The 129,311-nt window shown below is 43.1% G+C and overlaps 3 protein-coding genes across 4 annotated transcripts; all 3 read left to right on the forward strand.

Moving 5' to 3' along the window:
• Positions 1 to 462: 462 nt before the first annotated feature.
• LIMS1 (LIM zinc finger domain containing 1) lies at positions 463 to 36,080 on the forward strand (the record flags this gene model as incomplete). Of its 2 annotated transcripts, none has more annotated exons than XM_084276458.1 (10): positions 463 to 1,251; positions 17,806 to 17,965; positions 25,040 to 25,106; positions 27,050 to 27,170; positions 27,999 to 28,148; positions 29,360 to 29,510; positions 30,281 to 30,373; positions 31,775 to 31,823; positions 33,713 to 33,788; positions 34,602 to 36,080. In XM_084276458.1, the coding sequence occupies exons 1-10, from the start codon at positions 1,145 to 1,147 to the stop codon at positions 34,714 to 34,716; spliced, it is 1,089 nt and encodes a 362-aa protein (XP_084132584.1). In that variant the 5' UTR covers positions 463 to 1,144. The 2 variants fall into 2 exon arrangements, with proteins under 2 accessions (XP_084132584.1, XP_084132583.1); XM_084276457.1 differs by lacking the exon at positions 34,602 to 36,080 and adding an exon at positions 34,038 to 34,185.
• Positions 36,081 to 41,885: 5,805 nt separating this feature from the next.
• On the forward strand, positions 41,886 to 76,425 carry RGPD4 (RANBP2 like and GRIP domain containing 4; the record flags this gene model as incomplete). Its single annotated transcript, XM_084279079.1, has 30 exons — positions 41,886 to 41,960; positions 44,798 to 44,865; positions 45,354 to 45,465; positions 46,379 to 46,531; positions 47,342 to 47,572; positions 47,996 to 48,141; positions 48,721 to 48,913; positions 49,614 to 49,704; positions 50,549 to 50,758; positions 51,723 to 51,901; positions 51,992 to 52,167; positions 52,490 to 52,613; positions 52,983 to 53,144; positions 53,451 to 53,588; positions 53,679 to 53,825; positions 54,304 to 54,483; positions 54,576 to 54,659; positions 55,203 to 55,341; positions 55,448 to 55,545; positions 56,759 to 61,277; positions 65,446 to 65,523; positions 67,965 to 68,129; positions 68,964 to 69,053; positions 69,965 to 70,161; positions 70,690 to 70,918; positions 71,455 to 71,553; positions 71,727 to 71,869; positions 73,363 to 73,636; positions 73,800 to 74,134; positions 75,887 to 76,425. 30 exons carry the CDS (start codon positions 41,886 to 41,888, stop codon positions 76,190 to 76,192), a joined length of 9,141 nt encoding a protein of 3,046 aa, XP_084135205.1. The 3' UTR covers positions 76,193 to 76,425.
• Positions 76,426 to 76,481: 56 nt separating this feature from the next.
• Positions 76,482 to 115,511, forward strand: CCDC138 (coiled-coil domain containing 138; the record flags this gene model as incomplete). Its single annotated transcript, XM_084280027.1, has 15 exons — positions 76,482 to 76,533; positions 76,581 to 77,363; positions 80,249 to 80,387; positions 81,752 to 81,864; positions 84,796 to 84,980; positions 86,290 to 86,463; positions 89,119 to 89,238; positions 90,638 to 90,715; positions 90,795 to 90,905; positions 92,992 to 93,156; positions 93,949 to 94,065; positions 95,140 to 95,332; positions 99,978 to 100,154; positions 114,168 to 114,306; positions 115,340 to 115,511. 15 exons carry the CDS (start codon positions 76,482 to 76,484, stop codon positions 115,509 to 115,511), a joined length of 2,718 nt encoding a protein of 905 aa, XP_084136153.1.
• Positions 115,512 to 129,311: the final 13,800 nt, after the last annotated feature.

Raw genomic sequence — 129,311 nt, forward strand, 5'->3', positions numbered from 1 at the left:
GTTCATTTAAAAACGCAGCTCTCGACACAGAAGTAAAAACTGAATTGAAAGTTTTTCTTTTTGTGTGCCAAAGATAACGTCGAGGAGGTTGTAAAAATGCTTCAAAAGTTGCTAAGCCTTTCTGAAGCCGCCTTTTAAGTTGAAACGAAGGGTTTTCTTACTGAATGTTTAATGAGATGAGCTGCAGAGCTTGCAAATCCCTGCTAGTCACCTTCCTGTCTTACAGGAAACCTGAAGCGCTCTCATTCCCGTTTGACAATTACACAGGACGCTCCATCGCTGCAGAGTGTGACAAATAGTTACGGTGGTTGTGTTTTGATAGCCGGGAGCGGGAAGAAAAATAGGTGGCGGTTTTCTTCTGGCTTTCAAGACGGGTGGAAAAGAGCGGTTTCGGACAAGCAGGAGAGAGCCTTTGTGCTCCCAAACCCAGGGCTGCTTTGCTTGCACCCTTTGCTGCCCTCATCTCCCAGGTGGGAGTTTGCTTACGTGCTTCAGTAACTCTGAATTTTCATAGCGCTAACGACGTTTCTTTCTGTCATAAATTACAAGAGGTAACAGCTCCTTGCAGCACACAAACACACACACACACAGACACACATACACCCACACCCCACCCCCCCGAAAGGTTTTCCGTAGCTCCTGGGGGAGAGCGGGCGCTGAGGGGCGAGCACCCGGGGCAGGGTGGCTGCTGTCCGGGCAGCTGGACTTTGAAGCGAGCTGTCTGTAAAACGGCGAGCGGCAGTGTCGCAGACATCCCTGAGGTGTGCTCGAGTGATAGAAGGAAATGTGGTGCCCTTCGGGAGGGGTGTGTACCTATGAGAAACAGGAAGCCCAGCCGCGGCCGCCCGCCTGCCCTGCCTGCCTGCCGAGGTCGGTAGCCCGGGCGGGCGCAGGTGTGCCGACACGCCGCCCAGCCTCTGCTTCTCTCCAGGCATCTTGGCAGCCACGCTCTTCGGGAGCAACATCTGGAAGAGGCGGGGTGTGGCTGCTGGTGGTGGTGGTGGTGGTGGAGGGGGAGAAGCCCAACCCAAAGCCAAAACAACACCCCCTCTCGAGAAAAAAGAAAAGAAAAAAAAAAGACCCAACAACAACAACAAAAAAAAACCCCAACAAACCCAACCATCAGCCCTGCAGGTAGAGAAGTATGACGGCCTTGCAGCTGAAAGAGTTGTCACAGTCAGGTCTGTACAGGAGGAGACGGGATCGCCCTGATAGCGTGGGACTGTCCGGGCCGCAGGACGAGAAGCTGAGGTGAGTGGGGATCGGCGGGTACCGCCGGGGCGCTTCGCTCGGCAGCCTGGCTCGCTTCGGTGGTTTCAGCAGCCAGAAGGCGAAGGTGGCTTTGGAAAGTCGCTGCGGAACACGTGCATCGAGAAGCAGTCCTGAAGCGCTACGGAAAAAAAAAAAGAACAGCAAACAAGGAGAGATAACAGGAGCCATATGGTGACTTTGAGGGTTTTGGTGATGGTGTGACTGCCCTCCCCTGCTCTGGGAAGGGCAAATATTACCCGGTGGTTGCTGCTGGATCCCTTCTGGCAGTCAGGACTTGCAAGTAAATAACTTTCTGCAGCCTGGCAGCTTTGCTCGATCTGGTTTGGAGTCGGTTTTGGGTCACCCGGGCGCTGTGGGTTGTGCTGCTGCTTCTCGGGGGGTCTCGGTGCAGCCCCTCCGACGGGCCGGTTTCTTTGCGTAGGGGCTGGGGTGGCTCCTGGGCTCTGGCTTTCTTCAAGGAGGGGGGGCGGTGGGGGGTGTTTTCTTTGTTGTGGAAAGGGCTTTAGACAAAAGAATGCAGCAAGACCACTTAGCCTGACCTTACCCAGGAAGGGTAACCAAAAATCGGAAAGAGATTTAATGTCTGGGGTTATCTTCCCGGTGCTCCCTGCCTTTGCAAAAAGTAACAGTGCATTGTCAGAAAGCAGGGACATGAAAGAATTGTCTGTAACCTGGGTGAGAGCAGAGACCAAAAAAAAAAACCCAAAACCAAGGTAAAAATGCAAAGTTGGGTTTTTTTCCTAAGCGTGCTCGGCGTGACAGCGATGTCTGTTCCCTGCTTCGAGTCCCTCGGAAAAGGATCCTTGTGTAAAGGCTAACAAAAGCCTCCGTGGAGAGGAAGCACTTCCTATCTCCTCATCCCTGCTCTCTGGTTGTATTTTTAGATTATTTTTCAGTGGTGGTGGTGGTTGCACACCGGAGTGCTGTGTGATTTAAAGGGGGGGTAGTTGCTGAGCTTTTGTGACCCGAGTTTTAGCCATTTCGGAAGGAGGGGTGGTCAGTTTGGGGGGATTTACCCTTTTGTTCGAGCTAAGCACCTTAATTAAAAATGATTGTGGAAACAAGTGTGATCGTGACCTACTGAGAACATTTGCCATTCAGTAACAGAAATAGTAGTTCTAGGAATGTGCGGGTCTGATATGTGTGCTTGGAATCTACTTGGAGTATTAATTCTGAATTGATTTCCTAGATGGATTACTAACAGCGTTAGCAATATGTAGTACATGATATGACTACAGGTGGAAGAATAATCAGACTTGGTAGAGATGTGCAGAGATTCTTGACTTTTCTGTGTTTAGTTTCTTTAATATAAAGCCAGCAGTGAGGAAGGATGGGTCTTGTTAGGGAAGAGAAATCTGCTTTTTAAAGCTTACAGATAAAAATGGGTGCTAGCTCTCTAGGGTTGTGGTGGTGTTTCTCTGATTTATATGCACATCCAAGATGGGAATGATCCCCTCGGTGGGCTGGGGGATGTGGGGGAATAAGAGTTTTCCTGTATCAGTGTAATTCCAGGTGTTTTGATCCTTTCCTGAGAGAAGTATGTGAGACAGAGATCAGTCTCGGGAAACAGAATCCAAGTGGAGGAAATACCAATTCAGGGGATTAAATGAATCAGCCCAGGACAGGGTACTGGAGATACAGGAAGGTGAACAGAGCACAGTCAGATGATGCTCCTGGAGCAGGGGGACAACCCCTACCTAAAGACAGAGCTTCTCTTGTATTTGCTAATAGCTTAAGCTGGTTCTTATTCAAACTAAACCTTGGTCGTTCCTAACCCGTTTTGTGATACTTCAGTGGGTTGCCAGGCAGCCTTATTTGTCATTTTTACCACATTCTCCATGTGTAACCGCTGGGGCATTGTACACACAAACTAATGACATAACAACGGGGCAAAGAGCAATCCGGGACAAAAATAAAAAGTAATTCGTTTTCTAAAACGGGCTGCCTCCAGCTTTTATCGTGTGCTCTCCCCAGCCACACTTAGGTGCAAATACTTGCAGAGTACCTAGACCCCCCAAGAAAGACAGGAGGTTTCTTTCATGTCTGCTAAATATAGCTTTGCCACCCTCCATGGCTCTGCGATGCCCTCCTGTAGTTTCTGTCTCCGTTTCTTTGTTCTAGCGCCTTTTTGATTTTGTTTTACATACATATTAATCCACCACGTGTGTTAAATAGTACCAGCCCCTGAGGAACAGTTCACTGAAAGCTGCTCTCTCTGTTCAGGTACCGTATTTTTCTAATCCTGTGCCAAAACGTACTCGAGATGCCAGTGTCCTCAGGGTATTCTGTGAGAATTTCTGTATTTAGGGAAAAAAATTAAAATCACCCTTTGTCAAAGTCATACATGGTATCTGCCAGTTTTCATTTTACAGCCTTTTACAGTTTACCCCAGTATGAGATTTCTCTCTCCTGCCCTTTTTGAGGTCTGTGTCTCCTTTGGTAGTGGTTTCTGGGGATCCAGGCTGGAGTGTTCCTCTGCTAAGGCAGAAGGCAGCAGTTATTAACCCAGTGGGCTCCACTTAAACCCCACAGCCTCTCCGGGAACCTTTTAATCTGCTGCTAAAGATGTCACTGGTGCTTTACTGACCTTACAGGGAGCTGGAGTCTGCCTGCCTCACATAAAAGGTGATCTGGATAGCTCACCCTTTTCTTGAACTTGCAGAGTACAAACCTGTGCTTGGTTTAGACCTCTGCTGGGGCGGGGATGCTGAATGCAGTCCTCCCTTCCCCTGCTTCAGCTAGGCTCACTAGTGCCAGGACCTCAGCTATGCAGGATGTTCCCCAGGTGCAGAGCCCAGCGTGCAGGGGGGCTGCCCCGCACCTTTATCCCCACCCCCGTCCCCCACAGATGCAGTGGTCGCTGAGCTAAACACAACCCGAGAGATTTGCTTTGCCAGATGGAGGGGAAGACTTGTTCTTTTCCAGCTGTATTGATTTGCTGGGGGAAAAAAAATGGCACCTCTGATAAATCTTGTCGTGCCTTGTCTTTAGAAATGGCATGTTAAAAATCCCAACTGTGCTCTCAGCTATTCTTTCTTGCTTTTCTCAGCAAACAGGATGCAAAGGAAATTGCACACATGCAACTATGATTAATCATTAGGAGTCACTTAACAGTAGCAGTATGCTTGCTATTTTTGCTCTTTCCCCTTCTCATCCCCTGGCCTCCCTAAAAACAGAATGATTCCTCTAAAACATCTGATACTGTTAATTTCCAAAGCTCAGTGCAAGGTACTGGGAAAAGCAGGGGCAACTCTCTTTTTTTGACAACTACATTTAAAGTGAATTTGATCACTGTTGTCCATAGCTCTCTTCTCTTAAGTTCATGTTGGTTCAAACATGATTAAAAATGTGAACACTTTCTTCAGAGGTTCGTCTCAAGTTTTTACCAAACAGTAAATTTCAGCGTTTGCAATGAATAGTCAGTCATTGCCCAGCCTCACTCGGTGGCTCTCAGCTACTCAGGTAGTTCACTGCTCTGTTCTCCTGTCCAGCAAGCACTGCAGAAATTTCCCACATTGGTAGCTTCCAAGTGTCTGCCTCCCCTTTGCTCGCTGCTGCTGAAGGGGATGGGTACATCTGGGTGAGTAGGTGCAGGCAATCTTCTGCCGGGTCCGTTCAGGCTCCCGCCTGCCCCTGCACATTGAATCCAGGCTGGAAGGCATGTGGATGTGCCCCAAAATTTCGTGCACAAAGACTCTCTCACAGATGAAATAGGAGACGTAAGCACATTCTTATGCCCCATGGAGCCTTGCGGGGATGGGCTCTGCACAGCAGAGCTCATAGGTGAGTGTAAAGACAAGCGAACGAATAAAAATCCCCCAAACATCAGCAGTGGGGTAGAGCTGAGTGCCTCCCTTTCTTTATGAGGCACAGAATTCGGGAGTAGCCTGAGGTCACACATCTCCTCAGCCTGCCATCAGAAACCCGTGTGTAGTAGCCAGCCTAGGTGTGCGCAGTTTCCAGGCACAGGTCCTCCCTGACAGCCTCCTGCTCTTCCTAAGAGAAGAGAGAAGAGGATGCTGGTCAGGGACTGTCTGGGGAACCAGGGACCCTGTTGAGTCTTCAGATGCGTTAGGGTACTGAGAGCAAGGGAAGGCAGAAAAAAAGTATTCTTAAATTTGATGTCCACAGGTAATATTTCTTAATAGCATGGCCAGTGTTGAAGTTTACACAACCCCTTTCTCTAAGTAGATGTTTCACTTGCTCATGGTGCCAGTGGCAGCAGGTAAAGCCCTGATGATTCAAAACACTGGTAAAAAAGAAGACACTGATTAAACCAGGAAGAGCTTGAAAAGAATTCTCAAGCCACTAAAAAAGTGTACTTCTTCAGTTGTTGTGGTTTGAAACTCTCTTGGAATGGTAGAGAGTGGAGACTTAGGAATACTCCTTTGAATCGGATGCTTGGGAACTCTCTCAATTATAAAACACTTTGGCTCATCTGCCAGCTGCTCTAATTGAAGAGGGGATTTGTCCGTGTAAACGTAACACTGAATTATTATTATTAATTACAGTAACTCCCAGCCAGCAGAAATACACTTCATGGCTGCATTTTAATATTGTAATACTTAGAATTTCTGTTGAGCCTTAGTTCGAGGTATCCAAATGACTAGAGGCTTTACTTTTCATTTGTGCTGTACTTCTCATTGCTCCAGGGGTTAAAATAACTCCTCTGGAGATACACACCCTTTTTTCCCTTGCCTCCTCTCTCACCCCTCGTCTGGCACGTTGCGTAACGACTCATAAGCAATTTCATTGGACTTGCTCACCCTGACAATCACCTCCCGTGACTCTGAATGACCGAGATAGCTGCTTGCATAACAGAAACCCCAGCAATTACTCCTGCTCCTCTTAGTCTCACATCCTTGTGATAATCATAGAATCATAGAATGGTCTGGGTTGGAAGGAACCCCAAGGATCATAGAGCTCCAACCCCCCTGCCACAGGCATGGCCACCAACCTCCAGGCCTGGATCTACACAGGGTTGCCCAGGGCTCCATCCAACCTGGCCTTGAACACCTCCAGGGATGGGGCATCCACCACCTCTCTGGGCAGCCTGTTCCAGCACCTCACCACTCTCTCTGTGAAGAACTTCCCTCTAATATCTAATCTAAACTTTCCATCCTTTAGCTTCAATCCATCCCTCTTGTCCTGCCATGATCTACCCTTCTAAAAAGTTGGTTCCCCTCCTGTTTGTGTGCTCCCTTCAGGGACTGGAAGGCTGCAATGAGGTCCCCCCGCAGCCTTCTCTTCTCCAGGCTGAACAAGCCCAGCTCCCTCAGCCTCTCTTCATAGGTGATGTGCTCCAGCCCTCTAATCATCTTCGTGGCCTCCTCTGAACCCTCTCCAGCAGTTCTACATCTTTCTTGTATTGGGACCCCAGACCTATGATTTCAGTAAATTGTTCCATTTCGATGATTGTAGCAACTAGGGGTTTCATTGCCTTCTTACAGGATTAGCTGGCTAAAGATAAGATGTAGGATTGTTTTGGGATTGGGTTTTTTTTTTGCTTTTGTGTGTTTTGATAGCACTTTAGCCGAGGTGCTTGCTACAGAAAACATACTGTCATTGCTCATTATTCTTTATGATAATTAAGCTCTCCTTGGAATGCAGGTGGATTTACAGACAGAGGTCATTCTGCAGAGGGGAGAAAAGCTAACTTATGTCAACGCCACCACTTACAAAAATTACCAACTTGCAGGCACGGGGGAGAGTGAGCTCAAAGGCTGTTAAGTTCGGGTTCCCTTTCGGTTCATTCTGTTTTCCTGTGGTCTCTGAGCTGTTCTAGGAAAGGCAGAGCTAACAGACACCGTGTCCTGAGAGGACCATGGGCCTTTTACATGATGCTCTCCAGGCACAGGAACAGCTCCAGCTTGCCAAGTTATGTTGCCTCTGAGGGTGACCAAAAGCTGATGCCTGTGGAGGGAGGCGTAAGGAAAGAGCGGGCCTTTTATGGGATTTCTCTTGGTAGCAATCCCAGCTTGCTGCCTGCTGTGGCTCAGGGACTTCCTACAGGGCTTGTGGCAGTCAGTGGTTTTCCCTTTGGTTAACTCTCACCTCACACCCAGAAATCTTGGGGCATTTCCCAAACGTGAGTGGTGCTCTGAGTTCTCCCGCGTGTTACCTGACGCCGCAGCGCACACGGTTGCGTGTGCGGGTTTTTCTTTGCTTGATTGATATCGTAGCAGCTGCTTTAGCTGTTGTTCTGTTTTTGTCTTCCTTATCTGCCAGCTCTGTAGACGTTTCTGATTTGGGGTGGTTCTGGGTAGCGTTCTGAAATGCTGGTTTCCGATACAAAGCTCTGTGAGCAGTGGTTTTGGATGAGACTGCTCAGCTCTGACGGGAAATTTTAAGTCGTGCTGTGATGCACCTTTGTATATCAAGGAGATGAAGCTTCATGGTGTTTTGAAGCCTTTTTACCCAGCAAGAGAAATTTGGTTTATGACTGTGACTGCAGCTTTTTCTGCTTTTCCTGTCTCCTCCGATGGCCGTGATGGAGCTAGAAGAAAATGAATTAAAAACTATTAGCTACTAGCCTGAAAGGAAGTAAGCTGTTGGCAGACCTGGCTGGCGATACCTGGCAGCATTTCTCAGCTGCACCTTTTTTAAATGAAAAATCCAGAAGGTTCAAGCTGTTCCAACGAGGAGTGAATGCACCAAGGTGAAGCGGGTGTGAAACGGTGCTTGTCTCTTCCAGCATGTTAAACCCGTGCATGCTGTGGCGTTTCATACACCAGAGGGTTACTGATCCTGTATTGAACATACCTTTTAGGCTGTTTCTGTGCAGCAACTGGAAAAATGTTACCGACTTGGAGTCATGAGTCAAAACTGCCCTGGCTGGTCGCCTCTGTGTTCCGGTACGGAAAGTTTGCGTTGAAGGCTGTTTCTCTCACGTGATGTTAGGCTGCTCAGTTACTGTTTTGTATGCTTCTCCTTGCCACCTTCGGAAACTTGAGGCATACCTGTTATATCTGATAGATTTAAAAAGCTGCTCATGAAATATTTGGGGGTTTTTAACTTTGTAAAAGGAGGTGGTAGCTTACTATCAGGGCAGGATAGCTCCATCAGATACTGGTTGCAGGTCATGAATTTGCTCCAAGAGTGCAAATGATTGCTTAGTTTTAAACTACATTCCTTTCTGAAGCTAATCCTCAAATCAGACCCACTTGTCCGTGGTATGTAGTGAAGGGAACAGCATTTTGGCAGGGCTTGAGCCTCTCTGATCCAAAGCACGAAACCCAGTGTCGTGCCTTCAGATAATCCCAGCAATGTGCTGTTGGGAGGGTTAACTTCTTCATCTTCCATTGCAAATCTTAGAATATGTATTACAATCATTTGCTCCTACTTAGTTTACTCATTCAGGATTAGTCAGTTGGCTGAGTTGAAACTGTTACTAGAGTCTTGCAATGGTTACCAAAGCCTTGTGTTTGGAAAATGCAGGGAAGTCTTGCTTTGCCCTAACTGCTGCTGAAATTCATTCACGCTGACTTGAACGTTCAGCTACTAGTATCACAGAGCCCGTAAATATAAAATCCCAGATTAAGGACTTCAGTTTCTCTTACCCAGAATGTTAATGGACCATCATAATGAAGTATGAAAGCAATGCTGTTATGTATCAGCTTTATTTGCCCATACTTTACTCGGGCTCGACTCTTAGGTACATAAATCGCTTCCGGTTATTCTCCGCTGGCTGTTGAATGGTGAGGCCATTATTTAATTCTGCAGTGTTAACTGCAGGTGGCTGAGCTGTCTGCCTGTCATCTGCTGGTTTTAAAGCTTAGTGATGCTGCAGGGAATGTGGGAAGAAAAAAAAATGTGAAACCAAAACTCAGAGTGACTAATAATTATGATTTTAATATGTGTGTGAGAGAGGAACAACAGCTGAGGTGATATTTTCTTTCCTGTATACTGCCTTCTGCCCTAGACAAATTAATTGAGGCGATGAAAAACTTTGCACTTCCTCATATCGAGTAGAATAGAAAAACAAACGTAATGAAGGTAAAAAATACCTAGAGAGGCTATGTTGCTGGAGGTGCAGATTAATAATGTTCAGGAGGAGGTGTGGGTGGAAGTGACGTGCTGGTTGGTAAAGTCAGTCCTCAGCGTGGTGTCTCCTCCAGTAGAAATGTTACTATAATAAGGATGTCTCTGCAAACCTGGCATAGGCAGCTATCTCTGCCCTACAAGGAACAGTGTGGACGTACTGGAAGTCTCTCCTGGTAGCCAGGCTGTTATGTTGAGTCATGGTGTTAATTATAGCTCCTGAGTGTGCTCAGGTCATGGTGTCCAGCTTGTGAAAGCATCAGTTCTAACTGTGGCAGGCAGATATGGCTGAGGCAGGAGCAAACACTGGTGTTTGCCTTTACACTGAGGATTTTGTGGATAATTTTTGGTGGATTTCAGTCACAGATGACATGAACTGAATATTGGTGCTAGGAAAATGTTACTGTGAAGAAAAATACGGTAGTGCAGCATTTTAGAATCATGGTGTCATTTAGGTTGGAAAAGATCTTTAAGATCATCAAGTCCAGCCACTGAACCATGTCTCTAAGCACCACATCTACACATCTTTTAAATACTCCCAGGGATGGTGGCACAACCACTTCCCTGGGCAGCCCAGTCCAGTGCTTGACAGCCCTTTCTGTGAAAACATGTTTCCCAATATCCAGTCTAAACCTTTCCTGGAACAACTTGAGGCCATTTCACCTTGTCCTGTAGCTGGTTACTTGAGAAAGAGATGCAGGCCCACCTGGCTACAGCCCCCTTTCAGGTAGTTCTAGAGCGCCATACTCAGATTCTCCTCCAGGCTAAACAGTCCCAGCTCCCTCAGTTGCTCCTCACAAGAGTTGTGCTCCAGACCCTTCCCCAGCTTTGTTACCCTTCTCTGGACCTGCTCCAGCACCTCAACATCCTTCTTGTCGTGAGGAGCCCAAAACCGGACATAACACTCAAGGTGCAGCCTCCCCAGTGCCGAGTAGAGGGGCACAATCACTTCTCTATGCTGCTGGCCACACTATTCCTGATACCAGCCAGGAAAATGCAAAGTTGAACCATTTTTACATATTTGAACTTTAAATCTGCAATAGAGGAGGGGCACACGTACACCAAGTTGTAATTCGCTTGCAATTCCCTGATCCCACTCTAAGGTGCATCCCTTGACTTTCCAGTGCTGTGGTTTTCACCAGTATCAATGTTATTCTGCTGAAAAACTCCCACATTTTAAAACTGAATAATGAACCGAATGACCCTGGTGTTGCGAAGTTCACTGTGTGTATCCCCAAACAGGATGCTTTTGAGCACAGTGGGCCTGATGTCATCTCATCGGCCTTGAGAAGATGGCTCTGTGCAGAGCCAGTGTCTGCGAGATGTTTGATGTGCAGCCCCTAATATTGAATAGCTAGCTTTTTTTAATTTTTCTTAAATTAGGAATGGGGATATAAGTGCAAATGCATCTCTAGAAGGTATTGAGATGGAAGAGTTTGGATACGGTGCATTTACGATAGTAAATTATACATGCAATCGCCTACACAGGGTGGGGATTTTGAGAACAGCCGATAGCAGCACAGATTTATTGAAGCTCTCACCAGCTTCTCAAATGTGATACTGTATCTGTCTGTTGTTTTGTTTTTCCTGCATGCATAGGATTAAAAAAAAATAGGTGGGGGGGGAAAAGGTCACTGCTCTAACGAGTATCAAATATCTGTACACAGGAGAAGTAATTCTTGTTCTACACAAAGCATGGCTTCGTTTGGTAATGTTTGTAGCCAGCAGGAAGAGAGTACAATAGATTTTTTAAATACCACTTACAACAGGAAAATGCTATGGTTAAATAGTGCTCTCCCTTTCTACAGGTTCTGTAAGAAGCTGATTTTTCACTGTGCTTGTAGGGTTGATGAAATGTTGTGTGGGAAGGTGCTGCTTACCTGTTTATTCCAGTTATATTCATTTCCTTATGGAGAGATGGAATGTGAACTTTCTCTGTTTGCAGAGACTGGAGCATTTTTTGGACGTGTTTATACTAGAATAAGTTTAGATGGAAGTGTATGAGGCAGGTAGATTTGCCTTTTTGTTTGCCCTGTTTAAACTCCTACCACATGCGTTTAACCATGATTCTGTGGCAAAGACTAAAGGATGAAACTTTTAGGAGCGCTCAGAATTCACCTGGTTTTTATTGCAGTGGTTTCAAGATGGTTTTCTGTCCTTTCTAATAGAAAAAATAAGTTAGAGCAGTGCTGGTCCCATGTGAACATCCTACCTGTAATATGTATTTTTTTTAATAGAAGAGATTTATACCTTTTTTTAGATTGCCTTAGGAGACCAGCTCAACACAGAGAGTCTATTACTACTTAAGAGGTAAACAAGTGTTGTTAATATCAATAGAAAAAGGTGCAAAAGGTCAATCAGTGCTTTAAAAGGCTGGTGCAGAAACTAGCACAGGGCACTGCAAGTCCCCTCGCATTTTGCAGCAAAACTTCTGTTCCAGTCGTGTTCCTCGATTTGCCGTGAGGGCCGTTGCACAGCAGCATCTGTGGCAAAGGGAATTAAAGTGAACTCACCCACAGCTATGCAGGAAGGGGAGGGATGCACTGCGATTACTTACCCCTTCCCTGCGTAACGCGGCGTAGTGACGCGGTGGCATTACGCGGTGGTATTTCGCCGTGGCACGAGTGGGCTGCCAAGCAGCAGCTGCCTTTGCAAAGCACCTTCTTTGGAGCCGGGGCTGCTCAGCACGTCTATTTGTGGCACGGAGCGCAATGCTCAGCGGGGCTGCCCGGCCACCGAGCCTTCTCTGTAAGAGTCCCCTCTGCCTCTGGCTGCCCCCGGCACGGGCGGCTGGGCTTGCACGCTCTCCGGAGGAAGCGCGGTGTGAGCGGGGCAGCAGCTGCTTGTCAGCGATGGTGAAGCTGTGCGGCTGGTTTTGCTGCTGTTTTCCAGTGGTGGGACGCTTCCCCTCCCCTCTTCTGCCACTTCCTTTAGCACCTTCCCCACTGTCACCTTGGGCTTCAGATAAGATCCTCAGTTTGTCCGGAGAAGTCTCTCTGCCTTGGTCCTTCCTACATACCTTTTCCTTGAGCTTGTCCCTTTTCTCCTCACCTGTACCGCTGCTTCCTTAGCAGCAGGCTGGTAGGATTTGTCCCCAGATCCCAGGGAGTGCTTTTGGGAAGCTGCCGCTGCAAATCAACAAACCCCTACATGCTTCTCGCTCCCCGTGGACAGCTTCACCTCAGGGTAACCTAGAAATCCCTAATGAAAATGCTGTGTATTTTTAACAGCGTATTTCAGATCTTGGCAGCATGTCTCCAGCAAGATGACAGGCAAGAGAAGGGTGGCCAGCTGCTCTGGATTTGGAGACTACCAAACCTTCACAGTAGAAACTTATGTTTTGTTTTAGTAACAGAAAGGCCCTTTTTAAACTTCTGGCAAGCTCCTTTCTTGCTTAATAGAAAACAAATTGGGAGTAATTCCAACAGCAGCAAGGGCAATAGGCCTTGAGAAGCAGGCAGCTCTTTATTACTGCACTTAGGGTGTCCTGTTGCCTTGTAGGACTGTTTCTTGAAAAAAGCTAGGAAGATTAAAACAGGGGGTTTGGACAATATCTTACTGCACTGACTTGTGGCACTGCTTGCTTTGCTCTGGCCTGGCAGAAGACTGCAATAGCGAGCTAAAGGCACAAGCAAATACTTTCCTGTTGACCGCAGAAGACTTGAGCCAGCAGAAGTGGCTTCCCAGCCACCTTAGCAGGCTGTGGATTTCAGGTTACTACAGGAACTGAAGTAGTCCACCAGGAGAAAGAAACTCTTCAGGGCTCTGTAAACTGCAGCAACTGCCTCCCAGGACAATTGCCTGCAATCTGGCAAGATCAACAGAAGAAAACAATGAGGAGATGGTTAGTGATAAAGGGGAAGAGACAGATGGACTTGCTGTTTCATTTCTGAGCGGCTTGGTGCACCTGCACTAATCCTGGATGAATCAGAGTGGTTAGTCCATTGCAGTCGGTCTCCCTGGAGTATTGCATACGAACAAAAGCTCAGCATTGATCTGCTCAGGGAATACTGGAAAGTAGCACAGAGAGGAATTGCTGGCATCACTATTCTTGCATCTCCATTGGCAAACAGCATTCGTTGTCATCACTGTCATTCCAGTGGATGCAGAAACCTTTTCTTCCAGCACTGTTTCCTGCCATGGTGCTCTGGCAAGTTCATCATGTCCTAGGGCTACAACCTGAGCATTGCTTGATCTGGAGCTTGCTTCGTGACAGATAAAAATAGGGCTTGAGCTCCAGCCAAGCCATGTAAAGCGTGAGGTGCAGCTTCCTTAGCCTGTTACAGCTTGTGATTCCCAGTAGCTCTGGTGCAAGATGGTTAATGACGCCTCTAGACGGGTAAATAAGCAGGGTCTTGCTGCCTGGGTCCCACCTACTGTGATGTTTTGTGGTGCAGGGGAATAGCTTGCCCAGAGGTTGCTTCCGGACGAGGGGAGGTGAAGGGGAGATGCCTGGCCAAACCCATCCCACAAACTACAAATTTGGCAGCAGCGGAAACGTAGTGCTGTGTTGGCCAGGCTGTGGGAAGACGGCTACGTGCGAGCCCAGGCCTGCAAGGAAGAGTGGCGTGTGTGCTGCTGTATGCTTATTGAGCAAGCTATCCCAACGAGTGGTGAGGGATGTGTCCCAAAACCATCATAAACCAGACCCTCTGCAGAAGGTCCCAGGATGGTGAAGGCATATTAAGAAGTATTAGCCTTGACTGAAATTTCTGTCCTGTCCTTTCTCATCTTCTAGTCCTAATTTCTCTACTGGTTCCCCTCTGCTCGTCTCCTTCCTGTCCTCTGCTTTCTCATGCCCCCTCTCAGACCACTAGATTCTTTGGATACCAAGACACTGTGTGTCACGAGTACAAAGTACACGCGGTTCTGCAGTTCAGCTGCTTGCAAACAAGGCTGAGTAGCAAGGGGTAGCTACTCAGGACCACTTCCCAAAGCCCTGCTCTGTCTGCAGTTATGAGGGCTGGAAGCCGAGTATCCTGCATTTGCTGCTGCACTTCAGGGAAGGAGGGCTTGCAGGGGTGTAATTATTAGCTGCAGATATGCAGCTAACCAACACAGCTTTCCTTACTCAGCAGTATGCAGTGCTTTTTTTTTTTTAGTAGAATATAATAACCATGAAATAATTGCAACATTAGGAGGGCATTCTGTGGTGAAGGAATAGTTCATTTTCATTCTTTCTCCCTGGTGTTGCTGTCTCGGTTCCCTCGTATCCACATTAAATTGCTTCAGCCTTCAGAGCTATGAGGTGTTCTTATGTTGGATGATTATTCTAGATGCAGCACATCTCTGGAAATCAAGCTTCATGTTTCCTCCTTCATACATTGCCCGTTACAGCATACCTGGCAAGTCGGTTAATGGCCTGTGAAGCACAACAGAAACCAAACTATCCATCTGTACCTACCCCTTCCCTGATGGGCTGGCAAGAAGAATCCAGCACATACGATGTAGAAGACACAAGTGGAACATTAAAGGCCATTTTAATAACACAGTCAATATACTGTAGCATTAAAGCAATATTTACCCAATGACAGAAGTCTTCTCTTTGTGCTTCCCACTGCTGGTTTGCCTATGATGAAATATTACTGAATCCACCACCACCACCCCTCCTTCTCCGTAGAAAGTAGCCGCAGACACGCTTGGTGGTGAACGTATTTGCTCACACAGGTTACTCACACCGCAGCTCTCTGGGGCGGCTCCTGTCAGCAGCCGGCGGCGAAGCCCCTTAATAGCATCTGAGTGTGCACGAGGGCCTGGCAGGGGAATGTGCTCCTCCACTCACAGCCAGCCTCAGTAAATCACAGCCTGACGGGCTCGCCGCCCCGCCGCTGAACTCTTAACTTGAAGCTCTAGCAGGGGGCTGAGCAGCTCCAGCTACATGACAGGGAGCTGCGAAAGTAAATCACTTCTCCGGGAAGGAGGGGAAGTCCAGCAGGATTGTTCTGCAGGCTTTGCCTGCAGCTTCTTTGCAGTGCTGAGCGTAGAACGTATACACCCGGGGAAAGCCACCGGAGCGAGATGGACTTCCAGCGCAGAGGTCACCCCTACCCCATCCCAGAGGATGAAGAGGTGGCACACAGGGTCGCCCCCGATGCTCACAACTCTGCGGGAAACGAGGGCGAGAAACCGGTGTCAAAGCTGCAGCGTAGGCACAGTGACGTAAAGCTCTACAAAGAGTTTTGTGACTTTTATGCCAAATTGTAAGTTTGTTCTGTTGGGCTTTGGGGGTGTAGTGATGGTGACACTCCAGGTGTCTTCTACACATGTGTTTTATTATCTGAGCTCTGGGCGGGCTGTGCAGAGCAGTTTTTCTAATGCAACCTTTGCCACTGTTCTGCTTGAAGCATTGCCAGCTGTAATCATCAGCTAAAATCTGAGCTGCTGCTTTAAACATCATCATTAATTGCACCAGAGGGTTTTATCAGCGGTTGAAACCGGGTTGTAATTTATCAGGTGCTCTCTGACTTTAGGTTGTTTGCCTGTTATTTTGGGAAAACAGATAAACTGCTTCACTAATGCTGAAGTATGACATACAACTCTGGTGTTGCATATGTGTGTTTCATATCGATGCAGTGATATCAATGGCTTTGAACTTCGTTTCATGTTTTTGCTTGGGTTGTACTTTGTGTCCGACAGCACTTAATATTAAATAATTTAAGTTCTAACATCCTCAGCACCCAAGAACTGTAGAGGTGGTGATGAACATCCTGGTTTCTGTTGTGATTATTCCTCATCTAGATTGGTAAGGAGGACAGGTGAGGTGCCTGAGATTTTCCCACACAGGAAGTGTACACAATCCACAGAGACCATCAGCAAGCTTTATAATTCACCACAGTTTATACCTATAATCACCTGCGGGCTTGTCTGTTGCATATGGGCTGGTATAGGACAGATCATTTTCGTTCTGATCTCTTTGGGAAATTTGCCCAATTGTTTCACTGAGAGGGTGGTGAATATTTGGACAGCAGTTACTGTCCTCCTCTTCTGCAAAGATCTCGGGGGGGGGGGGGGGGGGGCGGGTAGAAGCCAGCTAATAATAGCTGGTCAGATGTGACCTTGCGTAGGACTCTTCTGTGAGACAGCATAAGAAATAGATAAAGCACATTCCTTTTTGAACCACGTGCTAGGTGTTTGCCTGCTCCCTCGGATGCTCTGCAAGGAACCAATTCAGTTCCTGTTGAACCTGGTGAGAGCCAAAGGTCTTATCCCTGTGGAGGGAAAGGCTTGGCGCCTTGTGGGATGACAGGGGCTCTGCACGTAGGGAGGCAGCGTGGTGGCTGTACCGAAACGTGTGTGTGTGGACATGTGTTTAAAATAATGCCCATTGTTTAGTAAGCTCCCAGGTAGACGTTTGAGTCAGTGGTTTTGTCACCTGTGGTCAGACAGCAGCAAAACCAGACCATTGCCCTGTGTTTGCTATCCGCTATCAAGCAGTACTAGAGCAGAGAGGTGATCCCAAAAGGCATTGCTTGAAGAGCCTAGATATGAGTAAGGAAACACTTGCAAAGGGAAAATCAAGTGAGCCTTTCTCTGGCCTTAAGTAACGAGAACATAGCTGTCCTGTCTTCTGCAGATACGGACTTGATCCGAGTGAAGCAGCTCGTTCCACTGATACTTTGCAGCTACCACACTGTCGGTTTATGGTCATGTGCCTTTGAGAAGCAACCAAGGTCGCTATTTGAGGTTTTGGGGTTGTTTGGTTGTTGGTATTTTTGCATCCCTGGCATGGGTTTACAAGCTTGTGTTGGCCTGCGTGTGGGTCGCAGTGGGGCAGCCAGAGCATTCTTACCCTCCTCCTGGCCCTGGACCAGCACTGGCACACCGTGGGCTGACCTCCCCCCAGATGAACCTTAAAAAGCCAACTGAAAATCCCAGAACTTCAAACTAAATTTATAAAATGACTTCTAGCTCCATGAAGCTTATAGAAAGAGTAATTATTTATGTGCTCTGGTTTTCTGTTATATCTACCAGACCAGACGCATTCACTCATTTCTCATTGCTTGCTTAGAGCTCTTGAACCAGCGCCCTTACATATATTTTAGAATTAGGATTTATTTTGGAATTATCATTTATGTTTTCCACTGCGATGCCAGTCCTTGATTGCTGTGAATATTTGCCCTTGTTTTCTGTAATTCAAATGTGTTTCATTGTTTTTAAAGTAGTGTTTTGAATCACCTGCCTTCTCTTATCATAAAAAGCCTGTGAACATATCTGTAGTAATGATGCTTCTGTTAATAGTTATTGGAGTGCATTGCTGGGACTTTATTCCTATGGAGTCTGTGAGCAGGGGGAAATGGTTTTATTTAGTTTTATTTCTGAGGGGATGCCACCTGTCACTAAGTCTATAGGAAAACTTCTGTTGAGCAGTTTAGTGTAAGGCTGATGCAGTTGGCTTTGGTGGGTGGGGCAGGGAAGAGACACACCCCCCCCCCCAACTAGTGGTGTTCCTATTTGGGCTAATTTTCTTTCTTCTTTTGTGTTTTCCTCTGACAGCAACATGGCGAACGCGCTCGCAAACGCCATCTGTGAGCGCTGCAGGGGCGGCTTTGCCCCTGCTGAGAAAATCGTCAACAGCAACGGCGAGCTGTACCACGAGCAGTGCTTCGTCTGTGCCCAGTGCTTCCAGCAGTTCCCTGAAGGGCTCTTCTACGAGGTAAGCGCCCGGCTCGCCCCCAGCCTTTGCCCTGCGCCTCCCTTCTCATGCCCCAAGTAACCCACAGGCAGGTCGGTTCCTTAGAAAGTTCCCTGGGAAGAACTGGGCCCCAGAAGGATGTGCCCAAGAGAGGGAGAAGAAAGCAGAAACGTTTCAGTGCCAGTTTGGAGGTTACCAGTGTGTACAACCTTGTTTAAGTGTCTCGTTATCAGAGCTGAGAAAAGAACTGCTGGAGATTTCTTTCTCAGGGCAGATTTTTTCCCTTGACATCTGTGAAGACAGTCTGCACGTCGTACCAGAAGCACAGGGAAAGCAGATTTAGAGAACAGTCACAGAGAAGGCAACCCCAGCGTCCTGCGGTCTGTAGGAGGTTTAGTGCTGAGTTGGGTGAGGCCAGCACAGCATGGAAAAGTTGCTCCTAGAGATGACCTGTAAGTCAGCGTGCTGACATCGGGGTGTGCTGGCAGCCCAAACCAGACGGGGCCTATGTAGGCCCAACTCGAGGTTTAATAAACGGGATCATTCAGAATAAGCGGTTCTTATGCACTCTCAAGGGTTAAAATCCACTCTCTCTTCTTCTTTCTCAGCCCCAGGTAGATTGCCCTCAGCTCAGATGGGTGTTCCTATATCAGTGCTGTTTTCTTTTGCCTTCCCCTGTTGTGGGGGTTCAGGATGTGGCTCAGCTATCTCAAGTACAGAGTGGCTTTAGGGAAAGCTTGAGTTCATAAAATATGAAGTGACTAATATAAGGAAGGGTAGGTAATGTGAGACAGGGAATTATTCTCTGGGACATAAGGTCCCACACAAGTAGCTTTCTTTGTAGTCCAGCTTACAGCAGCAGTTACAGGATTTATGTCACCCTGTGATGTGAAAAGGAAGGTAAGCAGTGTGTTAAAAGGTGTGTCTCTCATTCAGTGCACCATCCTTGTGGCAAGAGCACAACAGTTTCATCCTCCACAGTAGTATTTCCAGTTTTACAGAACCATGTTGATGAGGAGAGGCTGAGGAAGGAACATGGATTGGAAAAGAGACCAGCAAAGGGGATTCCTAGGGTTTGCTTTCTCTTACCTTTTAAGAGGATCAAAAGATTTTTCAGTGCTGTTGAGATAGTGTTGCACAGATTATGGTGGATGAGGCACTATTGTTCCATAAGACATGAAATTTGAGCTGCAAGGCAGTAGCAATTAAAAAAAACCCCACAAACCAGAACACCCCATAGATACTTACACATTGCATTACAATTCTTAACATATACTGAGCTGATACCTGTTTTCAGGCATGGTGGGGCATCCATCCTGACATGTTAATACCTGCAAAGTAATATGAATGTTCTAAAACTAAAACAGTTATAATTATGTTAATAAAACTGTCTTAAAAACAATAAAATATATTTTCTCTAACTAAAGAGTACTTATTCATCCTTTTTCTGACTCAAAGAACAGTGGGGAAATCCAGGGACCTCATGCAGAAAGTTAAATGGTCCTTTGAGATAAAGTTTGAGAAATCCTGTTCTAGGTAACCGTATCTCTTAGGGGTTGGAGGAGAACTGCAGTGGAAAGGAAGTCTTAAGTTTACACCTAGTCAAGGAATATTACATCATCTCTGTTGCTGACAGGATGGCCATATATGAATGTCCTTGGCAGAGGCAAGTACCCTGGTGGGGTTTAGACAGATCAGATGTAGGCATTTTGTTTCCTACTGCTACCTTGTTAACATTTGTAGAGTCACAGAATCACAGAACCACAGATGGGTTTGGGTTTGAAGGGGCTTCAAAGCCCATTTCATTCCAACCCCCTGCCATGGGCCAGGACACCCTTCACTAGCACAGGCTGCCCAAAGCCCCATCCAGCCTGGCCTTGAACACTGGCAGGGAGGGGGCAGCCACAGCTTCTCTGGGCAGCCTGTGCCAGGGCCTCACCGCCCTCACAGGGAAGAATTTCTTCCTGGTGTCTACTCTAAACCTGCCCTCTTGTAGTTTGAAGCCATTGCCCCTTCTGTCACTGCACACCCTTGTGTAAACAGTCCTTCTCCAGCTTTCATTCATCTTCATTATGGTTGGTGTTTAAGCTCTGTCTTACTGCAAAGCAATGCTCCCTGTTAAAGACAGTAAGTCAGGAGTGAGTATTGATAGGTTGTCCTGGGAATTACAATACCCCCATGTACAAAACATGTTTTGGTTATCGTTGCCAGTTTTGGTTTTTTTCAGGCTGGGTGCTTTGTTCTTGAGAAAAGAAAGTTTTGTTTAAGAGTAGACACTTTTTTTGCCACAGCTACTATAGAGATTAAATAATTGTGATGAGGATTAAATGAACACCTAAAGACTTCTGTGTGGCTTGAACTTCAGGTCACCCTTCTGCCTCTGACCCTTACAGTATCCTCACAGTTTCTCTGCACATCAGCAGGACTGTCCGCTGTGGTTGAAGAGAGGTGCTTTTTGGTACACAGCCTTCCCCTCCCATCTATACTGGCCTGTCCTGGGCACCTTCTAGAGATCAGGAGTTATCCATGTTGTCCCAGCCCTTGTGTCTTTGGGGCGGTTTCAGCTGGGAACTTTTCAGCAGGGCATTCTCCCCTGTCTCTGCAGCCTTTGGGGTGTCCCCATGTTTGCCTGTGCTGCCAGAATGGCTGTCACTTCGCTCTGAAGTGGTCAGTGAGAAGTTTGCAGTGGAAACCCTCGCACAGTTCTTAGTGGTGCTGCTCAGGAAGCAGGGGGTACGAGGGCACAGCTTGCTCTTCTTTCATTTGGCACCTTGCTACAAGCGTTGGCACCGTACTGGGTGACAGGGTTTGGGGGAGAGGGAGGACCAGCCCTAGGCAGGTAGAGGATGGGCTTAGGTCGGCCAGTGCTCAGGAGAGGGCTGGACAGTGACTTGGGATGCGCTGTGTTGCTGTCAAGAAGTGGCTGAAAAGGATGGGCAGGAAGGAGGTCTCCCTCTGGCTGGGGTAACACAGGCTGTAAGAAGGTGGGTGCGTTTGGAGGTGTGGCCGTGTTTTCCTGCTCAGGTTCCCCGTGGGTAACAGGGGTGTTGCTGGTGTTTGTCCCGTGCCTGGCTTAGCTAAGCAGGGCTGCCTTGGGAGTCATTCTCAGCTCCGAGCAATCAGGAACTCAAATATTCTCGCCCCGCCTATCGCAAGCCTTGCTGGGCTCCCCCAGTTAGTCATTAAGCTGCTTATCAGGCTGCTGGGATAAGCTTTCATGTTTTGCTCCACAGAGTGGAGAGGGGGTGGGGGCTAAAACTGTTTTGGCTGTGCAGGAAGAAATGCTGATGTAGGCCTCCTGCACTGCAGGACGTGCCTCCAGGCTGCCTGCAGCAACCCCGATCAGCTCAGCTCACTGTGGTCTGGCACCAGAGCTGAGCTGCTTGGAGGCACAAGTGGTGCCACAGCAGAACAATGACTCTCTGCAGCTGGGATTTTGCTCAGCATAGGAATCACAGAAGGGTGGGGGTTGGAAGGGACCTCTGGAGATCAGCTTGTCCAGCCCCCCTGCTAGAGCAGGATCACCTAGAGCAGGTACACAGGATCTTGTCCAGGTGGGTTTTGAATGTCTCCAGAGAAAGAGACTCCACAGTCTCTCTGAGCAGCCTGTGCCAGTGCTCTGTCACCCTCACAGTGAAGCTTTTCCTCATATTCAGACAGAATTTCCTTTGTTCCAGTTTGTGCCCATTACCCCTTGTCATTGGGCACCGCTGAGAAGAGTCTGGCCCCTTCGTCTAGACATCCACCCTTTAGATATAAATCACCTGTGCTGGTCTAAAAGGTAGGAATTCTTGGAAGAGAGGGACTTCCAGGGTATTTTTATTAAGCTTCTCCACATGTTATCGATGTTTTCTTGTGCACTCCACCTAACCAGAAATTAGCACAAGCAGTGCCCAGCAGAGTTTCTGAACTCATCACACTTAGCCTTCAGATACGAAGTGTTCTGGTCCACTTCACTGCCTGGAAGCTGTGTATTCCCTAGAGCTGCAGAGTCTTACAAGGGCTCAGGTCCCATACAAATAGCAGTGTAGCAAGAGCAAAACAGAGGGCATAAACGGACAGAGAGACAGGTTGGCCCCACTGTAACCAGTCCATGGGCAGGCATTTCCTCCCATCCGCGTTACTCTGGTCCGGGGATGGTTCCTCCCTGCATGAGGCTGCCTGTGTCTCCCGCTGGGCAGTGTGGGCAGCTCACCTTCCAACTGGGGAGGTTGGAAGAGATGAGTCCTACCCCTGACCCTGGTGTTTGGCAAGAGGCTCTTGGTGGGTGCTTCCAGGTGCCCAACCTGCTCTGCGCTGTGCTGAGGTGCAGGAGATGGAAGGGCTTCCCACGATAGAAGAAATAGAGCAACACCCTGATGGAACACTCTGGGAAGAGCTGTAACTGGGGAATCTCTACCACTGTTATTACTGCCATTATATTATTGTATAATAATAATATATTGCCCCTGTACTCAGCATTTGCCCCTGTACTCAGCATTGGTGAGGCCACACCTCAAGTGCTGTGCGCAGTTCTGGTCTCCTCACCATAAGAAGGAGATTGGGGTCCTCGAGTGAGTCCAGAGAAGGGCAACCAGGCTGGGGAAGGGGCTGGAGGGCAAATCCTATGAGGAGCGGCTGAGGGAGCTGGGGATGTTTAGCCTGGAGAAGAGGAGGCTGAGGGGAGACCTTATCACCACCTACAACTGCCTGAAGGGAGGTTGTAGGGAGGTGGGTGATGGTCTCTTCAGCCAGGTGACAAGAGACAGGACAAGGGCAAACAGCACAAAGCTGTGCCAGGGCAGGGTCAGATTAGATGGTAGGAAAAGTTTCTTCACTGAAAGAGTTGTTGGGGCCTGGAACAGGCTGCCCAGGGAGGGGGTTGAGTCACCTTCCCTGGATGTGTTTAAAAAAAGGGTTGCTGAGGTACTTAGGGATATGGTTTAGCATAGGACAGGAACGGTTGGACTTGGTGATCTTAAAGGTCTTTTCCAACCTTGTGATTCTGTGGTAATTTAAAAAATACTGAATGGCACGTGATTTGTCTCCTGAAGGAGAGGGAGTTCCTTTCAGTTCTGTGTTCCTTCTAAGGTGTTTGTAGTAACTTACAGAAAGATGAAAGGAAGGTGCAGCTGCAATGTGCTTGCCAGATTTGTTTCTATTCCAGTTGCACCTGGAGTGTTTTCTTAAAGTGGGCTTTCCTGGAAACTGAAACTTAGAGGAAGGTTTTTTTGAGACTCACTTTTTGTGTGTGCCTTTCCCCTGGGTTAGCTAAAACCAGGGGGATCAGCTGGAAGTTACATCATGGTGAAATGTTCTTTGCAGAGCCATTTAACGCACGGACGTCCTGCGTACAAGGATCAAATGACCTTTCTGTTAAAATATGTGCTGTGGGATTTGCTGTGGAAGCTCAGGGCTTTATCTGATGGGGGAACTGCTGGGTCATCCACAAAAGGCAGAGCAAATGAGCCGAGAAGGTTGAAAATACAAACAAGACTGAATGAGAACCAGCCTGCCTGGTTCACATTCACACAAACCAGAGGGGAAGGAAACCTGTTTAGTCCACCCAGAGCAACACATGGTGGCTGTGAAATCCAGGCAAACCTGTGCATCTCTCACCACCTGCTTACACAAAACAGGGAGCTTTTCCAGTTTTAAAGAGGATTTTAACCAACAGGAAGACAGCACAATTCTCAGTAAACCAATAATTCCCATTACTCCTTGAGACAGCGATAGCCCCCTGTCTCTCAATTCTTTTTTTAAAAAAAGCTCCCATTAAAAAAAAGTCATCTGTTTTTAGAGTATTACACTGGAGAAGCACTTGATAAATCTCTAGCAGAGATACCTGAAAGAGGCCACATTGAGCACACGTCTTTCTGTTCCTAGTAGGTGCAGTTCAGGTCGGGCACAAGAATGAAATTTCTGATCTGGAGTATGCAGTGACTTCTGGAGCCTTGTATTAAATCCCCATCCTGCCGGCGGCTCTGCACGTGGCACCAGTAATCCCTCTATTTACATTATATTTGATCCTTGGAATTTCATAGTACAAACCAGATAGCCCTGAAGCACATTGCTGCATTATGCTCTTCGTTTTGGTTTACATTAGACCCAGTAAAAAGGGAGGAGTGGGGTTTCCTGCTGTCCCCCTTGTTCCAGTGCTTTAAACCCAGGCATTGAGATCCAAACATTTCATAGCATACCTAATACTGCCTGTCTGGTTTTGACATGCTGGTTGGCATGTGTATCTAGTAATGATGTGCCTGGAGGTATCTCAACGCTTCCCTTCATTTCAGGAGATACTTGCCTACGTGTTTTTACATATCCTCAAGCTAAGTTGCTAATGCAGTGCTGTAGAACTTCTTTTTTTTTCCATATGTTTTTTTTTCTGTGCGAGCTTGAACTGCAGCTGAACTCCTCTAAGCTGTGAGAAAATTCAGATCGAAATCCAAACCCCTCGAGATCGGTTCCCTGTTTCATTTGGTCAATGTAGTGAACTTTGTTTCTTAAAATTCAGACTCAATGAGCTTAAGGGTTTTTTCCAAACTGAATGAGTCTATGATTCTGTGAAATAAGCATCACGAAGGAAAAGTCTTATTTCCCTTCATGTTTTGGCTGTACTGCTCCATGAATTGCAAAGATTTCTGGCCCTGGGTGTTCTTCCTCCCCCGCATTTACTTCCTCCAGCTTCCTGGGTCATTCTTGCAGGAAATGTAGAGGGGAGAAGAGATCAAATGGGTTCAGGGAGAATGCTTCCCCCCAGGAAAAGGTTTTGTTAGCTAATTTCCTGCCCAGAATTCCCTCAATTGCATCAGGTTCAGCAGTCTGTCAAAATTCAGACGTCTCTTGTGATGTAAAGGGCTGATGGAAAGTGCCTTATGCTCTCAGCAGGATCAGAGGAGCATTGTGTTATTAACACTACATGCTAACTAGTAACTGAATTGAGGTGAGTAGATTTAATGCCTAGCACATCAGTCTGGTTTTGTTTTGGGGTGTGTGTGCAGCCCCCATATCTTTCACTGCCCAGTTGCATCTGGAAACAAGCTGGTGTGTTACAGTGTTCATGGTAAGGGCCTGTTCCACATCCCTCTAACGCTTCTCCTTGTTTTGCATCTGCAGTTTGAAGGGAGGAAATACTGCGAACATGACTTTCAAATGCTTTTTGCCCCTTGCTGCCATCAGTGTGGTAAGTTTTACATCGAGGTGAAACACTGCACACCCATCACAAATGGAAAGTCAATATATGTCACTGGGGATAGATGTGCAACCCTTGTATATCCTCTCTGGGAGGTGGCCCCGTGCGGCTGAGCATCCGAACTTCCAGAGTGAACTAGGTCTCAGAGAATTTGGGGAGCTGCTTTTCCTAAAGGGCATCAAACAATAAGATTTAGGAGAAAAAAAATAAATTACATTATTTGAGTGAGTAGTTTAGGTGTTGATCCAGTGATCCAATGAACAGACCGTCCATGACTCCTGATTATATATATTTATTCACCTGCATGTGCTTATAATTGGCCCTTCTCATACAGCTGAAACCCTGCCACAGGGTCTCTGTCATCTGCATAGACCACTGCAACCCACCCATGCTGGCCTCCTCCATACAAGGAGGGAGTCTTCATGACCTAGTGTTAAAATCAAATGATAGCCCCAGCCTCTAACGCCCACCCTACCTAAAGCTGAGAGCTGCTTGTTGTTTGCCACTGTTGATGCAGACACTTGCGTGTCTGCTGCGCTGTAATCATCTGCATGGTTGTTTTTGTGCCCCCACGTGCTCAGGCAGGGCTGGGAAGTCATTGCCTGGCTGCTGCTGAAACTGTTCTGGGAGCTGTTGTGTTTCTGCAGCACCTTGGCAAGGCACCCCGGATTTTGCTTATCTCAGAGAGGCCTTTCCCCATGCCGAGGGAGGGGAGGGGCTGCATGCTGAGGGAGAGGGAAGCAGATGTTACGGACCTTTGAATGTAAAGCTGCAGATGTGACCAAGCAGGGGAAGAGGAAGAAATGTGTTGGTGGTGATTTCTGAGGAGCTACGCTGCTTATCTCCCTGATTTCTCCTGCCCATCCAGCACAGCTCCCACTGCTCCCACCCTGGCTCCTTGTAGTGTCAACTCCAGTAAAACCTCATCAGGGTCCCGTGCAGAGTGGGGTTTCCCCACTGCTTGGAGTTAGTAAGCACAGCCAAAATCAACGGGGCTGTTGTTAAAGATGAGACTTTGGGCTTTCCTGACACTTGCAGAGCCCATTGGTTTTGTTCTGGAAAAGCTCTGACTTCCTTGGAACGCCACAGAGTCACGTGCTGGATGTTACATGGGTGACCTGCCGGATAGCTTCCCTTTGGCAGCGGAGTTGTGCGTCCTCCAAAGCCAGGACCTGCCCTCCTGCGGCACCGGGAAGCAGAGCTCCCAGCGCCTTCCAGGCAGAGCCTCTGCACTGCACAGAGACCTTAGAGAACAGCTAAAGCACGTGTGTGGTGGACGTGGCTTCACTGCCTGTGCAGTACACTCACACTGTGCATGCAAAACAGTCGTTCTCACACGGATTTTTTAACACCTTACAGGAGAGGGCTCCTCTTGGTAGGTCAGAAGTTGTGTGTGTTGGATCGACTGTTCTGGAGCTTCACTGTGGCTTTGTGTTTTGACTCCAGCAGCAGGGGTGGGGTTTGCAGGAGGTCCACAGACACCCAGGCTCAGTGCTGTTGTGCTTTGAGTAGAGTGCCTTCAGGGCTTGGTCCTGGTGGAATATAACCACTACTTTGTACATGGCATGTTAAACTTGTCGTCTTCTAAAAGAAGGAGATGGACATGAGAAAGCCTTATTCTATAAAGAACTCCATGTATTTCTTAACAGCCTGAGAACAGATAAGCAAAAACAGGGAAGGGACTGAGAAAGAATGGTTGCAGGGTGGAGTGAGCATGTAGAAAGGTTTGTATGTAAAGAACAAAAGGTCCCCCATCAGCAAAGAGGTTTTCTTCTCAAACAAACCTAAATTCCAGAGTTTAGAACCAGAATGTATCCTACCAGATTTCAGGGCAGGGAGGGGCAAGAGGAAGCACATCATAGCAATGTGGTTGTGGGTTGCTTTTAACTTTGTCCAGCATGGTATTTTACATCCTGGTGGTTTTTTTCTTACAGGTGAGTTCATTATTGGTCGTGTAATTAAAGCAATGAACAATAGCTGGCATCCAGAGTGCTTCTGCTGTGATATCTGCCAGCAGGTATTGGCTGATATCGGATTCGTCAAGAATGCTGGCAGGTAGATCGTCACCCTGCTTTCTGTTAATGACTGGGAATAAAATAGGGCACTGAGAGATTTTGGTTCCTGAAGCTTTCCAGCTGAGAGGTGGAGCAACTGAAGTGTCTTTTGTGGGGAAAAGGTCTAAGGGTGCATCACCATATGTACCTTAAAATATACACTTAAAATATTAAGTTTACCTACTTTAACACCAGATTTCTCAGCAAACATGTTCTCTCCCTGGCAACATTTTGCGGGGATGGTGATAACGTCCTAAGAGAGAAAACATTCCGATACAGAAGCATCGTCTTTACTTTTTTAATACCAGCTTTTACTTCCTTTTTCCAACTTGGATTTCCAATTTTGGTCTAGTTTAGTACCTTATTTGTTAATAATTGCTTTATGATCAGTGGGACACATCACAGTGTAAGATGTTTTCACAGGCTGTGATCAATGTTTTTACAAGTGCATTCTGTGGACGTTGGCTTTGTATGTATAATAGGATAAACACAGTTATTTACACAATTAAAGGAACTGTGCAGTCATGCAGCTTCCAATCTAATAAGATTTTTGAGGGTAATACAATAGCAGCGAGAATCTATCACAAACTTCAGTTTCTGTGTTTCAACACAGTTTACACTCAAATGAGCTGAAGAAATTATAACCAGAAGATGACAGCCCTCCCTCTTCTGGATTTGGTTTGCCTGACAGGGGAATTGTTTTAAAGACTGTTTCCTCCCCCCCCAAAAAAAAGGCTGAGCGAAATGAGGTTCTAATGTTTCAGCTTATATTTTGCACCCTAGTACCGGGTACCAGCACTTAACTTCTTTTTTTTTAATATTGTTTCAGACATCTCTGCCGCCCTTGCCATAACAGGGAAAAAGCCAGAGGCCTTGGAAAGTACATCTGCCAGAAGTGCCATGCCATTATTGATGAGCAGCCCCTCATATTCAAAAACGACCCTTACCACCCCGACCATTTCAACTGCGCGAACTGCGGGTAACTGGGGTGCTGCCCAGGAGAGCTGGGAAGCGCTGGGGGTTATTTGCTTCACCAGTTCCTACCTGACAGTGAAAACGTGGCCTGAACAGCTGGCAGGAGGGGTGGGTGGGCTTTGGGTGCCCTGTGGCCAGGTGTGTGCGACTGCTTTTGGGATGGTGGAGTTGGATGGACCTTGAGTTCAATCAGCAGCTGACCTCTCCGGGAGTAAAGAGAGGTTGGACGCTGAAGGACAAGGTGGTACCCTACGAATTGGAAAGTGTGGACAGGGGTAGAGGTTCCTGTGGCAGTGAAGTGATAATTTGTTACTTTGCTACCAAGAGAAAGAAAAGCCGTCCTCTCTGGCTGCTTGGGCTACTTGTCTTGCCTGTGCTATTTCTTTTCAGCGGAGTGGTGTGCAAACTTTGTTCTCTCATAACCTTTTCTGAGAAGCTTTTTCCCACTTCATCTTATCAGCTTCTGCGGCGGCGGTGCACGTAGCTGCCCGTTTCTGCACCCCACACTGATGCACAGATGGGAGGGCATTGCAGGGTCTAGCATGGAGTGTTCGTTGTGTGGTTCAGGTGCAAAGGAAGCTATCCTTTCAGGGCCATAGCAAAGGCTGCTCTGAGTAACAACACGGAGGGTAGGGTCGTGTCAGTGGCCACCAGCTGACAGCACGAGTGAGCACAGTCAGCATGTAAAGCCTAGCTGTTCTCAGTGCCACACAGCTTACTGAAAAGTAGAGCGTGTGGGATCCTGCAACTGCCAGTGAAGAAACTTCACCAGCTCATGCAGGTCCCTAAGTTTTCTTTCTCTTAAGTTTGATGCAGCAGGATGACTGCGTTTTACTTTCGGTTGCAGTTACGCAAATCTAAAATAAACTGGTGATGAGAGTGCCAGAACACGAACCAGACGCGGCTCCAGCTCGCACGCACACAGGGCTGTGCTGCAGAACCAGAGAGCAGAGAGAGGACAGTTCAGTAGCTGTTTCCAGAGAGACTTTGTGCATCTGGCATAGCAGCTTGTTCTCAGTTTACTGCAATTAGCCTTGAACCTTGTTACACTGTGTCGGATTTGATGCTTCTGCATAGCAGGAGTACAAATGCAGCTTCTGAAACGAAGGCTGAAAACTGGGGGGAAGGGGGGGGGTGTTTGTCTTCAGAACCTCTCCACAGTTGGCATTGTTCAGCACCTCTCTTCATGCTCTCCATTCATCCACTTTTGAACAGGAAGGAACTTACTGCTGACGCTCGGGAGTTGAAGGGAGAATTGTACTGCTTACCCTGCCACGACAAAATGGGGGTCCCCATCTGCGGGGCCTGTAGGAGACCAATTGAAGGCCGCGTGGTGAACGCTATGGGCAAACAATGGCACGTAGAGGTAAACACCAGATCATAACACTGTGTTTTACAAACATAAAGCCTTACCTTACCCATCTGGGACTTCGCTGATCAGTTTCAGTGAAAGGATTAGCAAAGTGTGCAGTCAGTAATCATTAGTTAATGCCTTCTAATCCCGTTTGCAACTTTCTTGTGGCTGGTCTTCCACTGTGAAATGGGATTTATTTCCTGCCTGACAGAGAGCTTTGACTGTGAAACTCAAATCAGTAATCGAAGCGCTGCGAGGTCCTCGCAAAAGAGAATTTCAGAGTGCAAAGGGATAGGTGCGGGAAGGCAGTAAAACCTGTGGGAGCTGTAGTGTTACTGAGCATCATAGCACCCTCCCATCTTCCATAGTCACCCTCCATGTAGATCTCTCTAAAGCACTTGATGTGAGAGTGTGTATTTCAAGGCCATGTACAAGATTTAGTTCCACATCTCCAATTTAAATTAGGAAGATAAACAGTTTATTCCTTTTGTTGCTTTGAAAACCTCCAGCAAATGCTTTCTGCATAAAAGTGTAACGATGGTGCATATTCTTTAATATCTCTTCATTCTGTTCATTGAAATGTTGAAGACATTACAAGGAAGGTCATTTTAGTGTTCCAAATGTGGAAACAAAAAAAGTTTTCACTCTCCTTTTCAAGGCAGCACAGTGAGCTCAGTAGACTTCAGTCATGTTCAGTACTGCGTTTGGTTGGTTTGCTTTCCAGAAAAATACTACTTGCAAGTCATTGGAAAAAAAAAATAATAATGTAATTTTCTTTTTAGCATTTTGTTTGTGCAAAATGTGAAAAGCCATTCCTGGGTCATCGCCATTATGAGAGAAAAGGCTTGGCCTACTGTGAAACCCACTACAACCAGGTACAGTTGTGTATTTTTGAAAATGGTCTTAACTGGTGAACTTAGAAATTAGTTTTATTAGCTAGTGGTGGGGAAACCCTGGACATCCTTCCTGTTTCTTATGGGCACCTGTGGGTGTGATGCCAATTAGATACTCTGATGCAATTAATTTAGCCGGGTTTCTCTATGATTGGTCTGGTGCTGTGCAAGACAAGGTATTTCAGGAAGGCCAGCAGGAGCAGCGAGTATCCATCCAGCTGTTCTTTGGGCTGAGTAGTACTTCAGTAGAGCTGTTAGCAGCTTTTACACCTCTGTGAGATCAGAGCACCTAATTACACCACGTCTTTTCCAAGAAGCCATAGAAGGTTTGCCTCTCAGTAGCTGTGGTGTAAGGCCAAGCCCCAGTGAGCAGGGTGGTTTTCCCTACAGCTGCTCCTCTGAAGATGACTGTGCTCTAACACATTACACCTCCTCACCCAGCTCGTTCACGCGGTTGCTGAAGGCTGGGAAGACTAAATTTGTCCGAGGACACCACCTAGTGACAATTTGCATTTATATAGGGGTTAACTATCCCGGTACCCTCTGTCCCCACACTCCCTTGGTTGTGAAGTCCAGCACTAGGACGTATACAGGCAGAGTTTTTCTGTTTGGCAGCTGCCTGCGCCCTCTCACGTCCCCGTCCCCCCCCTTCGCTTGTATAAATACAAGAGTAGGGGTTACATCTGGGAGTGGCTGAGGCATCTGCTAATTACAGATTGGTTCTTCAATTTGTCAGCGATGAAGGGCAGGTGATTGAGATGTTGCTGGCATACTTGAGGACAATAAACACCGTGACATTAGCAGTAATAGAGCTGCAGCCATGATGGGGTACATACATGCATCAGAGAGGAGCTGTATGTAGAGGGAAAAAATAGTTTGGAGTATTTCTTAATTGTCATATTATGGACAAATGTTAAGCCTGGAAATAGAATGAATAATTTTTTGCCTGATTTTTTTTTTCCATAAATAAAAGTAGTATTCCCTTACATTTTTTGCCAGAAACAGCCATATGTTCTAGTCATGCATGTAAGTACAAATGTCAAATTGGCTAATCAGTAATGACGTGCATATGACACCAACTGCTGTGTTCTAAATGTTCAGGAGGAGAGAAATGTTAAACCAAAACAAAATCCTATTTACAGAGGGTCAAACAGATGTAAACAAGCGTTTAAATTTTTAATATTATAAAGAATTTTTGTGATGACATGATGCAAGACATACTTGGAAACCAAAACCAGACTTCCCAGCATTCCCTTTATTTTACTGAAACAAACAGGAAGGCTACTGTGCCCCTCAGCTGAAGTGTAGTTCTTTTGTTAGTTTGAGAAGTTACCTCAGTAAAGTCATGGCATTAAAAATTTGTCACTCCTCTTTCCTCTACAGCTGTTCGGTGATGTTTGTTTCCACTGCAACCGCGTGATTGAAGGAGACGGTGAGCACTTCTCTGACTCTCTAACTTCTGCTTCCTTAACGTTCCTTTAAACTGGAAGTAAGGGGGAAGCAGCCCCCTGTTGAATCCTTGATTGTTCTCATTAAAACAAAACCAGCCCTTGTGTTGATCAGAAATTAGGTTAGAGCTGATTAGCCAGAGACCAAATGGTAAGAAAAGGTTGCAGTGAGTGTTCCATGATGCCGTGGAAGATCCCCCGGTGACTGAAGGGAACTGTGGACAAGTGGATACCCTCTGGAAACGTGCAAAGGCCAGGGGTGCTGGGAGATGCACAGGGGCAGCTCCCTGCCCCACTGATGTCAAAAACAAACACATGCAAGGGCAAGGATGCCCACACAGGCATCTCCTCAAACACATTTAGGGATCATCAGCAGAATTTGACAGATTAGATCTTGAAAGGCCTGGGTGGGCACTGTAAGGCTTTTCTTTTGAAGTCCCTAGTTTCCATTATTTCCGTGTCATTCCTGGAGATAGTTACCTATCTGTCACAGCCACCTGTCTTTTGAAAACCTCAGCTGATGGTAATGTCACAAAACCAGGAAAGATCATATTTGGAAAAGTGTGGCCTATAAAGGCAGAACTGGAAGTATGTATTTTAAGATTGGGGCTGGGGGTGGGGGGGAGTGTGTTGAAGGAAAGGAAGTGGTTTGGAGGGGTATTTTTTGACAACCAGCTATGATAGCATGCCACAAAACAAATTATTCCACCTGAAATAATGCAACATTGCCATGTGCCTCTTTACCGCTGCCTGAGGTAAAAACTGTAATACCAGTGTTAGTCTCGCCTAAGCCAAAGCCATTAGCAAAGTGGGAGGAAGACTTCAGCATGTAAAAAGAGACACAAACTAGTTTATAGTCACGTAACTATAGGGTGAGACCTAAATTCCAGAGGTGTGCTTTCCCCACATTTTCTGGACTGGACTATACCTGCAGAACCACAATCCAGAACGCCTTGGAGGAAACAGTGTCCTTCTCTTGATTAAAATCCTACCGGAATGAGCAGGACCAGAACTTGAGGTGAATTAATAAATTCAGCCCCATCTGATAATGACATCTCTGTGTGTTTCTAACCTTGTGTCATATAATTTGACGCTGCTGTGACAGATTAGGAGCTGCTGTGACAGATTAGAAGCATCCAGTATTGTTTTGTCTCTGGCAAAGCAAACATCCGTGGCCACAGTTTTTCAAGAGGGTGTCTGTGACTCTTCCAAAGGTTGCTTGGGAGTGAAGGTACATTGAAAGAGAGAAGAACAGAAAATGTATTGAGATACAGAACAAAGAGAAAATAAGTTACTTTCTCTCCAAAGCAAAGAATAAAAAATATATCCAAGTTTGTCTCAATCAAGTAATTTATACTACAAGTCCATCAATTTTTTCATCTTGGTAGTGCAGATTTACCAGCAGTGTCCTGACTGCTGGCTTCACATTAGTTTCTTTGCCAGGCAAGAGCTGTTGTTGGTGGCGCTTCATTGCGAGCAGGAGCTGAGAAACGAAGCCCAGTGGAAGCATAAACACTTCTTGCTGGATTGCTTTTCAGCTGAAAAAGCCTCCTGGCTGAGTTGGGAACATAGCATCATAAAAGACGCTGTGAGATGAGGTGGAAGATGGCAACAGGAGGCAGAATTAGGTTAAACTGGTCTTGCTGATGAAGACCCTCAGAGACGGCTGTATCAGTGCTTCACCGTCCTGCTGTGCTACATTCACATGTGCCTTCCCATCTCGCCACGTTAATGTTACTGTCCTTAGTACTTGATGCAAGAATCAAATGACTGTTCTTCATGCCTCATGAATGTATATAAGCTTCAAATTTTTCTAATACTTTTTGGTTTTTTCCTGTAAGGCTAATAATTGTTTTCTTTCCCATCGCCCTAGTTGTGTCTGCCCTGAATAAGGCTTGGTGTGTCAACTGTTTCGCTTGTTCGACTTGCAACACAAAGTTAACGCTCAAGTAAGTTCATGGATAAGTGTGATGCCTTCAAATCCAATCAGTGGTTGTCTCCAAAGTGCAGGTGTTGCCATCGTGTGACTGCTACAATATGAAAAACATAGAAGTGGCATTAAGAAAACACGTTCATCTTAATTCTTTTGCTCTGCTAATTTCCGTCTCTTTCAGCTGTCTGTTCAGGCCTTCCTGCAGTTACTCTTCTTAACTCTTTTCCTTTTCTGTCCTTTATTTTCTCTGTCTTTAACTCTAAAGGGATAAGTTTGTTGAGATTGATCTAAAACCTGTCTGCAAACACTGTTACGAGAAAATGCCAGACGAATTTAAGCGACGACTTGCCAAACGGGAGCGTGAAGCAAAGGACAAAGAGAAGCAGAAAAAGAAAAAGCCAATCTGCTTGTAAACTTTTTTCCCCTTCTCACCACCACCTCTGCTCCTTTCTTCTTTGGTCAGTGCTTAGGATGCTTCTATTTTACACGAGTGCAACATGAAATATTAATTTGTTACTCAGTTATTTTAGCCTGCCTAGCCCTACAGTTAGGTCTGAAAGGCTTTTTAAATGACATGGTTAATCAGTATGGACATTGGGGTAAAAACTGTGTAACTCAGAGAAGTACTGTAATTACCACCTACAACATAGAACCTTGTGAAAGTTACTTTATTTTTCATATATATATATATATATATATATATGTGTGGTATAACATATATATATATATATATGTGTGGGTATGTTTATTAGGGTGGCTTAAAAAGAAAAAGAATGTTTCACTCCCCCTGCTGCTAAAACTTTGCCTGGCTTCTGCTTTGTCGTTTTAGGAATAAATTCGTTGAGTTTGATATGAAGCCTGTCTGCAAAAAGTGTTACGAGAAGTTTCCTCTAGAGCTGAAGAAAAGACTTAAGAAACTAGCTGAAACTTTGGGAAGGAAGTAAAGGTTTCATCTGCCCTTCCTCTGTGAAAAATCTTCTGTGTGTTACCTGGGGGGGGGAAGGGGGCTGCTTTGAGGCTGCAGTCAGAGAACAATGATGATGTATGCCTTCTATGAAATCAAAAGAGCTTAAGATTCTCTGATTTCTATACATGTATGCTTATTTATTGATGAACAGATCATAATTACAGACTAAATTAAATACCAGCTCACCTGAAAGGTTTCTGAGCCCAATAATGAGTTGAACTGGTGCACGTGGCCCATTCTGCACAGTGATCTCTGCGGAAATTTCGAGAGACAGAAAATTTGCTGGTGAATACCTGCAAAAAAACCAGCTGTGCAAATGTGTCTCGCTTGAGGGGCACCTATTCTCATTTATATTAGTGAACGTATTAACCTTCAAATCAAGCATCTACACAAACCTTGCCCGAGTCAGGTTGGGCAAGAAACCAAGATACTTTGCCTCGTGGAAAAATGCACGCTTGGATTTCAGGCCAAGTCCTCTCATTCAAGGAGCCTTGTTTCAGAGGGTCTGATGGCTAAATACAGTCACCGTACAAATGACCTGCTTCTGATAGATTATGCTTACGTGATCAATCTGTGTACATCAGGCTTAGCATGAGATACCTATCTAAAATATATATATTCCTACTGCAAGAAATGAGCATGCTCAGAACTACTTGAATTTTGCTATATTCCACTCAAAATAACAGAATAACTTTTATATATGCTTTTGCATTCTATTTACTTTTTGTGCCTTATTCTGCTGGACCATGCATAACAGTGTTCCGTTAAATACATATAGTTTTATTTTTTATTTCATATTTTTATGCAGAAACTATATACAAGGTATTTTCAAAAGATAACATCCTTTGCCTTAATTCTACAGGATGTGAGAAGTATTTTATTTTGAATGTGAACACCTGAGCTGAAAATTTACCTTCTAGACTTCATTAATTTTCAGAACAATACTGAAAATGGGTATTTCAGTTAACTGGCAATATTGCTTTTACACCTATGAGTGTAAATGTACAAGGTTTGATCCTGCTAGGATCTGTTTCTTTAGCCATCCTCAAGAAGTGAATTAAGAAATCATCACAGTTCCTTTTAACATACATTTATTTGGTTTACACTTCAGTACATGCAAGTCTGTTTTTTTCCCTTATAGAAAATACAGTTACTTAGGACTCCTTCATGGTACTACATTACGAAGTACGCAAACGTTTCTAATTTTTTTATATATATATATTAGTGACTTCAAAAGATTTTATATAATTAGATCATAGGAAGTAAAACTCTGTCCTGTTTATGAAAAATTGCTTCAAAACATCTGCTTTCCCATGTGACCAATAAAGGCTCTGTTACTTAACCCTATATCACCTCTCTTAAATGATTTCTTGAGAAGGGTGGGCAAGCAGCTAGGCTCTCTTGGTTCCCTGTGCTTTTACCTGTGGCTCTAAGTAAATACTTCCTTGTCATGATGTGACGAATGAGCAGGGCCTTAGTTCCTGACCAAAAGATCTTCCATCAAACTTGGAAAATCATGTCTCCTGTATGTCTCCACCTGCTCCAGCGTGGGGCCTCTCCACAGGCTGCAGCTGGGGTCTTGGCCTTTTCCATGGGCTATGGGGAGACACCCGCTCCACCATAGGTTTCTCCACAGGCTGCAGGGGCATCTTTCTCTCTGGCATCTGGGGCCCTTCCTCTCCCCCTCCCCCCGGCCTTGGTGACTGCACAGTTTCTTACATCTTCTCACTCCCTTCTCTGGTGGCAAAAAGCAGCTGCTAGCTAGTGTATTTTTTCTCCTAAATGTGATTCCCAGAGGCGCTGTGACTGTCGCTGATGGGCTCGGCCTTGGTCAGCAACGACTCCAGCCTTGAGCCGGCTGGTGTTTGCTCTGTGGGGCCTGCAGGGAGCTTCTGGCTGCTGCTTGCAGAAGCCGCCCCTGCAGCCCCCCTTCTCCACCAGAACCCAGCCACGCAAAACTACAACAAACTGTCACCCCAGACTTCCAGTTTAGTGCTAGGTAGGGTGTTTTTTTTGACTTATTTTATCCTACTTAGTTATTAGTTATTAGGTATGTAACAGTTTGGTAACTGAATGCGGACCTGAAAGTGTTCAAGATCAGAGAAGCTTAAAATGCCACTCAAACCCATTCACGTAAGTAGCATGGTAGCCCTGTTGGGATTTTAGACCATGCCACGGATTCAGCAGACCATCCCCAGCAGTGCTTCCTTTATATTGTCATTCACTTCTGGTTCTAGGTTTTTCACGTTACAGAGACTGTGCATCTTCTCCTTCAGCCTGTATACACAGACCCTGACTGTTCAAGGAGTCAGGAAGGGGCCCCAACACCGAGGCTAAGCAGCAAGCCCTGGCTCGTGTCCACATTGCTTGGGGTCACATCCATCCACAACACGGGGGCCTTGTTTGTGGTCTGCAGCCACAGGTCTCCTCTTGACTGTGGTAGCCCGGTGGCCCTAACATGGGATGTTTGGTTTTCTCTGTCTCCGAGTCTGAGGGTGACCGTTGTGCTGCAGTTCAGGTTTCCGTTTCATTAACATGACTCTGTGTGTGTCTCTCTGACCCCACAATGTAGTGTTGAGAGCATCTGAGGGTACTTCAGGGCTCAAAGCCTGGTGAATCATGGAAAAATGTTCCTTGGATGGGACCACTAGAGGTCAGCTAGCCCAACCATCTGCTTAGAGCAGGTCTAACCTCAAAGTCGGATCAGTATGGAAGGTCTTGCTCAGTCATGCTGAGTATCTCCACCAAAGGACATTTCACAGCCCTTTGTGGGCAGTTTGTACCAGTGGTTAATGACCCTCATGGGGATACTTTTTATATTACTAGAGTCTTACCTCAAGTGGCAGGTTCCCCAGATCCACAACGCTCTCTGGGGAGCTGTCTTTGGAGTGAACTGTCACTCAAATCATATCCCCGGACATTGTTATGAAGAAGATTCATTAAAAGCAGTTGCAAAACAGTGCCAGGGAGCAAACTAGCAATTAGGCAGCCTGCACAATTACAGGTCTGGTGTTGAAGCTCACTTCCTGGCTTGCCAGTATTACAAATATTTTGCATAGCTGGACATACTTTACTGTAAGAGGCAGAGTTTATTATTGCTTTTCTACCTATGACCCCTACTAGGTCTCTCAAGGAAGGCGGTGAGCCTGGGATGTGGGAAGGGATGATGCAGAAGCTTTGCCCTTTTCTGCTGTGTGGGATCAACCATGCGTGGACAAGAGATTCTTTCAAAGTCCCTTCTCAGACTAACAATAAGGAACACTTCAGAAATCCCAATGGATGTAGCTGTAGGGAGAAGCAGCTGAGCCTAAAGCGTTTCTGCCGCTGGCAATGGCCACCCCAGTGCTCTGTTCCAGTGGAGAGGTAGCGAGCCAAGCTGAGCAGAGTCAGCTTGCAGGGACAGCGCTCGAGCCCACTGCTGTCCTGCCAGGTGAGCTGCCTTTCCAGTGTTGACCACCAGTCGCACTTCCACGGGGATGGGTAAGAGACAGTGACGAGTGTCAAGGCACTGGACTTTGGCTTACAAAGGTCATTTCCCATGTTTCCTCACTGTCGTTTTGCCCCAGCTGAGAGCCACGCACTACACAGCCACTTGTTCTTTAAGGGAAGGGGAAAGGAAGGGAGAGGAAAACCTAAGGAACCAAAACCTTGCAGGTTGGGATAAGGATAGTTTACTGGGGTAGCAGAAAGATAGGTATAATAACAGGGCTTTATAGCAAAATATATGAGACTGGTGATACACAATGCAGCTTCTCACTGAACCACACAGCTCAGGCTGTACAGCTCAGTCATCCCCAAACCAGACCATCTCCTAAACCACGCATCCTGGAGGTGCTTGCTCCTCCCCCACCAGCTCCTCTTTATGCTGAGTGTGACTTTGGCCAGTTTGGGTCATCTGTCCTGGCTGTGTCCCCTCCCTTCGTTAGTGGGGGAAATAGGAACAACTGAAAAGTCCTTGATTGCTCACCAACAACTAGAAACATCAGTGTGTTATCAGCACAGCTCCAATCCTGACTCCCAAACATTCAAAGCATTCCATCTGCTGCTAAAAAAAAATTAACTCTGTCCTAGTCAAAACCAGGACACCCATCAGCTGAAGAAATCTGCTCCAGTGAGACAACTCTTAGCAGTCTCCTCTGCACTAGCACCAAGACTGGTGTTACTTGGTCTGCTAGGTCCTGACCAGTGTTTTTGTCAACCCAAGCTGCAGACAAACCTTTCAAAAATGTATGGGGGGGAAGATCCTTTTTCTTCTTAGGGAATTAAATCACTCATCTAAATAAATCACCATTGATAGATCAAATAATAAAAGAGAGGGTTAATTCTTTCAGCCAGGATGTTACATTGATGATGCTGTCTCCTTACAGGAACAAGTTGGGTTATGTTTATTTTTCTTGCAGTTGGTAAGAGCTTTAGGGATGTCAGTATTCTTTAGGTGTAGTAAGAATAGTGTGGCTGTCAGCGGGCTGCTTCAGGTAGGAATGGGACAAATCTTTAACACCACTTCTCTAGAGACAGAGCTCAGCGGCCTCATTTTCACAGGATCACAGCACATTAGGTGTTGGAAGGGACCTCGAAAGATCAAGTCCACCCCCCCTGCCAGAGCAGGATCACCTAGACTAAATCACACAGGAAGGCGTCCAGGAGGGGTCTGAATGTCTCCAGAGAAGGAGACTCTACAACCTCTCTGGGCAGCCTGTCCCAGGGCTCTGTCACCCTCACAGTGAAAAAGTTTCTCCTTATATTGACATGGAACCTCCTATGGTCCAGCTTGCACCCATTGCCCCTTGTCCTGTCACTGTCCATCACTGAGAAGAGCCTGGCTCCATCCTCGTGACTCTCATCTTTTACATATTTATAAACATTAATGAGGTCACCCCTCAGTCTTCTCTTCTCCAGGCTAAACAAGCCCAGCTCCCTTAGCCTCTCCTCATGAGGAAGGTCTTCCCCTTCCTTAATCACTGCACTGGGCTCTTTCAAGGAGTTCTCTGTCCTTCTTGAACTGAGCAGTCCAGAACTGGACACGATATTCTAGCTGCACTCTCACCAGGTCAGAGTAGAGCGGGAGAAGGACCTCTCTTGACCTACTAACCATACTCCTTCTAATACACCCCAGGATGCCATTGGCCTTCTTGGCCACGAGGGCACATTGCTGGCTCATGAAAAATTTTTTACCAAAAATTTGACTAGTAAGCAGAATCAGAGGCTGCCACCTGGGAATTACACTGTGGGGCAGATGCTGCTGCTCAGCACCACCAAACTTGTTAACAACTGTAACTTGTCAGTTTCTCCTGTCTTGAGAGCTGCTGCTCTCCTCATCTTCTGGTCCATGTTCACAGCTGTACTTTGATGCTAACAAAGGGTGTAATTATACTACTCACAGCACCTGTAAAATAAGGTTTCTCATCAAAGCTGCTACAATGTTTGGAAACTCAGTTTTCAAGCACACTGGGTCTCAGTGCCAAGGCCCACGCTCAAGGATTAAATCTGTAGCTGTGGTGAACCACGAGAAGTAAGTTTTAGGAAAGAAAAAACACTAACATGTAGCTCCACACAGGCAGACTTGCTGTGACTGCTAAGGTTTGCACATGAATGGAAGCTAGTTTAGTAACACTAGACAGAGTCATAGTGCATTGGTGGGGTTCCCCAGGGCTCCGCTTTAAGTCCAGTTCTTTTTAATGTTTTCATTCTGGACTCAGGTGTCTTAAGTACATCTGCAGATGACACCAAATTGTGAGGAGCTGTTGACTCCTACACAGAGAAGCCTTACAGAGAGACTTGGACAGACTGGAGAGCTGGGCAGTCACCAACAGCATGGAGTTTTACAAGGGCAAGTGCTGGATTCTGCACCTGGGAAGGGGCAGCCCTGGCTACACATACAGAGTGGGGGGTCAGATGCTGGAGCACAGCCATGCTGAGAGGGATTTGGGGTCTCAGTTGACAGCAAGTTAAACATGAGCCAGCAACATGCCCAGGCAGCACTGTGTCCTGGGGTGCATCAAGCACGGTGTTGCCACCTGGTCCAGAGAGGCGATTGCCCCATTCCACACTGCACTGGTGCAGCTTCACCTCGAGTACTGGGTGCAGTTTTGGGTGCCACAGTACAAGAGGGACATGAAACTATTGGAGTGTCCAGAGGAGGGGAAGGAGGATGATGGTCTGGGGGGAAAGACTTATGAGAAGCCCTTGGCTTGTTCAGCCTGGAGGAGGCTGAGGAGACACCTTATTACGGACTATGGCTTCCTGATGAGGAGCAAAGGGACAGGTACTGATCTCCCCTCTTTGGTGACCAGTGATAGAACCTGAAGGAACCGCATGAAGCTGTGACAGGGGAGGTTTAGGTTGGGTATTAGGAAGAAGTTCTTTACTGAGAGGGTGGTCGGGCACTGGCACAGGCTCCCCAGAGGAGTGGTCACAGCACCCAGCTTGGCTGAGTTCAGAAGTGCCTGGACGATGCGCCCAGTCCCACGCTCTGACTTGGCTGGCCCTGTGTGTAGCCAGGAGTTGAACTTGATGCTTACGGGGTCCTTCAAACGCAGGAGATTCCATGAGTAAAGAAGAGTTACCCCTTAAAATTTAGCGGGCCAGGAGGCAGCCCGGCTCCCCACGGAGGGCGGCAGCTGCTGAGCCTTGCTCGGCCGGGCCGGGCCAGGCCACTCGGGAGCCACGCACCCCTGACCTAGGCCCGGCTCCGGCCCACAGCCTGGCGGGCAGAGGGTGAGGAGAAGACCTGCCGTCACCCCGCCGAGCCGGCCACCTCAGCCGAGGGAGGAGACAGGCCCGAGGCCGGCTCACCGCTGCTCCAGGGCCTGCGCCGCCGAGCCCTGCTGCGCCTGCGCGCGCGCGCGCCCCCTTCCCCCCCCCCCGACGCGCATGCGCAGAAAGCCATGCCCGCGAGGTCCCGTCGTCCCCTGCGGCGGAACGCGGTGGAACGCGGGGGGAGGGGCCGGGGTGGGTCTCGCGCAGCAGTGACGGCCCCGTCCTCAGCGGCGGTTGCGCGGGAAGGCGGGTAGCCCGTGGCGGCCGCCGCCGCGCTCCTCCGCAGGTCCCTTCTCCTCGCTTCCCCGTGGAGGCCGCCGCGCAGAGGCCGGTGAGGAAGGCGCTCCGCCGGGAGGGGAGCCGGGCGCGGCCCGTTGCCGCGGCGCCATGATGAGGCGCACGAAGCCCGAAGTGGAGCGTTATGTCGCCTCCGTACAAGCCGCCGCCTCTTCCCCCAGACAGGTGAGTTCTGCCGGCGGTAGGCCCCGGCGGGGGCCGCCGGCGGACCTTCCGCGGCCTTGCCGTTCCCGCCTGCGCCGGCACAGGGGGGCGCCGCGATTGTTGGCGGCCGGCCGGCTCGCTTCGGCTCGTTGCGGCCCGCTGGCGGGGCCCCTTCTCGCCCCCGCCTCGCGTGGCGCCGGGCCCGAGGGGCGGCTTGCGTGGGGCGGCTGCGCTGTGCCTTCCCTCCTTAGCTTTCTGGGGGGCGGCTGCCTCCCCCGCAGCCCGTATGCTCCTGTCCTCACGCAGAAGGCCCGGGGAAGGGGGGTGGCGGCTGTTTTCTCTCTCTCTCTTGCGGCTCCCCGCGCTGTATTGGGTGCAGCGGTGCCACGGCTTGGTCTGCTCTGTCCTTCTTCATCCCTGGCGGTAAGAGGAAAAGCCGGTTAGGGTGTCTCTGGTCATGAGTCCGTATTTACTCAGGGTTTATTTAAGCCGAGTGAGCTGGGGGAAGCTGATGCGATGAAGGGCGTGGGGTTTTACTTACTGGAAGTGCTTTCCCTCACTGGGAGCAGTGGCTTGCAAAAGCCATGCCCCTGCGTTTTACACCTCGTGAGCCCTAGTGTAGCTCCAAAGAGCCCACCAGCTCTCTTAAGTACAGAATTCTTAGGTTTCCTGAGTTTCTTTTTCTTAGGAAAACAAAGAACCCGAATAGGGAACGTGTTCAGATGCTTTCAGTTTTCTTTCTTGTGCAGTGTGATTAATGTTCTTGTCTGTGTAACTGCATTGTGAAACAGCAGTATTGAGAGGAGGAAGTAGGAGAAAATAGTTTACTTAGTGTACAGTAAGAAAACTGGGTGGGCAACTGGCTGACAGTTCGGGCCCAGAGGGTGGTAGTAAGTGGGGTTACATCTGGCTGGCAGCCAGTCACTAGTGGGGTTCCCCAGGGCTCTGTTTTATGTACAGTTCTCTTTAATGTTTTCATTCTGGATTCAGGGCTAGAGAGTGTCTTTAAGTACATCTGCAGATGACACCAGATTGGGAGGAGCTATTGACTCCTATGAGGGCAGAGAAGCCTTACAGAGAGACCTGGACAGACTGGAGAGCTGGGCAGTCACCAACAGCATGAAGTTCAACAAGGGCAAGTGCTGGATTCTGCACCTGGGAAGGGGCAGCCCTGGCTACACATACAGAGTGGGAGGTCAGATGCTGGAGCACAGCCATGTGCTCAGTCACATGTCCTGACTTGGCTGGCCGTGTGTGGAGCCAGGAGTTGGACTCGATGATCTTTATGGGTCCCTCCCAACTCGGTGTATTCTGTGATTCTATGGCAGAATAATGAGGAGCTCTGCATGACTGGTTATCACTATTATAGCTGGGTAATGTTATACAGGTTACAATGAGTAGTCTGGTGCAATTTATGGGAGCTGTTTGCTCCTGAAACACCCTGTTTTGCTGCTTTGAATTGATTTTACTGCAGAGGTAGAAAATCCAGCAGCGTGTTGTATAGTGTGAATGCACCGTGTTTGTCACTATGTAGTGGGGTCTTTATGCAGGAACAGTGTATATCCCCATCATTTGCACCTTTCCCAACAGCATCAGAGTTGTCCCATGACTGTTTAATTGACTTGACTGATGTTTAGACCAGACAATGTCAAGTATATCGCCGCCAGGATCAGGGGTGCTCTTTGTTTTGAGATTCACCTTGAACTCACCAAAAATGAAAAAGACATCAATTAAAATTCTTATCTTTTTGTTCTGCCTAAGGCCAACTGGTGCGTATTTGGAGTTTTAGGGTTTTTCTGTGGTTTATTGGGGTTGTTTTTAAGTAATGCTTACAGCTAATTGTATAGCACATTTGATGGTAGTAATAGTTATGGGTGGTGGTGGTGTGTTGATTTTAGGGGTGCTTGTGAGGTTTCTTTTCACCCGTGTTTAGAAGGAGATGCTGGGTGTGACTCCACTCCAATATATTGTGTCCTTTTTTATAGCATACATCAAAAATATGGACTGAAAACTTGAAGCATCTTAGGAGGCCTGATTCATCCTAAAGCATTTAAAATTTTTGTACAGATAGTGGAGGTGGGAGAGAGAGGGAGACTAGTAGTCCGAGTTTGTTCAAAATGTATCCACTTGTTTGGAAACATAGGTGTAACTAGTAGTAGTATTTTGTTGTTCACAGGAAAAATCTGCTTCTGAACTGATACTGAGAGCTCAAGCTTTACATTTCTGTCTGGTTTATTTCCATGTTGAAGTTTTTGCTTGTTCTTAAGCTCATTCCTTTTACTCTCTTCCTCCTGTCCATGCTTCTGCAATCTTGCCCTCTGCTTGCACTCTGCACCTTTCTTTTTGCCTGGAGAGTGTGTATGTTCAATTTGACAACAATTTCTGACATCAGAAATACATTTCTTGCCTAAGCTGAGAATGAATGATGTAGAAAGTTTTTTCCTCAATTATATTTAAACAGTAGTGTCTGATGACAGTACATTAATGATAGATCCCTCTCTTGGTTTGTAGGAATATTTTTTACTTTGCAACAAAAGAGATTAAATGCAGCTGACCCCATTCTTCAACTCTCTTTAATCAGAAATGTTTAGGAAACGCTATGTGGATATGAGCTTGTTGCCTCCTTCACTTGTAATCTCTATTTTGGCTAGTAGCCTTTGCCAATTATAGGAAAAACTCTTTAACTCTTCACTCTAAATCCTGTATCTTTCAAAACCTTTAAGTAGGAGTGGATTTGAGTTTTTAACAAGTCGACAAATCGGTTATTTCAGTATTATGCATTGTTGAAGAGGTAAAATAATTCAGTAGGGTAAAAGTACTGCACATGTCTAAAGTATGTCATGTTTTTTCTCCTTCAGAAATCGATGAAAGGATTCCTCTTTGCGAAGCTGTATTTTGAAATAAAAGAATATGAACTTGCTAAAAGGTAACATGCATTGCTATTCTTCTATTCTCTAAAGTGTAAGAGAAAAACTTAATGAATGAAGTAGACAAGAGAAGGCAAGATCAATATCGTACCTTTTTTTATAGATAGCAGTTGATGGGGGTGTTGAGAGCCAATTAAATCTTTTATAAAACAACAAAACAATCTTTTATAACCTCAAAGTTACTGAAAAAGGTACTAAAAAACTGATCTGGTCGAAATAGCTTTTTTTTTTAATCTCTTACGGTTTCTACAAACTATTGTTGGTTTTTTTTTTTTTTTTTGATAAGCAGAAATACTTTCTGGCAAGTAAGTAGCGTCTGTACATGTAAAACAATGTTGCTTCTTACTTTGTCCAGGCTTTCAAGTATCTAGAACAAAAGATGTCTATACTTCCTCTATGACATATTAAGTTGTCATTATAGCTCAGGAAGGTGGAGTATTATTGAAAAATATTGGTCAAGTAATGGACTTTTTTTCTTCTTCTGTAGATACGTATCATCTTACCTCAGCGTACAAGAGAGAGATCCCAAAGCACACAGATTTCTTGGACAAATTTATGAAGCTGAGGATAACATAGAAAAAGCGTTTGGGTGTTACAAAGTAAGTACTTCTCTGACCTCTGATGTTCTGCTTTGTTTCTTTGTAAATGGACTTTCAGAATCCTTCTGTACTGGATGTTCTGAAACCCATAGAAGAAAACTTGTTCCTGGAAGTACTGTGTTACGTATACACACTTGACAGTGGAAAGCATCTGGAGCACCACAGGAGATTCTTCACTTGATAGCACTTGCCTCAGCAGCACAATTTGATTCTTTGGGTTTTTTGTTCTGGACGCGATCTTTGTGCAACCTGTTGTTAAATTCTTCCTGTGCCATGCATTGCCTTTTGGACTAAAGAGCTGTGACTGTTGTAGAATTCCTTAATGTAGACTGTGATGACAAAAGGAATCTAGCTGCTACGAGAAGACTTTAGGCCTAGTGTAGTTTTTGTGTGGTCGGTTTTAGAGGCACTGTGGGCAGAAGGGACGGGAAAATCTAATTTTGATCAGGGAAGCATATAAATGTCAAATCCCCAATTGAAATGTGTGTATGTGTTCTGATTTTTGGGAGGAAGATGATGTGCTCAGGAGCCTGGTTGCGAACACAGCTCTGTGAAGTGCTGTCACACTTCTTAAACTGTGTGCCTTAACTTTTTTTTCCTAAGTATCTGCATCTGGCTAGACTTAGGAGCCCTTGCAGCTCTGCTGTCTGTGTATGTCAGGGTCTGGTGGTAGATGCAGAGGAGCTGGCTTTTGCATTGCTTTTCTGAATTCTGTTACTGTTCTGAATTCCAGCAGTTGTGCCTGGCTGCTGTGAATTAGTGGTGTCATTTTCTTAGATCTAAGTAATTTGAATAGCTGTGTCTGTTTTGGAATGGGAGGGTAACTTCCCTGTTCTGTATGGATTGTAAGATTGAGTTTGTTTCTTTGTTGGTTGTTTTTTTTCCCCTCCTGTGTGTGCATGGGCAAAACTAGCGTTCTGTGGAGTTGAACCCAACACAGAAAGACCTTGTGTTGAAGATTGCAGAGTTACTATGCAATAATGACATTACTGATGGAAGAGCAAAATACTGGGTTGAGAGAGCTGCAAAGCTTTTCCCTGGGAGTCCTGCTGTTTACAAGCTGAAGGTAGGTTCCAAATTGCCTCTGTTCCGTGGCTTAAAAAACTTTCAGTATCTGACTGGAGTGCTTTTTGTATGTCACCTCATGCAAAACTCTTCCTGGCTAAATTGCTTTAGAATCTCTAACGTTACATCTATTAGATGTTACTTTCTTTGCAGTTTGACATTTTTGTCTAGTTTTCAAGAAGTCTGCAGTTCCAGGCATTCATACTCTTTTTTTTTTTTTTTTAATATTTCAAGGTTAATCTTCTTCAAAAATGCCCAGAAACTCTGCTGGTTGTCATATCCAAGAAGTTGAGTCAATGGGCACTACCTGATCTTTGTATTGTGTGACTGGCAGAAAAGTGGCAGGCCTGTGAACTCAGGTTCTCTTGCCCTACACTACTTTTTTGGTTTTAAAAAATCTGTATTGCAATCAATTCTGCAGAATGTGAGAAATGTTGCTGATCTCTGAGTAAATGCTTTCAGTCATGTGATCTCACTTTTGCACAGGTAATTTTATGTAGCCGGGCAGCAACCACACTGAAGTCTTGATGTTGTTTTTTTTTAAGCAAGGTATTCTATGGCAGGGTATGCTGTCATTGAACTATTTGTAAGAGGCAAATTCTGCTGACGATTTTTTTGTCTACATAGTTATCTCCATTTAAAAATATTTCAGTATTTCATCCAACTTTATGTAATACCAGAAAACTGTAAAAAGTAGTGTAGTTTAAATAAATGTGTTCCACCAAGGGCAGGAAAGACAACTGGTATTGTAGTTGCTGACAAGACTCACGTGAGAAATGAAATATTAACATGTTGCCTTTGTGTTTGATAGGAGCAGTTATTGGACTGTAAAGGTGAAGATGGATGGAATCAGCTTTTTGACTTGATTCAAGCAGAACTTTATGCAAGACCAGATGATGTCTACATAAACATCCGACTAGTTGAGCTCTACCGTTCCAATAATAGATTAAGAGATGCTGTACTTCATTGTCAGGAGGCAGAGAAGAAAATCCCTTTGCAGTCAAGCTTGGAATGGTGTTCCTGTGTTGTAGAGACATACCAGGTATTTAATCAGACTTTGATCCTGTGATAGTGTTCCATATCTTTTTCACTGGTCTATTTTGTGTAACATCATTACTCTGACAGCTCTTTCTCAAATGATTTACCTCTTCAAAAGCAAATATGCCAAAACCAGTGAAATTTTTAAAAAATATATATTTTTAATTGATATCTTCTCCCTAGAAATAAGCCTTACAGCTATTTAGGTTCTGATTTTAAAAGCTGAGCTAGATACAGCAATTCCATTAAGGATATAATTTCTCAGACAAATAGTTCCCTGGAACTTTGCTGCTGAAGAGCATGTTACAGTCTCGCCTGTGAAACTGGATTATGCAGTAAATGCTACTAATATGTTTTGGAAAACCACTGCCACTGACTTAATGGAAAGGTGACTGTTCCTTATCATGTGATGAACTTTGTTCTTTAGGAATACCTGGAATCTTTACAAGACTTTGAGTCTGATAAAAACAACTGGAGAGCTGTCAAGAAAGATCATCTGCTGGCCTATTCAAGCTTTCTCAAAATGACACTCTCTTCTAGAGATGTTCGGGAATGCAGAGTGGTACTTGAAAGGTATTGCTTAAACTTTTCTGTAGAAAAAAAAAACCCTCTGGGTTTTGGTGGGTTTTCTTTTTCCCTTGGACGTGGAATATCTACCAAGCTTTGATTTCACTGCTTAACTTGTTTGTGGATGAGCAAGGAGATTATTTGTACTAGCCACTAAGAATGTCTTACTTGGGTTTGAACCCCAAGCTTGACTGAGGTGCAAGCCTTGTTTGAACAGGCAGCACAAAGCTGGGTCAATTAACCCTGTACCTTCTTTCCCTTCAGTAAGAGAATGTTGTTCTGTACTTCAGCAATTGACTAATCCAGGTTTCCCAGACAATTAAAAAAACCCCACCCAAAACCACCACCACCAACAACAAAGAAACAAAAAAAACCTAACACTTGCCTCTTGTGTATCAGCTTTGTCCTGAATATTTTGGGAGTTAAGGACCACTATTGAACATGGTAGTGTAACTCAGGTTGAAGCAACAAACTAACCATTGACTTAGGAAATTACATGAGTCACAGTTAAATAACATCAGCTGAAACCACCTGCTGTAGCTCCTACCAGGACTCTGTTTAGAATGAGTTTTCTCTCTATTTTAGTTTTGATCGTGTGCTTCAGTCAGTTAAACCCTATGTGAATGGGGCTGATGAGCTGTCTCGGACCTATGTGGAAATGAAAGGACAACTGTACATGTATGCAGGAACATTGCTACTGAAAATGGCCCAGCACAATGAGGCACAGTGGAGAGCTGTGTGTGAACTAGCAGCACTGTGTTACCTGATAAGTTTCCAGGCAAGTAATTTCTCAGTTGATGCAGTTTTTGAAATGTTCTTGCTGTGCCTGTGTTGAACTCCCGCATGCCTGAGATGAACTAATGTTTGTGTGCCTGAGGAGAGGCTCCCTCCTAACTTGCCAGATCCTGTTCTTTCACAATCCTTTGAAAGGTTTTGAATGACACAAATAGGGTAAAAGTGTAACTTCAATTGTTTTCCACGTCAGAGTAAGCTGATGCACAAAGGCTAATGAGCTTATTTCCAACAGTATATTCCTCTTTCTGTAATACATCTGAACACATATGTAAAGGATTAGGCTTCTGCCTAATACAGGGAGGGAAGGGTGTGAACTGAGTGGTTGCCATATACTTCCTGTGTAGACAGCAGATCTAAAACTAAGCCTAATTGTTTACCTTATGAAGCAAAACTGATTGTCCTTTTTATGCCACTGCTTGTATACCAGGTTGTTACTTACTTTTGTGTGTACTTTATTACTTGCAGTAGCTAAAACTGCTCACCCTGGGGCTTTGTGTGTTTTGGGTGGGTTCCCTGCCCGCTAGCCCCACCTCTTCCTGGGATATGTGGGGCACAGTACCTTCAGAAAGAACTATTTTTTTCCTATAGTTTTCTTAAGCTTAAAAAAAAAAAAATCATTTTTAAGACTAAGTTACCCATGGTTACTGTGAAAATCTAATACAATTCTCTGTTTACTTTACCAGGTTCCTAAACCAAAGACAAAACTAATAAATGGGAATCAAACTGGACAAGATAAACTAGAAATGTTGGCCTGTGATCGCAAAAGCCAGTCTGGTAATAAAAATAACTACGTAGTTCCGTTTTAGTGTGGCATAATTACATTAAGAGCTGAGTGGTTTGTCAAAGAACACCTTCCCTATCTAAAATGTAACGTTAACAGTTCAGTTTGCAATAAAACCTAGATTCTGGTTACATCTGTAAAACAGAACAGAAGTTTGATCCTGACACCTAAAGGTTTTTGTCTACTCTTTAGCTTCCTAGTAGAGCGTTTTGTATGTTTGTCTTTTTTTTTTTTACTAAGTGTGATTATTTTTTTTTCTCCAGCGCACAAAGATAGAATTTAACTTCCTTGATCTCTTAATCTACTAGAAATAGCTTCTGCTTGCTGATGCTATTTTGCAAGTGTTGTTAAACCCAAGAAGAGAAAACATTACTAGTTCCATGTCCTTTACATCATCTTACTTACCAGCTTTGCTCTTTTTGCTGCTGTAGAGTTTTTCAGTCTACAAACTCTTGCAGGGCCCAGATAAAAACAAACTGACCCACTGGACATCAGGTTTGATTGTTTCAGAATGGATTTTGATAAGACAGGCTACTACTTGTATTGCAGCTAGTTATTTTAAAGATGTTTGCAATGCCCCTAGAAGAGTAATAATGTCTTTGTTTTCCCCAAAGAAATGGATTTACAAATGCCTTGGGACTGTTGTCACTAAAAGGTTGGAAAGCCTATGTGCTGAAATACTGACCTAATTACAGGGAGTACCTGATCTGTAGGTTTCTTAAGGGGAAAATCCTGATTTCCACCCAATCTTGGATACTAAGACCAGTCCAATATAACAGTATTACTTTCCTTATGTTTGCTGCTTTAATCAGGTGAAGTGATATTTTTGTTTTCCAGGTCACATGCTGCTGAACTTAAGCCATGGCAAGCAAGACTTCTTTAAAGAGATTGTGGAATCTTTTGCAAACAAGAGTGGTTCATTCACCTTGTTTGATAGTCTGTTTGGGAGTGGAGCTTCTAGAGAGAGATCTTTTATTGGCACGGATGATATCTCAAATATCAGTACTCAAGCACCAGTGCAAGCAGAACTTAATAAATATGATACTGGTAAGAAGTGTTACTTTCTGATACTCAATGCATTTTTCTGTACTACAGAAACTTTGTCTTCTACAAATATTTGAGTACTTTTAGAGAGAAAGTACTTCATACTGCAACAGAAGACAAATGCCTGGAATAGCTGTTCGGAGTTGCCCTAGTGTCCTAGGCAAGACTTAGACTCCATTGCAAAGAAAAGAAGTGTTTCTTGAATAATTTCCTAAAGATTTTAAAGTAGTAAATAGGTTTGCTAGAGATAGTCACTGAATGTGGTTAGGATGAAGTGAAAAGAAATCCGAGGGTCAACCCTCGGAAACTGAAGGGGTTGATGGGTTGAGCACTCACATCAGCTGCTTGATGTAGCGAGTCCAGAGAAGGGCAACCAGGCTGGTGAAGGGGCTGGAGGACAAATCCTGTGAGGAGCAGCTGAGGGAGCTGGGGATGTTTAGCTTGGAGAAGAGGCGGCTGAGGGGAGACCTTATCACCACCTATAACTGCCTGAAGGGAGGTTGTAGAGCAGTGGGCGATGGTCTCTTCAGCCAGGTGACAGGAGATAGGACAAGGGGAAATGGCACAGAGCTGTGCCAGGGCAGGGTCAGATTAGATGGTAGGAAAAAATTTTTTACTGAGAGTTGTCAGGGCCTGGAACAGGCTGCCCAATGAGGTGATTGAGTCCCCATCCCTGGACGTGTTCAAAGAAAGGGTAGATGAGGTACTCAGGGATATGGTTTAGCTTAGGGTGGGAATGGTTGGACTTGATGATCTTCAAAGGCCTTTTCCAATTCTGTGATACGTGCTTGACTAGTTTGAAACTTGTAATTTTTCATAAGTGAAAGATGGAATCTCAGTGGTCGTTGGCCTGCAAAGTCTCCTTGGCTGTTGACGGACTGAAATGTGAAGTCCATCTTTGCTCAGGCACGTGTCTTGCTCACCCATTGGGAAGCTGACGTCTGCACCCAACTTTGTGTCTGCGCAGGTGCTGTCCAGGTGCACAACGGCAGCCTCCAGCACCTTGTGTGGCTCGGCTTGCGGTGGAACTCCATGTCGATCTTACCCCCAGTGCGCAAGTGGCTAAAACAGCTTTTTCACTTGCCACAAGAAACATCAAGACTTGAGACAGACGCTCCTGAATCCATTTGCCTGCTGGACCTTGAAGTAAGTAAACTAACCAAATTCTTAAATGTGCTATATAACTTAAGGGTTTTTGTGTTTACCACCTGCTTTTTTTTCTTTCTACAAAACCAGGTATTTCTACTTGGGGTGATATTCAGTAGCAACTTGCAGTTGCAAGAGAGGTTCAATTCTCACTACGGCGCACACCAGCATCAACTCTTACCATTGCCGGTGTGCAAACCGCTCTATTCTGAAAAGCAGAAGTCCTGGTGGGATGCTGTTCGTGCACTTATTCAGAGAAAAACAATGTAAGGCTTTTTTTTAAGTTTGAAAATGTTTGACTAAGCCCATCAGGCAGCTTGTGCTACAGCAGCTCGGATCGGGCCAAATACATTCTTGTAAAATTAAACTTCTTTTTTGATGTATTTTGGACATTGAAACTGTGTTCTAATAGGGACTTTTGATACTCCTGAAAGGTTTCTAAACATTGGGCTTTTATTTCTAACAATGCGTTTCTAAACTATAGACAAGTTAGGACTACAACTGTAGGTTAGATTGATCAAGCAAATGACATGTGAATGGATGAAAAATAAAGAAAACTAATCAAGGAATGTTTCTTCTGATATTCAGACCAGGAACAGCGGCAAAACTGAGACTTATTGTACAACATGGAATAAGTGCTCTGCGAACACTGGCGAAGCATGGCCTTCAACCTGCCTTAATTATACACTGGGCAAAGAGCCTGCAAAAAACAGTAAGCTGAGATTATTTTTAAATGCATGGAAGCTGAGCTGTTTTTCTCTCTTACTTTCCAAACTGTAAACAGACTCTGGGGAGGCGAAATCAGATGAGAATTGTTTACTGAGAATTGTTTGTCAGGCAAAGTACTTGTTCTAGTCACCCTATGAAGTACTCTGTCTGAAACTAAAATGTTATTTTCTAGAGGTATGTTATTTCACATGGGTGTTGAGATAAATCTCTCAATTGTCAGAGCAGCTCTCTTGGGACTTTTAAAATGGGAGAAAGATAGATATGGGAGGATGTGTGTGTGTATTTTAAAAAATAGCACTTTTGCTTGAATTTGTTGAAATAACATGTGTTTCTATTCCTTTTTCTTTGCCAGGGCATTGGCCTTAACTCCTTCTATGACCAGAAGGAATACATTGGACGAAGTGTCTACTATTGGAAAAAAGTTTTGCCTATGCTGGAAACTGTCAAAAAGAGGAGGAGCATTCCTGAACCTATTGATCCTCTCTTCAAACACTTCCACAGCATAGACATTCAGGTACAGATTGATTAAGCCAAGGTTGAAGTAAGAGAGCGTCTCCATATCAGAAATTTATATAGTTGTGGTGTTTTTCTCTGCATTGTACAACTTGTATTATTACCATAAAACTACTAGTGATGAGATTTGGTAGCATCAGTGTCCAACAACTTTATTCTTGCCTTTAAGTTGGCATATATGATTGGAAGGCAGTGAATGCCTTTGGTACCCACTTTCTGTAAAATTTATATTCCCTGTATTATAGGAAGAAAAATAATAATGGAGGTGTCCTTGTTAGATATGAATTGTCTTTGACTTTCTTTGTAGGTCTTTCAGGTTGCAGCATATGAGGAAGAGGCATGTATAGCATTTGCCATGTTGGATGCAGTTGATGGCAAAACTGATGATGCTTTATTAGCATTTGAAGCTATTAAGAATGTGGTTGCATACTGGAATCTGGCCGTGGTAAGCTTATAAATTGCGTTACCCCAATATGCTTTGTTTTAGTCACTTGCCTTCTAACTGATCCTCGTTAATCTGGGTCCTGTTCTTTAGATTTTCCAAAGAAAGGCAGAAGAGATTGAAAATGATGCCATGCTGCCAGAAGAGCAAGAAGAACACAAAACCTATCTTCTTAAAAGCAAGCATTATTTAATGAAGATCATTGACGAAAGCTCCTCAGATGCGTCAGTAAATGAGAAAGTAAGTAATTCTTGCTTTAAAAACTTGTTACAGGAGATGCAGTACCTCTTGGTGTATTGTTTTGCAAGAAAGCTGTTTGGTTTTGTTAGCTTTTCTTGACTAGGCTTTGCATTAAGGGGAGTTAAACTTCTTTGCACAAGCCAGATAACCTGCCGGACACCAGTGGGTTGATTAAACTCTGGGTAACTTCTGTAATCTACCAGATCATGCAACATTCTGAGCACTCTCTGGATGAAAGCTTTAGTGTAAAGCAATAGCTTTTGCCACTACCTTTCTGTAGAGGTTGATAGTTGGAAAAAAATTAAATTAATGATTGTGTGAATTGTTTTCTTACGTTATTCTTAACGACTTCGAGCTCTGCTGGAAAAACACTGTCTGTGTAATGAAAGCCTCGTGAGTTGGTCAGAATTCTGAGTGTAGCCTGTCTTGGTCTCGGGGTGACTTTCAATCATGACTCACATTTCAAATAATCTTCTAGCTACCAGTGTCTATTGAAACTGTGAGGGACATGCTAGACACAGTGTTCCAGGAACTTGGCAAGTATGGTGAAGAAGGAAGTCCTGCCTTCAGGAATGGTCTGTCACGAACTGTAGATTCGGAGATGAAACATTCTACTCCATCACCTAAGTTTTCTCTTTCACCAACAAAGACCTACAAGGTATATTTAGCCAGCTGTTATTTCAGTGGATTGTTATGCTTGCATAAAAATTCACAAGATCCACTTAACTTTTCTGGTTTTTCTTATTCTAGTTTTCTCCTAAAACTCCACCTCAGTGGGCAGAAGATCACAGATCTATACTCCAAATGATCTGTCAGCAAGTGGAAGCTTTAAAGGTAAACAATTTTGTCACCATATTCAGTGAAAAATAGTTGGCTTTTTATTTATTGGAAGGACTTTGCAGTAACAGCATGGGGTAACCTACAGTTCTTAGACAACTACTTAATCAGTGGAATTACCTTATGTAAGCATTTGTCTAAACTGAGTGCAAGAGTAAATCTTCTTTGCTTAAATTCTTACTTGGGACTTGGGTGGGGATGCAGAGCCAACCCTTCTAAGGACTGTATGCAGAAAGAACTCTGCTTTCAATCAGCTTACTTCTCGTCTACTTGGCTCTTGTTTTTTTGGCTTGGTTTTGGGGTTCTTCTCTTGCTTCTGGCTTTAGAATGCAGTGTCAGTACTCTGTACTGCATGGGCAGGTCTTGGACGATTCTGGCAGGTACCTCTTGATTTGTATTTTTATCTATATATATATATTTAATGAAGTTGAACCTGCTTTTAAATAGAAAAAGAGTAGGGGTGATTCATTATGTTTTCTTCTACTAATACCTATGTAATATATACTTATGCTCTTGATTGGTGGCACACTGTCTTGACAGAATGAGATGCACGAAATGAAACTCAATAATTCCAACACAAATACACCATCACATCGATGGCCTGCTGAAAGCTATGGTACAGATACAATGCCAGAGGGTTATCAGAGAGCACAAAATCTTCATGAAGCTCCATTAACAGGTAAGGTGCTGCAGAATTTATATGAATGCTTAGCTAAACCAAGTAAGACTTTTGAAAATGCTGCAGGAATATTAAGTATAAACTGTTTTTTGATGTTCCTTTTTAGTTGCTACCACAGGTCCATCTGTTTACTACAACCAGTCACCTGCCTATAACTCCCAATATCTTCTCAGAACTGCTGCAACCAATGTAACACCAACAAAGGTAAAGAAAAAAATCTATCCACTTAAGCTACTTCCAGTGACTCACTGAAAATAAAAGGCTACTTTCTCTATATGTAGTTGGATGTAATTGCTGTTCCTTATGTGATACTTGGTAAATTTGGACTGCTAGTGATAAGTTGATAGTTTATCTTTCTACCTAATTTTTGGGATGTGGAGTTTTGGAGGAAAAGTCAGCATAGTCGTTGCCTGATGAGAAGCTCAACGTGAGCTGCCACTGCATACTTGCAGTCCAGAAAGCCAACTGTATCCTGGGCTGCATCAAAAACAGTCTGACCAGCAGGTTGAGGGAGGTGATTCTGCCCCTCTGCTCTTGAGATACGCCCCCTCCTGCCACACACTCCCCCCTGGAGTACTGCATCCAGCTCTAAGGATGTGAACTTGTAGGAGCAAGTCTGGAGGAGGGACGCAAAGATGATCAGAGGGCTGAAGCCACCTCTCCTCTGAGGACAGGCTAAGAGTTGGGCTTGTTCAGCCTGGAGAAAAGGCTCTGAGGGGACCTTACAGTGGCGTCCAGTACCTGAAAGGTGCCTACAGGAAAGATGGGGAGGGGGCTGTTTATAATAGTATGGAGTGACAGGACAAGGGGTAATGGCCTTAAGCTGAAAGAGGGCAGACTTAGATTAGACATTAGGAAGAAATTCTTCCCTGTGAGGGTGGTGAGGCCCTGGCACAGGCTGCCCAGAGAGGCTGTGGCTGCCCCCTCCCTGGCAGTGTTCAAGGCCAGGCTGGATGGAGCTTTGGGCAGCCTGGGCTAGAGGAGGGTGTCCCTCCCCATGGCAGGGGGGTTGGAATGAAATGGTCTTTGAGGTCACTGCCAACCCAATTAATTATGTGATTCTGTAATAGGTTTGTAATAGTTAGTACATGTCTGCTACAGGATTTGTGTGACTGTACTTAATTTCCCCTCCCCCCCCGCCCCCAGCAGTATGGCAAAAGAGAATGGAGTTTGTGAGGCTTTTTTCATTAAAAAATCACAACCCACTCATCTTGTGCCCCTTTTTCTACTGCATGCTTTCAGATGCCCTTCAAGATTCCAACCAATCAATTTAAAGTAAGCTAAAATTAGTTTAGGCTTAAACTCATATGAAAGCGAGCCCTGCTTTTAAGAGTATGTCTTGTGAGGGCTTCAGCACAGTAAGACTTTGTTCTCTATGTTACCATAATAAGGAAAGTAATTGGTTTTTTTTCTTTAGGGTCCTGTCTACGGCATGAACAGGCTTACACCTCAGCAGCACATATATGCTTATCAACAACCCATGCACACGCCACCTCTGCAAAACACTTCTGCCTGTATGTTTTCCCAAGACATTTACGGCACGTCTCTGCGTTTCGATTCTCCTGCCACGAGACTCATTTCCCCTCATAGGGGTGATGATTACTGCAATTACAGCGTGCCGCAGGCCAGCACAAATCCACCCTTGCCTGGACCAGGCTATTTCACAGCAGAATCAAAAGTGATAGACTTTCCCAAATCTAAATTTGGACAGCCAGGAGCAACAGAAGGCTCAAAACCATCTCTGCCCACACCAGCACAGTCAAGTCAGCCAACAACCTTTAAATTCAACACTAATTTCAAGTCTAATGATGGAGACTTCACCTTTTCTTCTCTTCAAGGTGCAACGCAGCCTCCTAATGCAGCTTTCCCTAGCAGCGAAAGCCTCCTGGGTCTCCTAACATCTGATAAATCTTTACAGGATGATAGATACATTGAACAAAAACCAGTTAACGATCATACAAAGAGTCACAAAAATGTCTTCGGTTTTGGCAATGGTAAATGTGTTACAGGCATCTCTCTTAGAGATACCATAGGACAAAACGCACACAAAAACTTGGGTTTTGAGAAGACTGATGTCTTTGGTGTCCAAGAACCAAACAAGCCTGTATTTATGACTCCAAATTCAGATTTGGCCAATAAAAGTCATGAAACGGAAGGAGGAAGCACCCACGGTGGAGATGAAGATGATGATGGTCCTCATTTTGACCCTGTGGTGCCCCTCCCTGACAAGATTGAAGTAAAGACTGGTGAGGAAGATGAAGAAGAATTCTTCTGCAACAGAGCCAAGCTCTTCCGTTTTGATGCAGAATCTAAAGAGTGGAAAGAAAGAGGTGTTGGAAATGTGAAAATATTGAAGCATAAAGTATCTGGCAAATTTCGTCTTTTAATGAGGAGGGACCAAGTGCTGAAAATCTGTGCAAATCACTACATAAACCCTGATATGAAGTTAGCTCCAAATGCTGGATCGGATAAGTCATTTGTATGGCATGCTTTAGATTATGCAGATGAGTTGCCAAAACCAGAACAGCTTGCAATTAGGTTTAAAACACCTGAGGAAGCAATGCTTTTCAAAAGTAAATTTGAGGAGTGTCAGAATATTTTAAAAACAATGGGATCAAATGTTGATGCATCTGTGACTCAGAATAGTGGGACTGGAAGCGAAACAACAAATCAAAACACCAAGGAGCCTAGCAGATCCACTTCTGAGACTCTGAACTTTGGATTTCAGCTCCCAAAAGATGAGGTGAGCCATCAGTCTGATAGCAAAGGCAACCTTACAGGCACAGCGTCTGCATCTGGCCCTACATCTTTTACATTTGGAAAGAAATCCCTGCAAGCCTATTCTCCTAGTGGTTTTGGTCAGCATGACTTGAAGAAGGATCAATGGCAGTGTAAATCGTGTTTAGTTCTAAATGAAGCAACTGCAAAGAACTGTGTGTCATGTCAAGGTCCAAAGCCAGATAAGTGGGAAACACGTGAGGCTCCCTTAACTGAACCTGACGTGAGTAACAAAGCCACTGGTAGCGCTGTGCAGAGTGACTTTGGGGCTGCCTTTGCTAAAAAGGAAGGTCAGTGGGACTGCGATGTTTGTTTAGTGAGAAACGAACCCACTGCCTCCAGGTGTGCTGCCTGCCAGAATCCCAACAAAGCTAACACAGAGACATCTGGTCAGCAAACGTCCTTCAAAATTGACCAAGCAGTTGCTCCAAAGGCTATTCCAAATGACTTGGGAACTGGTTTCTCTAAAAAAGAAGGCCAGTGGGACTGCTCTGTACCCCTAGTCCAAAATGAAGCCAAAGATGCAAACAGTCCTCCTTGTCAGAATCTTGCCTCGCAAAGTCAACCAAATGTGCTCGTACCACCTGTTCAGGCATCTCCTGCTCCCAGGTTTGGTTCTGTTGCTGATACAAGTAAGTCACAGAAAAATGGATTTGGAGAGCTTTTTGCTAAAAAGGAAGGGCAGTGGGATTGTAGTATTTGTCTTGTGAGGAATGAAGGTTCTTCGGCAGTCTGCATAGCCTGTCAAACACCAAATCCGTCTAGTAAGGCTGGCGGTGATTCTTCATCAGCTCTTACTTTTGGCCTGAAAAGTCAACTACCTGAACGTGATGGAGGACAGTTGGGAACAGCTTTTAAGTGTGACTTTGGTCATGGTGAGCCAGCCAAGGCACCAACGTTTACATTTCAGATTCCTGCTGATACTGAAACCAAGTCCGTAAAGGAAGGGTTTAGCTTTTCAATGCCAGTGCCCGTAGATGGGTTTAAATTTGGGATACAGGAGCCTAGTAAAAATACCACGAAGAAAGATGAGCCATCCAAAGAGTGTACAACTGGCTTCTTAAAAAGTGTTGATGAAAAAGACAAAAAGGAACTGCCTTCTGACAGTGGAATTACATTCCAATTTCAAGAAACAGCAAACAAGGAGAAAGGTGACTTTGTTTTTGGGCAAAACAGCAGCACTTTTACTTTCACCGAACTTGCAAAAAGCACTAACAGGGAAGGCTTTCAGTTTGGCAAAAAAGACCCGAACTTCAAAGGCCTTGCAGGTGCAGAGGAAAAGCCGTTTTCTTCGCAGGTTTCTAAAGTGGATCACAAAGCAAACACATCTGCTGACCTTGGAGAGAAGGATGACGAAGTGTATAAGACAGAAGAGAGTGATGACATCCATTTTGAACCCATAGTTCAGATGCCTGAAAAAGTAGAGCCATTTACAGGGGAGGAAGATGAGAAAGTGTTGTACTGTCAAAGAGTAAAGCTGTTCAGGTTTGATCCAGAAACAAGCCAGTGGAAAGAACGTGGGGTGGGCGAACTGAAGATTCTTAAAAATGAAGTTAATGGCAAAGTAAGAATATTGATGCGGCGGGAGCAAGTACTGAAGGTGTGTGCCAATCACTGGATAACAACAACAATGAACTTGAAACAGCTCTCTGGTTCAGACAAAGCATGGATGTGGATGGCCAGCGACTTCTCTGATGGTGATGCAAAGTTGGAACATCTGGCAGCAAAATTCAAGACACCAGAGCAGGCTGAGGAGTTCAAACAGAAGTTTGAAGAATGCCAGAGACTTCTGTTGGACATACCACTTCAGACACCACATAAGCTTGTTGATACGGGTAGGACAGCTCAACTTATACAGAGAGCAGAAGAAATGAAGTGTGACTTAAAAGATCTCAAAACGTTTCTGACAGATGACAAAACAAAACTGTCAGAAGAGGAAAATGGAAACTCTGTCTGTACCAGCAGTACTTCTGATTTGGTTATGAAGTCGCATGCTGAAATTACTGGGCCTACTCTGGAATGGGGAAACTATGATTTACGTGAAGAAGCGTTGGATGACAGCATAAATAGCTCTGTATATGCATCACCTATCACAAGCAGTCCTGTAAGGAAAAATCTGTTCAGATTTGGAGAGTCTACCGCAGATTTCAGTTTCAGTTTCAAATCTGCCTTGAGCCCATCCAAATCTCCTGCCAAACAGAACCAGAGTAGAACATCAGTAGGCACAGATGAAGACTCTGATGTTACTCAAGAAGAAGAGAGAGATGGGCAGTACTTCGAACCCGTGGTGCCTCTGCCTGACCTCGTGGAAGTGACCAGTGGTGAGGAAAACGAGCAAGTGCTGTTCAGTCACAGAGCTAAGCTCTACAGATACGACAAAGATGCTAATCAGTGGAAGGAGAGAGGTATCGGGGATATCAAGATACTACAGAACTATGACAACAAACAAGTGCGTATAGTAATGAGAAGGGACCAGGTACTGAAACTCTGTGCCAATCACAGGATAACACCAGATATGAATATGCAGCAAATGAAAGGATCCGATCGAGCATGGGTATGGACTGCATGTGACTTTGCAGATGGGGAAAGGAAGGTAGAACTACTGGCTGTGCGATTCAAGCTGCAAGACGTTGCAGACTCATTTAAGCAAGTATTTGATGAAGCAAAGCTTGCCCAAGAGAGAGACATACTGGTAACACCTCTTTCTTCTCGAGCCAATACACCGAAGGAATCTCCTTGTGGTAAAAATGCTGTAGCTGTACTAGAGGAAACTACCAGAGAAAGAACTGACCTCAGCCATAGTGATGATAGTTCTGATGTGACTGTGCAAGTTGCAGAGGTGTCAAACACTTCTGAAACACCAACAAAAACAGTTGTTTCTCCTCCAAAGTTTGTATTTGGATCTGAATCTGTCAAGAGCATTTTCAGTAATGAAAAGTCAAAGACATTCACATTTGGAAATACCTCAGCCACTAGTTCTCTCTTTGGCTTCAGTTTTAATCCTCCAAGAAAGAGTGAAGACTCTGTTCCTGTGTCTCAGAGCACATCATGGAAAAGCTCTAGTACTCCTCAGAAGCCTCTATGCAGCAAGGCAGGCAACTTGCCTACTTCCACACAAGATGGACCTTCTAACTTCTCATTTAGAATTCTGGACAAAGGTGAGTGTCAGTTGAACTAGTAGTTACACAGCTGAGTATGTTACTTAAGCAGTCATCTCTATGCTATTTGTTAATCTGTTGTCTTGATAATAAGTAGTGTCTTTCCTTTCTGTTGGGGGTGCCCCACATCTTCACAAGCTCTCGAGAGATTCAATTTATAGAGTGAATTTTATTCATAATTATTTTCATGTCAAAGTGTGTGATGCAGGATGGAGTTTTGTTGATTAATGAGAGAGAAAGGGGATTTCAGATAGGAGCCGTAACTGTAAGATGCTGTACCTGGATCTGTTTTAAACCTGTTTAAAGAAGGAGCTGTGGATTCACTTTTCGAGACTGAAATGCGTGGTCAGATTGGTAGTGTATACACCTTGGCCTCTGAGTGGGAAAGTGTGAGAACAGCAAATTTTTATGCTTGAGCTAAAATTTGAGTTATCCCCATAATTGAGCAGATAGTATCCTAAAACCACTCTATACATGTGTATGCAGTCTTAATTATTTGCCTCTGCAAATACTCAGATGTGTAGGTTACATAACACTAGATATTAGCCTCTTTCCTTAGTCTGAGAAGAGATCGTGTAATTACATCCTCAGTTACGGTTTTTGATGCCATCCAAAAAAGATGTGCTGGCAGGAGTTGTGGCTGTGATATGAACACTATAATGTGCTAAAGCATGCCTTTGAAAAGGATGGTCTTTATAAACATTTTAATGGTAGAGTGCTGTTCTTCAGAGGCTTCATAGAATCATAGAATGCGTTAGGTTGGAAGGGGCCTTTAAAGGCCGTCTAGTCCAACCCCCCTACAGTAAGCAGGGACACCTTTAACTGGATCAGGTTGCTCAGGTCAAGCCTGACCTTGAATATCTCCAGGGACGGGGCCTTCACCACCTCTCTGGACAACCTTTGACAGTGTTTCACCACCCTCATGGTGAAGAACTTCTTCCTAATGGCTAATCTAAACTTGCCCTGTTTGAGTTTAAAACCACTGCCTCTCGTCCTGTTGCTCCATGCCCTTGCTAAACAGTCCCTTCCAAGCTTTCCTGTAGGTCCCCTTCAGGTACTGGAAGGTCGCTGTAAAGTCTCCCTGGAGTCTTCTCTTCTCCAGGCTGAGTGAGCCCAGCTCTAGGCCTGTCTTTGTAGGAGAGGTGCTCCAGACCTCCGATCATCCTTGTGACTTCCTCTGGACCTGCTCCAAGGGTGCTATGTCTTCCTTGTGCTGAGGGCTCCAGAGCTGGATGCAGTACTCCAGGTGGGGCTTCACCAGAGCAGAGTAGAGGGTCAGAATCACCTCTCTTAACCTGCTGGCCATGCTTCTCTTCACACAAGCCAGGATGCAATTTGCCTTCTGGGCTGTGAGTGTGCATTGTTGGCTCTTGTCCAGCTTTTCATCCATCAGTACTCCCAAGTCCTTTTCTGCAGGGCTGCTCTCTGTCACATCATCTCCCAGCCTTTATTGGTAGCAAGGATTGTCCCGATCCAGCTGCAGGACTTTGCACTCTTCCTTGTTGAACTTCCTGAGGTTTGCACAGGCCCACCTCTCTAGCCTGTCCAGGTCCCTCTGGATGACATCCTATCTCTCTGGCGTGTCATCTGCAAACTTCCTGAGGGTACACTCAATCCTGCTATATGTGTCACTGATGAAGACACTAAACAACACTGGTTCTAGTACAAATCCCTGCAGGACACCTCTTGTCACTCCTCTCCATCTGGACTTCGAGCTGTTAACTGCCACCCTCTGGATGTGACTATCCAGCCAATTCCTTATGCACCAGACAGTCCACCCATCAAATCTGTATTTCTTCAACATAGAAGGTTGTTTTGGGGGCCGTGTCAAAGGCCTTGCAGAAACACAGATTGGTGACATCTGTAGCTCTTCCCTTGTCCAGTGATGCAGTCACTCCATTGTAGGAAGCTGCTAGGCTGGTCAGGCAGGACTTGCCCTTGGTGAAGCCATGCTGGCTGTCTTGAATCACCTCCCTGTCCTCCATGTGCCTCAGCATAGCTTCCAGGAGCATCTGTTCCATAATCTTCCCAAGCACAGAGGTGAGGCAGACAGGTCAGTAGTTCCCAGGCTCCTCCTTTTACCCTTTTTTAAAATGGATGTAATTTTTCCCTTCCTTCAGTCACCAAGGACTTCATGTGACTGTCGTGACTTCAAATGTCACAGAGTGGTTTGGCAGCTACATCAGCCAATTCCCTCAGGACTCTGGGGTACATGTCATCAGGTCCCATAGACTTGGGAACATTTCAGGTTCTTCAGGTGGTCACAAACATTGTGCTCACTTACAGTGGAAGGGACTTTGGCCCCCAGGTTCCCATCTTGAAGTCCTTCAGCTCACAAGTGAGGAGAGAGGTTGGCAAAAATGTCATTGAAAACATCAGGCTTCTCGTCATCCGCTGTTACCAGTTTGCAGCCAGGGTACACTTTCTTTAATGTTCTTTTTCTGGTTGACATACCTGAAAGAGCCCTTCTTATTCTTGGCATCCCTTGCCAAGTTCAGCTCCAGCTGTGCCTTGGCCTTACTGACCTCATTCCTACATAACTAGGCAGTGTCTCTACTCTTCTCAGGATACCTGATCCTGCTTGAGCTGCCAGCACAGTTCCTGCTTGCCTTTTAAGTTTGACAAGCAGGTCCTGACTCAGCTATGCTGGTATCTTCCCTTCTTTGCCTAATTGGGGGATCAGAAGCTCTTCTGCTCTATGGAGAGTGTCCTTACATACCTGCCAGCTCTGCTTTGCTCCTTTCTCCCTGAGAACAATCTACCAGGTGGTCCTATTGGCCAACTCCTTGCCAAGCTGGAATTTTGCTTTTCTAAAATTGAAGGTCCTGGCTATGCTCCTTGTCTGGCACATACCCCTTAGGACTCTCAGTTCCCCCAGGCTGCCTCCAATCTTGACATCCCCGATGAGCTCACTTGCATTGGTGACTGTCACGTCAAGTACTGCATCCCCTTGGTAGGTCTCTGTCTTTCTTGACTTAAGAAGTTGTTGTCAAGGCACTCCAGGAACCTCCTGGATTGTTTCCATCTCACTGTTGCTTTTCCAACAGATGTCAGGCTGGTTGGAATTCCCCAGCAGGGCAAGAGCCTTTGAGCACGATGCCTCCTGTAGTAGCTGTAGTAAGAATGCTTCATCAGCATCCTCACCTTGGTCAGGCAGCCTGTAGTAGACACCAACCACAAGGTTCCTCTTGCTGCTTTGGTCTCTTAATTCCTACCCATGAGCTTTCAGCTTCCTCTTGGCAATTCTTTAGGGACGTCTCTTCACACTCTAGCACTCCTTAACATGGAGGCAGCACCTCCACCCCTCCTTCCTCACCTGTCCCTTCTGAACTATCTGGGGCCCCCAGTACAAGAAAGATGTGGAACTGTTGGAGGGGGTTCAGAGGAGGCCATGAAGGTGACTACAGTGCTTGGAGCAGCTCCCTTACGAAGAGAGGCTGGGGGAGCTGGGCTTGTTCAGCCTGGAGAAGAGAAGGCTGCGGGGGGACCTCATTGCAGCCTTCCAGTCCCTGAAGGGATGATATAAACAGGAGGGGAACCGACTTTTTAGAAGGGTAGATAATGGCAGGACAAGGGGGATGGATTGAAGCTAAAGGATGAAAGGTTTAGATTAGATATTAGGGGGAAGCTCTTTTCTGAGATGGCAGAAAGGTGCTGGAACAGGCTGCTCAGAGAGGTGGTGGATGCCCCATCCCTGGAGGTGCTCAGGGCCAGGCTGGATGGGGCCCTGGGCAACCTTATCTAGATCATGCCTGGGGGTTGGTGGCCCTGCCTGTGGTAGGGGGGGTGGTACTCTATGACCCTTGGGGTCCCTTCCAACCCAGACCATTCTGTGATTCTATGTCACCACCTTAGGGAACACCTCTCTGTGTTTCCCTGTTGACGCCAACTACCTCAGGAGCCCCTGGCTAGTGTTAGATAATAGTTTATTAATTTACATACTAGTCTCAGAATTATGAAGACATACTACCTGTTGAATAACTGAAGTATATAAAGTGACTTGATGAAAGATGACAGCTCAATGGGTTGAATAAGCTTGTGTAGAATTAACAGATGAAATTTCCTACTGTGAAATATGACTCTGGGATACTTCCAAAACTTGTTGACATCTGTTTTATCCTTTTAAAATCCCAGGTAAACACTTATATCCGAACAATTTATTTTTTAGGATTTAATTTTAGCCTTTTTAAATCTAATCCAATGGCCTTTTGGACAAGTACATCTTCCTTGCAACCTGATAGTAAAGGTATTTACATACTGCACTGAATGTGTGAGGAAAACACTTTAGGTGGCATGGAGAGTAACCCAACTGTAGCAAAGCAGCTGACTCAGTAATCTTCATAATTAACATGCATGCTGAAGAAGAGTTCTTAAGATTGTGTGCCTGACTGTTGTATTTGTCCTGTTGGAGAATGTATCTAGCCCTTGGTCTGTTAATGTGAGCTAGCACAATGGATGACTCAGCCTAAGCTTTTGGCTTCTGTTTGCCTTGTTTTCTGAGGGTGTCTGCCTTGCACTTCATCATTGTTTTCCTGAACACTGGAACTCTAAAATTCCCCTTTTCTGAAGCAGTTAAATTCTTGTTTTTAGGGAATATATCTCATAGTACCTGAGGTCTTCCACTTCAGTGAAATGCGCTTGATCTCAAGGCAGGTTATCCAGTAGAACATTTGAATGTATTTAGCCAACCTCTCTATTGGTAATACTGGGAATTGGGAAACTGGCTTAAACATGTTAACTGTTGTACTTGTAAAAACAAGGAGTACACCGAAATGAGTAAAGCCAGAGCTAAGGAGTTGGCTGTCTTTACATATTTACTGTATAATATTCTGAGGGCAAATACACGTTGCAGTCTTCATCTTAGTTGTTGGACCCTTCTGTCACTTTTGAGTGGATGTTTGGAACACTAGAATCTTAATCCAGCATTTGATGAGTCATCTTAATAGAGACCTTTGCCTGTGGATTAATTAAAAGAGATTTTTTTCATGTATTGCTCTTACTGAGTTACTTTGTACTGGAAGAGACTGCATGGTAATTCCTTTGGAGTTTAGTCTGTGAGTATGATGGACGGTATAATCTGTGGCTAGGATCTTCTGGCTACCTTTATACTGCTCAGATTAGAGGAAGCTCACACTTTTGCTATCTACCTGGCTGGCTGACTTTGGAAGGTGTTTTTTGTTGTTGAAAAGTTTTTTGAAAATTCTCTGATCCTAAGGAAAGCTGGGTTTTGCTGTACCCTTTAATGGCTGTGAGGCTAAACCCTCCACACTTAAACCTTTGTGATGAATTGAATTGATACTTGCTTAATTCAGTGAGTAAAACACATGGTAATCCTTTAGGATACCTACATATCTTGATAACAAGGTACTAGATGTACTCCTTGCTCCTAAATCAGATAGGGTTAGTGAGTTTTTTGCACAAGTTTTTGAGAAAATACAAGAGAACATTAATAGCCTGCTGACATTATCAACTTCCACATTTACTGTTCAAGAACTTTATCCTACATTTACATTAAACAGACTTAAGAGCTATTAAGATCTTAAAAATCGCAAACCAAACAAAAAAAAACCCCAACAAAAAAGCACTACCAAAGAAAACCCAACCAAATACTGGTGAGCAGAAAGGATTATTCTACAAGACTCTTGTTCTGGTAATGGTTTTGAGCTGTGCTCTGGTATATAAATGCCTGAAGTGATTCACTTGTAATCAGAGGGAGAGTGAATTTCAGCAAATGTGGTGGGAAAAAAAAGATTTAAATTTGAACTAACACTTCAGATTTTGCTTTTTGTCTACTATTTTTTATATTGCTCTTAATCTACAGGAAGATGCTAGTGGGAAATTTTCTTTTAAAAAGCAGATTTATTTTAGTTGTGTCAGAGGATCAAGGGGCATATCTATAGACATTATGCTTCTGCCCCTGTCTCCTCTTGCAGTGACACATACCAGATCCCATGAGTAGGAAAATTGGTGTTCCTCAGGAACAGACTAGTAGTCTGGTCTGATTCCAGGATAAAGATTTAGGTTCCCACTGGTTACATTGCGCCACAAACTTTCTTTATGAAAAGAACAGTGAGCTTTTGAGAGGACCTGTCCTGGCTTCGGGACTAGTTCTGCTGACTAGTGTAAATCAAACTGGAAAATGTTAATGAATAGGTTGATTTATTAAAGCAGCTGATGTGTGGATATTGGTGTGCTTGCTTATGGGGTAATACTTATCAACTGCTAAGGAATTTTTCTTGCACCTTTACCCCCAAACTTCCCCTCTCAAAACAACACTAAAACCCAACCTAAACAAACAAAAAACCCCAACCAAACAATACATGGTGCTTAAACTGCTATATCTTCTTTGCTTCCGTTCTTTCATAATCAGTTTATATCAGCATTTCTAGATCTGTTGTGTGTGTTCTTTTAGACACTTGTTTTTGCTCAGATAGTTGAATTCAAAAGGCGCTCAACACAATGTTGTTAAGCATGCAGGTTAAAATTTCTTTAATTTCAACAGGGTGGTTTGTCCTAGTATCCTGTAACATTGATTTGTTGTTTCTTGGGGATCAAAGGAAAAATGTGTATGCCCTTCTAACTGCCTTAGAATTAATTCTGGTTCGTAATAACAGCAGCGTGGGGTTAATGTTGTTCCCTGTCCTGGAACTATTTTGTTCTAATGGTTTGCTCAATTTCTTTAAAAAGCTGAGAAGACGACACCAGAAGAGGAACTTGCATCTGATGAAGTTGTTATAGTGTATGAGTTAACACCTACCCCTGAGCAGAGAGCTCTGGCTGGATTTCTCAAGCTGCCTTCAACGTTCTTCTGCTACAAGAATAAGCCTGGATATGTGAGTGATGAGGACGATGGTAAGGAGTGACAAACTTGATCTTCATGTTGTCTTTCTGTGGGGAAGGGGTGTAATAAACTGCGCAAGTGTGACCTCACACGAGCACTGTGCAGTTTTGGGAGCCTCAGTATAAGGAGGACATCACACAATTCGAGTGTGTCCAGTGGAGGGTGGATCAAGACAGTGAAAGGCCTTGAAGGCCGGATTCACCGAGGTGCCTTGGTTTGTAAATAATCACGTGCTAGAGCCGTGTCCCGGTTTTTGCTCCAACTGTTTAGAGACAAATACGATGCAGTCTTTATCAAAAGATAACATGTTTAGCTTTCCTAAATGCTAGATTAATGGCTTATTTTTCTTCTAAAGCAAATTCCCCGCACTAAAACTGGAAATATTTTAAATCAAACCTTGCTGCATGCAACTAAAGTATTCTTACAACTTAGCAACAAATATGTTAAATGGAAGTTCTGAAGCATGGCATTTAATAGAAAATGGGAGGAGATAAGCCCCTTCCCACAAATATCTGAGCTTGCTAGTTTTTATATAAAAGATCTTCAGCCTTCCTTTCCAGTTCTCTGTAGTGGTATTCCTAATAAAACCATTCAGTAAGGAATGTGTTTTCTGGGGGACGGGGGGGAAGCCTGTGCCACACGTGTCTAACGATATAAGCTGAGAGAAGTGTCAGTAGTCCACTTGATACAGAACAGAAAGTGAAAGCTAATGTCCTGACCCATGTACCCCTTAAGACACAGGCAGAATTAGGTATGTTTGCGAGGCTTGTGAGTCAGAAGGGCTCAGCATGCTTCTCTGTTCTTAGAGGATGCCTGAGAACTTAGGTTTGTTCCCTGTTTTTCAGATGAAGACTATGAAACAGCTGTTAAAAATCTTAATGGAAGACTGTATCCCAGTGACTCAGAAAAAAAGAAGTTCCAAGTTCCTGTAAAAGGTATGGCTTAAAACACGTTATTTAACATTTCTTACCTACTGAACCATAAGCTCTAAACCTGAAGAACACTCAGGCACTGAGATTAACTTTGTTTCTTGGGATAGTTTTTGAGAAACACTGCTGCTGGGAGCAGAAAAGCTGTGTCTTAAAACACAGCTTCAAGCTCAGTATGTTGAACCATTAGTTAGCATTAAAGTGGTACCTGAATGTGAAATGTATATGCCAGGTGGCCTTTAAACAGGAACATCAAAATGTCTTCATACCTTGAGCCCCTTCTTCTGGATATGTAGAATTCAGCTTGCCATGATACTGTACAAGACAAAAGTTGTCCATGTCTGAATACTTGTTGCTTCTGCAGATAGTCAATTTAAATTAAACTTAGGAGTTGATATTGTTTAAATAAAAACCCCCAAAAAAATCTGTATACTAAAAATACAGGTGTAGAAGACTGAATTTGCTCCTTATGTTTCTGTCTACTTTGGCTGCACCTCAGAGTTCAGCATGGCACAACTGAAAACTTGTGTAGGTGCTTCTAGAAGTGAATTTTCAGGGGGTTTTGAGGATATGTGCTGGAAAGAAGTTTTGTATATTGAGCCATCAAACATGAACAGATGGTGAAGGAAGCTAGTAGTAGTGGCACTGCAAGATCGAGTGCTTGATCGTTGCATGGAGATTCCCTGATAGCAATAGAAAAACAAATAAGAGGAATTTCCAATTACAGTCACCCTGAGTGGACTTTAGTTGGTCTTCACTTCTGCTGTTTAAGTATCAGTGCTATTTGAAAAGCTCTTCAAGTCTTACTTCTAGTTGCTCTGGCCATCATAAGATTATTTTATAATGTTGGTACCAGAAAGGACTTTGGGATTTAGCTGCTTTCCTAGGTGTTTTAGACTGATGTTTATTCTTTGCAGCAGGCATCACAGAAAAAAATGAATGCAACACTGAAGAAGAATCTGTTACTGCTGGGGAAAAGAGAGCAACTCCAGGGGAGACAGCTAAACCAGAAACTCTGCAGGTTTCTTCTACATCTGTATGTGGTGCCAGCAGTGATACTGAGGATGACAGTCCAAAATACCTTCAGGAAGAAGTTGAAATTCAAGAAACTGAAGTAAGAATTTTTTACTAAAGCTTTTGTTGTGAAACTAGTGCAGTTACTTCCTGCATGGGTGAGACCTTGTGAGAACTAAAACATCCAGTGGGGTAAAACTATTCGACTCTTTTGGGGCTGGGCCTCAAGTCTTTGTCAACACTGGAACTGAAGCTTAGTTCCTTGGGAACAGAAAGGGGGTACAGCTGTCCCCACAAATTGCTTTGGCTAGTAGTATCACCCCTAATGTGTGTGTATATAGGGAGTACTTGCTTTCAGAAAGTAATAGTATTCTTTTGAAAGCATACTACTTGAAGATACTGCAGTCTCTTGTCAAGTTAATGCCCTATGTGTGTTAAGTGTAGTGAAAAACTTCAGAAAGCTTACAACAGCAGTTTTTCTTGGTGGTGAGTGGGTGGGTGGGTTGGTTGGTTGGTTGGGGTGTTTTTTCCCTAAAAATTATTATCCTTAGCCTCCTGAAGGAGGTGGTTTGAATACCAGGCTCTTCTAGTTTATTTGCTTATTACTTTACTTTTTCATTAATCTTAGGAGAATGAGGCTACAACCTCAGCTGACTTTGTCTGTGTGAGTAAGGAGGGAGTACCTACTCCATCAGCCAGTGAGGTGACAGTGTTTGTCCAGTCAGCTACCGACAGCGAAGAACCAGATTCCACCACGGAAACTGTGTGTGTATCAGGACCTTTATCAGGAGCTGGTGACAAACCTGTAGACTTGTCAACTAAAAAATGTGACTTGGACTCTTCAGAGTCCACACAAGGTAAAGTTAGGGGTATGTTCTGGGCTGTTGGGTTTGAGTTTTTTTTTGTAGGAAAGTAAGTCTGCTTCTCTGTAAATTAGTTCAATGTAATTGCTGCCTTGGAGAGAAGTAGTACCAATACTTGAATTAGCATGAATAACAATCTAATAAAAATGTAACTGGGGATTAAAATAATTCTGTACATCAAATTGTGGTATGTTCAAATGGCACTGCTACAGAGCAATGCTGGTGTTGTACAATTTATGAATGATGCACTTTATCTCATTAGTTTGATGTTAAGTACAAGATGAACATGTGTTAGAGTTCTGTTGATCTGCATAGAAGTAGCATGTTGAAACTATCAACACAGTCTTCAGCCCTGTTTCTTGTTTTTAACGATAATAAATGACTCTCATAGTAAGTGCCATGCAAGCTTCAAATTTACTGGAAGGTAAAAATACCATAGAGACATCTCCAATTTATTCTTGTGACTATGTAACTTAAAAGGTGTTTTCTGTTAGAAAGGTAGAGAAAAAGCTTTGCCTTTCCTCTTACAGAAAACAGCATCATCTCCTTTGGTTTCGGCAATGCTGCTGGCTTGTCATTTGCAGATCTGGCTTCCAGGAGCTCTGGAGACTTTGCTTTTGGCTCAAAAGGTGAGTTAAACTAGTCTGAGGCACACATTCAGCTGGACTTCTGCTTCATACCATACACCTTTTTGTGCACAAAAGTTCCATTGATTGACCAGTTAGCAGCAGTTTGTTTGCCAGTTTCTGTCAGGAAGGAAAAGCTATACAAAGTTCAAAATGTAACTTTCTTTTTTTTGTAGATAAAAACTTCAAATGGGCGAATACAGGAGCAGCTGTGTTTGGAAACACAGCCCGTAAAACGGATGAAGATGAAGGTGGTAGTGATGATGAGGTGGTACATAACGATGATATTCACTTTGAGCCAATTGTGTCCTTACCAGAGGTAAGTGAGGCTTCTGGGATCTAAAACAACATTAAGATAAGCATGTGTGTTTGCCCAGCAAGCTTTTAAAAAATGCCTTGCTTAACTATCTTTGCTTTCCATGTTGCTTACTTTGTTTTGTACTTCTTGCACTGGCTGTGTAGAAACACCTGTGGGTTTAAATCCTGGTACAGCTTAACACTGGGGAAGTGTCTGGTGCATCAGTTCAGATCTGCACAGTTCATTGTACCTTGACTGACTGTTGATGAGCATGGGAATTTGTAGACATAACTCATTAAATCTAAAACTGATTCATTGCAGTGCAGATGGAAGCCAAGGCAGGGAACTGAGTCACTGTTAGTGCCCATTCAACTCAGCTGTGGCTTTCTGTCAGTGACTTGCAGCTTGTAGAATTCATAGGAGAGACTTCTGGAATCACTGAGCAACGAGCCTGTAGTACAATTAACCTCACCTGAAGGCTAAGGGATCTAACTAACTTAATTTGCAAAGAAATTGCATTTCAAGAAGTAGAACTTTACCGAGTGAGGCTTCAAACAGTTGTTGGTGTCTTGATTTGGTATTTAGCCTGCGTGTGCCTAATAATCACTTTAGGCTTTTCTGATGTTATAGTCATATTGTCTGGCTTTCCTATACATAATTATTGATTAGTATAACTATTAAGCAAGGCATATAGGCCACAGATAAATGGTATGTATTGTCCTTTGCTTCGAACAGCAAATGTCATGTAGATCTTAACAAGCCTTTAACCACCTTCTTCAAAATTTTGTGTGCCATTGCTCATCTCTGCCCTATTATGACATCTGTGGCTTTCTTCCCTTACTTGCTGCTTCTCTTCTTCAGTTCTGTTTCTTCTAGTTCAAATAGTTGTTTTGTCATGTATTTCTGCCATTGTCCCAAGTATTCTTTATCTGGGAAGATGTGTTTACTAAAGGAGGTTAGAAGCCAAATATGCATACATAATACAGGGAGGAGATAATGGCTGTCAAGCCCCCATTTGTTATACTCATTGGTGTTTGGTCTGTTGAAAGGCACGTATCAAGTTCTTAATTTTGAAAAGGAAATACCTGGATTGGTAATAGTATTAGAGCTTCACTTCATTGCACATCATTCAGCAAATCTGAAACTTTCCTGGGAAGCCTGCCAAGGCAGAAGAAGAAAAAACCCAATCCAAACAAAAACCCCTCACTAAAACCCAATCAAACAAGAAGTCACCCCAAAGCAAAAACCAGTACCCACCTACCAAAAATCATATGCAGCATGACAAAGTAGTATCACAGTAATTTATCTCAAACAGTGGGATTTGGGCTTTTAAATTCTGGAAAGGCTTAGATGTTTACTTACTTTGGTGTGTGATGAATATGATGTGGGAGAAACAAACACATCAAATAAGTTCCATTGTATTATGTCAGAATCATCTTCTGTGTAATGTTTGATATCACTGGTGACAGCAGCTCTCTAGGACATCCCAAGTACTCTACTGTGCTGTTTTGTAGGTGGAAGTAATATCTGGAGAAGAAGACGAAGAGATTCTCTTCAAAGAGAGGGCAAAACTTTACAGGTGGGACAGAGATGCTACTCAGTGGAAGGAGCGTGGTGTTGGTGAGATCAAGATCCTCTTCCATACACAGAAGAAATACTACAGAGTCCTCATGAGAAGAGACCAAGTTCTTAAAGTCTGTGCAAACCATGTCATCACCAAAGAAATGAACCTAGTGCCCTCTGATGCGTCAAACAATGCTTTGATTTGGACAGCGACAGATTATGCAGGTGAGGGTTTGTCTGGGTGGTTTTCTTTCTTTCTTTCTTTCTTTTTCCCTATCTGTAGCTTCTGTGGCTGGGGTTTTCTCTGGAGGTTATGGAACGTGAAAGGTACTAATTTCTGACTATGCTGAATACAGCTAAAGAAACTTCTTCTTTGATTTATTTTCAGATGGTGAAGTAAAAGTAGAACAACTTGCAGTCAGATTTAAAAGCCAAGAGTTGGCTAATGCTTTCAAGAAGAGGTTTGAAGAATGCCAGCTAAACTTGTCAGAACTGCAGAAGGGGCACTTATCTCTGGCAGCAGGATTGTCAACGGACACCAACCCCGTTGTGTATTTTGAAGTCTCTGCTGACGGTGAACCCTTAGGACACATAACCATGGAGCTGTTCTCAAACATTGTCCCTCGAACTGCTGAGAACTTCAGGGCCCTGTGCACAGGAGAGAGAGGATTTGGATTCAAGAACTCCTGCTTTCACAGAATAGTCCCTGACTTTATATGTCAGGTAAGTGTAATGGGAAGACTCTTCACTGAGAGAATGAGATGCATATTGACTAACAACGACACTTCAAAAATCACTTACACGGGATAGCATGTTCTTGTTGGCAGTATGAACCCAGTGCATGAGATTACTCTGATCTACCCTTTCCCTACAAGGACATGAGAAATGCAAGCAGCAGCTGCTCCCTTAAGCCAAATGCTTTTTCGCTGTGGCTGCCTGATGCTTTCATATTACTTGGTGCTGCCACATTGTTAAATGTGGAAATAAAAATGGAGATGGAGATCTCCTCTTAGAATGAGTGAGGGGCCTGTTGCTGGACAGAACACCAAGGCAAGGGGTTCCCAAAGCTGCCTTTCAGCCTCCCCTCTCTACAGCACGCCTGCTTCCCAAGCAGAGTGCTTACTTTCCAGGCTTATTTTACATTTTAAAGTACAGTTGTATCTTGGATAATGTGCACGTTAAAACTGATATTACAAGTATTTTTAGATGCTCAGGTTTCCAACTAAAAGAAGTCTTTTAGGTCTCATGATGCAGTGTCCTGTTCCTTAAAATACCGAAATTTTTCACCAAGAGTATCCACCTGCATTGCATCTGGACCCCACGTAGACAGTGTTAATGTCGAATCTCTGTGTGCATTTGGTAACAGTAGCAAGTTCTAAATAAATGCAGAAAGCTTAGGAGATAGATTATAGTTTAGATCAACTTCTGTTTTCCTAAAATTCTTACTGATAATTCAGGGAGTTGTAGCGACTTACATTTAGCAGAGCAAACTAGTTCCTTACATGCTAATGCTCCTGTATGTCACTCCATCCCTGAAGACGAGGCACGACCTTCTACAAACTCATTAAGACAGTATTATATGAATGACTTGTCACCAGAATAAAAAGTGATCCTGTCTCTTGATTAGGTATCGCTTGTCAGAAGTATGCCCTTTACAGCTCACTTGCTAAAACATTGTGTCTTTCTGCTGAGGAAAGCAGCGTTGCTCATTTAGGGGGGTCAGGCTTTTTTCAGTGTATTCCACATCCTCTAAGAAGCAGAATTTCTTAAAACATGCCCCCTGACACAAAGTAAGCTTTCATCACAAGAAATCCATATATTCCATACTAACTCTGCTTTGCTTAAACTTTCTCCAGGTACAGTGAGAGAGTTTTCAGAGAGAATTAAGGCTTTCCTTCAAAGATAGGATAACCTATACTGCTGCTTTTATGTGTATGGTCAGATAATCAGGAGCCAGAAGCTTGCTGCCTTGCAGAGTGACAAAAGACACTGCTTGCTAGCAGCAGCTGCTCTCCTAAACTAACAGTAGCATGGCAGAAGGTGCTGTCCACACAGAAGCAAAGCGTTATTGATCATTGGTACCCAAACCTTTTAGAGGTGATACATACTGTGCCTGCGGGGACTAGGCAAGGACAGGCCTTCACTGAGGTAGTGCAGGTCCTGGCCAAGTGGCACAGGAAGCAGGTTCTGGGAAACACAGGCCTAGAGGAGTGATCAGCGTGTGCAGCAGGGAGACAAAATGCCATGATCAGAACAAGCAAGGGATAAACTTCCCTGTGCTGCTTCCATTGCTGTGAACAAAGCTGCTGAAGCTGGGATGCTTTATCTCTAAGTAAATACAGTACTTGTGAAAACTAAGCATTAATTTTCCCACAGTAATTTTTACCATCAAAAGGGAATGTAATTCTGCTGTTATATGTTTTGGGACTTGTAAGTTAATGCTGTGTTTTGTGGTTTTGTTTTTTTTTTTTTAAGGGAGGTGATATAACTAACCATGATGGAACAGGGGGACAGTCCATTTATGGAACAGCATTTGAAGATGAGAATTTTGAAGTGAGACACACTGGTCCTGGATTGTTGTCAATGGCAAATAAGGGCAGGGATACAAACAATTCTCAGTTCTTCATAACACTTAAAAAAGCAGAACACTTGGACTTCAAGCATGTGGTGTTTGGGTTTGTGAAAGACGGAATGGATGTTGTGAAAAGGATTGAATCCTTTGGTTCTCCTAAAGGGCAAGTAAATGGAAGAGTCGTCATTACAGACTGTGGGCAAATATAGATATTGCTTTCAGTATGCAAATGTTCTAGCAGTATAAATCAATATTTAGATGTTATTGATTAATAAGTTGAAATAAAATGGACATTTCTGATGTATAAATGTAAAATTCCAGCTTGGGTTTTTTTATGTGTTCTGGTTAATTTTTTTGCATGTTAAGTTCAGACACTGGCATATTTTGGGTGTATTTGTGCTTTCCTGACATATTTGTATTAAATGTCAAATTTTAAATATTAGTCTTGTTAAAATAAATCTTTTGCCTTCACAAAGTTCTTAAAAAAGGCCTCACTTAATGGGGAAAGACTGTGCAAAATCTCTCTGCAAAGCGTCGGTGCTGAGGGCCGGTCAGCAGCAGCCTCAAGGCCTCCCCCCTTCCTCTGCTGGGGTGCAGGACCCAGCTTCTTCCCTGAATCTGACCATCGGGCAGCCAGGCCCGGCGGGAAGCCGGAGCAGCGCCGTGCCCTGGAGCACGGCCTAAGGATAGTGGGCGCTGTAGTTCCGTCCCGCGCAGCCTCGTCTGCCAGGAACCCCTGCGCAGGTGCCCCCATCCTCACCAGGAGCCGCGGCCTCCCGCCGTGCTTCACCCGCCTCCCGGGCACTGAGAGCGCGTACGCCTGCGCGGCGCCTGCGCCCCATCCTTCGCCGCCTCCCGCGCCTGCGCCCGCCGCCTGCGAGTGGTGGCGGTATCTTCGAGCGCGAATTGGGCCGCCGCGGGTCCCGGCTGGGGCCTCAGCCGCTCCCCAGACGGGCTGCAGCGGCACTGCCGAAGGGGGTGAGACGGGAGGGCCGGAGGGTGCGCGCTGGGGGAGGGAGGTGGGCGGAAGGAGGGGAGCCGTCCCTTCCCGCCCGCTCCCTGCTGTACTGGGAGCGGGGGTGGGGGGCGGCTCTGTGTCCCCTCCCTCGGGGCTCGCTGTGAGCACCGCGGCATTACCTGCGCGAGTCAGGGTGAGAGACGGGGAAGGGGGATTTAAGCAGGCTCTGGGGGCGTTCGCGTGCAGCGTTCTCTGTTATCCTACCCCGGCCCCTCCGACGGTGGCCAGTCACCTCTGTCTGAACTTGAACTTCCCCTGGAAACTGCGGTTACAGATGGTACACGTCCCCCCAACACAGCGGGAGCAGCTGGGCGCGCAGGTTTCGCTTAGAGCCGTCTGGTGCCTGCCGGTCGGGCAAGAGAGTATGGGGGTCCCCTTAGAAGTAGCATGTATGAAATATATATATATATATAAAATAACTCATTCCAGCCACATCTTCTCGTGCTAGAGCAGTCGCTAGCCTTGCTTAGAGCGTGCTAGAAGCGTTTGTGTTTTTCCCTAAAGCTCTCGATTTCGGGGAGCGGGAAAGCTTTTCCGTATCTGGTGAACAAGAGGAGAATCAAACCCCCCTGTCTGGTTTGAGGCTGACGCGGTGACCAGGCAGCCCTTTGCGACGGGCACCGCTCCCGTGCTGAGGTGGGGCAGTGATGTGTTGCGTCAGGGAACCGCGGGCCGGGAGCTTGCGCTGACGCTCTTGGTTTCGGCAAGGGTAGAATGTCCCCGAGGGCCAGCACAGGTGAGCCGAGCTGGCTGATGATGATGATGTTGTTTCCCACTCCACGTGACGTCACGCCCCCATAAAAGGGGCTGGCGGGGAGGGGTGGGTGCCCGCGGCCGCGGGACGGACTCAGTGTGGGCTGAGTGTCCGGGCTGGCGGGTCGGTACGGGCTGTGTGTCTTCTGTCTTCCTGTTTGTTCTGTCACGGGTCCTGTTGCTGTTCCCCTTCCCCAGCAACCTGCCCTTACCCCGCCCCGCTGCTGCTGTCCGTTTCTCCCCGGGGCAGCGGTGCCGGGTGCTCGGCTGCCGGCTGGGGCCGAGCCGCGGCGCGGGCTGAGGCTTTGATGAGTCCGCACAGGGGATCAGGAAACCGATCAGTCCGAAAATCCGGCAGTGAAGACACCTTCCCACCCTCCCCTCACCCCTCCCGTGCCGGTGTTTCGGGGGGCTTTGATGCTGTGTAGAAGGGCTTACTCACTGGCTGGGAACTTACTTTTATTTTGTCAGAAGTCAGTTTGTCTTGGTCACAGAGGCAAATTTTGCAGTTCCTTTCTCACATCTGTATATCCATGGGTTAAAGGCATCCCAAGTGCCCAGGGGCTAACAGATCTGCTAAGAAAGTCATATCACAGAATGTTAGAGGTTGGAAAGGACCTTGAAAAATCATCCAGTCCAACCCCCATAAGTGTTCTGATTTGGGCTAGACATAGATTTGGACTGGGAGATCAACTTGGTCCTGGGAATCATCAAATGAATACAGAAACTGGCTTGCTTTTTTTTTTTTTCTGAGGAAGTGTGCCTTGCCATTTCAGGATCAGAAATCGTCTTAAATGTGAGGTGAGGATTTGAGTTCTTTAGGAGCTAAAATCTGGATGTGTCTGCCCTTAGCTACTGCAGAAGGAATTGCAACTCAGGTAGCAATTTGTGGTGCTCTGGGTGCTGTTGTTCTTGGGGCATATTCTGGTTTTAATTACACAACTGTTCTTTAAAGAAAAATAACTTTCAAAAGTTATCTTTCAAAAAGTATTGGTGAGACTTTAAGGTGCAGTGGTTGCCAGGAAAGAAAATCTAGATTTGTTTGTGCTAATTCCTTATAAAACAGTATGTAAGTGCAAGGAAATAAAGCAGCTGATCACTTTCTTGAGAGCACAGCAAACTAAGATCATGAGAGCCTAACACTTCTGGAATGATTTTTTGTTTGTTTGGGGGGTTTTTTTGTATAATGTAGTTACAAGTCAATAGGAAACTTTGTCGTAAAAAGCCTAGATGTAAAGATAAATGCCACAGTTTCCATGATTACCAAATTCTACTTTTATGTCCTTATGTTGCTGTCTTCTAGTGTCTTGTAGACTCTCAAATATTTTAACATACAACACTATGGATATTTCATTATTACACTGTGGGGTATATGTTTGCCTCTTACTTTTATATATATATTTAAAAAAAAAAATCACTTCCTTTTCCAAAGTTAGTAGTTTGTAGAAAGTTCTGTCACAAGTCGTTGTAAGAGTTTGTCCTGATTCTGGCAGCCAGCACAGGTGAGCTGAGTTAGCCCGGGCTGTTTCCACACCACCTGACACCACTTCCCCATGAAAGGGGCTGGGAGGGGAGGGGACAGCTCTAGGGCAGTCTGAGTGCGGCTGGGGCTTCAGATTGGTCCTTTTGTCAGTAAACTGTCCTTAATCCCACCCACGGAGGCTCCGTTTCTCTTCAGGGAGCGAGCAAGGATCTCGTGGCGTTCAGCCGCTGTTTGGGGCTGAACCACCACACTGTTAAACAAACTGTAACGTACTTATTCCTGAAAACTCTGATTATATTATGGTGGTTTTGTGCCTTCTTACAGGATTACCTATCAGGAGCACTGCATATGGAATATAAGACCAGAAGTTGCCCGGTATACAAAGGTAAGATCAAACAACCACACTTTGTTCTTTCCAAGAAAAAAATATATGCCAGAGCTATATAATTCCTAAATCTATTTTAAGTAGGTATTTTCTCATTTTAAATAGGTAGGCATTCTTGATCGGGGGTTTGTGTTAGCTGGGAGCCAGCCTGGGAATGTTAGCACATTCACAGGAAGAGCAGAAAGGATGTTTTGGAACAGTGGTTCCTCCCATCTTTGTGTTTAAGTCCTTCTTGGAGTCACTGGTAGCAGTCTGTCTCATACTGCATGTATGTGGCTTTATCTTAAAGATAGATATATGTTTCATCTTTAGGATGTCTTTGGGCTTCCTGAGAAACAGATGTTAACGTATAAAAGCAGCAGGACGAAGCAATGTATCAAACTTTGCTTACTGTAAAATTAGTGAATGAAAGCAAGCTGTAAAGCTTCAGAAAGGTAATTCTGGTTTGAAAACTAAATGTTCCTGTAGCTGAAGCTGTTATTCTTCACTCATTTGTCAGGCTGCTTCAGTGGGGTTTTTTGTTCTTAAGCATACATGATCACACGGCAAGTGTTTCTAGCAAACCCTTGTTGGTTTCTTAATGTCAGTTTTTCAAATGCAAAGTAAAATAATTTTCTGTCTTCCAGGTAACATGGATCACTCACTGGAAAAAGCAGCTGCTGCTTTATCCAAATGTTCCTTAGAGTCAGAATTTATAGGGAGTGGCAGAGAGAACAGCATCAGATCTTCTAGTGATTTCCTACAAAGTTTCAAAGACTGGAATTGGTAGGAGGTGTTTTTCACTTCACCTCTCCCTTTATCACTCATTATATCTCATAATCCACATAAACCATGAGTAAACAATAGATTTGGTTATTGTAGAGGTCCAGAGGTTGATTTAAGATTTTTGTTTTCTGGTTAAGCTGCTGTTTGTGACTGATGCATGAAATAATCCGAATGCTGATTTTGATGAGAAGTATCATCTCACTCACTTTCTAAGATGTGTGTTGTAAATGCTAATGGGATAAAAGGATGATTGTTCTGGTTCTGGCCATGCCAGGGTCAGTCTCCCCAAGCAGTTATCACAGGTGAGCTGAACCATCACAGGACTGACTGAATGCCTTGTCCTCACTCAGACTGTCCTAGAGGCACCAAGCCCCTACCCCTCCCCAACCAGCTCCATTGACTGAAAAAACTGAGGCTGTTCAGCCTTGAGAAAAGAAGGCTGAGAGGGGATCTGATCAGTGTTTATAAATATGTGTAGCATGGGATGCAGGGGGAAATGGCCAGCCTCTTCTCAGTAGTCTGTGGGGACAGGACAAGGGGCAATGGCCTCAAGTTGGAGCACGGGGAGTTCCACACCAACATGCGGAAGAACTTTTTCACAGTGAGGGTGACAGAGCCCTGGGACAGGCTGCCCAGGGGGTGTGGAGTCTCCTTCCCTGGAGATATTCAAGACCTCTCTGGACATCTACCTGTGCGACCTGTCCTAGGGAACCTGCTTTGGCAGGGGGGTTGGGCCCAATGACCTCTGGAGGTCCCTTCCAACCCCTATGATTCTGTGATTTATGGGGAAGGGATGTCAGGTGGTGTGGAAAACAGTCCAGGATGACTCAGCTTACCTGTGCTGGCTGCTTGGGGAGATTGGCTCTGGCCTGGCCAGAAGCAGGACAATGATATCAAGTGAGCGAGTAGTAAAGCAAGAAGCTCAGACTGAACAGCTTCCAGCTTATTTAGAGGCAGTTTGATTCTAAAAGCTAAGAAGTCTCTGTTCAGAGCTACTTTGTGCCAAATATGAAAAAATAATGAAAAAAAGGCTGTTTCCACTTTTAGCCTTCCTGGAATGTGGTGGTTGGTGGTGAGAGGAAAAGTGATGGTGTTGCCTGCTGCGTACATGTGCTTACAGCATGAAAATTCTTACTAATTTTGTTTGAAAATACTTACTCCTTTTAAGTCAGCAACTAGTTGTTGTGATTAAAACCTTGTGAGTAATAATGCCTTCCAAAAGATTTAACCTTGCTGTTTGTTACTAGTTAAATATGAAAATCTCAGATTTAGCAGTGTTTAAATTCTTATACAAATCTCTTGTGATGCTATATTGAAAGGGACTGAGTAATTTCATAGTACTGCTTTCTTGTGGGTTTTTTCAGTTTTGATGAGCAAGATTCTTTTTGTGATTCGAGTGGTCTAGAAATAGAAGAAAGGAGCATTCAGGGCTCTGAAACTGATACTGTTCAAAATACAGATATATACATGGAAGCAGGTAATAAATACTGAGATTTAAATATTTTTACAACCTTGTGTGAAGTATAACATGTAATTTAAAAATATCTTTAGTAAATGTAATTCAGTTCAGAAATACAAGAATCAGCTAAAAATGTATTAATTTGGGGATTCAACCTTTTATTTAAGTATGAATAATTCCTTTATAATCAGTTCAGGAGGTCCAAATGTACTTGATGCAATACTAGCATACACTTTAAAAAGAAGAATCAATCTTTTCTGCAACTGGTTGCCAGTTCTCTTTTAAAATATAAATGAAGAAACAAGGTGGGGTTTGGATGTTTTGGGTTTTTTTTTTTTAAGTAGCCAGCTGCATTAACTCTGTCAGGTCTTCTTTCAGTTTAAGTGTTGGAAACTAGCAGTGAGGAGAGAGACTGAGTGTTATCTGTTGTTCGTTTTAACTCAGGAAGCTTTTTAACTGGAAGATTGTTATGGCATCCTGGCTTGTCTCAGAAACAGTGTGGCCAGTAGGACTAGGGAGGTGATTGTGCCCCTGTACTTGGCATTGGTGAGGCTGCACCTCGAGTGCTGTGTGCAGTTCTGGGCTCCTCACCATAAGAAGGACATTGAGGTTCTGGAGTGAGTGCAGAGAAGGGCAACCAGGCTGGGGAAGGGGCTGGAGGGCAAATCCCATGAGGAGCGGCTGAGGGAGCTGGGGATGTTTAGTCTGGAGAAGAGGAGGCTGAGGGGAGACCTTATTGCTGCCTACAACTGTCTGAAGGGAGGTTGTAGAGCAGTGGGTGATGGTTGTTCAGCCAAGTGACAGGTTATAAGACAAGGGGAAATTGCACAAAGCTGTGCCAGGACAGGGTCAGAGTAGAAAAAGGCTCTTAACTGAAAGAGTTGTTGGGATGTGGAACAGGCTGCCCAGGGAGGTGGCTAAGTGAAGATGTGTTTAAAAGACGGGTAGATGAGGTCCTTAGGGATATGGTTTAGCATAGGATGGGAACGATTGGACTTCATGGTCTTAAAAGTCTTTTCCAACCTTGTGGTTCTGTGATGGTAGCAGGGACCAGCTATGTTATTTCACTGCAAATGTTTGGAAACAGTACCACAGTGGAGGAATTTGTGAATCGGTCTAGCTCTGCCTCTTGTGGAGAGCTTTAGGCTTAGAAGAGCATTGCTGAATTCTTTTGAAGCGTGTCTGGAAGTGTAGAGACAGGCAACCAACCCCGGGAAGAAGCTAAAAGGCATCTCAGAAAACAGGCAGAACAGATCAGTGGAACTGTAGAAGACTAAGAGTTGTATTAAATGGGTGGGGAGAGTGTAGGGACAGCTTTCTTGAAAGCATGTTCTTTCTGAAAAGGGGTGGGGGGAATAATTAATTGCGTAAGGAAAAATGCATAGATTACAGTATTTGAGATCAAAAGCAAAATAAATACAAAACTGATATTTATCACACACTTTTGTTTTTGATACAACTATTTTTTTCTGGTTTCTCTTCCTTTTTGTTCTGCTATGATTGTACTAGCTATGCTCTCCTTCCTTACGCTTGAAGACAGGCTGTGACAGAACAACAGGTTTGGTTTATTGCCCTGCCTAGCCCTGTGTTTGATCACCCATCAGGGCTGATCTGATGCATACCACTAATTAACCCTAATTACTTTATTTGTTTTTCTAGTAACTTTTCTCTTGTTTCTTGTTGCTTCTTCTCATTATCCTTACTTCTCTTCTCCAGTTACCTACTAAATAAACAACCCCGCCCTAGCTGCCTTTTTGCCTGAGTCTTGCTACATCTGTACTGCTGTGGTTTAACTCCCACAGGCAGCTCAGCCCTGCACAGCTGCTTACTCACTCTTCCAACCCTCAGTAAAAGGTAAAGAATTGCAAAGATTGAGACAGACAATTTATTAGGTAAAGCAAAAGCAGCACACTCAGAGTGAGACAAGGAATTTATTCCTTGCTTCCCTTGTTCAGGCAGGTGTTTGACCATCTCCAGGAAAGCAGGGTTCCACCACACCTAACAGTGACTTAGGTGTACAAATGCCACAACTCTGGAAGTCCCCCTCTTCCCCCAGTTTTTCTTGCTGAACATGATGTCATATAGTCTGGGATATCCCTTCGGTCAGTTGGGGTTGGCTGTCCTGGCTGCGTACCCTCACTTGTGCACCCCCAGCCTACTTCCTGGCAGGGCAGCATGAGAAACAAAGGCTGTGATTCTGTGCAAGCACTGCTTAGCAATAGCTAAAACATCCCTGTGTTGTCAACACTGTTTTGGTCATTGCCCCATAGCAGCTACTGAGAAGAAAACCTTCTGTCCCGATCAAAACTACTACCCAGACTTCTATTTCTGATACTGGCACCTAGGTAATCTTGGCCTGATATGGTACCTAGTTGTAGCTGGCCCTACAGGATGTGTCTCCCCAAACAATCTCAATACCATCCCCTCAATTATCTGTAAATTTTGTCTAACAATTTATGAGATCCAGCCATTCCTCACTGTCCTGTTTGCAATGGTCACCCACATCCTGTGCTAATCTGTCACCTCTGGCAGTTTCTCATGTTGTGTCCAGTAGTTTTTTACATTTTGTTCTGTTAGCTGAGCTGTCAGGCCAGGGTCTAGTTACCAGCACGTTGCTTGCCTGAAGCCCTTACAGAACAAATAGGAGATTTTAGCGATGTTATGATTCAGTCTGTGCATAGGTTTCATCTCTGGAATTTCTATATTGAAGTGTAGGGGGCATAGTTTTACTTAAACTTCACTGATCACCAATTGATTCAAATAAGTTGTAGAACACAGCTTGAATTAATTCTCTGTAATTCTTTGAGGTCACTTTCTCCTTTTGATGCTTCTTGCTCTATATTTGTCACTCTAAATACCTAAATTTTCCCTGTTTTAGAGCAACAATTAACATCATTGTTTATCTATGAATTTTTTTTAATGTAAAATGTTTTTTTTTCCTTTCCATAGGCAGCACCTTATCATCGCATTTGGCAGCAAATACACCAGAAAACAGTGACCAAAACATTACCAGTGGTTTGGTAAGGAAACATCTGAGGGGAGCTGATGCTCAGGCACGCAATAGGCAAGGCTTAATCCCGCCTCACATCAGCCGAATTTATGATGAATTATTTATCATACATCAGAAGCTCCAGGTAGGAACTGAAATGCCATCACTCCAAACGTTACCCTTCAACTCCATACGCTGAGTGTGATGCCATATGGTATAGGATATCCCTTCAGTCAGTTGGGGTTAGCTGTCCTGACTGTATCCCCTCCCAAACCACTTGTGCACCCCCCCGAGCTGTCCTGCTGGCAGAGTGGTGTGAGAAGCGGAACAGGCCTTGGCTCTGCATGAGCACTGCTGAGCAATAACAGGAAACACCTCTGTATAGCAAAGCCATGTCAATATTATCAGCACAAACCCAAAACACACCCCCATGCTATGAGGAGAATTCTCACAGAATCCCAATGTTGGAAAAGACCTTTAAGATCATAAAATACAACAGTTCCCATCCTGTGCTAAACCATATCCCTGAGTACCTCATCTACCCTTTTTTAAACACATTCAGAGAAGGTGACTCAACCCCCTCCCTGGGCAGCCTGTTCCAGGCCCTGACAACTCTTTCAGTGAAAACTTTTTTCCTAATATCTAACCTAGTTTACTCCATCCCAGCTGAAACCAGGACCAGTAGTGGTGCTTTGACTTGTTCTGGGGTGGATCAGATAAAATTCAATTTGAGGGAGTTTGAACGCATCAGAGAAGAGTGTCTTGTGACACACTGTGGGCACAGAAGAAACTCCTGGAACCACTGCTGCCCCTGAGAGCTTCTGAAGCTCTTCTCCTGGGCATTCAGTTGTGCTTGCTGCCTTGGCCTCCTACAAAAACCTTACATTCTGCCTTGTCTCTGCTGCTGCTGGGGAATCCCAGCAGTTCATCCCCTAGCAGGCTTAGGCCACTGACTGAAGAACCTCCTATATAATTTTATTCTGTAATTGCTCTTGTGTTTCTGCTAGATACTCTACCAGGGCTGTCTTTTGCAAAAATAATTTTGTATCTTCCCCCCCCCCCCATTTTTTCAGGGATGCTTCCCAATAATACACAATATAGTAAACTAGTGTTCAGGACAGGCAGTTTCTTCTGACTCTATTTTGTCTTACAGTTAATACCATTATCCAGAACTCTTAAAAGCAAAAGCCTGTTTATTGCATGGTTTTATACTTTAACAACCATGTAGAACTGAATTTTGTAATTTGGGTGTCTGAGCCGTCCTGATGCACATCAAAGTCCTGTGGATTAATGTGTGGGGAAACTGAACATAGATGGCTATCAGGATACTTTTAATTAGTAAGCTGTTGCGTAAGACTGTATCATTTTACAAAAAGCTATCTCTGGGGGAGAAAATTCAAATTCATTATCAAGTATGATAATTGCATGGGTTCTAAAGCTGTTTCAACACTCTGATTTTCTTGACACAGAGAGAAAGTTCAGCACAGCAGGAGTATGCCCTGCAACTCCAGAAACAAGAGCGTTTTCTGATGGAGCGAGAAGCATCAGTTTTTAGCCATGAAGCTGCTTTGGCTAAAATAAGAGGTGTTGAGGAAGACGTTCACACAAAGTTTGGAATTATGAAAAAGGTGTGGTGATAAATTTAATGATGCTTATTGCTCTGCATGCTATTTAACTTGTCTGTAGTTATCTTAAATCATTGGGTGTTTGCTGGATATAATGGTTATTTCCTTAAAGTGCTTGAAATCCCCAAATGAAAGGTTTACCAAACAATATTGTTATGGCTTCTGCCATACAGGTTGTATAGGCTGTCCAGAGAGGTGGTGGATGCCCCGTCCCTGGAGGTGTTCAAGGCCAGGTTGGATGGGGCCCTGGGCAGCCTTGTGTAGATCCAGGCCTGGAGGTTGGTGGCCATGCCAGTGGCAGGGGGGTTGGAACTGTGTGATCCTTGGGGTCCCTCCCAACCCAGACCATTCTATGATTCTGACTGACCTGTGGCAGGGTGAGAGGAAATGAAATAGTATGATTTCAACCAAGGAAAAATACTTTCATCAACATGGTTCTTGTGGGTGTTTGCTAATGAATTTAGGTCTTGTGGAAAGTTTTGGTTATTATCCAGATCACCAAGGTAAGTCCTTACATATGTGCCCTTAGTGTCAAAACCACATAGAAAATACCTTTCTTTGAAATGTGCAGATAACTGCTGTTGAGGGAGGACAGGTTTACCTGTTAAAGAGGAGGAAAAGGGTACCAGAGGGGGCAGGTAACCTCAACTGTTGAACAGGGAAGGAATAAGTTAAGTGTTTCAGATAGTTCTCTTCCTTAAAGCCCAAAATGGCTGATGAAAATCCAGGAGAAATTAGTGATTACCTGTGAAAATCCATGAATGTCAAATGGAGTATTAGAAGCTAAAAAAGGCGGTCCCTTTCTTCTCAAAAGGGAAAGAGTTGTACAGGCATCAACTTAATGCCAGTTCTCTAAATAAATAAATAAAATCCTGATACAGTCCATGAACACTGTGGGAAGTGCAATGCAGAAAGCAGTGCAGTAAATAACTATTAGCATAGGTTAATCATAAATTGTCAAATCAGTCTCATTTCCACTACAGCAAGGTAACAGGTATTGCTAGCAGAGGAGGAGTAGTTACAGAATCACAAGGTTGGAAAAGACCTTTAAGATCATCAAGTCCAATCGTTCCCATCCTATGTTAAACCATATCCCTAAGTACCTCATCTATCCTTCTTTTTTAAACACATCCAGGGATGGTGACTCAACCCCCTCCTTGGGCAGCCTGTTCCAGGCCCTGACAACACTTTCAGTGAAGAACCTTTTCCTAACATCTAATCTGACCTTGCCCTGGCACAGCTCTGTGCCATTTTTCCTTGTCCTGTCTCCTGTTATGGGTATGTCTGGACTCAGTTAGAACTTTCATGTAGAGTTTTCCTAATTGTATTATGGAAAGCATAAGATAGATGTTAATGCAGGTGGTGTAAAGCTGTAGTGAGACAGTAGTTCACAGCACAGTTGAAGGAGCGTGCATAGTGGGTTCTGGAGTATCCTTTCAGCCCAGTATTAGTATTTTCAGTTAGAAGTTTGATGGTGAGAAACAGCACATTTACTGTATTTGAAGAAAATTGCAACTGAGGGAGAATTTCAAGTATGTTTAGAAAGAAAAGTAGGATTAAAATTGATCTTGACAAATTGAAGATACGGTAGGCTTGGGAAAAAAGTGTACTAAGATGATGTTGAGTGTACAGTATTGTGCTTGAACACAAATAACAGCTGCAGAAATGGAGGATGACAAGCAGATGCGGGATGTATTGAGGGTAAATGTGCCAAGCTTCAACTACATAAAAGGTTGCAGCAAAGAGGAAGAACCTAGTATTTTTTTCATGTCTGTGATAGGAAAAGCATTAGTAGTAAGGGAAAATTTAGTTTATGTATTGGGAAGAACTAGTTCTAAACAAAAATAGTTAAAGCATGGGACAGGTAGATTGGTAAGAGTGCAGTGTTTCCAGTATTGGAGGACTTAAGAACAGACAAGGCAAACATCTGGCAAGACTGAAATGGTCATGATATGGATGAAATTGCCCAATTTGAAATGATAGTAAGCATATATAGCTGCAGTATTTTCAGTAAAATAAAACTTTGCCTTTTTTTATCAAATCTGAGGTACACCAGATGTACTGATGTCCAGAGAAGATTAAATCTAAAATAAGATTCAGGGGAGTGAGAAGAATGGCAGTAGATAGGCAGGTTGTAGTTAGGAATTTCTGTGCTTGGGCTGTGAACCAAAGCACTAATTTAACCTGCGTAGGATTAGTTTCTTGATCTGCATAATTCAGAATGAGCAAAGCCAGAAAAGCATGTTGAAACCTCAAAAGTTGCTGCAAAACAGAATCATGACTTTTTGTAATTATAGGGAAGAATAAGCTGTAAATGAAAGCTTTTATTGGCATTGGGTTTAGTTCACAAACCTCTCCCACAGCTGACTTGTCTGAGAAATGTACATACTGATATAATCTGTTTTGGGTAGAACCTGGAAAGAAAAAGAGCAATTGGCTGTGCACATCACTCGGTTTCTGTGTAGATTCTTCTGAATATGCAACGTGGATGTTGTTTTTCTCAGTCCAGGTTGGATGTGCAAAGTTGGCCATGCAGAATTACAAACTTGATCTTTGAATGTTTGCCCTATTATTTCAGCACTACAGTGGAATTTAGCTTAGAGTTATTTCTCAAACAGTCTCTTATAAATCAAGCTTTAAAATTTGATATTTCTATAGCAACACGAGGCAGAAGTTAAACAGCTGACAGAAGCCCTGAGAGAAATAACTAAAGAAAATAGAAGGCTGAAGTCATCGTTTGATACACTGAAGGAAATGAACGAGTCTTTAAGAAAACAGGTAAAATTAGTTCTTTCAGGTTATCAATAAATGTACAGGTTATAATTAACAATTTTAAGTATTTGAACAGCTAAAGTTTGAAAAATGACTAATTCTTTCTTTGTTTCTATAAGGCAAGAATTATATGAATGATTGAAAGTACTTTCCACACCTTTTTCTAGTACTTGAATTTTAGCCTCTCTGATCTTTTACAGTATAAAAAAAAAGTTGGATTTATTCTTCTGATCCCCTAGCAACAGCTAATTACTAGGAAGGACAAATCTGTGTCCTCTGAAGCAGATTGAGAGTGGATGGAGAGGAAGTATTTTATAACATAGTGTCCACCCTGCATTATTTCTATTAAATAAAAAGTACAATATATATTTCTAATTTCCCATTTGTTCAGCACTTTCAGTTATTTTACAAATGTTAAAGTAGTATTTTCTCAGTTCTTAAACTGAGACAGTGGCTCATTGTAATACAGAGAGTAAGAATTTTCATCTCATTTGACTGTTAAATCTGACCTAAAATGCTGACACACGTATTGCTATCTAAACAATTTGACCTTTGATTATTCAGTGAATTAATTGCAATTCTGATAGTCTGAGTATAATAAAAATCTACAATAGTGTCTTATTCTTTCTCTTAGAGAAGGTCAGACCCAACTCCTAGAATGTTGATGGTTCTGGTGCAACCCATCTGTCTCTTTATTTCACCTTGCTATAACATCTTTGTGTACCTGTGCAAACTGAGGATAGTCATGCTGTTCACTAATTGCATGCATAGAGTGTGTTTCTTACATTTAAAGAGAGGTTAAAGTTTCCCTCAGCTTCTCTCAGAGGACACTGTTCCTGTATCATGGTCAGTAACTTCCATTCTATAGAGAACACTTTCACCCTCCTGATTTCAAGAATGATCTAATGGCTTTGTTAATCTGTGCTCCACTTTTATGTCACATCATGAAAAGTAATCAGATGTGTGCTGCCTGTATATCTAGAGAGGCACTGTAGTGTGTATTCTTGCCCTGCAGACTGAAAGGTTGGACTGCAGGTCAAGAAGAGCTACTGCTGTCTTACTTATCCTGGCACAAGTTGCCCAAGAGCAGTGGTGGAGTCTCCAATCTTGGAGATATTGCAAAGCCATCTAGACGTGGTCCTGGGCAGCTGGCTCTAGGTGGCTCTGCTTGAGCCAAGGGGTTGGACCAGATGATCTGCAGAGGTGCCTGTCAACCTCAACGACTCTGACTTGTTGAGGAACTGGATGATAAATTCCTTTCTATGCCTTTGCATGCACAGAAGAAAAAGAAAACCTGAAACAATTTATCTGCTCAGTAGCCACATCAAATTGTTTCAGTGTGATAATGAAGTCAAGAAGTGAGTTTTGAATTTACAGATACTTTACTATTTTCTGATTCTTTCAGTTAAGTGATGTAACTGAGCTGAACAAGAAGTTAGAAGGTCAAGCAAGAAAAGTACAAGCTCGTTTAGAGAATCTACAAGTAAGGTTTGTTCTTACATGTATCTCCTTCCTTTATAGGTAACAAGTGAAATATAATTCATTGTTACATTTTGTTGTAGAGGAAGCATGAATTTTTAACGGTGCAGAAGTCTAAGGAGATATGTCAAGTGGTGCAAAAAAGTAAACCTGTCAAACAGGAAAAAGGGATGGTAACATCAAAAATGGCTAAGGTAAGAATTGGGCACAATGAAACATTCATTATAAGACACTAAGCAATGGATCATTCCCTGTGTGTCTTCTAGAAATTAGAAACTAACTTTCAATTTTGTTTATTGTATGAGTTAATTAGTTACTGTAAGAAAAGATGTAGATTATAGTGTAGGAAAACAGACAAGAAAGAATTAAGCTTGTTGCTAAAAATAAGTCTGTTGAATTTCATGTTGTATATGTATATATTTTTATTTTTATGGAATGTTTTCCTCTTCCTGTCATGTTCTTTCATTTGTTAGTTAAAATTACAACCTGCTTATACTGTAACTGGTTTCTTTTGTGGCATAGGAGCAAATCTTAAACTCATTCTGGTTACTGCTACAGTACAGCACTGTTCTCGTGAATAACACCAGCTGAAAAGCAGTCAGTCAGAGGTATCAGATACAGATGTTAAATTCTGAAAGCCAGAGGTGATTGTAGTGTAATGATGTTCTCCAGCTAGAGGCCGAATTGGAAAATGGGGGAGATACTCACAGCATCCTACTTAATTAATCCACATCAGGTGCCTTAAATCTGTGCTGTCTCTATATAGCCAACATATTTCTCTGTTTACATAGGTTTTAGTGTACTTTGTTTGCTAGTGATATATAAACAGTAGTGTTAGTTCTGAGCAAAGAAGAAAAGGGGTATCTGAAGGAAGATACCAGCAAAGTTTCGAATTCTTTAGAGAACTGTTCATGCAGCCTGTCTTCAGGTAACTCTGCGTATCTTTTGTGGAGTATTTCATTGCAGTGTAGTGCAAGGGCAGAATGACAATTCCATGAAGTCTTTGTTCTTTTTCTAAGAATGCTGGTTACCCATTTAAACTTTAACAGTAGTAGATTGTATGAAGTAAAGCAAAGGAGATCTGGTGCTATGAAACGAGAATTTCCCCAGGAAAAGGACATTAAAGATTTGTTCTCTCCTGTAATTCATTTGGCCAGAACTATAAAATGGAGTGCTTCTGTTTGTAAAAATCTTTTCCCCGCCCTTTAGTAACAGTTTGTCAAAGTACAAAATAAATTGTGAGTATTTTTCCACACCCAGAAACCATCACCTTCTCTACGGTGAGGAGAGAGAAGCAACGCAGGGTTCTTTCTGGATCCCTTTAAGAAAGGCCTAAAAATAAACGGCTTAATAAAATAAGCTGCTTTCATAAGACAAAATAAAAAGACAAATATAGATATAGATTAAATCTTACATCCCTTCAGATGCTGGGAACCCTGTGTTGTGCAGCATCAGATTGAGCTTGGGTGCGTTGGCCATTATTGTTCTACCTTCATGGTGACTTTTGTCAGTAAACTGTCCTTATCCCAACCCATGGGGGCTCTGCCTGTCGCTTCTGTGGGAGTGAGCAAGTGGCATGTGGTGGTCAGCCACTGTCCAGGACTGAACCACCACACACCCCATGTTTTGGCCCCATGTTGGGTGCCAAAAAGGACTGAGGTGGTTTGGCCCTGGCTAGAGGCCAGTACTGCTCTATCACTCCCCTTTTCAGCCAAAAAGGGGAGAAAATATGTATTAAGAGGCTTAGGATTTGAGATAAGGACAGAGAGGGATCACTCTACAATTAGTGTCAAGGGTAAACAAAACTCAAAACGGAATAACAAAAAGAAAACTAATTTATTATACTGCACTACACACCCTGTTAAATCAGTCAGATGCTTTTATGGGGAAGTGGTGTCAGGTGATGTGAAAAACAGCCCAGGCTAACTCAGTTCACCTGTGCTGGCTGCATGGGGAGGTTTAACTCTGGCCTGGCCAGAACCAGGACAGTTACAAGTAGTATTAATAACACACAGGCTTCTCAAACCTTGAGTGCAAGGCCCTGCAGAGCAGACATGGCCTGTTCAAGATGACTGTTTCCTCGAATATAACACTTACCACAGGCTCCCAGTACAGTAACTTGCCTCCCAGATTTTTTCAGGCATATACTTACAATCCTTTAATTTATGGCTGATATTTCAGAACTAAGGTACCCTCATATGCATCAGTCTTGTTACTAGAAGTGGCTTAGAAAAATCATTACACTTGAAAGCTGAAGTATCTGATGTGGATGTATTACAGCTACCATTGAACTCACAAGTTTATGAGCTCTTAACTTTTCTAATGGATTGGATCTCAGACCACCTCCTTAGCAGGATAAAAACACAAGAGGAAAGAGAGGATAGTCATAAACTTCCAGTTACCCAGGCCTCCAAAAACACCTGCATCCAGGAAAGGTGTATGAAGGTAAAGGGGGTTGGATTGTTTGCTTGTGTTCAAATGTTTCTGGATTTACGGGGTTTATTAAATGATGTTGAGAATGTAACAGGTCATCCTGGTTTATATGTGCTTGGAATACAATAATTAAAACAAAATTACTATTAATAAGTCACTTTTAATTTCGGCAGTGAGATATAATAGGTAATTTGTCATTTGTAAAACACACAGGCCATTTTTAAGCAAAAGTGTGGTGTTCACTCTCAGCTTGAGAGTTTCAGTGTTTTATTTCAGTCACTACTATCAGCTGATAAGTTGCCTTGTGCTCTATGTACATATATGGTACATAATTCCTTTTTTCTAAGGAGATAAACATGTCTAATTTAAAATGGTTTTATGCCTATATTAGATACTAAAAGTTCCAGTTTATAACCAATAAAAGTTGATGCTATACTATACTACACTTTTAATACATTGTTTTCTTTTTGGGGATACAAAAGTTTGGAGATCAGAGATGTTTAGAAAATATTATTTTACTGTTTTTCTTATTGAAAGATTCATAGCCATTCAGATTGACTTTACTGATATTGATCTTGCACAATGTATCTCCACTTTGGCACGTAAACCTCTGTGAAATTTAAAATCTGGGTATACGTGTAATTGTGTCACCAGTACAGGATCTTCCCAGTGAGCATTTGCATATGTAATCTGTTTAAACTCCAATAGAAAGTTGGAGTTTTATTTCTTTGTTTTCCACTTAGGGTTAGCTTCTGCAGTGGTTTCAGGTACTGCATGTAACTTTACTTATGTATATTTCTACAGCTTTTGCCTCTAGCAACTGAGCAACTCCAGTGGATGCCATTTGTGAATCCTAATCTACACATGCCTGTGATTAAATTTATTTATTGGTCTATAAGACAGCTGGACAGTGGTAATCAGGTAAAACAGTAGTCTTCTTGCAGTGTGGGGTTTTTTTAGCAGTAAATTCTCAGAAGATATGAATGGATTTTCTGTTTTAAATACATATGAAAAGCGGATGTTTTCACATGGTACATACAAAAGAAACTCAGCTGTCTTTGTAAAGCATAAATTCATTGTGTTTACCACAGATACATGGCAAATAGAAAAGGTTAATTTTAAATTTTGCCTTGTGTAACAAAACATAATTTTGATAAGTATGTCACCTCTGTCATGGTGTCTAAACATCTCAGGAATTACATTTTTAGATATGTATTTACAAAACTCTTTCACTTGAAAAGGCGATATTTGGAGGTTCACTCTATGCATGGCACTTCTTGAAGTTCATGGAAGTGTGTGGCAAAGTAGCAGAGGAGTTTTGATTTTTCTGTTCTCTGCATTCCCTGCTCCTTTGGACTAGACTGCTATATGAAAATATTTAGCAATATAATAGAGACAGGAGTACTGTAAAAACTGAGTATAGTGCACAGTGCTGTCAGTAGTACTCTTGCTAAAGCAAAAGGTGGAAATTTTGTAAATATGTTGAGTTTAAATTCAATAGAATACCAAACTTAGATTTAGTGCTAGTAAAACATATATTCTAAATGAGTGCAACGTGAAGTTTGATTCTGGACAAATATTTCTGTATGGTTTATGACGAAAAGTCTAGTATCTTACCTGTATTAAGGTAAGAGTTCTTAAGGTTCATCTTAGACTTTGATTCTGTAAATACTTTTGTAGGATACCATTTCAGGCATCCTTACAAAAGAGTTGAGTGAAGCTGAATTTTTTCTGGAACCAGAGGCAACTTAAATAATGCCAGCTTATCAGGAACCCTCATTAACCAGTCTCTTTATAAAGTATGTGTTGATAAGGCATTCCAATAATGTTCATCTGCTTTTGGAACACAAAGTAAAATCTCCTATACAGATTATATTCCAACAGATGATCAAGCTATTTGCTGTTTAATACTTAATCACTAAAGAGGCATATGTGTATCTAAATAGTATGTAGGGGTTTAATGTTTACACTAACTGTGCTCATCACTTGAAACAGCATGCAACAATGTCATCCACAATGAGGAGGCTTGGTGAAGATATTTTCAGAGGCATAGTGAGTAAGGGAAACCCACGTGGTTCTTCTGAACACTCTACAGCTAGTAAATCAAAATCTGTGGCATTCTTTAAGAGTCCCTCTCTGCCTTTGAGGTTCCTGTCAACTTTAATTGTGCTTAAAACAGTGACACAAGGTAAGTTCTGATTTTTTTTTAAGGTTTTTTATTTCAGTCGTGTTCTTGGACAGCATTTGGTGATGCTGCAGTGTCTGTTATGGTTTATTAGTGAAAAGTTGTTCTTTACTTGAGTTTTACTACCTTGTGAAGAAAAATATACTGGAAACAAGTATGAATCTTGCTTTTAATATTTTCTTGTTGGATTTTATGTGTTTCTGTTAGTATGATGACTTCTTGTCAGACTAATCAACACTTCTGACAAGGAGGTAAGAGAGATGTTGGTAATTTTGTCAAAGTGTCCCTACAGCAGTGATTGGATTTCCAGGGTCTTTACTGCATAGAAAGGCACAGCTTTTTGCTCTTTTATAAACTGAAATAAGTAGCAGATTTTGCACTGTTCAAGAATTTCACTGTTCTGTTTAATCTAGTAGGCTTTCACATTTTCTTCTGAAAGGCTGCTCCATTGCAGTGTCAGCTGTTTCCTTTATGCCATAGAATCTTACAGAATGAACCACAGAAGGGTAGGAGTTGAAGAGACCTCTGGGGATCATCTGGCAGCCCCCCCTGCCAGAGCAGGATCACCTAGAGCAGGCCACACAGGACAGCGTCCAGGTGGGTTTTGAGTGTCTCCAAAGAAGGAGACTCCACAACTTCTCTGGGCAGCCTGTGCCAGAGCTCTGCCACCCTCATGGTAAAGAAGATCCCCCTTATGTCTGGGTGGAACTTCCTATATTCAAGTTTATGCTCATTTCCTCTTGTCCTGTCTCTGGGTACCACTAAAAAAGGACTGACCCCATCCTCCTGACACCCACCCCTCAGGTATTTGTAAGTATTGATAAGATGCCCCCCTCAGACTTACTGAAAACTCCCAAGTCTCCCTTAGCTTCTCTTTGTAAGAGAGATGTTCTAGTTCTCCACTCATCTTCATAGCCCTTTTTTTGTACCCTCTCCAGTAGTTCCATGTCCTTCTTGAGCCGGGGAGCCCAGATCTGCACATGATATTCCAGATGAGGGCTCACCAGAGTAGAGGGGGGGAGGAGGACCTCCCTCAATCTGCTGGCTATGCTTTTCTTAATTCACCCCAGGATGCCATTGGCTTTCTTGGCCACAAGGGCACATTCCTGGTCATGGATAACCTCTTGCCCACCAGAACTCCCAGGCCTTTTTCCACAGAGCTGCTTCCCAGCAGGGCAGCCCTTCACCTGTGCTGGTGCCTGGGGTTATTCCTCCCCAGGTACAGGGCCCTGCTCTTGCCCTTGTTGAATTCCGTAAGAAACACAGTTGCAACTTTTCTGCATTTACCTTTATAGGTAAATCTGATGTTCTTGGGTATTTCTGATACGCTGCAGTCACATAAAATAAGCAACTTGTGTAGTGGATTTTAACCGTTAGATTGAACTGTGATACAATATATGTCTTTACATTGTTGTTTTTTCCCTTAGTCTAAGTTTAGTATCCAGTTCACTCCCCAGCCCTCACCTGCCTGCTGCTGCCCTCTTCTACCACATCTGGCACTGCAAACAGCTACCTGTAAAACATTATCAACATCGAACAATGCTTCTCTGAAATTGTCAGTGCTGGATGTGATTGTCCATCCGTATTTCACTGTTAAACAGACTAAATTACAAAGGTACGTTCTGTTTACATAAAGATGTTTCAGACTTCAAAGTCTAGCATGAAAAGTGGCCTTTTTATCCATAATCTTCCAGAGCTCCCATGTTGATGTAGCACAGTAATGTACTTTATTAACAAGGCATGAGCAAACAAGGTCAAATCAGGAGACTACACAGCTCTGAAAATAGTGATTTCTGCTTCAGCTTATGACAGGTTAACTCCACTTGTGCAGTTTTCAAGATGCTGTGGCAAATCTTCTCTGTGGGACCTTCTTTGAAAACAGATATGATCTGAAAAGACTAAAACATTTTCTTTAGAGAATGACAAAAGTGGGCTGTTTCTCATGGGCTCTGAGTTGGGAGCACACTGTGAGAAGAGCCACAAAGTCAGATTTTTAATGCTTTCCTTATCTTGTTGGCATAGAGGTTGGTGTACACTTTTCTGTCAGAACCCAGAGAAGAAAAACCTGATGATTAAGGGCCTGGAGCATCTCCCCTGTGAAGAGAGGCTGAATAAGCTGGGGCTGTTCACTCTTGAGAAGACTAAGGGGGGATCTAATTAATGTCTATAAGTATCTTAAGCATGGAATGTAGGGGGAATCAGCCAGCCCCTTTTCAGTGGTCTGTGGGGACAGGACAAGGGGCAATGGCCTCAAGTTGGAGCACAGGAAGTTCCGCACCAACATGCGGAAGAACTTTTCCACAGTGAGGGTGACAGAGCCCTGGGACAGGCTGCCCAGGGAGGTGGTAGAGTCTCCTTCTCTGGAGATACTTAAGACCTGTCTGGACACCTCCCTGAGCGACCTGTCCTAGGGAACCTGCTTTGGCAGGGGGGGTTGGACTTGAGGATCTCTGGAGGTCCCTTCCAACCCCTACGATTCTGTGATTCACATTAGTGGATGATTTGTAATAGTAATAATGTTAAGTAGAATTCTCTACTTAAAACCTCTCTAATTTTGTGTTGGCAAAGAAATAGAGGAATCTGGGTCTTTTCTGCCTCATGGGAGAGGGAAAATGTAAAGGTTTCAGAGTACACACTAGCAGTGAGCAAGAATCAGATTGTGTCTGAACAGGATGAGGAAAAAAAAAGAAAATATCTCTAAGAATAGACTTAACTGTTCTCTCAGGTGATTTGTTAACTGTTGCCTTCAGTTATGAAGCCAAGAGAAATGGGGAACAAGAGGTGTTGCAGATCCTTTTTATGGAAGTCAGGTAGAAAATACTAATTATATACCATTAAAAGCAGGTGTAAGAGGTGATTACTGCCTACTTGCAGCACTGTAGTTGTGCATAACTGATTTTCTGCAAGAGTAAGTTTTACAAGGGTGTAAGAATGAATGTATCTATAACCTTTTCCAACTTTTTGTGATACCAACCACTTATTTTTTTTTTCCACTTTCAGAGTAATTTTAAAAGCACAGAACTTTTTTGATAGCAAATAATTGTTCAGTGGGGTTGTTCCTATGAGCATGTAATCTAACTTTAGAGAAGGTCCTGCTTTGGGCAGGAGAGTTGTACTAGGTTCCAACCTAAATTATTCCACGATTCTATTTTAGCCATCTTTTGTTCTCAGAACAGTTTGTATTTTAAACTGGTAACACATCCCCCCTGCTAGTAACACAGAGATGGAGACAGTTTAGAGGTGTTTATTTTTAGCCAGAAGGTTAGAATCAGATGCCTACTTTGGCATATGTGGGTTTTTTTTTCTTTCAGTCTCTTGCATGAAATATGAAATTTTGGGCTGTTTCTTAGAAAGTAGAGATCCACATGGCAAAATTGCTGCTGTCTCTGACACTCTTGATTGACACTAATTGGGGATGCCAAAGATTTTAAATCCGTTGATAATGAAGAATGCTCTTGTTTGTGGAAGTCATCCTTCTGGATTAGCTGGTTAAGCAGATTGGTATGTCTTTATGCTTAACTGACCTGTGCAGTATTTAGATTGGTAGTGTTTACAGTAAACCCAAGACTTAAACATGGTGGGAGACCACCCTGACGACATTAATGAACATACACATATACACAGTATTTCAATTGTTGAAAGGAACTGTGTCAGTCAAGATATTTTGCCTAAAGCACAATAATTGCTCTATTAAAGAATAAAGATTCACATTTCTAGAAATGTTTGATAAAATCGATGCAAAAAGAATTGCAATACAAAAAATAGTTCTTGCAGAGATGTAATTACTCTAAGCAGAGTTGATTAGAATGGATCAGTTCAGCTTCTCACAGTTGCTTTTTTACTGCTGGCTTCTATAAGAAGGAGAATCTGATCTATTGTTAAACATATGTTGAATATCCCTGTGTGTGAATTTCAATCGCTCCGACCACACGGCAGGAATGATTCAGTGATAAAGTAGTAGGACATCTGTCATGAAGGTATATTCCGTTTCCCTGGAAATGCCAGTTTCCAGCAGATGGCACTGTGGTTAAACGCCTGCTCTGGGACACGTTGGTTCCTTGGGCTGCATCTTGTGCTCTCCAGATGATCAATGTTGTTCCCAGATACCGAGAAAGATTTGACATCAGGAAATTAAGAAAATTAGATTGTTTCACTTATTCTACGTTCTTTGTATAATTCAGTGCTCTCCGCAATGGATGAGTGCATAAAAAGTACTCACTGAACCTTAAACTACAGCTCTCTATAGAAGGGAATTGGTTACTCTTCTGAAAGTAATTTCTCTTGTTGTTCAGACAAATGAGCCCTTGACTCCTTTAATAGAGTTTTCCCAGATGTTAAAACCGCAATTGTCTCAAGCTATGCAAGCTTGTAATGTCTTTCCTCCTTTTAAGCAAGATATTAGGAGGACTTTATATTTGTCAGTATATTTCTCTTCAACCTATGAATTGTAGTTAGTCCTTTTCTCCGCTCGCAACAAACTAAGGAATAAAACCAGGCAGAGAATGTCTTTAAATAAAAATAAAATATAACATTTTTCAGCCATTTAAGTATATATCTGGAACAGTAATTCTCAGGATAGCTATTCAGATATTGCTTAACGGAACTATGATTATGGACTTTTTATTGCCTGTATTCTGATATCTTTCAGTGGATTTCCTGGCTCAAGCGTTTGATTCCCTTTGCATAGACTTGAAAACAGATGAAGGGAAGACCTTATTTTTGGAATACCAATGTGTGCCTGTCATACTAAGTCACTTAAAAGTATCCAGGAGAGGTCTGCTTTCCAGTGCTCTTGACGGATTACTTCAGATGACCACAGATTCTGGTAAATTTGGGTAATTTAAAAAAAACCCTAAAAATCATGATGCAAACTGGTGAGGTAAGTATAAATAATCTGATATAGTATTAGCATTCATTTGTGTCACGTAAATTCAAAAGAGACTTATGGTATGTCATACTTGTCTGTCTCTGAGTTGCCTTTTCTTCTGCCTCTCAGCACCTATGCTTTATCTTTTGTTCCGGCTGCTTTCTTACTTACTGGGGTGAATTTTTTTCGTTGCTATTTTTCATTTGACTTTTCAGTTTATTCCACTGTTTTACCTTGAGGATGTTTTTCTTTGAAGTTAGGCTGTGCCCAGGAAGCCATATCATGAAAACCTGCCAGCAGGTGGAGATAAAAAATAGCCGTTCTTTAAATTCTCTTTCTAGTTTGAATGAACAGCTCATCCCCAGTCATTTTTCAGTTTTGAATAATTGGAAATGGCAATTCTAGAAGAGGTGATTATGTTTTGCTGAGTTTTACAGTGCTGTGGCCCTATAAAAGGGTTAATAATCTTATTTGTCACAGTGTTTTTCCAAGTGATACAGGCTGGGAATTGGTTGATAACCAACTGGACGAACATGAAGTAATGAGACATTCTGGTGCCCTGTTAAACAAACCTTGTGACTGTTTGTGGGGCTGGTTTTTTTTTAAGATAAAAATCACTTGCTACTTTTTAGAACAGAAAAGGAGGAGGAGCTGTTGCTACTTCTGAAATGTGTGTTGTTGCTTTGGAAGTATTTTGTTGCCGTGCATTGTAGTGGTAAAAATGGGAAGCATGTTTGACTTGGGATGGAACAGCATTGCATTAAAAGTCACTTTGTAGTGAGATAAGTGGAAGAAATATTTAACTACAGTGTTGTTTTTCCTTTGCAAAATCTTTTTCTGACCGTGTAGTTAGTTTTACACTATTCTTCCTAGTGCTCATAACTGTGATTAGTACCGTGATTGGAAAAGAGGTGGCTGTGTGCACAAAAGCAACCTAAGTGAGGTAGATGGTGTCTGGTATTACTTTGAGTAGTGCCAGTAAAAGTGCATCTTCCATTACCTAGCAGCTGTTACTCTGACAGGCTAGATGCCTGCAGTTTGAAGACCAGTGGAGGTATGTGGTGAGAGACTCAGGTGTCTTGTTTCTGTTCAGAGAAACATCTCCAGGAAAGCAGGGCTCCGTCACACCTAACAATGACTTGGGAAGACAAACACCATCACTCCAAATGTGTCCTCCTTCACCTTTATATGCTGACCATGACATCATGTGGTATGGAATATCCCTTTGGTCAGCTAGGGTCAGCTGTCCTGGCTGTGTTCTCTCTCAACTCCTTGTGTATCCCCAGCCTGCTCACTGGTGAGGTGTTGTGAGAAGCAGAAAAGGCCTTGGCTCTGTAAGCACGAAAGTGTCTTGGTGTTATCGACACTATGTTCAGCTCAAATCCAAACCATAACCCTGCACTAGCTACTATGAAAAAATTAACTCTATCCTAGCCAAAACCAGTTGAGCTTGGTAGGCTGGGAATAACATTTAACAAGGAATTTTTTGGTACTAAAACTACAGCATCATTTTTTCGCGCTTTAGAAATGCCATGATTTTTTTCTAGGGCTTTCCTTGCTCTAGGTCAGCATCTCATCTCTTCTGTTTGGGAAGGATTAAAGCAATAAGGATCACTTAAAATAAGTCTAGTTTTTTTTTTTCAAAAAAAAAGACAGTAAACCAGGATTTGTTTGGCAAGATCCACTTCTCTGGCATTCTCTAAATGTGTGTTGACACTTGCCATGTGCTTCTGTCAAGGTAAGGCTAACTTTAATAAAACAGGTTGTCTGTCTGTGAAAAGACTCCCACAGAGCAGCAGGAAGAAGTAAAATCTATATGGTGAGAGGCAGCTGATAGCCAGAATGCCTGTATGTCATGCCACCTTGTGTGCAATGTGCCCACGCATATTTTGGTATGTTTGGGCAGATCTATGCCCTTAAGACTGAGGCTGATGAAGATAACTATCAAGGTTGGAGTTCAAGCCATTAAAAATACTTCATTTCAAGATCAGTACCCATTCAGTTCAAAGGCTAATGAGGCTCTTTGCTCATTAAGAATTCAGAGCTCCTTTCTATTTTCAGTAAGCTTGTGCATTCCAGGCTGAAGGAAGAAACAGGTGATGTTTTATTGCACTGCACAGCTTTGTGTGAAGTATGAAGGAAGAAGTACGTGTTATTATACCAAATGACCCCTAGACAGCTTCTAGTGATAGGCTCTTTCAGGAAACCTGGCTTGCAGTCCCCAGGCATAATGAGAGGAAGAAAGTGACTATTACACATAGCTTCAGTGAATTGTACTCTTGCATTACCTTTCCTACCCATGCTTTTGTGATAAGGTACTGTTGAAGCAACATCTCAGAGTGATCACTTAGATGACAGAAGAGCAAAAGATCTTAGTAAATTATCAGGAATTTAGGTATTTCAATCCTACTCCAAAGACAGAAGGGGAATAACATCTTACTTTAGACCTCTTGACACAAAGAGAACAAACATTTGCATCCTTAGAGATCAAGCCATTTGTAATCACTTTCTTGATAGAACCACAAGCTGGGCTATTAGCCTTCAAGGTGATTTTTTTCACTTCATCTCTTCAGATTCCAGGTTGGAACCTTTTTGGTCACTACTAGGATCTGGGTTTACTCTGTAATCTTTTTGATTGCAGGTTCGTGAGAGCTTACCATATTCCACAGGCATGATACCAGTCTAGAAACTCTTGTAAACCAGCGTCATGCTCATTTAAAACTATAAATAAAAACCATGCCTGATGCCCACAGCTTCATCAAACGTTTGTCTGAGTTGATGTGTGTTCTGTACAAGGCTGCATAACACCAGTGTGCCTATGCAGCTATGCCACAGAAACATGGTCTAACACTACAGGCATTCTGTGAAGAGACAATTAAGACTTTTGGTACCCTTGTGAAGCATATTTCTTGAAACATAGGTGCATCATCACAGAATCACAAGGTTGGAAAAGACCTTTGAGATCATAAAGTCCAACTGTTCCCATCCTGTGCTAAACCATAACCCTAAGTACCTCATCGACCCTTTTTTTAAACACATCCAGGGATGGTGACTCAACCCCCTCCCTGGGCAGCCTGTTCCCGGCCCCAAAAACTCTTTCAGTGAAATATTTTTTCCTAACATCTAATCTGACCCTGCCCTGGCACACCTTTGTGCCATTTCCCCTTGTCCTGTCTCCTGTCACCTGGCTGAAGAGACCATCTCTCATCTCTCTACAACATCTTTTCAAGTAGTTGTAGGCGGTGATAAGGTCTCCCCTCAGCCTCCTCTTCTCCAGGCTAAACAGCCCCAGCTCAATTTGCATCATCATAGCATGCAAAGCTCCAGATCCCACATTATGGTATACAATACAGTCACATTCAAATTATGTATGTTTATCAAATTGGGATCTCAAATTGCATATATGTCACCAGATTATGTTATGGTTTAGGTATCAGAACTTGGATTATATTCCAGCTGCACAGGCATTTCACAGACATCAGGGAGTTTTTATGCCATGGTGTAATTCCTAAGCGTGGTGCCAGCCAAATAAAATCTCACTGTTTTGTCCCTATCATTTATGGTTTTGAAACTCTAACAGTATGCCACAGATAGAGAAAATATATAGGTATATGCCAATCATGTTTGCCTCACCTCTTTTACAGAAATGTTAAAGCCTAAGAAGGCTCCCTTCTCTGGTGGTAAAAAGTGGCTGCTTGCAGGTTGTTTTTTTTTTTTTTTTCTCTTAAATGTGATTCCCAGAGGCTCTGTGACTGTCAGTGATGGGCTTGGCCTTGGTCAGCAACGACTGCGGCCTTCAGCCAGGTGGTGTTTGCTCTGTCGGGCCTGCAGGGAGCTTATGGCTGCTTCTGGCAGAAGCCACCCCTCTTCCCCACCCCACCCCACTAGAACCAGCCACACAGAACTACAACAGGCTTATTATGTATTTATTACTTTACAGAAATCTTAACATTTCTCATTTAGATCACTATTGAAATTAATCTTTAATAGTTGAAGTAGTACTTTTAATTGTATAGACTGTACTATACTATGGTGGCTTCTGTGGCATGTTCACACCCCAAAGTTCTCTCCATATGACTACTAATTTCTTTTCTCAACAGATCATGTTGCTAGGACAGTAGTTGCAACACACAGTTGAAGAGAATTCCTGGATGCCAGACATGGCACATTTTCTGGAAACAATCTAGTAGGAAGTAGCATGACCTCAGCAAGAAAATTTGTTTTGTGGGTGTTAAAGAACATTGCATCGTTAGTATTAAATCACCCTGTAATTGAATACTTGTCATATGCAATCTTGTTGAATATTGTTGGTTCTGTCCTCTTGCTTCTCAAAGCTTACTGTAGTTTTTTTAGCTGTGAACCAGTTAGAAGGGTTCCAAAGAATGCAGTGAGTTTATAGTCACCTCTCAAAAATATCATTGTTCAACTGTAGTCTTGATTTGTGCTTGATTTGAGATCTGCTATGAACAGGGATACAATCAGTTTCACACTTTGCTCTTTTACACAAAGACAGCACATGTCTTAAATTCCTCCTGCAGTGATAGCTGACTTCCGTCATGTAGATTAGTAGGACCCCCTTCTCTGCTCTTAGGCTCATTGAAGGATATCAAAACTTACTTGCTGATTAGACATTACAAAGCACTGGCCTTTGCTTTAAATACAGCTTGTGGTTACAGATTCACAGAGTTGTAGCATTCAGCCGTTCCTCACAGGGGAGATGCTCCAGGCCCTTAATCATCTTTGTGTCCCTCTGCTGGACTCTTTCCAGGAGATCCCTGTCTTTTTTGTGCCAGGGAGCCCAGCTTACTTGTGTTTTACAGCGATGATACTCTGCATTAGTGTGTGCTTATTTTGCAGGTTGTGAGGTGAGTGCATATTGGAAACCAAACCTCTACATGACTCTTTTATGTTTACCGTAATTTAAGGCACATTCTGGTTAGGCTTCAGTATGATTTCTTAACCATGTTAACTTATATCACTTAAGACTTTTAGTAACTGCAAAATCAAGCTGTATTTATACAGTTGCTGAACCTTGTAATAGCTGACATGGATAGCCAAGTCTGTGTCCAGATTTACTCATCTCACAGGAAAAGTAATCAAGCCAGTGGAGATAAAAAGATTCAGTTTATAAGTAAATAATCAACTTCTTACTATGGAGAAAATCTTTTTATGTGGACTACTTATATGCCCACTCTCTTCAAGTTGGAATGCTCCATAACTAATACTAGACATTCCACAATTCACATTCATTTTTTTTCTTGAGTCTTAGAATTTTGAGACTTGAAAGGCGACAAGCGGCAAAGGTATGGAGTAAAAAAATGCCTGTATGCTCAAATGGATTAAAATTTAACTATATTTTTCAGCATATTATCTTTCCTGGTAGCAGTTTGCAGGATTGAAACTTCAAATGAGCTTACTGTGCACTACTGGAAGGGTAAAAGTGTCAGTCTGTGAATACCATACTAAGGCAGGATTCCCCCTTACTTGTGTGAAAGGCAGATGTGAAATTATTCTGAGGAGCTGTGTTTGAAGCTATAGTGACAGGAATGATTTACAGCTTATGTGGGATAAACATTGAAATACAAGCCATTTGAAAGGAAATCCTCCTTCTGTTATCCTGTCTTACCTTTGTAATTTTTTTATTCATTCTTCACAAAACAGCGAATGATTATGTAGGATTAATAGATGTTTTAGTTTAATATTTTAACCACAGATAAATACCTCTGACTCTGTTAAATGCAGCCTGTGATAATGCTAGGACCAGCCTGCATACTTGCTGGAAGCAAGCATGTACATCAAAATTTTGCACGTTTTTGAGAATTAATTGCAAGCTTAGTTTGGATACTTTGATTCACAGAATCGGAGGGGCTGGAAGGGACCTCCAGAGATCATGGAGTCCAACCCCCCTGCCAGAGCAGGTTCCCTAGGACAGGTCACACGGGTCGGCATCCAGACGGGTCTTGAATATCTCCAGAGAAGGAGACTCCACAACCCCCCTGGGCAGCCTGTCCCAGGGCTCTGTCACCCTCACTGTGAAAAAGTTCTTCTGCATGTTGGTGCAGAACTTCATGTGCTCCAACTTGCAGCCATTGCCCCTTGTTCTGTCCCCACAGACCACTGAAAAGGGGCTGCCCATTTTCCTCTGCCTCCCACACACCAATGTTTATAAACACTGATCAGTTCCCCTCTCAGTCTTCCTTCCTCAAGGCTGAACAGCCCCAGCTCGTTCAGCCTTTCCTCATAGGGAAGATGCTCCAGGCTCTTAATCATCTTCATAGCCCTCCACTGGTCTCTCTCCAGGAGAACCCTGTCCCTTTTATATCGGGGAGCCCAGAACTGGACACAATACTCCAGGTGGGGCCTGAACCAGGGCAGAGTAGAGTGGGAGGATCACCTCCGGTGACCTGCTGGCCATGCTCCTTTTAATGTATGCCAGGATCCCACTGGCTTTCTTGGCCATACTACTGGCTCAGGGCCAACCTGTCGTCATTTTGATGAAATACTTGTTTACAGGTTTTAAAAATGAATGCACTAAATGGAAAAATATAATTTGATTTCTAATGAAGTCACTGTTTGTTCAGGGCAATACTTCATACCGTGTGCAGCATACCATTCTGAATGTAGATGTGAATACTAATTTTTAAAATGTTTTGTGTATAGAAAGGAGCTGTTTGTATTAGTACTTGGATACATACATCCCTTTTCAAGTCAATTGAATTTATGAATCTTTAGAACAGTGAAGCTTATTCAAGTAGGATCATGTTTGCATTTACTAAATTTGCATTTTTTTATAAACAGTTTACAGTTTTATCGCTTTCCATAAAGTGGTTTCATTTAAAATAATTGTAGTGTGCTTTAATTAGAAAAAAAATATTTTTTATGTCCTTTTATTCAACTAGGAGAACTGTTGTACTTATTAGCCAACTTCTCTGTAACTTTCAAAGTGAATTTGCAGCAATGTACAATATTATTCAGTTGTATTATTCAAATAACTTCATAAAGAAAGGCTTTTTTTGGAAGTAGATAATACAATTTGTGCAGTTTGAATAACATCTGAGAATGTCAGGAGTTCAGGCTGTATTTACTGCCTTACTTGCAATCCACTGTTACAGAATTACAGGTCATGCCAGGTTACAGGCTTCCTTATTTGAGGTTGTTTGAAATACTGTGCTTAGCTCTGAGCTGGTTATTACAGGAGTGGAGACTGGGGAGGAGGGGAAACAAGACAGGTGAGCTCTGACAGAAGAAATGTTGGAACAAAGCTGCTTCAGGTGCCCTCTGTAAGAGAGAGTTGCAATTACTTCAGCAGTTCTGGAAGTTCATTAGGCTTTTTCTTGTTCCTTGCATGAAGTAATCCATAATAATGCATAGCTTCAATTTGCAATGCTGAGTTACCTGTAAAATGGTGTCTTTCTCTCTTAGGCCTCATTTGAATCAGTCTTTCCTAGGTATACCATGTTGGTTGCTCACAGATATACTGAGTTCAATTAACACAACAGAAGTTTTCATCCTCTGGTGTTTGTAAGCAGTAATTTTCCAGGAAAAAATTGTTGTTTCTTAGTGTATTGTCTTTATGCTTCTGCTATTCTAGCAAGTAAGATAATTCTAGTTGTCATGTATTTTGTATCTGTTGCCATCGAAATGGGTAGTTCTGCCATGGAATTTGATTAAATTACTCCTGTTTTCATGCCCCAGTCACTAATTAATACACCAAATAAGCACAGTTGCAAAAAATAAATACTTAAAACTTGAGTTTACTTTTCAAGGCAAAATGTTTTTTCTTTTAACCAGTCCATTACCTGCTGCTCATTTTGGTCCTTCTACTAACCCCATCTTTTCCAATATAATATGTTTCTTGATCAAGTGGTATTAAAGTCTCTAGCCAAAATATAACTGCTATAGCATTTGTTTACCAAACAAAAGTATCTGACTACTCTGACACAACATGCCTATGGTGGCTGTACACATACTTACAGATAAACTTATAGTACACTCTTTTTTTGTCTCGTAGTTCCAGAAAGTATCTTTAGAGTCTTACTGAAGGACATGTGTTCAAAATGTCTTTTTTTTTAGTCCAAATCCAACAGATGTATTGCTTTTGCTGTTCTTTCTTCACAAAGTGCCTCTTTCTGACTAGTTAGCAACAATTGTTTAACTCTTCTTGTCATAAAATTGAGGTTCTGAATTTCTTTCAGAATCATGAAATCTATTCTGATGTCCCTGACTAAAGGACTCTTGTAACTACAAGTTTGTGGGACTTTCTTTCTTTTATTTTATTTGGTCCCTCTTACCAAGACAGAGTTCTCTCCTGAAAGCCAGCATATTAGCCGAAGTCTGCACCCAGAAGGCTAAAATACTATTAGCTTCTATCCCATCTTTCTTGTGCTGACCACAGATGACCTTACTACTTTTTTTTTTTGTTCTATTTTTCTTAAATGTCTGTAGAGCTTTTGTGGGGGGTTTTTTCTTAATAAGGTCTGACTTGACTTTTCATACTATGGTTTTTATTATAAAAATAGTTTCTGACCTCTAAGTCATAGCTTTCTTTTCTGATGGTTTTTTGTTTTCCTTGTAGGGTAGACTTCTTTACATTCCAAGCATCTCCTGTGACATCAGTATTGCTGCTAATTTTTTAATCTTTTCTATTACCCTTGTAATGGGTGCAAGCTCCAGTCACCATTTAAGCATGACAGTCGTGTCCTGTGTGTCCTGCCTCATGTCTGCATGGATGACTTGTGCATCCCAGGGAAGGGAAGAGTATTACAGTCTGGGTGTGCTGCTTAGCCTCTCTTAACTCAGTGTTGCCCATGTAAGCATCCACATTTGAGGTCCCTTACGCTGACTGGAATCTCACCCAGTCTTCACCATGCTCTAACTTTGCCCCCTGCTATCAATACCCAGGGCTGTTGAGTGCCAGTGGTTAAATTCAGCGAATGGGTTCAGTCTTACAGGTGATTGTATTGTAGACAATTGGTTATTGGCAACATGTAAGTGGTATAACAGTTTAATAATAAATAATAACTTTTAAGTGTTCCTGCCGTGGTGCTTAGTTAGTTGCCCTCAGTGTTAGTTAAATTTTCCACACTAGTAGACAGTGCTGTGTCCCTCATTGGCGTTGCTGTCATGTGGTCTCTGTTGTCCTGGCAGATCCTCATGCATTTGGAAATGAGGCAAAACTGTAATTGGTAATTTGCTAAACCATGAACTTAAAGCTGGCATTCCTGACAGTCTTCATTTTCTGAGGTGGCATAGCTGTAGGTGTAAAACTGAATTTTCCTGGGTAACTGTAGCGGGTGAGATTTTATGCGGTGACTGATTACCTTGGGGGTAAATTTCAGATGAATTCTGTCAACAGTGATAAATTGTTCCTTGGTCATTGCAGTCTCCCCAATCCAGTTAAGCTTATGCAACTACAATATGTGAATTTTTTTAAAGGTAGCACTGGAGGGAGGCTTTTGAAGATTATTTTAAATTATGCCCAAATTGTATCAGGATGGATTTCAATTTCACTTTTCCTTTAAATAGGTAATCACATAAATTAACTTTGCAAACTTTTAGAAATTATTTCCACTTTGGGTCTTCTGTTTTACAGCAAAAACCCTTCTGTCTTTATAGTTTAGTGTTGCATCTCTCTTACATTGGTTTGTAAACGTCGCAGTCAAAATATTCTTACAGCATATATTTGTGTGTGTGTTTACACTTTTTTTTTAATGAAATATTTTTAAGGAACCAGTAAGAGCAAGGCAACAAAGACATGTCTAGGTCAGCTGAATAGGGTATTTTTTTACCCCTGAAAAAAAGGAATGTGAAGTATTTTATGACTATAAGTATATTTATAGGAATAAATTGTGGGACCACCCTTTTCATCCCAGCAGTCTTGCTGCCATCAGACCTCTCATGAATCAGAGTTCATCTGAGTCAAAAGCCATGTTAAAGGAGAGGTTTCTAAAGCCATTTGTTGTTTTAACAAGCAACAGAAAGAAGAAAAACCTTTATTCTCTATTTACTTCTTGAATGTTAGTGTTCTCACGCATTTATTTCCACTTTTCTCTTCCTAACTTTCTGATAGACATCTTTGGTAAGTGAGAGAGACTGTTTCAAGATTTTATTGTTAAAATGGGCTTGGTTAGTGGTGCAGTGCAGATTGATAGGGCAGTTTATCTTTCTTGGGAATAAGCAGTAAGAACTCCAGTGAATGGTAGCACAATTTCTGTGAAGTTGTAGATCTATAGAATATCTGTGAAGTTACAACAGCATAATACATAGTCCTGTTTTTTCTTGCCTTAGAGAAGGTTATCTCCTGTTGCTATCTGCATAGAAAGACTTGCTTCAAACCCTCTTAAGTGATAGAAACGTTTTGATATGAAGCACTCTTAAGATGGTAGGATTGTGTTCATTGGACTTTGCTTATTTGCTGCTTCTGTTTATAGTTTTGTCCCATTTTTTAATGGATTTCTAACAAGTTATACTCACTAAGGCATGATACCATCACACTAGAAGTGAGTTCTGGGTTAATTACATTCCCAGGTTCAGGACACTACTATATGTACTTAACTTCAGAGTTAATGTTACAGAGAGCTCAGTAGAGAGTGCTGGATCCTGAGTGTATGTCAGTCATGTATCACTAAATTTAGCACATACTGTGAACCCATCTAAGGATTTTCTGCCTGCTGCAATTGACAGATAGCCCTGAGTTTTTGACATCACAGTTTCTGAAAAATAATACCTTCTGCAACAAAAGAAATATAAAGTTACAGTTTCAATATTTATTTTAATATTTTATTACAGAGTATCTTTATCCTGGGGAATGTGTTTGTACACACCAAGGGCAGAAGTCAGCAGTGACTTCTCTTGCTGGATTCCTGACAGGTGTTTATTCTATTACCTGTTGACTTGTGGGTTAGAATAACCCTCCATTCCCAAGTTAAATTTCCCTGAGATAATACATTCTTCTCATAATTTTCTCTTTTTTGTGAAATCAGCATTCAACAGGTCCCTTGTGATTTTTGATAAAGAGGCATTTTCAGGTCAGTTCAAACATACCTGGGAAATGGTTTCTTTACATGTATCTATTTTAGATAAATATGTACTTACATGTACTGCTTCAGCACCAGGCTTATTTTTCACCTTTAGGAGGTTGTACCCTGTTCTTTGTTCTTTTTAGTATTTCTCCTGTAACTTCCAGTCTTCAATTCATTTGCTTTTAATGTATTGTGGTATTTGCAGGTTTGTAGAAACGCAGCCAGAGGTCACGATTCCAGTATCCATGGTGTTTTTCTTGTCTTAGAACCTGTCAATGACATCTAATAAATCACTTCAGTCATAGCATTCTATCCTTAATTGAAGACCATAAGCTAAAATAAAATGAGAAATAGTTTCTTTACTGACAGAGAAGAAAGATATCTGTACTTGCCATTTTTTCAGTGTGTTGCTTACTGATTACTGCTTACTTTTCTACTTTACTTTCGCTTGGGTTTATATTTGTTACTGTTAGAATTTTGAGACAGGTTTTTAACTGGAAATAGTTCTGAAAGTGAGAGAGCAGGCATAAAACCATTGGTGGATTGAACCTGGAGGAAGAACACAAGAAACATGGAAGTAGAAGTAAACAGAAAAATAAATTAACTTATAACCATATATTGCCTTGATCATGTATGTCTCATGGAATAACTACTTTTCTGCACTGCTTTGGGTAAGGAATAGAGGACACTTCAGAGAGTGTGTCCACAAGAGAGCTGCCTGCCTTTTCCAGACTTGGTAGTACATCAGTTGCCATCTTGGTTTTTATTGCTGTAAGGTTGGCCCCTTGCTACCAAAGTCTGTTATACTGCATCTATATTGTTTCCATCCACACATTGTTACGTATTTTGTGGATCCTGCCTGTTGAATCCAGCCTTTTGACTCAGTTCTGCCACAAACACCGCCGCTGAAAATAGTGTAAAGACTAGGTGTAGCCACAGCTTCTCTGATCTAAAGGCATCTGCTGTTTCTCAGTCTCTTCATCTGATGGTGTGACCCAGCAAAGGCCCACCAAGCTCGTTGTCTTCACTGTGTAGTGTAATGCACAATAAGGTGTGGGGTGGCACTGGGTCATTTGTTGGTGTAGCCAAATGCCCTGGCACTGTTCTCATTTTACCTGTCGGGCAGCTGAAACAACCACACAGCTCGTTCCCACCCACCCAGGGGGAGGGAGGAGAGAATCAAAGCGATTATAAGTAGTAGTAAAAAGAAAAGTCATGGGTTGAGATAAAGACAGTTTAATAGGACAGAAACAGAAGATAATTATTAATAATGCTAAAAGAATATGCAAAACAAGTGCTGCACAGCACAGTTTCTTGGTATGTGAAACCAATGCTCAGCTAGTTCCTGAGCTGCAATCCCACCTCCTTACTAGCTTCCCCAGATATAAAAGGAACACGATGTCATATGGTATGGAATATCCCTTTGGCCAGTTGGGGTCAGCTGTCCTGGCTGTGTCGCCTCCCAACTCCTCCACTGGTGGGGTGGGGTGAGAAGTGGAAAGGGCCTTGACTGTGTAAGCACTGCTCAGCAGAAACAAAAACATCTCCAAGCCATCAACACTGTTTCCAGCAGAAATCCAAACTGTAGCCCCCTGTTGGCTGCTATGAAGGACATTAACTCCATCCCAGCCCAAACCAGCACATTCTCCATCCCTTCTTCCATACCATTCACATCACACTCAGGTCCCACACTACTCAATGCAACTACTCAATGCAACCACTCTCCATCCTTTGATGTAACACACAGGTATCATTACCTCAGTATTTAGACCACCCCTGTAAAACATCTTTAAAATGCCCACAACATGTCCAGTGAGTGCCTTTACTGTGTCTGTGACTTCAGGTTCCATCTGTCACAACAGACTCTCAGGGCAGAGGAGATTCTGTGTGGTGGTGCTGTTGGGTGTGCTGTTGGACTGTTGCACGTTGCATCTAGTTTGGTCCATGCTCACAGTCTCTGGGTTGAGGATGTCAGTCTCAAAGTTGATGGGTGCCAACGACTGAAGCAAAAAATAGAGGTTGTGAAAGCTCTTCCTAACAGTGAAGTCTAGGAATTACTGGGGGGTTGTTGAATACTCAGTATAAATGAGCAGCTCTGAGAAAATTACTTGTTTAGGCTCTCAGGCCAGGTTGGTGTTTTTTAAAGCCCCATTGCAACTAGTTTTCTGTAGAATTTCTTCTGATTTTATATCAGGAAGCTTCCTGAAATAAATTAAAACCTTGAATTCGCTCCAAGGCTACTTGTAAATAGTAAGTTGCATGTCCTTGGACAAGGAAAGGGAAAATTTTGTCGAAAAGATGCATCCAGTCTCTTTGTAGTGATAAAAGCATCTTGATATTGTATTTATAAGTGACAGTATTCAGTGTATGGGCAAAGAATTTTTATGTCTGTTTATTGGTTTATGCTGTAGTTTTTTCTTACTGCAGTTTCTAATTGAGTATGACACTTCAAATATGTTTGATAGGCAAACATTAAAATATTTGTTTCCTGTTTTCACAGAACCACAAGGTTGGAAAATGCCTTTAAGATCATCAAGTCCAACCATTCCCGTCCTGTGCTAAACCATCTCCCTAAGTACCTCATCAACCCTTTTTTAAACCCATCTAGGGATGGTGACTCAACCCCCTCCCTGGGCAGCCTGTTCCAGGCCCTGACAACTCTTTCAGTGAAAGATATTTTTCTAATATCTAATCTGAACCTGCTGTAGAGGGACTCAGCCTTGTTTTAATCGGGGGGGGTCAGTAATGCCAGAACTCTGAGGAACTTTGCATTTTTTCAGTTTCTAGTTTTACCTGAGTTTTGCATCACCTGCCCAGCATAAACCGAACTGTTTTGTTGTTCTAATAGTTGCACAACATAAGTCATTTAAAGCCCTCTAAAGGTATCAGTAGCTGGTTTATTTTTCCTTGCATGGAGCCTTGTGATACAAGTCTTTATTTTATTTCACAGGTTCCCTGCAGCCTTTCCTGGAAGCCTGCAGTAACGAATCCTTCTTCCGTACCTGCTCTGTATTGCTTCGAAGTTCTAAGCTAGATATTCAGATTTTGGAAAAGCTCTGTGTTCTACTGCAAAAACTCTCCAGAATAAAGTAAACCTTTATTGCCATTATTTTGTTAGTTATTATTAGATTAGAAAACTTGGGGACATTCATCTTTGTGCCACAGATGTGTAATGCAAGGCTCTCAATTCACTTACAAATACAGTTCAATTTTCAGAATACAAACTAAAAAACAAAACAAAACAAAAAAACCCAACAAAAAACAAACCCTGAAACTAGGTGAAGGAGGAAATAGTACTTATGTACACAGATTACAGGAATGCTTGGAAGAAAACTTTTCTTTCCCTTTGATCTTCAGTTTTACTCAGGTACTTGGTCCCGGTCTCCTTTGAAACTTGTCTGTGACTTGCATTCAACTTTCATCCATTTTCATTTCCTTCAAAAGTTTGAATCCTGAGCCATTTAAGCCCTTTTTGGGAATGTTAAACTTTATAAATTATGTTCCTTTTGTTTACTGGTTATTAGTTTATTGCAACAAAGATCATCATATCGGTGTGACGTGCTGCTGAGTTCCATTGGTTACGTCATGGGATTGTTTCATTTATAAAAGCAGGAATCTAAACTGGGCCATTTTTTGCAGTAAAGTTGTTGTCAAAACCAAGGTTTTCATTTGACTTTGTTTGAAACAAAACTGAACTTTATTTGGGAAAAAAAAGACCAACCACTTTTCCTGTAATCTAATAAAAATTATAACTTACACTGGCAATATGCTAAAAGTAAAATTTGCTCAGAAACCATAATTGTTTAAAGATTTCTATTGTTTTGGGTATCTTCACATTAGTGAAACCCTGTCATAGCCTTTCCTTGAGCTTTCATCACATCACACTTGCACTGTTTACTCAAGTGAAATGATAGGTTTTGGTGACTTTTGCCAAGATTTCTCTCATCATGCATTGATGACCTTCTGCTTCAAGGTATTATATGCAATGTAGAGGAATTATATGAAACTCCCAATATAATGCACAGTTTTCTTCATTAAAAAAAAATTCTGTAGAATCTGTAGTGTTTTGATGAGACTTCTCCATTTTCAGTTGTCAATTTCTTTTTGTAAAATCTTTTGCAGAAGCAATAAGAAGTTGTTTGAATTGTTTACTCTCCACCAAATGATCAGAGATCTGCACAGGACTACAAACCCAGATCACGCTTTCCTCTGCATAAACCTCAACTCGATTCTGTTGAATTTGGGGTCGTTGAGGAGTAACTCTCTTACCTCCAGTCTAAGCACAAGTCCCTAGCACTATACTTCAATCTAATTACTGTTCTGTATAATTTATACCAACTGCCTTTGTTACTTGAAATTTGTAAGGGTTTTTTACTGTTTTCTGTAATGTAAGGAGATCCTCAGTACTGTGTAAGTTGCTTTTTGTCCTGTGGAACCTCGCTGATATTTCCCTCATTCACAAAAAGGAAAATAAAAAATGGCACAATATGCTAAATGGTATCTTCAAAACATTTCAAAGAAGTGAAGTAATGCTGCTGTTTGTAATGACTGACTCAATCTAAGGGATTGGATCCCTTGGATAATCAGATCAGAGTTTCCAAGCTTTCCATACAGGCATGAATCTTGGTTACCTTTGACTCTCCTTTTATAAATTCAATTATTTGTTTTATGGTTGATAAGTAATAGGGAGATATCTTAACATATTTTCTTTTGAGAGAATTACTGTTTTAACTGTTAAAACCGGAATTTGACTTAACATACCTGGATGTGTTGAATGAGAAATTTTGTTGTTTTGATTTCAGAATGGCTTAGTGTTTGATCTTTTCCTGAATTTATGTAAAGTTTAATGTTTTATCCTGATTTGTATGAATTTGTAGTGGAAAATTTGGTTGTATCATTTCTGAAAATGTAAATAAAGCCATTTCTAATTAATGTATTTTATGGTTTCTGCTATATTTTTGTCTCTTAGTACCCACGTTCTTTTCTGAGTGCAATGAATGTATTGTCTGCCTCGGTTCAGTGTTCAGAAGTTCTTACATGTAGGAAGTAGGATATTTTTTTAAAATCCAGCTTAGTCTTCCATTTCTGCTGCCTGACTTGTAACTACTGAAACTCTTTAATTATGAAATGGCAACTGCAGTTAAAATTTAAAGATTTTCTATGTAGTAGCCTTTGTCTAATGCTGGCAGCCAGTATAGAACTTCAGAGAAGCTTACTTCTTGTCTTCATACAATTTTTTTCTTGGCTTTCCTTTGTATTTTTTCACCAGAAGACTTTCAACTGAGTCTTTGAAGTTGAATTCCAACTGCAAATATTTTTCTAGCAATCTGACTTAGATTTCTGACAGGCTTTCCTGTGAAAGGAGCCTACGCCAGATTTGGCACCAAGTAACATCCGGAAGAGAGAGCAAGCAGTGTGTACTCTTTGGGCAGGAAACCAATTCTAGGTAATTTTTAAATAACACTAATCATAGCTAAAGGCTTTGGCTGACAATGGATTATGTTTTGGAATAAGTACTTCTTCACCAGTAGTTTCAGTTATCTGTCAGGCTTACCAGCAGTGCAAAAGCTTGTATATACCTTTGGCTTTCCCTTATTTAGGAAGTGTGTTCCCAGTTGTCGCGGTGTAACCCAGCCGGCAGCTCAGCACCCTGCAGCCGCTCGCTCACTCTCCCCTCGTGGGTGGGGGAGAGAATCAGGAGGGTAAAAGTGAGAAAACCTGTGGGTTGAAATAAACACAGTGTAACAGGTAAAGCAAAAGCTGCACAGACAAGCAAAGCAAAGCAAGACAAGGAATTCCTTCCCCACTGCCCGCGGGCAGGCAGGAGTTCAGCCATCCCCAGGAAAGCAGGGCTCCATCACACCTAATGGTGATTTGGGAAGACAAATGCCATTACTTCAAATGTCCCTCCTTCCCTCTTCCCCCAGTCCCTTACATGCTGAGCATGGTGCCCTTTGGCCAGACTGGGTCGGTTGTCCCAGTTGTGTTCCTTCCCAGTTCCTTGGGCCTTGACTGTGTGAGCAGTGCTCAGCAGTAACAAAGACACCTCACTGTTACAAACGTGGTTTCTAACACAAATCCAAACTGCAACCCCATACCAGCTACTGTGGAGAAAATCAATTCCATCCCTGCCCAAACCAGCACACCAGTCCTCATGCCCTGCTCCATCTGCTCAGTCATTAAAAACACTGGAAAGCTAGCAACAGAAAAGATAGGCCTATAGAAAGGTTTTGTATATCCACAGGAATATTAATTGTGCTCTTGGTTTTTGGCCTGCATCACTGTTGCCTGTTAATCTCCGAATCTTCCTTGAGACGCCAATTAAACAGAATGTTAATCTAGTAATTTAGTAATGGCAAAGGTAATGTGGCAAAGAGGTGCACTGGGTGTGACGTAGCTTTTACTTTCGGTCCTTTGTGGTTTACATGCAGTGGTATTTACAGTCTGAAAAGATTAATCGCTGTTAATTTCAAGTTTTTGTGATCTTGAATATTTTGTTAAAAAGCAAACAAAAAAAAATCTGTTAAATATTAATGTAATTAAATTGATGAACTAAGGATGGGACTAATGATTTTCATCTTGTTTTAACTGAGCTGTGAAGAAAAATACACGTTCTTGATTTCACATTCATATCACAGTAAACATAAAAAGAAATAAAGAAATATATGAATGATGCAAATGAATATGAAGTTTCTTACGAAGAACAGATACTGCTACAAAAAAGATAGCTGTAGTAAAGTTCAAAAATGTGCATGTGATTTTTGCACAGGGCAGTAATTCTTGGTTGCAAGAAAATAGTCATAAATAGACTCTAGTAGAGTCATATGGAGGTTAGACTTACAATGGTAGAAGTCATATTTTCAAGCCAGTTGTTGACAGATAACTGATGGTAGTGCCATAGTACCTTGTCATAAAACCTTTCAGTGAAGATCTTTAAAGCACATAAACCATGCCATGTTTTTTCCCAAGTTTATGACTAGTCAGTCCTCTTGATACAGAAATCTTTATGAAGCCTCTTAATACCTGGAAAGGTAAAACAATGATGAATTTGGAATTGGCTTTATTTGCCATCAGATTTTCAGTTTGCATTGGATTGCATCTTTAAAGGTACATGGGTTCATGGGACATGTGGAGTCTAAATACTAGTGAAAAGATTGACCGAGGACAATAGGATTTCAGGATCAAAGACTTCAAGGACTGTAAAATGTTCATCTACCTAAAAAATGGAAGCAAAATGATCAGAAATAATAAACCAAAATGGAGAAGTTAGATCTGTTTCAATTTGTAATTGATTATAGATAATCTAGCTTGGCTTTGTCATTGGCGGGCAGCAGTAGGTACCCAGATAAATATCATACCAAAATCACAGTTATTTCTATATTTCTTCTTCCAAATATTTGGTATATCAAATTTATTTTGTACATAGCTGCTTGTTGCACTGTCCTGACCATCAATCTTTTGATTGCCCACAGCAGGCCATGTGGTGGCCTTGCTCAAATGTCCCACCTGTTACTGATACCCTGAGTGACCGTGTCAGTGTCTGTGGGGAAGGGGAACAGAGGAAGTCGGTTGCATCCCCTGCCCTCTTCATGGATTTGCTTTGGGAAGGATAGATTTCTGTCAGGTTGGCCACACTTCGGGCATCTCTTTATATAGTCCTGCCTTCTCAGATGGAGTCTAGAATTTCCTGGTGGTTTTCTGCTTTTGTAGCATTTGGGGCACTATAATATTAGAGTATGAATTTGTACTACTTTATCTGTGTCTCAGAAGACTGTCTACAACGAAAGACACTTAAAAATGTTAACTGTGGCTGCAGCTATTTCTCATGGTTCCCAGTTCCCTATGGAAACACAGTTGTGTCCTCACTGTCTATCTGCATTCCTGAAATGATATATATTTTGAATATGCAAGCCATCTCTGGCCAGATTTGGCAGCAGGCAAGACAATATTAGGTTTTTTGAACCGTTTTTTGGAGAGAATTTGAGGAGAAGAGAGAGACCTTACAAATACTTGCACTTAAAAGACAGGCAGGGACTCTCACACTTTGTGGCAGCAGCCAGATGATCAGTCAGACCACGTAGCTCCAAACTAGCTGCAATCTGCTGTGTCTTTCTGTCTTGTAGGACTCCTGAAGCGATCAGCTACCATCACTGGCATGAAAGGATGTTTCTGGTGGTCACAAACCATTGCTTTAAAGCAGGATAAAGAATTGACCCACAATTTCATGCTGCTGGATTTTAAAACAGCTGTGAGAGTCCTCATTGGGAAAGTCAACAAGTATATTGCATCTGTTTGTGTTGGAATGATTTTCATCCCAGGAAAGGCTACTAAGCTTGAAGAGAAAGACTTTATTTTTACAAGCCCATTTGCTGTAGACTTGTCATTGCCCTTGCTGCTTATAAAGGCTTCCTATGTGTTAATGGGCAAGACAGTGTTTCAGACCTGATCTGCAAGGTCTAGATTTCAAACCTGTAAGAAAGGTCATTCCCTGGACAGGGGATGGTTGCATTTGCAAAAGCTTGGCAGCTGTAAATCAAGTAGGGCAACATCACTCAACTCACCATTGTCCTCTGTTTCTTTGCATTTGTGTCTTTCACCAGCTGCCTGTTAGAGTGGGATTTCATAGTTATCTTCCAGTTCTCCTGAACATGGCTGGCTCACATCTTCTCTAACGTTATGTAACTGAATTTAATATATTGTGGAGAAAAAAATGTCATGTTGCAGATAAATTAACTGGAAGGTGAAAGTATGCTGAAGGCAACATATTTTTGAAGAACTTTTATTCACGATCAGCATCAATGTCTAAAATATATGATATAACTTAGCAGACCAGATTTAAAAGAACCTGTGAGTAGAGCTCATAATTCAGAGCTCTGACACTGGATCCTTTAATTATATACTGAATTTTTTACCTAAAACTTATACGGCTTCAGGGACTGATGGTCTGATAGAAGCCATTTATCTTCAGGATAACATATTTAAATGTAGTCCAGGAAGTCTGAAAATTTGATCTATGAAACAATTTGGTAATCTTCCACTTTCCAAATGGTTAGAGGAACAACGGTGGCAAAGCAGTGACCCCTTGTGCTGCTGTTAATGATATAATGCTCCCATGTTTTTAAAATTCACCAGAATCAATGTAAAAGTACTAGAGTTGTGCAGTGTTGTGATCCTACCTTTGACACCCCCCCCTGAGAAATGCTGTGACGGGCAAAGACATCTTTATGTGTTACACTGACTCCTGTAGCGTGCTGCATGAAAGTCACCACTATCCATCACCAGAAATAGATGCCTTTTGGGCTGATGAAAGCCTTTAATGCTGTCTTCTGACCATGGTTAGGAACGTTCCTGTTTATTACACTTTGTTCTTTCATGTAAGTTGGAAAGCAAGTGTCTTGTATATTTATGACTACCTGATCACTACTAGGAGGGATGACTTTGGACACAACCACTTACTGTTCACTTGCTTGTAGCTGCCTTTTTTGAGTGGATGGTCCCGAGTCATATTTTAACAAGACATAAATCACAAGGTATTGTGATGTCTGAAGTCACACCGAGAGAATTACCCGAAAAAAAGAGCTCTGAGAAGCCCTTTTGTAAAGAAAAAGTAAACAATTCGCTCTGTGCCCATTACTCAAGGATATTTAGACTGGTCCCAAGGAATATTTCCCTGAATATACTACATCTTTCTGATCACTGCAACTTAGTGGTGAGTAACTGCTCTGGTAGATGTACACCAGCTAGGGCTGCAAATTCAGTGGCCAGGCTACTGCTAGGAACTGCAGCTATGAAAGCTCAGCATAGGAGAACTTTTCCATTAACAAGTTTACTTTAAGGTCATCTTCAGCTCCATAAACTGGCATCCTTGGTGCAGTTAGCTATGGGGAAAAGAAACAAAAATAATCTATCCACCACTATTACAGGGTAGTGGAGGGTAAGTATCTTGTGGTAGAGTTTCAACCAGAAACATAATATTCCACCCACACACCAGCTTTTTGGAAAAGTAACATGTCTTTGAAGAAGGTCGGAGATAACTGGTGTTGCCAGACCGGTTTTGTCCTTCAGAAGAAATAGGATTCTAGACTCAAGAGCTATTTATATAAGAAATGCAAATAAACAGCATTTTTCTGCTCCACAGTCCTTCCCAGAGTGTAGCAGTTCAGTGTCCTCCTGGTTCATCCTCCTCTGTGTGGAAGGGCGATTATAGGGGGGGTTTTCACAGTAGCCTTGCACCCCAAGGCCAAATTCCAGAAGCAGACCCTGGCGCTGCTTCCTTCCCGTTTTCAGTTGTCTTTTGACTAATCAGTCTTCAGTGTTCCTTCCTCCTGATGTTTTTGGTTGCTTCTATGTGGTGGGTTAAATTTGAAAATCATTGTGTATTCCTCGATTGTCTCACCATCCTAACTTGAATCCTATTACAGGCTTGTTTTTAAAGCAACCTCAACCATAACAACAACAACAAAAAAGGAACTCTTTTTTATTTTTTTGAAAGGTGATGGGCAAATGAGATGCCTGTGTGTGACCTGTGTAACAGCTAATCACTGACATCTCCTGCAGCAGAGCATGCAAAAAGGCTTCTTGCCATCCCTCTGTAAGTGTTTGGATGGTCTGGCTGCACAGAACACTGGCAAACAGGAATCGACATTTTTCTGTCCTTGAAGAGTGGTTGATAGTGATAAATTGATGCCTGGGGTACCAGGTGCTGCACATTACAAATCGTATCACAATAAATAACCAAAATAGCTTATTTGGGTGTGGGGAAATAGAATACATATGCAATATTATGCACCTAGAACTAGATATAGACTGAGACAGTGAATTCTTACCCTATTTATATTAATATATTTACTGGAATATGCATTAGGAAGTCTAATAAGGCTGGTAGGTAATAAAGGCATGAGCTCTCTTTGCTTTTCGTTATCACAGAGGAGTACAGAGGTTGCTTGCAAATGAATGAGTTCTGCACACAGGAAGCATTGTTTTACCTCTGGGTCATGATTTTCACCCACAACCATAAGGTTTTTTAATTAAAATTGCCCTCCTTATGACAAAGCAGGACATCTGACCTGTATGAGGCTTTGGGTTCAATGGGGAGATACTGAAGTTTTCAGCTCATCCTCCAGCCCATACTGCTGGCCATTTACACGGTGTCTTTTTGTTCCTGGATAATGGATTAATGATCCCAAATTACCAAGTATGGAGAGACAGTCAGCTGTTGTTGCTTTATGCTGCAAAGCAGAGGCCTATCCTTTTCATCTCACACCTCTTTCTCTTTATTAATGTAACTGGACCAGGACCATGAGATACCAAACACTATGTAGAGGAAAGTTCCTGTGTGCGAGCTAAGATCAGAGGAAGCCTGCAAAGTCTGCTAAGTTCCTCTAAGGGAAGAGTGGGACAATACTGGTCAGGCTAGAAACCTGGGATTAGGTGTGGAAGGGCTTGCAAGGTAGTAAGTATTAATTCTTGCCTGGGAGGAACTTTCCACAGAGTCCCCCAGAAGGCTAGTTACAGTGTCAGGAATAGAATGTTTATCTGTAGAGGAGGAGTTAAGTGCTCTCTATAGCAGGGCCTGCTGCTGTAAAACAAAAGGAAAAAGCCCTAATGCCATTTTTACGGTGTCCATGAGTTGGGCTGTAGAAATCCTTGCAGCAAAACCTTGACTTGACCAGAGCTTTGTATAAAACTTCTGTCTTTTATTTTAAATAAGCATTTCCAGGGACTTAAAAGGTCTTTTCAACTTGAAAGCTGGGTTTATCAGACTATAAAGGAGACCAATTCTCTTTTAAGAAAAGGATAAAAATTTCAAAAAGGAAATAAAAGGCCTTGTCAATAATTTTTTCTGTGACATACTCATTTCTTTAGGAAGAGGGTCTTATTTTTTCTTCCAATCCTAAGAACATTTGATCCTCCAACTCCAGGAAACATTCATGCTTACATCACAATTATTTGAGGCCTTGTCCTGCCCCTGCCCCTGCCCTTACTGGTGGTCTCCCATTCCTTTCTGTGCTGTGGAGCCTCTGCTTTCTCACTTTTCCTCTCAGCCTCTCCCACCCTGACCTTACTGAAGCCCCTCTTCCTGCTGCTTGCCACGCTCCTTTGCTCTGAAGGAAGGCACAAGGTTTTCCTCTGCCCAAAGGAAAAGTCTGAGGCAGTTTGTGGCAATCAGGGCAAGGTAAAACAGAAACCTTTCCACTCTGCTGTGAAAAGGCAGGTTTTTAAAGGAATATAATCTACTGTAACTGATTTCTTATCTTCTTTTGTCACTAGGACACACAGACTGTGTGGCATTTGCTGAGACAACCAACTTCCAGGGAGTTTTGGGGTGGATCTGTAGCTGTGTAAAGACATTAAGTAGGTTAATGTAGATAAAAACAGTGTACCTGAGCAGTACAGTAATGTAAGTAACCATTTTCCCCCCCATTCAGTCTGGTCTTTCAGCATTAGATTAAAAAGCTCAGACCAAGATGCTGTTTCCTAAAGAAGTTCTGTCAAGATCTGAAAGTAAATCTTTTCTAAAAGCAAAAATAGGAATTGGCGTCTCGACACCAAAAGCAGGATTGACATTTTGCTCTGAAGAAGCCGGTCTGTAGTTGATCAGCTGCTTGATGGAGAAGAAGAGAGACATCTCTCAGCAAAGGCTGTCATATTTTCCTCAGAGTTTGGATTGTTTAAGTGGATTTGGTTTAAGATTTTTTTAGTAAGAAATGTGTTTACATTTCAAGTGCAGTCACCGCAACAGGTTAAAATCTTCAACAGTCTTACATGAAAATTCAGAAACTTCTGTTTAACTTCTTGTTGCAAATTCCTTATCATATTTAGGATAGCAGATTCAAACATAACTTTAACCTTGTATGAGACAAATTTGCCGTAAATAGCAAGAACATTATTACACAATGCCAGAGAAATGAACCTTAACTACACCCTGAACATTCATCTGATCCAGTAACTCCCCAAAACAGAACACTAGTCAGAGAGTTGGTTGGAAGGGACGCCAAAGCCCATCTAGTTCCAACCCCCTGCCATGGGCATGGACACCCTCCGCTAGCCCAGGTTACCCAAAGCCCCATCCAGCCTGGCCTTGAACACTGCCAGGGAAGGGGCAGCCACAGCTTCTCTGGGCAGCCTGTGCCAGGGCCTCACCACCCTCACAGGGAAGAATTTCTTCCAAATATCTAATCTAAATCTACCCTCTTACAATTTAAAGCCATTGCCCCTTGTCTTGTGATTCCATGCTCTTGTAAACAGCCCCTCCCGATTTCCTGTAAGGACCCTTTTAGGTACTGTCAGGCTGCAATAAGGTCCCCCTCCAGAGCCTTCTCTTCTCCAGGCTGAACAAGCCCAATTCTCTCAGCCTGTCTTCATACCGAAGAGGTGCTCCAGCCCTCTGATCATCTTTGTGTCCCTCCTCTGGACTCGCTTCAATGGCTCTGTGTCCTTCTTGTAGTGGGGGCCTCAGAGCTGGATGCAGTGCTCCAGGTGGGGTCTCACAAGAGCAGAGTAGAGAGGTAGAATCACCTCCTTTGACCTGCTGATCATGCTTGTTTTGATGCAGTTCACGTGGTTGTGCACTTTGCCAGTGCACCCCTGACTCCCTCTCCTCAGGGCTCCTCTCATTCCATTCTCCACCCAGTCTGTAATTGTGTTTGGGATTGCCCTAGCACATGTGCAGGAACTTGCACGTGGCCCTATTAAACTTCATGCAGTTCACATAGGCCCATCTCAAGCCTATCAGGGTCCCTCTGGATGGCATCCCTTCCCTCCAGCATGTCAACCTCACCACACACTTTGGTGTCATCAGCAAACTCGCTGAGGGTGCACTCGATCCCACTGTCCATGTTGCCAATAAAGATGTTAAACAGTGTTGGTCCCAGCACCAGCCCCTGAGGAATGCCAACACCTACCCACTTGTTATTGGTCACTACTTGGACCCCAAGCTGCTGCCCACAACTCTATGAGTGTGACCACCCAGCCAGTTCCTTATCCACTGAGCAGTCCATCGATCAAATCATGTCTCTTCAATTTAGAGACACAGATGTCATGTGGGACAGTGCCAAATGCTTTGCATTTGCATCATGCATCACCATTAACATCACCACCTTTATTAATGCTTTACATTAACAGCATTTATAATAGTTTGGTGTTCATTTTCATTCTACACTTGATGGCTGCAGGTATTTCAGAGATGTTACTGAGCTGACATAGAGTCACACACCTGAAATGCATCAGTTGCTTGGTAAGATTCAACTCATCTAACATTTGACATCTGCAAAATGTATGTTTACATCAAAGCCTGTCACTCCAGGTTCTTCTTATAGACCAGAGACGAGTCTATAGTTTAAGGATGCAATGCATCCCAATTATTTTAGATGTCTGCTTTAAGACAAGATGAATCTCACTGCAGGCACCTGTATGTGCACTGGTACATCCCAGTGTGCTGGAAGCACTGCACTTGTTTGAAAAATTGGAAAAAAAAATAAAAGGAAAATTGAAACAAAGATGACAGCTGACAGAAGCTTTCATGTGGGTTTGTATTTGTTTTTAAAGTTACAGAATCACAGAATGACAAGGTTAGAAAAGACCTTTGAGGTCATTGAGTCCAACCATACCTATCCTCTAACAAACCATATCCCAGAGCACCTCATCTACCCATTTTTTAAACACATCCAAGGTCAGTGACTCAACCACCTCCCTGGGCAGCCTGTTCCAGTGCCCAACAACACTTTAAGTAAAGAATTTTTTTCCTAACATCTAATCTGACCCTACCCTGGCACAGCTTGAGGCCATTCCCCTTTGTCCTATCACCTATGACTTGGGTGCAGAGACCAACACCCACCTCTCTACAACCTCCTTTCAAGTAGCTGTAGGCAGTGATAAGGTCTCCCCTCAGCCTCCTCTTCTCCAGGCTAAACATCCCCAGCTCCCTCAGCCGCTTCTCATAGGATTTGCCCTCCAGCCCCTTCACCAGCCTGGTTGCCCTTCTCTGGACTCGCTCCAGGACCTCAATGTCCTTCTTATGGTGAGGAGCCCAGAACTGGACACAGCACTCGAGGTGCAGCCTCACCAATGCCAAGTACAGGGGCACAATCACTTCCCTGGGCTTGCTGGCCATGCTGTTTCTGATACAAGCCAGGATGCCACTGGCCTTCTTGGCCACCTGGGCACACTGCTGGCTCATACTCAGCCTGCAGTCAACCAACACCCCCAGGTCCTTCTCTGCCAGGCAGCTTTCTGCCACGTTCCCTGGTTTTGTTTCATTATTTTGCACAATGAAAGGACACGTGTATTTTACCCGGCTCTGGGCTTGTGCTTTGTCACGTTAATCTTAAGAAGCCAAAGTTTCTCCTTCAGGTGGTTGTCCATTAAACAGAAAACGCTTGTGATGCTTTTCCAACAGCCACGTATTTAGCTGCAGCAACACCCGCTGGAGTGTGCTTCATGCCATGTTAACTCCTGTACAGATAGTGCAGGGAGCATAAAGACAGTACAGTGAAGCTCAGAGCATCGCCCCCTCCCAACTGTCTGGCAGGCTCAAAGCTTTTGTGGCAGTTTCTGGAGCTTTTCTCTACTTTAACTGTTGGTGGAGCAAGAAGATATTAATTGTTCTGAAACCAACAAATGAATCTGAATAAACAAGTTCCCAAATATTTTTTGGGGGTCTGAAGGTTTTTTTTTTCCAGTAGGATGGTGTTTCTTCCATCTAGGAAATGTTTGTTCTATCTGAAATACTTTGAAGGTCTTGGCTTACTAACCAGGGTCTGGGGGAGACTCAGTGTGGTGCTCTGCTTCTTTTTAGAAGCTGGCAGTTCTGCTGGCCATCTCATCAGTGCAGCCTAAGGTGAATGTAGTGTCCTGTCACGCACTGAAATAAGGTCCCTGACAATGTGGTGTAGTGCTACTAATTTAGGGGTGGGAAAGGAAAACTCCTTTGTGTTTCACTCACTGCTCTGTCGGTCTCTACTATCTCTCAGTACGCCCATAGTAACTTCCAAACTGTCTCTCCAAGGAGGAGTTTCCTGCTTTCATAACACCTACAAGGTGAAATATTGAACCCAAACTATGTTGACGAGGTGGGAATGGTCTCTGCTTCAGAAGTTTACAAAACGTGATGCAGAGAAGCAGTATCCTACAGGAATGTAAAGATTCCTTCATGCAGGTTACCCAGACACTCCCATACCACAGGAATGTGACTGGCAGCCTCTGGCAAAATCATCTAATTACAGATTTATAAGAAAATATACGATTTAATCAAATAAATAGCTAACACAACTGTGTTTGACCTCTTTTATTAGCATATTTTATGTTCATATTTTACAATATAATAAGTTATATATACAGCATTAAACAAAATTATTAGAAAGTAAGCTTTGGCAAGACCTACAGGAAATGCCTTCGTTCCCGTACATCTCTTGTGTAACAATAAAAATACTGCATACTAAATAAAATAACGTTAAATAGTCTGTGTTCACATTGGCACCATTGTTTTCAAGACCCTAACTTTTCAAGGCCAAATAAAGATAAAAAAAGAGGATCTTTGTGTCTTCTTCTAAGCAAATAAATGGTGGGGACTATTAAATGGAGCATGAAATATAGGAGGCATTCCGCTGAATAACACTGTAGTTGCACACTGGCATAAAGACAAGTAGGATCTTCCCGTTTCCTCTGTCTTTTCTATATTTTTTTCTCTGTTTAAAATTTGATTTTAGTGGTAATAGTCCTAAATTCAGGGTCTTGAAAATCTTGTTGATGATTGCCAAGTTGTTCAGCAGATCTAGAAATCTTACTGAAGCCTGTTGAAATGTGTATGAATTTGTCATGGATTCCCAGAGAGCAAGAATTTCACCCCTAAATTAGGCATCACTTAGCTAGCTAAATGTTCAACTGTTCAGTTAGCTAGTTAAGTGTTCAAATGAATGCAGCTTGCTGCTTCCTTAAGCATCCAAATTCTTATCAAATTTGGCACGAGAGTTGATGAAGAGAGTGTTGCGATACGGAAGGAACGGGGAAAGAAGAATAACGAGAGGGATGGTTTTATGTTGCAGTATCCGCGTCCTCTGCTGTACAAATCAAGTGCTGAGGAGCAACTAAATACAGATGCTACAGGGTGATACTGAATGTTCCACACAAGTATGATGCTATGGTAGATAACACCTAGTTACTAAGTGACAGAAGACAGACTGGTTGTTAACCCCAGGGCACTAGTTAGTATTTTTTAATTGTTTTTCATTCAATTGTGCATTTTGGAATTTGAGAAGTGTTGGTTTGTAACTGACACGTCGATTGATGTAGTGGTTACCTGCATTGAAATCTGTCATCACTCATTTTAGCTATAAATGAGGCAAAGAGGTTTGGTAACAGCTACTGACCGGTGGTCTGTAGAAGTTTTAGAGAGCTTTTAATCAGGAAAACTGGAAGTTAATTAAGAGGCAAAAAATATAAGGTCAATTTTTGTTTTGCACAAACTCACCATAATGCTTTAACTTCCTGAGTGGTTGATTTTCACCTGTGGGCTCTGTGCTCACCATCTACATTTACCAGAGTACAGCATTTAAAAAAATGCTTGTTCCTCTATATTTCACGTATCACTGAAGAAATCTACTATTTTGCTCTTAGTGTCACACATGCACCACAGGACCTGTTGTCTGAAACTCCTCTGCTGCTGGAAAAGCGTTTTTTTCATGGGAGTGGACAAGCTGTTTTCATTGCTTCTTTATTTTGCAACATCCAAGAATGGAAGAACTTATTGCTCTCCACTCACCAGGAGTGACTGCCAGCTTTCACTGCCTGTCTGCTAACCAGCTTGTCCTCAATGAGTCAGCAACTCAATCGTACGGTTTCTGAAATGTCAGTGTGGACCAGAGGTGCATTTAGGTGCCTTATGTACAGCGTTTTGGAGCACTTCAACCTCGAAAATTATGTTGGCTCTTTTTTTTCATACAGTATAGCTAGTTAATCTGAGGACTGTGTCTATACCGTGGATATTCTAGGTTCAACAAACGCATAGTGAGAATAGAAAATGAAACTGGTTACATATAAAACGTGTTGGAGCTGACAGAAACGTATGTGCCTCGTGTAGTAATTGATAGTGTAGCTG

The sequence above is a fragment of the Gallinula chloropus genome (genome assembly GCF_964237585.1).
Source record: "Gallinula chloropus genome assembly, chromosome: 1".
Lineage (NCBI taxonomy): Eukaryota > Metazoa > Chordata > Aves > Gruiformes > Rallidae > Gallinula > Gallinula chloropus.